Raw genomic sequence first — 126968 nt, forward strand, 5'->3', positions numbered from 1 at the left:
GATCTGTGGATTTGCACGCCCAGACCACTCCGTGTCCCTATGCTCCTGATGGTCCTCCCATTTATTTTATAGCTCCCATCTGAATTGGTTAAAACAAAATGCATCACCACGCATTTCCCTGGGTTAAATTTGACCTGCCATTTCTCTGCCCAATTTTTCAGCCGACCTATATCCTGCTGTATTATTTGACAATCCACCACTATTCGCAACTCCGGCAATCTTAGCATCATCCGAAAACTTGCGAATCAGACCCGCTACGTTTTCTTCCAAATCATTTCTACATATTACAAACTGCAGAGGTCTCAGTACTGATCCCTGCAGATCACCACTGGTAACAGACCTCGATTCGGAAAAACACCTTTCCACTGCTACCCTTTGTCTTCAATGGTCAAGCCAATTCTGGATCCATCCAGCTGTTTCACCCCTGACCCCCATGTGATCTAATTTTTTGCACCAGCCTGCCATGAGGTACCTTATCAAATGCGTTAATAAAGTCCACGTAGAGAACAACCACAGCCTTTCCCTCATGAATCATTTTTCTCACCTCCTCAAACAAGTCAATCAAATTAGTGAGGCATGACCTCCCTCGTACAAAATCATGCTGTCTGTCGCTAATAATACCATTCACTTCCAAATGTGCATAGATCCTATCTCTGGGAATCTTTTCCGAAAAATTAATTATCACTGACATCAATCTCACGGGCCTATAATTACCAAGATTATCCTTGCAACCCTTCTTAAATAATGGTACAATATTGGCTATCCTCCAATCCTCTGGTATCTCACCTGTGGCCAATGAGGACACAAGGATTTCTGTCAGAGGCCCAGCGATTTCATCTCTTGCCTCCCTGAACAATCTGGGATAGATGCCACCTGGCCCTGGTTATTCGTCTAGTGCTTTGTAACACACCTAATACTTCCTCCCTCGTAATAACGAGTATTAGAGTGTGTGTGAGCAAGTGTGTGTTGGTGCATGTGGGAGTGAGCAGTTGAGTGTATGTGAGTTCGTGTGTTCTTGAGTGTGTATGTGAGTATATGTGCGTGTTAGAGAGTGCGTGTGCGTGCGAGAGTGTTTGTGGATGTCGGGTGTGCGTGTGGGTGTGCGTGCGTGTGCGTGTGTTTCTCTGCGCGTTCGGTTATGACTTCGAATATGTGCCTGTGTGCAGGTGTATGGGTGAATGTGTGTGTCTGCGTGTAAAGCTATGTGAGTGGGTGCGTGTGTGTGTGGGTATGTATATTTGGGGATCTGTGTGTGGGGGAACAGTTTGTCTGTGGGGGCGTTTGTTAGTGTGTGTCGGTCAGTGTGTGTGAGACAGTCTAAGTGTGCGTGTGAGTATTTGTGTGTGGGTGCGTGTTGCTGTGTCTGTTTGTTTGTGTGTGGGTGGGTGTTTGGATATGGGTGTGCATGATTAGGTGGGAGCATGATTTTTGTATCTATGGGTGCACATGTGAGTGTGGGTATGTGTGTAAGGGCATGTGTGCGTGGATGCGTGTCTAGGTGTAGGTGCGCCTATCAATTTGTTTGTGCGTGGCTGTCTGTTTGGGTGTGGCGAGGGTGTATGTGTGTGTGTTTATCGGCGTCTTTGAGTGTGTATGTGAAGGTATGTGTGCTAAATTGTCTGTGTAGTGGGGGGGGGTGTTATGGGTACGTTTCTGTGTGTTTGTGTGTGTTTTTATGTGTGCCTGTGTTTGTGTCCCTCTCTTCTTCCAGACAGAAGAGGGCGGAAGAGACTGACCGGGATGCGTGGGGTCCTTAATTTGCTGGCTGCCTTGCCGAGGCAGTGTGGATTGTAGACCGAGCCAATGGATGAGAGGCTGGTTTGCATGATGGATTGGTGTGTATTAGTGTTTATGTGTGTCTCTGAGTGTGTGCATTTGTGTCGCTGTGTCTGTGAATGTGTGCATTACTGACTCTCTGTGTGTCTGCGAGCGTGCGTATTACTGTCTCTCTGTGTGTTTGTGTGTGTGTGTATTTCTGTCGCTGTGTCTGTGCGTGTGTTTATTCGTGTCTGTCTGTTTGTGAGTGTGTTTATATGTGTCTCTTTGTCTGTGAGTTGATCTATTAGTGCATTGTGTGTCTGTGAGTGTGTATTCGTGTATCTGTGTGTTGGTGAGTGTGTGTATTTGTCTCTCCTTCTGTGAATGTATCTATTAGTGTCTCTGTGTGTTTATGTGAATGTGTATTAGTGTTTCTGTCTGTCTGTGTGTGTATTTCTGTCGCTGTGTCTGCGACTGTGTATGCGTGCATCTCTGTGTGTTTTTGAGTGCATATAATTGTGTGTCTGTGAGTTTATCTATTAGTGCGTCTGTGTGTCTGTGAGTGTATCTATTAGTGACTCTGTGTGTTTATGTGAGTGTGTATTAATGTTTATGTGTGTCTGTGAGAGTGTGTATTTCTAACGCTGTGACTGTGAGTGTGTGTATTCGTGTCTGTGTGTTTGTGAGTGTGTGTATTTGTGCCTCTGTGTTTGTGAGTGTATCTATTAGTTTCTCTGTGTGTTTATGGCAGTGTGAATTAGTGTTTATGTGTGTCTGTGAGTGTGCATTTCTGCCGCTGTGACTGTGTGTGTGTGTATTCATGTCTGTGTGTTTGTGAGTGTGTGCATTTGTGTCTCTGTGTCTGTGAGTGTATCCATAAGTGACTCTGTGTGTTTATGTGAGTGTGTATTAGTGTCGCTGTGTGTTTGTGAGTGTGTGCATTTGTGTATGTGTCTTTGACTGGTTCTATCAGTGTCTCTGTGCGTTTATGTGAGTGGTTCTTAGTAGTTATGTGTCTGTGAGTGTGTGTATTTCTGTCGCTGTGTCTGTGAGTGTCTGTATTCGAGCCTATGTGCCTGTGAGTGTGTGTATTTGTGCCTCTGTAACTGTGAGTGTATCTCTTAGTGACTCTGTGTGTTTATGTGAGTGTGTATTAGTGTCGCTGTGTGTTTGTGAGTGTGTGTATTTCTGTCGCTGTGTCTGTGAGTATATCTATTAGCGTCTCTGTGGCTTTATGTCAGTGTGCATTAGTGTTTATGTGTGTCTGTGAGTGTGTGTATTTCTGTCGCTGTGAGTGCGTATATTCGTGTCTGTGTGTTTGTGAGTGTATGCATGTGTTTCTCTGTGTCTGTGAGTGTATCTATTGGTGTCTCTGTGTGTTTATGTGAGTGTGTATTAGTTTATGTGTGTCTGTGAGTGTGTGTATTTCTGTCGCTGTGACAGTGAGTGTCTGTATTGGTGTCTGTGTGTTTGTTAGTGTGTGTAGTTGTGCCTCTGTGTCTGTGAGTGTATCTATTAGCAACTCTGTGTGTTTATGTGAGTGTGTATTAGTATTTCTGTGTGTTTGTGAGTGTGTGCATTTGTGTCTGTGTCTGTGACTGTTTCTATTAGTGTCTCTGTGTGTTTATCTCAGTGTTTATTAGTATTTATGTGTGTCTGTGAGTGTGTGTATGTCTGTCGCTGTGTCTGTGAGTGTGTGCATTCGAGCCTATGTGTTTTTGAGTGTGTGTATTTGTACCTCTGTGTCTGTGAGTGTGCGTATTAGTGTCTCTGTGTGTTTATGTGAGTGTGTATTCGTGTCTCTGTGTGTTTATGAGTGTATGTATTTGTGTCGCTGTGTCTGTGACTGTGCATTAGTGCCTCACTGTGTTTGTGAGTGCCTGTAATTGTGTCTCTGTGTCTGTGAGTGTATCTATTAGTGCATCTGTGTGTCTGTGAGTGTGTATTCGTGTCTGTGTGTTTGTGAGCGTGTGTATTTGTGTCTCTGTGTGTGTGAGTGTATCTAGTATTGTCTCTGTGTGTCTGTGAGTGTGTGTATTACTGTACCTGTGGGCCTGTGAGTGTGTATTGGTGTCTCTCTGTGTGTTTGTGAGTGTGTGCTTTTGTGTCTCTGTGTGTCCGTGAGTATGTGCATTCGTCTCTCTGTTTCTCTGTGAGTGTGTGTATTTGTGCTCCTGTGTGTCTGTGAGTGTGTGTATTTGTGTCTGTGTGTGTCTTTAAGTGGGTGCATTAGTGTCTTTGTGTGACTGTGAGTGTGTGCATTAAACTCTCTCTGTGTCTGTGAGTGTGTATGTTTGTGTCTCTGTGTGTCTGTGAGTGTGTATTAGTGACTCTGTATGTGTCTGTGAGTGTGTTTATCAGTGTATATGTGTCTATGAGCGTATGTATTAGTGTCTCTGTGTCTGTGAGTGTGTGTACTGGTGTTTATGTGCGTGTCTGTGAGTGTGTGTATTAGTGCATCTGGGTGTGGAAGTGAGTGTGCTTATAACTGTCTCTCTGTGTCTGTGAGTGTGTGTAGTAGTGTATATGTGTCTGTAGTGCCTTTGTGTGTCTGTGATTGTGTGTGGTAGTGTATATGTGTCTGTGAGTGTTTGTTTTCGTCTCTCTGTGTGTCTCAGAGTGTGAGTATTGGTGTATCTGTGTCTCTGTGAGTGTGTGTATTTATGTCTCTGTATGTCTGTGAGTATATATGTGTGTCTCTGTCTCTGTGAGTCTTCGTGTTTCTGTGTATTTGTGAGTGCGTGCATTCATGACGCTCTGTGAGTGTGTGTGTTTGTGTCACTGTGTCTGTCAGTGTGAGCATTTGTGTCTTTGTGTGTGTCTGTGAGTGTGCGTGTTAGTGTATCTGTGTCTGTGTGTTTGTTTATTCGTGTCTGTGAGTGTGTGTATTTGTGTCTCTCTGGGAATGTGAGTGTTTGTGTTAGTGTCTCTGTGTCTTTGTGTTTGTTTATTCGTGCCTGTGAGAGTGTGTATTTGTGTCTCTCTGGGAATGTGAGTGTGTGTGTTCGTGTCTCTGTGTCTGTGAGTGTGTGTATTTGTTTTATTTTATTAACACCACCTCAATCACACTGGTAATGTCTTCCTTGGCCTGATGTATCATTTCATTGTTTATTTCCTTTCCTCTCAGTGAACATCATCACAATTGTGATCATGAAGAGGAAAAACTGTGGACTTTCCAAATGTGTCACTTGTTACCTGGTGGCGATGGCAGTGGGGGATCTACTGGTCGTTATTTTCGACCTGATATTGAGACACATTCCCATTGTCTTTGATGAACAGTTTAATTTCCTGCGGTCCATCCCCGTGTGTAATATCCACGCCGTCCTGCTTTATGCAGCCACTGACTGTTCTGTCTGGTTCACCGTCGCTTTCACCTTTGATCGATTTGTGGCCATTTGTTGCTCAAAGCTGAAAAGTAAATATTGCAGCGAGAAAACGGCGGCTGTGGTTCTGGGAACAGTGACTGTGCTGAGCTGTTTGAAGAACATTTTCTGGTATTTTATGTTCACAGGTCGGTATTGGCTGAAGAACGACCCCGGATTTTGTGCTCTCACAGATGATGTTAAGTTTTCTCCTGTCTGGGTAACAATCGAGTTCCTCCACCACATTCTAACCCCGTGTGTGCCATTCGCCCTGATTCTGCTCCTCAATGTTTTCACCGTTAGACACATTGTCCTGAGCAGCAGGGCCCGCAGGAGACTCCGGGCTCACAGCAGTGGGGACAGTCCCAGAGACCCAGAGATGGAGAGTCGGAGGAAATCCATCATTTTGCTTTTTATTATCTCGGCCAATTTCATCCTGTTATGGTCAATGTTAATGGTTTATTCTATGTGGAGCCGAATGTGGTATCTGGGGAATTACTCTGTATGGTTAGATTATTATGTTATGGAATTGGGCTTCATGTTGCAGCTCTTGAGTTGCTGCACAAACACTGCGATTTACGCCGTGACACAGACTCAATTCAGACAGCAGTTGAAGAATGTGCTGAAATTTCCCTTTGGTCCAATACTTCAATTAATTAAATCATGAGAGGAAAGCCCACCCACACGGCATCTCTCTCCTGCCAGTGCCGGTGAAACTGCCCATCACCAGCCAGCCTCGCCCTGAACTCATCCTAATGCCACCTTGTGTTACCTTTGGAGGTGGTCGGCGGCCATCTTACGTTTTGTGTGTTTGAGCGGCTGGGCCGGGGGTGCTGGGCCAGGAAGTGACACCGGGACGAGCAGCAGCCTCCGCATGGGGATCTGTAGCGGCGCCTGGCGGCTGGGAGGAGGAAGAATAGGAACGGCGTCAGGCACAAGTTGGGCATGAATAATTCCCCCATTGGTGATCAGATAGGTGTGTGTGATTCTCCTAAGGCCCATAAGCTGGTCTGTGATTCCTAGACGACAGATCAGCTGGTTCTGAATGATTCCCACATGGGCGATCAGCTGGGGCTGCATGATTCCCACATGACCATTCAGCAGGATGTGTGGGATTCCTATCATGGCTGATCAGCTGGGTATGTATGCCTCCCCCATGGCCGATGAGCTGTGTGTGTGTGTGACAACCCCCATAGTGGAACAGTTGGGTGCACGTGTGATTCGCCCACGGCCGATCAGTTGGGTATGGGTGTGTGCACCCCTCCGGCAGATCAGCTGTGTAAGTGTGCTTCCCCCATGGTCGACCAGCTGGGTGTATGTGCCTCACCCACATCCGATCAGCTGTGTATGTGTGCTTCACCCAGCTGGGTGTATGTGCCTCACCCACATCCGATCAGCTGGTGTGTGTGCCACCCCCATGGTCGATCAGGTGGGAGTTTGTGACTCCCCCCCCCCAATGGCCGACCAGCTGGTGTGTGTGCTTTCCCCATGGCCGATCATCTGTGTGTGTGTGTGTGACTCCCCAATGCCCGGTCAGCTGGGTGTGTGTGCCTTAGTTTGGGCTTGCGATAAAGCTACAGTGGAATGCGGCTCTGTGTGATTAGATTGGCCTTGATGCAGGATTACTGGGACAAGAGGTCCTGATGGATTGGCTTGGAGATTGATCCAGGGCTACGGTGAGAGAGTGTGGAAGACCGATTAGTTTGGTCATTCATAGAGTGCTATCGGGAGAGCAGGGGCAGTGGGATTAATTTCAGACCCCATTTGGAATATTGTGAGCAGTTGTGGCATCCATATCAAAGGAAGATATGCGTGCACTGGAGAGGGTCATGAGGAGGTGCACAAGAATGATTCACGGAATGAAGGATTTGTCATACGGGGAGCGGTCGAGGTTTCTGGGTATGGGCTCGTTGGAGTTGAGGATGATGAGGTGAAAACTAATTGAGACTTACAGAATACTGAGAAGCCCAGATAGAGTAAACGCTCTGATGGGTTCTAACCCCCAACCTCTCTGCTGGGATCTGTCCCCCTCACTCTGCTGGGTTTTGCTCTCCCCCTCCATCTGCTGAGATCTGCCCACCCCACTGCTGGATTTCCCACTTCCATCTACTGGGTTCTGCCCCCCCTGCTGTGTTCTGCCCCCCCTTCTTGTTTCTGCCCCCCCACCCACTCTGCTGGGTTCTGCCCCCCCCCCCTCTGCTGGGTTCTCCCTTCCATCTACTGGGTTCTGTCCCCCTCTGCTGGGTTCTGCCACCCCCCTCTGCTGGGTTCTGCCCCCCCCCTCTGCTTGGTTCTCCCCTCTTCTGCTGTGTTCTCCCCCTCCATCTACTGGGTTCTGCCCCCCTCTGCTGGGTTCTGCCCCCCTCTCCCTCCTCTGCTGGGTTGTGGCCTCCCTCTGCTTAGTTCTCCCCCCTTATGCTGGGTTCTCCTCCTCCATCTACTGGGTTCTGCCCCCCCCTCTGCTGAGTTCTGCCCCCTTCTGCTGTGTTATGCCCCTCTGCTGGGCTCTCCCCCCTTCTGCTGGGTTCTGCCCCCCCTCTGCTGGGTTCTGCGCCTCCGTCTGCTGGGTTATGCCACCCCCTCTGCCGCGTTCTGCCCTTCTCTCTACTGGGTTCTGCCACTCCTCCTGCTCGGTTCTGCTCCCCTCTGCTGGGTTCTGCCCTCCTTCTGCTGGTTTCTGCCACCACCTCTGCTGGGTTCTGCCCCTCCTTCTGCTGGGTTCTGCCACCCCCTCTGCTGAGTTCTGCCCCCCTCTGCTGAGTTCTGCACCCCCTCTGCTGTGATCTGCTACCCCTGCTGTGACCCCCTCCCCACTCCTTTTCTCTGTTTTGCTCCCCCCTCACTCTGCTGGGTCCTGCCCCACCTGCTGTTTTGCCTCCCCCTCTGCTGGTTTCTGCCCCTCCACCTCTGCTGGGTTCTGCCCCTCCCCATCTACTGGTTTCTGCTCCCCTTCTCTGCTGGGTTCTGTCCCTCCATCTGCTGTGTTTTGCTCCCCCCTCTGCTTGCTTCTGCCCCTCCACCTCTGCTGGGTTCTGTCCCTCCCTACTCTGCTGCGTTCTTCCCCTCCACCTCTGCTGGGTTCTGCTCCCCTCCTTTGCTGGGGTCTGCCCCTCCCTCTCTGCTGGGTTATGCCCCGCCCCCTCTGCTGGGTTCTGACCCTCCCCCTCTACTGGCTTCTGTCCAACCCCCCCTGTGCTGGGTTTCCCCCTAGCTGCTTATTTCCCCAAAATGTATTCACCCCCAAATTTTATTACCCCCTCAATTATATTCCGCCAAAATATTTCCTACCCAAATATCGCCCCCAAAATATCCCCCAAAAATATTTCCCCCAAAAAAATATTTTCCCCCACCAAATTGACCCCCCCACCCCCCCCCCCCCCCCAACCATATAACCACAGATCAATTTCGTATTTTTCATATGTTATTGCTATATGGATAGAGAGCTATATGGATAGTGTGGGCTTCTCCCCCTTACTAAACCCTGACCCACATGGAGACAGATTAAAATAAAATGACGGTGCAAATGCCTCCTGTGTGCCCCAGTATTTAATTTATTAAACACACCAAACCCATCCTGAACCTGCGTTCCCTCCTGCTCCCACACTCCACCTTGTTCACTGGAATGCCTCACCCAATTCTTGGAGTGAAAATCCCACGAGTCTCCAACTCCCCCCAGAGACACTGAGACGCCTGACCCCCCCCCCCCACTCCCTCCAAAATAGACCCCAACACTTGAGTAACCATACCTCAAGTGTATTCTGGGGGTGTAATAATGAAGGACAAATGTTATGGGCCAGGGTTTAGAAAACTCCAAAGTATATCATGGAGTTCACGCAACCTAAAAGTGTTGATTGATTTTGGTTACTTTGACCACAAGTGCCTGCCTTTCAGGTTTTATTCAGCAGAGGTCTCGCTTTTCAACAAAAAACAAGCTGTATTCTACAAACTTAGTTAACATTTGTATAACCACACACATGCAAGAATTTTTATCAACTACAAACATAAATATCCCTACAGAAATCTATTCCTAACCCTTAATGAATTCCCTCTTAACTGTTCCAATTTAATAACAAATCCCATAAACCCAAACCCCCTTTTCAAAGTTGCGGCCCAGCACATGGCATTCTTACAATCTTTACGACTTGGTATGGATGCTCTTGTTTCCTTTCCAAAACAGCAGGTTTGAATTACTTCCACAAATCATTTAGCTCTTTTAAGTTATCAAGTAATCTCAAAACAGCTTTTAATTTAAAAAAAATATATATTTTTTATTCTCCTTCTTTTTCAAATTTTCTCCCAAATTTACACCCACCAACAATAAACAATAATCCGTAACAAATATGTCAATCCGCATATCAATAAAAACGATCCCAACCTCCCATCAAACCCCAAACAGTAGCCCGCATGTTCACAGAAACAAATGACAAAAAGGAATCAGGAATCACACATAGTCGCCATTAACACACACAGCCCCCCACCCCCCCCCACCCCACTCCCACCCCCAAACCTCCCATCCACCCACCCCAGCTAATGTCCGATGTTATCCAGTTCTTGAAAGTTCATGAAGTACAATGCCCATGAATTGTAGAATTCCTCCATCTTTCCCCTCAGTTCAAACTTAACCTTCTCATGAGTGAAGAATTCCAACAGGTCCCCCCGCCACAGGGCACAGGGTGGCGAGGTTTCTCTCCAACCCAACAGAATCCGCCTCCGGGCGATTCACGAGGCGAAGGTGACAACATCTGCCTCGGCTCCCGTTTCCAACCCTGGCTGGTCTGATACCCCGAATATGGCCCACCGAGGGCCCGGGTCCAGTTTCACGTGCACCACTTCAGAAATTACCCTAAAAATCTCCGTCCAGTAATCCTCTAGCTTTGGACAGGGCCAAAACATATGAACGTGATTAGCGGCCCGACCTCGCAACGCTCACACACAACGTCTGCTCGTTCAAAGAATCGGCGCATCCTCGCCTTCGTGAGGTGCAGTCTTCACCTTCAGCTGTATCAGCCCCAACCTCGCGCACGAGGTGGAGGCGTTCACTCGCCGGAGCACCTCACACCAGAACCCCTCCTCCATATCGTCTCCCAACTCTTCCTCCCACTTTGCTTTGATCCCTCAGTCCCTCAGGCCCCAAAGGCCGAAGGAACTCGGAAAGAAAGAACAACGGGGAAACCGCCGAAAAAGTCCGAAACATCGCGGACCGGCGAGAGCCTCTTCTCGACGCAGCCACCCCGCTCGCGAGCGCCACCAGAAGTACAGAACCTCACCGGAAGTTCAGAATCAAATCAGCTTTTAAAATGAAGATAGAGATACACTTCTTTCAACCTCTGCAGTACTAAACCAGTTCAAACTCAAAGCGAAAGTAAAACTCAGAGCCACAGCCCAGCTCCACCCACACAATGACATCGCTGAAGCCATGTGATAGGACAAAAACATTTCTTAAAGGGACACTCCCATGAGACAAAGACACATTGACGTGACAGGGTTGAAATTGATTTATATACCATATTTATTGTGATGTTATCGTTACTATGATATAAACTACCAATGCCCTAATAAATTGTTTTTTAAAATTTTTTAAATATTTTTCTCTCAGCTCTTGTATGGGGATTTCTCGTTGAGTAAAGATTCTCTTTGCGTCGTCCGAGCGTCAAAATCACCTCTCCTTGGGGAGAGAAAGAGCAACCTGGAAATTGATGAAAGCAAAACATTATTGAAATATAAAGACACAGCAAGATACCAAGAATACTCCCACTTCGATAGTCACAATCTCAGTTTTATAAAATCCATTTTATATACACGTCCAAACAATGGACCAATTTAATTGTTGAAAACACATCAAATCACACTGTGGATGGGGGACTGGATGGAGGGGAATGGAGGGAGGTACTGGGGAATGGAGGAAGCGAGTGGCGAGTGTAGGGAGGTAAGTACACCAGAGGATTGGCAGTGAGTACTGACTGGAGACTCACTCTCAGGGCCTGTGTCTCTTCCTCTTTTGTTTAATCACCAACTCCGACTGCCTCATTGGGAATAAAGGCACAGACACTAATGAACCCCCCTCCCAATCACTGTCCAACTCACCGATTCTACCTGCACTTCATGATTGGTATTTACCCTCCCCCTCCCATTTACTGTCCAACTCACCCGCTCTACCTGCTTACTCTAGTATTGGTGTTAATCCTTCCCCCCTCCGATTTACTGTCCAACTCACTCAACTACCTGTCCACTCCAGGATTGCTGCTTAACCTCCGCCTCCCAGTCACTTCCCAACTCACCAACTCTACCTGCTCACTCCAGGACTGCTGTTTAACCTCCGTCTCCCATTCACTGCCCACCCACCACCCTACCTGCTCACTCCAGGACTGGTGTTTAACCTCCGCCTCCCATTGACTGCTCACCCACCCACCCTACCTGCACACTCCAGGACTGGTGCTTCATCTCCCCCCTCCCATTCACTGCCCACCCACCCACCCTACCTGCTCACTCCAGGACTGGTGTTTAACCTCCGCCTCCCATTCACTGCCCATCCACCCACCCTACCTGCTCACTCCACTTTAACATATCAACAACAACAAGGCAACAATAACATTGTGTCAATATAACAAAACGTTTTTACTATCATGCAAACATTTCAAAAATAAAGGGAAATTGCAAATGCACTAGTGATAATTTACCAAAATTCACTAGACACTGGGGTGGTCCCGGCGGATTGGAAATTAGCAAACGTGACACCACTGTTTGAAAAAGGAGGTAGACAGAAAGTGGGTAATTATAGGCCAGTGAGCTTAACTTCGGTAGTAGGGAAGATGCTGGAATCTATCATCAAGGAAGAAATAGCGAGGCATCTGGATGGAAATTGTCCCATTGGACAGACGCAGCATGGGTTCATAAATGGCAGTTCGTGCCTAACTAATTTAGTGGAATTTTTTGAGGACATTAACAGTGCGGTAGATAACGGGGAGCCAATGGATGTGGTATATCTGGATTTCCAGAAAGCCTTTGACAAGGTGCCACACAAAAGGTTGTTGCATAAGATAAAGATGCATGGCATTAAGGGGAAAGTAGGAGCATGGATAGAGGATTGGTTAATTAATAGAAAGCAAAGAGTGGGGATTAATTGGTGTTTCTCTGGTTGGCAATCAATAGCTAGTGGTGTCCCTCAGGGATCAGTGTTGGGCCCACAACTGTTCACAATTTACATAGATGATTTGGAGTTGGGGACCAAGGGCAATGTGTCCAAGCTTGCAGACGACACGAAGATAAGGGTTAAGCAAAAAGTGCAGAGGATACTGGAAGTCTGCAGAGGGATTTGGACAGGCTAAGTGAATGGGCTAGGGTCTGGAAGATGGAATACAATGTTGACAAATGTGTGGTTATCCATTTTCGTAAGAATAACGGCAAAAGGGATTATTATTTAAATGATAAAATATTAAAACATGCTGCTGTGCAGAGAGACCTGGGTGTGCTCGTGCATGAGTCGCAGAATGTTGGTTTTCAGGTGCAACAGGTGATTAAGAAGGTAAATTGAATTTTGTCCTTCATTGCTAGAGGGATGGAGTTTAAGACTAGGGAGGTTATGCTGCAATTGTATAAGTTGTTAGTGAGGCCACACCTGGAGTATTGTGTTCAGTTATGGTCTCCTTACTTGAGAAAGGACGTACTGGCACTGGATGGTGTGCAGAGGAGATTCACTAGGTTAATCCCAGAGCTGAAGGGGTTGGATTACGAGGAGAGCTTGAGTAGACTGGGACTGTACTCGTTGGAATTCAGAAGGATGAGGGGGGGGGGATCTTATAGAAACATATTAGATTATGAAGGGAATCGATAGGATAGATGCGGGCAGGTTGTTTCCACTGGCGGGTGAATGCAGAACTAGGGGGGGGGGGCATAGCCTCAAAATAAGGGGAAGTAGATTTAGGACTGAGTTTAGGAGGAACTTCTTCACCCAAACGGTTGTGAATCTATGGAATTCCTTGCCCAGTGAAGCAGTAGAGACTCCTTCATTAAATGTTTTTAAGATATAGATAGTTTTTTGAAGAATCAAGGGATTAAGGGTTATGGTGTTCGGGCCGGAAAGTGGAGCTGAGTCCACAATAGATCAGCCATGATCTCATTGAATGGCGGAGCAGGCTCGAGGGGCCAGATGGCCTACTCCTGCTCCTAGTTCTTATGTTCTTATGTTCACTACCCTAACCTTTACATCTGATCAACTCCTCGAGAATGCAATCACATTCCTTAGGCTCGACATCCCTCTGAGAAAACCATGGTGGCTATGACGGATCAAACGTAGCCTCTCCAAATGTAGATTAGAATTGCTGCTCCAGAATGTTCCAACTTATTAAGACGGTATTTTGAATCTTTTCATTTTTTATTTATTTTCTTTTACACTATTAATGCTTATGTCATTGACTCATTCAAGGTGTATTTTTTGAAATTTCAATTGTAGATGATTATTCTTCAATCCCCATGAGTGCCGAAGGGCTTTCCGATTTTTTCTACCTGTGACATTACTATATGAATTTGCAATAAAATATAACTTGCCCTGTGACATTCTTTAAAACTAGTCGTATGCTTTCACTTAAAATAGGACATAACGTTCATGCAGTAAACGCTAAGAATGGAATCATGAGTGTTCTGTCTGGTAACTTTTGTTGTGTCAAATTAAAGTTTGATTGGTACAGAACTGGTCAGGTCATAGAAGGCAGAGGATACCAATGGAAGGGTGCTTTTCTGATTGGAAGGCTGTGACTAGTGTTGTTCCGCAGGGATAAGTGCTGGGACCTTTGCCGTTCTTAGTATATGTAAATGATTTCGTGGAAAATGTAACTGGCCTGATTAGTAAGTTTACAGACGACACAAAGGTTGGTGGAATTGCGGATAGCGATGAGGACTGTCAGAGGATTCAGCAGGATTTAGATTGTTTGGCGACTTGGGCGGAGAGATGGCAGATGCAGTTTAATCTGGACAAATGTGAGGTAATGCATTTTGGAAGGTCCAATGCAGGTTGGGAATATACAGTGAATGGTAGAACCCTCAAGAGTATTGAAAGTCAGAGAGATCTATGTGTACAGGTCCACAGGTCACTGAAAGGGGAAACACGGGTGGAGGAGGTAGTCAAGAAGGCATACGGCATGCTTGCCTTCATTGGCCGGGACATTGAATATAAGAATTGGCAAGTCATGTTGCAGCTGTATAGAACCTTAATTAGCCCACACCTGGAGTATAGTTTTCAATTCTGGTTGCCACGCTACCAGAGGAGGCTGTATAGAGGGTGCAAAAGCGACTTACCAGGATGTTTCCTGGTATGGAGGGCATTCGCTATGAGGAGAGGTTGAATAAACTCGGCTCGTTCTCACTGGAACGACGAATAGAGGGATTCGGACCCCGGAAGTGTAGAATTGTTTAGTTTAGACGGGCAGCATGGACGGCAGAGGCTTGGAGGGCCGGAGTTCCTGTCCCTGTGCTGTCCGTTACTTTGTTCTTTGTTCTTTGTTCTGACACACAATGATGTCTCCGATAACGCTTTGCGAACTTTCTGAGGTGTGGGAAATGCTGTTTCCTTGGAGATATTGTCTCCTTTCCTTAATGGAAAATGTCCCCAAAGTCACAATCTTCAGCTTTTTGTAGAACTTGTGTTTCAGGACACGAGGGCAAAACATTTAATTTCCATTTACCTGATTATGCTATGTTGCTTGTGTTCTTTCTTTGTTTATTTGGCCATTCATTTTAAGATGTCATGTCCAAATATATTGTTTCCCTTGTACATGGAACAAAAAAGAAAGAAAAATACAGCACAGGAACAGACCCATCGGCCCTGCAAGCTTGCGCCGACCATTCTTGCATTCTAACCGAAAACCTCTCATCTGTCAGTGTCCGTATCCCTCAATTCGCATCCAATTCTGTATTTGTCAACACCCTTTAAACGTCACTACCGTACCTTCTTCCACCGCGTCCGCCAGCAGCGAGTTTCAGGTGTCAACTGCCCTCTGAAATAATTCCCCCGCACATATCCTCTAAACGTTGCCCCAGAACCTGATGTTTCGTTAATATTTCTTTGCTAATTTTCCGATGTGCCATACAATGCACAGGATTCTTGAATGCATTTCAATGCACTTGAAGAGGATTCTAACCTTATCAGAAGTGCCATGATGGAAAATATCCCCAGGGATCAGCTTCAGCAGTCTGCTGAAGTGGTTAAATGTGTTTCAGGACAAAAGATCTAAAACAAAAATACATTGAACTGAATTTTAAAAAAAATGTATGTTGTTTATTTGTATATTTATTTTTTCATTTCAACATTTTCTATTGGAAATTAATTGTTTACCTCATATATGTAATTCCGTTATAATTATATTATATTTAAATTCGTTCGTATGCACATAAAGTTGCACACACATACACAAATAAACGCACACATTTTCGCCCACACTGACCCATTGATACGTAAACACACATGCGGAGATATATCAGTCAGAGACATCGTACTGGTAATTGGCGAACCTGAATTACATCCTTTGCTGCATTTTTGAGCAATAACAAACTTAACTATGGTTAAAAGTCCCAGACTTGTGTGACATCTTTAATAGAGTTTTTTCACATTGTGATCTCTTCATTGTCGCTTCACATTGTTGTTTCACAATAAACTGCATCAGCATCGTCACCTGTCAAATACAAGGTGAATCATCGTGAGTAATACATCTCTGATATCATCCCGTCGTAATAACCTATACAGGCACACATTAATGGTCAACAATCTTCCCGATGCGCAATGCCGCCATTGTGAAAAACAATCGTCTGCTTCCATGTCTTTCAGCAAGAACCCTGTGTGACGATTAGCTGTGGCAATTTCTCACCTGTTCAGTTCCTTTTTAATTATACTATGATTGCCGTCGTCTCGGTTGTCGCCTCGAGAGCGCGTTTTGAGAGTACATTCTACAATTTCATCCCTGTCAATATCGTAATTTTACTGCATCTGGAAGCAACATATATTAACTAACCAACTAAACAATTATAGACCACAGCAAGACATTTCTACAATCAACTTACCTGCCTCTGAATTTATGTGGAAACTCTCGTGCGTAAAATTGATACCCCTCCTTCACTTTATCGAACATGGAACATTGAACATTACAGCGCAATACAGGCCCTTCGGCCCTCGATGTTGCACCGATCTGTGAAATCACTCTAAAGCCCATCGACACGAATCCATTATCGTCCAGATGACTATCCAGTCACCATTTGAATGCCCTTAGTGTTGGCGAGTCCACTACTGTTGCAGGCAGGGCATTCCACACCCTTACTACTCTCTGAGTAAAGAACATACCTCTGACATCTGTCTTATATCTATCTCCCCTCAATTTAAAGCTATGTCACTTCGTGCTAGACATCACAATCCGAGGAAAAAGACTCACTGTCCACCCTATCCAATCCTCTGAACATCTAGTGTGCCTCAATTAAGTCACCTCTTAACATTCTTCTCTCTAACGAAAACCGCCTCAAGTCCCTCAGCCTTTCCTCATAGATCTTTCCTCCAGACCAGGCAACATTCTGGTAAATCTCCTCTGACCCTTTCCAATGCTTCCACATCCTTCTTATAATGCGGCGACCAGAATTGTATGCAATACTCCAAATCCGACCGCACCAGAGTTTTCTACAGCTGCAACATGACCTCATGTCTCCGAAACTCAATCCCTCTACCAATAAAAGCTAACACACCGTAAGCCTTCTTAACAACCCTCTCAACCTGGGTGGCAACTTTCAGGGATCTATGTACAAGGACACCGAGATCTCTCTGCTCATCCACACTGCCAAGAATCTTACCATTAGCCCAGTACTCTGTCTTCCTGTTAATCCTTCCAAAATGAATCACCTCACACTTTTCTGCATTAAACTCCATTTGCCACCTCTCAGCCCAGCGCTGCAGCTCATCTAAGTCCCTCTGTAACGTGTAACATCCTTCCGCACTGTCCACAACTCCACCAACTTTAGTTATCATCTACAAATTTACTCACCCATCCTTCTACGCCCTCCTCCAGATCATTTATAAAAATGACAAACAGCAGTGGCCCCAAAACAGATCCTTGTGGTACACCACTAGTAACTGGACTCAAGTCTGAACATTTCCCATCAACCACCACCTTTGTCTTTTTCCAGCGAGCCAATTTCTGATCCAAACTGCTAAATCGCCCTGAATCCCATGCCTCCGTATTTTCTGCAGTCGCCTACTGTAGGGAACCTTATCAAACGCTTTTCTGAAATCCATAGACACCACATCAACTGCTTTACCCTCATCCACCTGATGGTCACCTTCTCAAAGAACTCAATAACGTTTGTGAGGCACGACCTACCCTTCACAAAACTGTGTTGACTATCTCTACTCAAATTATTCCTTTCCAGGTGATTATACATCCCATCTCTTATAAAGTTCCAATATGTTGCCCACAACAGAAGTAAGTCTCAGTGGTCTATAGTTACCGGGGTTGTCTCTACTCCCCTTCTTGAACAACGGGACAACATTTGCTATCCTCCAGTCTTCTGGCACTATTCATGTAGACAAAGATGACTTCAAGATCAAAGCCAAAGGCTCAGCAATTTCCTCCCTAGCTTCGGAGAGAATCCTAGGCTAAATCTCATCCGGCCCAGGGGCGTATCTATTTTCACACATTCCAAAATTGCTAACACCTACTCCTTATGAACCTCAAGCCCTTCTAGTCCAGTTGCCTGAATCTCGGTATTCTCCTCGACAACATTGTCTTTTACCTGTGTGAATACTGACGAAAAATATTCATTTAGCACCTCTCCTATCTCCTCGGACTCCAAGCACAACTTGCCACTACTGTCCTTGACTGGCCCTGCTCTTACCCTAGTCATTCGTTTATTCCTGACATATCTATAGAAAGCTTTAGGGTTATTCTTGACCCTACCTGCCAAAGACTTCTCATGTCACCTCCTGGCTCTTCTTAGCTCTCTCTTTAGGTCCTTCCTAGCTATCTTGTAACTCTCGAGCGCCCTAACTGAACCTTAATGTCTCATCTTTACATAAGCCTCCTTCTTCCTCTTGACAAGTGTTTCGACTGCTTTCGTAAACCACGGTTCCCTTGCTCGACTACTTCCTCCCTGCTTGACAGGTACATACTTATCAAGGACACGCAGTAGCTGTTCCTTGAACAAGCTCCACATTTCCATTGTGTCCATCCCCTGCAGTTTTCCTCTCCATCCGATGCATCCTAGGTCTTGCCTCATCGCCTCAGAATTGCCTTTCCCCCAGATATAAATCTTGCCCTGCGGTATATACCTATCCCTTTCCATCTCTAAAGTAAATGTAATGGAATTGTGGTCACTATTACCAAAGTGCTCACCTACCTCCAAATCTAAAATCTGTCCTGGTTCATTACCCAGTACCAAATTAAAATGAAATGAATGAAATGAAATGAAAATCGCTTATTGTCACAAGCAGGCTTCAAACGAAGTTACTGTGGAAAGCCCCTAGTCGCCACATTCCGGCGCCTGTTCGGTGAGGCTCGTACGGCAATTGAACCGTGCTGCTGGCTTGCCTTGGTCTATTTAGACCTGTGCTAAACAGCCCCAGTGAAGTTACTGTGAAAAGCACCTAGTCGCCACATTCCGGCGCCTGTTCGGGGAGGCTGTTACGTGAATCGAACCGTGCTGCTGGCCTGCCTTGGTCTGTTTTCAAAGCCAGCGATTTAGCCCTGTGCTAAACAGTTTTTCCAAATCCTATATTGCCTCGCCTCTCTTTGGTCTATCTATTTACTGTGTCAGGAAACACTCCTGCACACATTGGACAAAAACAGACACAACAAAAGTACTCGAACTATGACGTTTCCATTCAATATTTGGAAAGTTAAAGTCCCCCATAACAACTACCCTGTTGCTTTCGCTCCTATCCAGAATCATCTTTGCAATCCTTTCCTCTACATTTCTGGAACTTTTCGGAGGCCTATAGAAAACCCCTAACAGGGTGACCTCTCCTTTCCCGTTTCTAACCTCAGCCCATACTACCTCAGTGGACGAGTCATCTTCAAAGTTCCATTCTGCCACCGTAATACTGTCCTTGACTAATAATGTCAACCCTCCCCCTCTTTTACCACCTTCCCTGAGCTTACTGAAATATCTAAACCCCGGCAACTGCAACAGCCATTCCTGTCCCTGCTCTATCCATGTCTCCGAAATGGCCACATTATCAAAATCCCAGGTACCAACCCATGCCGCAGGTTCACCCACCTAATTCCGGATGCTCCAGGCATTGAAGAAGACACACTTTAAACCACATTCCTGCCTGCCGGTACACACCTGGAACTTTGAAACCTTACTCATGACCTCACTACTCTCTACCTCCTATATACTGGAGCTACAATTCAGGTTCCCAAGCCTTTGCTGAACTAGTTTAAACCCTCCAGAAGAGCATTAGCAAATCCGCCCCTCCCCCCAGGATATTGGTATCCCTCTGATCCAGGCGTTGACCATCCCTTTTGTAGAGATCCCACCGACCCCAGAATCAGCCCCAATTATCCAGAAGTCTGAAACACTTCCTCCTGCACCATCCCTGTAGCCACACGTTGAACTCCTCTCTCTCCCTGTTCCTCGACTCGCTATCACGTGGCACGGGTAACAACCCAGAGATAATAACTCTGTTTGTCCTAGATCTAAGTTTCCACCCTAGCTCCCTGAATTCCTGCCTTACAACCCTATCCCTTTTCCTACCTATGCCGTTGGTACCTATGTGGACCACGACTTGGGGCTGCTCCCCCTCCCCCTTAAGGATCCCGAAAGCACGATCCGTGACATCACGCACTCTGGCACCTGGGAGGCAACACACCAACCGCGAGTCTCTCTCGTTCCCACAGAATCTCCTATCAATCCCCCTAACTATGGAGTCTCCAATGACTAATGCTCTACTCCTCTCCCCCTTCCCTTCTGAGCAACAGGGACAGATTCTGAGCCAGAGAATTGTACCCCATGGCTTACCCCTGGTAAGTCGTCGACCCCCAACAGTATCCAAAGCGATATACTTGTTACTAAGGGGAACGAGCACAGGAGATCCCTAGACTGACTGCTTCCTCCCAGCCCCTTTCACCGTCACCCATCTATCTTTATTTTTCGGAGTAACTACATCCCTGAAGCTTCTATCTGTGACCACCTCTGCCTCCCGAATGATCCGAAGTTCATCCAGCTCCAGCTCCAGTTCCCTAACGCGGTTTCTGAGGAGCTGGATACGGGTGCACTTCCCACAGATGAAATCAGCAGGGGCACTGACGGCGTCCCTCACCTCAAACATTCTGCAGAAGGAACATTGCACTACGTTCCCTGCCATCCCCTCTAGATAAAAAAAAGAAAAAGAAAGAAACAGCTTACCTGTTATTCACTCCCCTTCTCAGCAAGCACTCACTCGGCAACCTCTGCGCCCCACAAGATAACACCTGAGGGAAAATAAAAGAAAAGCTACTTACCAGTCACTAGCCAGTCCCTTACCTGCAGGCTGTGACGTCACGGTTCAACTTCTTTCGACTTCTACCTGCCCTCGAGCCTTCCTCGTGTTCTTTACAGCGGTTGTTTTTTTTGGTTAGAGGAGGGGGTACGGACGGAAACACTGAAGAAGTGTTCCGGGTTTAAGTGTCACTTGACAACAACTCCTCCACAAACTACCTTCAAGTAAGGGTGAGCACACGGAAGTATGCAAATTACCCCCGCAACAGCCAATCAGCAGCTCCGCTCTACTGCCCTCTGCTGGATAATTCAATATAATTCAATAACTATCTTTTTCCATTCACGGTTGAATTCCATCGCTACATGTTGCTGGCTGAATTTGGTGTAACTCTTTGTATTTGAGACATAGTGATCATTTTAGTTAACCTTACCATATTGATATTCCTGGTTTAGGTGAGATGTTCATCCCGAGTTCAACAGTGTGTTTTGAATAAATGTAAATCCAGCAGCTGCCGAATTTCAGATGGTATTGTAGTTAAATGTTAAAGGGAACTACGTACATATCTACTTAGTGGAAATGTGACTGATGTGTAAATGTTCAGATATCTGTCACGAGTAGCAATTTCAACTGGTTTTCTCAATAACAAGAAAGTATATGCATGTAAACACAGAACTATAATTATATATATACATTCAGTGTACATATACTTTAACAAATATATGTATTTCACATCTCTTTTTTGACAATGACTGAGAACATATTGTCTGATTGTTTCGGACTCTATACGGCCTTATTTAAATTGACAGCATTCAATAACGAAGACTTAATACTTACTCTGTGAGTAGCAGTTTGCATTGGTATGTTACTATTATATCCAACATGAATTGATCAATCTATCCGGTAGGTTTTCAAACATACCTGCAGGAACTGGCTTTCTCTTGGTCGGAATAAACTCTATTCCCAGAATAATCACGATTCCTAACACGATCAATGCAGCGAGACTGAAACGGATTGGGATTGAACTGGAAACTAAAAGATTATGAGGAGAAAATGAATGACCATTTTAGTGCGTCATAGGCCAGTAGTGAACGGGATGTGTTTTAACATTTCCATTAAATATTTTAGATTTTAGTTGAACTGAATTTCTAACAGCTCTCGTCGCATGATTGGAATCCATGACTCCAGAAAATTGTCCTGTGTTTCTCGATTACTAGTCGAGTGAACACGCCACTGCGCCACCGCTTGTCCCAGTAAATTGATGCATTCCCTACCTATCCAATAAACATAGAACATAGAACATAGAACAATACAGCGCAGTACAGGCCCTTCGGCCCACTATGTTGCACCGAAACAAAAGCCATCTAACCTACACTATGCCATTATCATCCATATGTTTTTCCAATAAACGTTTAAATGCCCTCAATGTTGGCGAGTTCACTACTGTAGCAGGTAGGGCATTCCACGGCCTCACTACTCTTTGTGTAAAGAACCTACCTCTGACCTCTGTCCTATATCTATTACCCCTCAGTTTAAAGTTATGTCCCCTCGTGCCAGCGATTTCCATCCGCGGGAGAAGGCTCTCACTGTCCACCCTATGCAACCCCCTGATCATTTTGTATGCCTCTATTAAGTCTCCTCTTAACCTTCTTCTCTCCAGCGAAAACAACCTCAAGTCCATCAGCCTTTCCTCATAAGACTTTCCCTCCATACCAGGCAACATTCTGGTAAATCTCCTCTGCACCCGCTCCAAAGCCTCCACGTCCTTCCTATAATGCGGTGACCAGAACTGTACGCAATACTCCAAATGCGGCCGTATCAGAGTTCTGTACAGCTGCAACATGACCTCCCGACTCCGGAACTCAATCCCTCTACCAATAAAGGCCAACACTCCAGAGGCCTTCTTCACCACCCTATCAACCTGGGTGGCAACTTTCAGGGATCTATGTACATGGACACCTAGATCCCTCTGCTCATCCACACTTTCAAGAACTTTTCCATTAGCCAAATATTCCGCATTCCTGTTATTCCTTCCAAAGTGAATCACCTCACACTTCTCTACATTAAACTACATTTGCCACCTCTCAGCCCAGCTCTGCAGCTTATCTATATCCCTCTGTAACCTGCTACATCCTTCCACACTATCGACAACACCACCGACTTTAGTATCGTCTGCAAATTTACTCACCCACCCTTCTGCGCCTTCCTCTAGGTCATTGATAAAAATGACAAACAGCAACGGCCCCAGAACAGATCCTTGTGGTACTCCACTTGTGACTGTACTCCATTCTGAACATTTCCCATCAACCACCACCCTCTGTCTTCTTTCAGCTAGCCAATTTCTGATCCACATCTCTAAATCACCCTCAATCCCCAGCCTCCGTATTTTCTGCAATAGCCTACCGCGGGGAACCTTATCAAACGCTTTGCTGAAATCCATATACAACACATCAACTGCTCTACCCTCATCTACCTGTTCAGTCACCTTCTCAATTAACTCAATAAGGTTTGTGAGGCATGACCTACCCTTCACAAAGCCATGCTGACTATCCGTGATCATATTATTCCTATCTAGATGATTATAAATCTTGTCTCTTATAATCCCCTCCAAGACTTTACCCACTACAGACGTGAGGCTCACCGGTCTATAGTTGCCAGGGTTGTCTCTGCTCCCCTTTTTGAACAAAGGGACCACATTTGCTGTCCTCCAGTCCTCTGGCACTATTCCTGTAGCCAATGATGACATAAAAATCAAAGCCAAAGGTCCAGCAATCTCTTCCCTGGCCTCCCAGAGAATCCTAGGATAAATCCCATCAGGTCCCGGGACTTATCTATTTTCAGCCTGTCCAGAATTGCCAACACCTCTTCCCTACGTACCTCAATGCCATCTATTCTATTAGCCTGGGGCTCAGCAGTCTCCTCCACATCATTATATTTTTCCTGAGTGAATACTGACGAAAAATATTCATTTAGTATCTCGCCTATCTCTTCAGACTCCACACACAATTTCCCATCCCTGTCCTTGACTGGTCCTACACTTTCCCTAGTCATTCGCTTATTCCTGACATACCTATAGAAAGCTTTTGGGTTTTCCTTGATCCTTCCTGCCAAATACTTCTCATGGCCCCTCCTTGCTCGTCTTAGCTCTCTCTTTAGATCCTTCCTCGCTACCTTGTAACTATCCATCGCCCCAACCGAAACTTCACACCTCATCTTCACATAGGCCTCCTTCTTCTTCTTAACAAGAGATTCCAATTCCTTGTGTAAACCACCGTTCCCTCGCTCGACGCCTTCCTCCCTGCCTGACCGGTACATACTTATCAAGAACACGCAGTAGCTGATCCTTGAACAAGCCCCACTTATCCAGTGTGCCCAACACTTGCAGTTTACTTCTCCACCTTATCCCCCCCCCCACCCCCCAAGTCACGTCTAATGGCATCATAATTGCCCTTCCCCCAGCTATAACTCTTGCCCTGCGGTGTATACTTATCCTAAAAGAATCCTTCATGATACTGAGCAATTCCATTCAATCACCTGTTAACATTCTCAAACTCCCCTGGGCGCGTGCGCTGTCCATGCCAACCCACGTGACCGATTGACGTGACAGGAGGGAAATTAAATGTACTTTCAAAACACCTGACGATCTTGACTTAGCCCAATACATTGAAGTCATCAGGTTTATAAGTTTAATACCAACAATGTATTTTAACAGTACTGTAAGTACAATGACAAAAATATATCTGCCACTTTCCTCAACTCAGCCCCCACTTTCCAAATAGCCCCACCTACAACACACTGAGACACACTTACTCACTCAGACACAGACACACACAGACATACACGGGCTCACACACAGACACAGACACGTAGTCACACTCAGACACACACTCACGGTGGCAGACAACATTGAGGAAAAGAGTTGTGGAGTGAGAACAAAGTAAAATAAAATAACATCGTGAAAGGATCTCTAAAGCATTGCGCCTGCTTTCAGTTCACGTCTTTCAAGAGTTCAAGATTTCGTTTTGATACTTATTCCTTCTGGGCTTGAAAGGATATTTTCGGCGAATGTTGTCTACTTTCTTTTTGAATCAACATCATTTTAAATTAGGAGTAATGATATGTCAGGTGCTCGCTGGTTTTTGAACAACAGACTAGTTTTTCTAATTCAGCAAGGAGCGAGAGAAAAAGAGCTCCTCCCCCTTTCAAGTCCGAATCTTCTGCCCAGCTCTCTCAGAAGAATCGCACATGAACCAGTCACTGACTGTTGCCAAGCAGAACCGTATTACTCGCCAGCCCACAGACTGACGGGCAGCCACACGAAATGACGTCCTCCCAAGTTGGTTCTTATGATAGTCTCGGTGTCTCTCCGAAGTACAAAATGTGGTAAGCACTGGCATGATGAACAGGCTTTTCTTCAGGCACATTTTAATTATGGGTCCACGGAACAAAATAATAAAATAAATGGTAGCATAAGGAACTGAAAAGGAGGGAATCTAACATAACTTCCCCCGTCCCGTCCCCCATCCCACCTGAAGGGATGAAACTTTATTTGAAGGACGTTTCAAACCAAGCAGGGTAACGCAAAAAACAAAGCGCACATCCATTTATCTATCCTTTCCCTCTACTTGTGTTGCCGGAATTCTTCTATCTGCCACTTACCAACTGTAAATAATTGAGAATCTATCCACCATAATCTGGTCCTTGTCAGGAATATGGGAAAACTTAATATTGAAACGTACCATCAATGAATTCTAAAGGAGCCATCTTGCATCTGAGTTTTACATATTTCTATAAACCAGGGCAGATTATGGTTCTGAAAGATTAGGCTGTGTTTATTACCATACCGGACACATAACTCAAAATGATGAAGGGTCTTTAGCAATGCGCTTTCGAAATGGTGTCGACTTCCTTTGGCACGGATTTAATTTTCACTGAAACGTTTCCCACCAGTGTTTACAGCACTTTTGTTCAGCTCTCTCAGAAACATCCCGCTAGAACTAATCACTGACTCTTGTCAGAGAGAAGACTGTCGCTGGACAACCCATAGGTTGCCAACAGACCAATCGAACCAACTTCCACCAATGCAGATCTTAATATTCACCCGGCGCCCGGGACACATGTAGCGCAATAGTAGCGCCAAGGACCTTGGTTCCAGAGATACCCCGGGTCAGTCTCCGTGAGGAGTTCGCTCATTTGCCCCGTGTTTGTGAGAGTCTTAATACGAAAAGCCAAAAATGTGCAGGGTCCGTGGATTGGCCACGCTAAGTTGCCCTTTTGTTTAAAACCAATAGATTTACCCACCACCGAGGAGTTTCTATTTCCATCTCCAAAATACAAAAGCTGTGTCAAACAGGCCTGACGATCAGGTTGCTTCAGTTTGAGTCCACTGATTCTATACATCATGGTCCACGGGAGCAGCACGGGAGCGCAGTGAGTAGCACGCAGCCTCACAGCGCTGTGGTCCCAGGTTCGATCCCAGCTCTGGGTCACTGTCTGTGTGGAGTTTGCACATTCTTCCTGTATGTGCGTGGGTTTCGCCCCCACAACCCAAAGCTGTGCAGAGTAGTTGGATTGGCCACGCTAAATTGCTCCTTAATTGGAAAAAATGAATTGGGTACTCTAAATTTATAGAAAATAAATAAAACATTATGAGTCCACGGAACAAAGAAAATTACATAAAATAAATGGGGCAAAGGGAAATCAAAAGGAATGTCTCTAACAACATGCTCCGCTCTCCATGTACGAATTGTAACCATTTCTAAACTTGTGGCACATTACAAACAGTATTTTCCGTCTTTCTCCAATTTGGATAATTTACCCCAGTCTGTCTATCCTCCTCCCTCAGAATGGTGCTCCGTAAAAATGATCCTTCAACGGCAGCCAATCAGGAATGGAGTTAGCAAGGTGCTGGGATGTGGATCTTGTCTCAATGCATCTGCTGGTATTATGCAGCAGAACTCTCAGTTTACATTTGGAAATATCTTGATTTTTGGCTTTGAAGCGTGGACTTCCCCATGACACAGCTAACCTGTGCCAACCAGGAGGCAGATGATTTATTGCTGCCAGATATTAGATCATGTACACATTTAATTCTCGGTGTAGTCTGTGCCAAGATTTAACACCAGAGCACTGTGTTCCTATTTTCATGTCAGCTTGAATTGCGAAGTGCACCGGTTAGTTTAACGAGATAACATCTCATGTCTGAATTAAAACAGGAACACATTATCCATAATCAGGTGGATATATTGACTGTGCATATCACTCACCTCTTACACTGATGCTCAAAGGGTCACTGGAGGTCGAGCATAGCCGGGTTTTGTTCACCTCCGCTTCATATCGACAGGTATAATATCCTATTTTGGAGTGATCGATTTTATTGATGGTGAAGGTGACAGAATGCATTCCTGCAGCAGGAGATTTAACGTTGACAGAATTCGATTGTCCTTGTCTGTATAAGTAAAATGCAATCCCAGGACTGTCCTGGGAGCTGGAGCAGTTAAACGTGACACTTTCACCGTCAGCAATAACATAGGAATCCACTGAGAAACGTGGTTTATTCAGACCTGCAGTTGGACAGAAAGAAATAGTGACGGTCATTACATATTCAACACTGAATCAGGTTATTAATATTCAGAACTTTAGTCGAATTACCTAATTGAAAAGGAGACAGAGATAACAGGATGCTATCGAATGTGAAGGACTGATCAGTCAGGGAGGCAGTGGGGCCGTAGTACTGTCAATGGGTTGTGCTCCAGAGTCCCAGCGTTTTGATTTGGGGCACGGTGGCACACTGGTTAGCACCGGTGACTCACAGCATCTGGGACCCAGGTTCAATGTCGGCCTTGGGTGATTGTCACTGTGTAGTTTGCACATTCTACCCGTGTCTGCACGGGTTTCCCCCGGGTGCACAATACAAATATATGCAGATTAGATGGAATGGCAGTGACAAACTGCCCTTAATGTCCGAGAGGTTAGGTGGGGTTACTGGGGTAGTGTCGGAGTGTGGGTCTCGGTTGTTCTTTCGGATGGTGTGTGCCGGTCCTCAGCTAATTCAAAACAGCAATCTTGATCTCAAGAAACGGCAAAAGGAATTGGACACTGTCGAGGTTAGAGGTTAGAGGACCTGCGGATATTCCTACAGACTTGTACTTGTACTGAAGGCATGCACCAAAGTACAGTGCAGTACAATTTGCCACATCAATAGCTCCGAAGTGAATACGGTCGGCAGCTTCAATACCTGGCCATCACCATCACCAGCAGTCTGTCCAGGTCCCTTCACTTTGACGCAAAAGTCAAGAAAGCCCAATTCATCTCTTGTTACTGCCGAAGCTAAAAAAAGTCGTCATGTCTCCCTCAAATCTCACAAACTTCTGCAGATGTGCCACAGAACGCATCCTATCCGGTTGCATCACAGCCTGGTATGGCAACTGTTCGGCCCAAGATTGCAAGAAACTGCAGAGTGTGGTGAAATCAGCCCAACGCATCACACAAGCTTGCCACCCCCACATTGATTCTGTCTACACCTCCCGCTGCCTCATGAATTCAGACAGCATTATCAGAGACCCCTCCCACCCAGCCATTGCCTTCATCCAGACCCTTTCACCAGGCAGGATACAGAAGTCTGAATACCCGCACATCCAGATATAGGTGCAGCTTCTTCCCCACAGCTACTAAACTCCTCAACAACTCTCCCTCGAACTGATCTGTTCCCTGTAAGAACACTATCCACGACGCCCTATGCTGCTCTTGCTCATATGTTTGCTTTGTTTGGCCCTTGTTCCGTACTTTTACCAATCACTATTTGTCGATGTACTACATGTGGATGTACTTAGTTGATTATACTTTTTGTCCACTATGTACTGTGTACGTTCTCTTGGTCGCAGAAAACTAGTTTCACTGTACTTTGGTACATGTGACAATAAATCAATCAATCAAGATATGTCCATTACACAGAAAAAGGACAAATCAAATCGGACAAATAATATCGCCAAATTTGCAGATGACACCAAGTTCGGTGGGAGGGTGAACTTCCTGCAGGTTGCAGAGATCCTCCGCTGTGATTTGGACAATTGAATAAGTGAGCAAATGAATGGTAGGTGCAGCATCATTTTGATGAACGCATTTGTATCCATTTCGTTCGGAAAAACAAGAGGGGGATACTATTATATGAATGTTCATAAATTAGGAGAGGGTAATGTACAATGAGACCCGAGTGCCCTTGCACAACAGTCCCTGAAGATCAGCAGAAAGATACAGCACGTGGTAAAGAAGGGAAATTATATTCTTGCAGGAGGATTCGGGTACAGGATCAGGGGTGTCTGGCTGCAATTGTACAGGGACTTGCTGAATCAGCAACTGGAATATGTTTTGCAGTTTTTGTCTCCTTATCTGAGAACGAGTCTTTGCTCTCGAGGGAGTATATCGAAAGCTTACCAGACTGATTCCTTGGATGGCGAGACTTACATAGAACATAGAACATAGAACATAGATATATACAGCACAGAACAGGCCCTTCGGCCCACGATGTTGTGCCGAACCTTTGTCCTAGATTAATCATAGATTAACATTGAATTTACAGTGCAGAAGGAGGCCATTCGGCCCTTTGAGTCTGCACCGGCTCTTGGAAAGAGCACCCTACCCAAATTCAACACTTCCACCCAACACCAAGGGCAATTTGGACATTAAGGGCAATTTATCATTGGCCAATTCACCTAACCCGCACATCTTTGGACTGTGGGAGGAAACCGGAGCACCCGGAGGAAACCCACCCAGACACGGGGAGGACGTGCAGACTCCGCACAGACAGTGACCCAAGCCGGAATCGAACCTGGGACCCTGGAGCTGTGAAGCAATTGTGCTATCCACAATGCTACCGTGCTGCCCTTGAGAACAAATAAATCTACACTATCATTTTACTGTAATCCATATACCTATCCAATAGCTGCTTGAAGGTCCCTAATGTTTCCGACTCAACTACTTCCACAGGCAGTGCATTCCATGCCGAATGAGAACAGATTGCATCGGTTAGGATTGCATTCGCTGGAGTTCTGAAGAACGAGGTGGATCGCCTAGAAACCTATAAAATTCTAATAGGGCGAGACAGGGTGAATGGAGGAAGGATGTTCCCGATGGTGGGGGTGTCCAGAACGATGGGTCACAGCCCGAGGATACGGGTAGACAATTTGGGACAGAGATAAGGAGAAATCTATTCCCCCAGAAGTGGAGAGTCGGTGGAATTCGTTACCACTGGAAGCCAGTAGAGGCCAAAGCATTGTATGTTTTCAAAACCAGTTAGATATATGACTTCGGGTGAGGGAGATCGGAGAACATGCGGGTGCGTGAAACTCTATACATGATGGCCAGGTCTATAAAGAGATTTGGAGGTCATTGACTCAAATGCTTCCAGGAATGAGGGACATAAGTTAGGACTAGCAAGTTGAACATCTCCCTTTCCCTTGGCAGTGCCAGGAAGATTAAGACAACGTTTCCTGGAAATTACATAATAAATGATCTGTTTTGATGAAGTAATTGGGAAGTCGCTGGCAGAGTGATCATCGAGTCAGCGAGTCGCATAACACAGAAACAGGCAATTCGCCCCACGTTGTCTATGCCGATCGAGCCCCAATCTGTACTAATTCCATTTAACAACTCGTGGTGCACAGCCTACTATGCCTCTGCGATTTAAGTGTTAGTTCAAATGCTACTGAAATGTTGCAAGTGTATCTGTGCACACCACCCTGTCTGTCAGCGCGATCCGACATTTCCACCACACTCTGGGTATAAAGTAAAGTTTCCGCAGGTCCCCATACACAATTTATTCCTCACGTTAACATTTTCCCCCCTTAGCTTTGACACCTCTTCAATGTGGGAAAGATTCGGACCATCTATCCTAAATATCTCTCTAAATTGTTTGCACATCTCTCAGTTCTCCCCTCAGCATCCGCTACTGCGATGAAAACAAACACAGTCTTTCCTCAGAGCTGAAACGTTCCATCGCTGGCAACAACCTGGGGAATCTCCTCTGCACAGCCTCCAGTGCAACAAGTTCCTTCCGATGCTGTGGTGGTCAGAACTGCGCACAATATTCCTTCTGTGGCATGACAATTGATATATAAAGTTGGACCAAAGCTTCCGTGTTCCTATATTCTAAGCATCAGATAATGAAGGCAAGCATTCCGTATGTCTTCTTCACCACCCTGTTTACCTGTTCCTCCACCTCCAGGTATTCATGGACTCGTAGAGCAAAGTCGTTTCTTTCTTCAATAATTCCTCGGGATCTGTCGTTCATTTTGCTGATAATACGCCTAATAGAACTCCCAAAATGCATCGCCTCACACTTCTCAGGATTAAATTGCATCTGTCTTTGCTCTGCCAAACTCTCCAGGTGATCAATATCAGTCTGTCGCATGGCTATCCTCTTCACTATCATCACCACCAAATTCCGTATCATCTGTATTCTGTATACCTTCGGCATATACTTAATTTCTTGAATATACACATCAAGGGTCGCAGCACCGATCCCTGTCGTACACTGATGGTGACAGGTTTCCAATCACCAAAGCAACTCTACCATCACCCTTTGCCTCCTGTTAACAACAAAACATTGAATACATTTTTCCAGCTTGAATCCAATGGCTTTAAACCTTTGGGGCAATTTTCCCAGTGGGTTCTTCTCAAATCACTCATTTATGTTCATGTTAACCACGTCAACTACCCTCAACAATATATTTATTTACCTTTTCATACAACTAAATGAAATTAGTTGGACAGGATGTTCCACCACCAATCCGCGCTGACTATCCCTGATAAATCGTTTTCTGTCCAAGCGTTGATTACTCCTGTGCCACAGGATCCCCCCCCCCCCCCCCAACCACAATATTTCCGTACCAATAACGTACAGCCCTGTAAATACGTGGTATATCACTGCCGCGCTTTTTGAATGAAGGTGCCTCATTAGCGATCCTCCATCTGGCAATTCACCTGCGGTCAGCAAATACCTAAATATCTCTGAATGGGCCCCCGCAATCTTCTCCATTGACTCCCAACGCAGCAAATATCCATGTCGTTAATGATGAAGCTGCCCGGGACAGGTATACAAAAGACAAGGCTGAGACATTCACAACAATCTGCAGCAAGAAGTGCCGAGTGGATGATCCATCTCGGTCTCCTCTGGAGGTCTTCAGCATCACAAATGTCAATGCGATTCATTCCACCTGCAGTACTCCCTAAATTCCTGCTGCAGGATCTCATCCCTTTGTCTTCCCATGTCAGTGGTAACGACATGCACCACGGCCACTGGCTAATCCCCTCCCACATCACACTGCTCTCAAGGCACAAAAAAGGAAATAAACAATTATACGGCCTGTTTCTGGCCACAGAAACGCAATCCGGCTTCCTTTACAATCGAGTCCGCGATGAGTGACGATCTCCCAATATTTTTCTCCTCCGCTGTGCACCCGCGCGGCCACTAACACACCTCACGGCTCTTAAAAGGATGCTGACTGAAGATATTCCTCACCTTCAGCCTCCACTTCGACAGCTGGGCTGTGGACAGCGGTGCTCATGTTATTGTAAACACTGCAGCTGTAATTGCCATTGATTCCTTCATGGAAATTGGAGAGTTGGTGAGTGACCTCTCTGCTGGATGAGATTTCCTTGTAGATCTCCATCTCTCCCCTGTACCAGGTGAACTCTATTGGAGCAGAGCCTGCAGTGACGCTGCACCTCAGTGTCAAATTGCCTCCTTCCCTGACGCTCCCGTTCACCGGATTGATGCTCAAATGTGGGTTGGTGACCGGAAGTCCTGTGGGAGATACAACCACAGATCAGAGCCTGGATGACTTCAATTTACAGAAAGATGGGGCGGGATTCTCTCTCGGCTGATACCTAAATCGGGAAACGCGATTGGCTGGAGAATCGAGGCTGAAATCGTGGCGGCCGGCCTTTTTCTCGCCAAATCGCAATTCTCTGCTGCCTCGACAGCCACGTCAATGTGCTCCACTCCACACGTACACTAAACGGCATTCGCATGCCATTAATGGACAAGACACAAGGGGCCTCCTTGATGCTCCTCATCCTCTGCGGCGAATTCCAGGGTAACAAGATGGCATTGGTTACCCTGGAGCGCGCCCATGCCGCTTATGGGTTGGCTGGGACCAGAGGGCATCTACAAGGGTGGCCCGGAGGTACACCCACACGACCAGTGCCCATACGTTCACAGTGGGCAATCAGCAGCGTGCGCAGCTGCGTGGCTGCCTTGCAGGCCGTGGCAATGGTGTACTGTGCGCATCCACCTCGAAACCACAGCCAACCTCCTGGCCATCAGACGCTACTCCAACCAGTGGCACAAGTGACAGAAAACTATGGCGATGGTGGGCACTTTCCGGACCCCCCCCCCCCCCCCCCCCCACTCAGCAGCCACAGCGCCTGGTTCACGATTTCTAAAAGCACAAGTTGACGGGATGAGTGTGTGGGGGGATTATAATGTAGAAATGCGACTGCGGTTTGCCAGTCTTCCAAGTGTCAACCATGGACCCTGTAAGTCCCACACGTTTCCTCATTGGAATCGATTCTGTTCCATGTGGTGTCGATGCTATGAAATGAAAAAAGAATCTTTATTGTCACAAGTAGGCTTACATTAACACTGCAATGAAGTTACTGTGAAAAGCCCCTAGTCGCCACATTCTGGCGCCTGTTCGGCAACACAGAGAGAGAATTCAGAATGTCCAATTCACCTAACACCACATCTTTCGGGACTTGTGGGAGGAAACCGGAGCCCCCGGAGGAAACCCACACAGACACGGGGAGAGCGTGCAGACTCCACACAGACAGTGACACAGCGGGGAATCGAACCTGGGACCCTGGAGCTGTGAAGCGGCTGTGAAACCGTGCTAGTCCCTCACCAGTCCAGGTGCGGCGTCAGGTTCGCTGTCGCGGAAGTCCATGAATCCTGCCCGGCATCAGCACTTCGGGCGGGATTCTCCGGTCGCCCACTCCAGAATCGCGTTAACCTATTGGCCGCGAGAAATCGAGGGTGGCGCCGCTTTCGCGATGCTCCGCCCCTCCAAATCGGCTTACTCTAGGAGTACGCCGGATGCCGTATGGACAGCCTCAAGAAGTTCCCTGAGGCCCTTCCCCCTATTCTCCGCCCCCGACCGGCCGAGTTCTGGACGGCGTGGGTCTCTATGCTATTGCTTATCGGGAACTCGGCGTGGCGCCTGTGGACTCAGTCCAGCGCCGCCACCGTCGGGGAAGAGCCTATCCCCGGGCAGGGGCGGTGAGGGGTGGTGGGCTTTGGAAGGGGCTGGGTGCAATTTCGGGGGGTGGTCCGTCTTTAGCCAGCCAACCACATAGTGGGGGACACTATTTGGCATTGTGGTCTGCACTCAGCTGTGCACATGTGCAGTGACGGAACCGGCAATTCTCCGGGCCATGTTAGCAGCTGGAGCCTGGTGCTCTGCACGGCCTTGGTGCTCGGCCCGCACCAAACCGAGACCAGCAGCTGTTCTGCACCAAATCTTCGGTCGTAAAACGCCACCGTTCCCAAGCTGGCGTGAGGACGGGACCTGAAAATCGGATTATTCCAGCCCTCAGTCTGTGCAACAGAGAATTCCGCCAATAAATTTTATTGAGCCGAAGGTAGAGGCAAATAGGAAACATTAGAGAAGTTCAAAGAGGACATAGAGAAAAATGTGGATGCATATTTAAGGAAAGGGTTGCCGCTGAGTTGCCGTGCGTGGGGGACGCCCAGAAGGCCAGATCTGTTATCTGTGAGTGTCAGAGAAGCTGTGAGAGTTCTGATTTGGAGAGAGCCGCTGAGCGTTTATCCAGAGATCTCTTGGTTTCAAGAAACAGTTTGTTAAAGGACCTCTTTTAGAATTCCTCATTAGAGTGGGTGTTTGTGCTTTCATGTATCATTCCTTTGTGAATGGAGCAACACTTCCTTGCCTTGTGCAACATTTCAGGGGTTTTGTGGTTAAAAATATCGACAAGATGTTTGTTGCCAGGAGGGTAGTTTCTTGTGTACATTGGATCAAACAGTCAGTTTGGGGCACGTCTTTTTAAGACTGTTTCAACCATGTAACTTTAATCTTGCACTTAAGTTTGTCTTCAATGAAGAGTTTCATTTTTCAAATTCTAAGGGGGTTCCTGGAGTTCTACGCTGATGAGATCATTGGTGCTTTGTCCTCACTTTCACAACGAAAACAATATTTGTGAAGAGTTAAACAAACCTCTCTGTGGTTTTACCTGCTCAGCAACAACATCTACTGGGCCACAAGAACTGTTTTAATCTGTTTGGTAGTAGTCATTTTGGGGGGAAAAAACATTCTCACTTAATTTGTGATGGGGGTCTGGGAATCGTTCTCCGTAAATAAAGCACGGGTGCAAACCGGCATAGCTTTTTAAAAAATGGATATACACCACAACTGTGGTAACCTGCAGTGTTACAGTCCGAGTAATGGATCATAGGCTTTCTAGATAGATAGGCAAGTGAGCTACTTCAGTGCCAGAAACCGTGTTATCATTCGATAAAGTCACATGTTTCGCCAAATCAAATGACTCGGAAACACAACGTGTAATTTTCTGAGGAAAATATGTCAGATTTGCGTCTCAATGTGTGTTTTTTTTTTACAGTATTTATTTTTCACATCAATGAAGGTGAATTAAGGGCAACACAGAGATTAGCACTGCTGTCTCACAGCGCCAGCGATCAGGGTTCCATTCTTGCCTCGGTGACTGTCTGTGTGGAGTTTTCACATTCTGCCCGTGTCTGTGTGTGTTCCCTTCGGGTGCTCCGGTTTCCACCCACAGTCCAGGGATGTGCAGGTTAGAGGAATTGGACGGGATAAATTGTCCCTTAATGTCCAAAAGGTGACGGGGTTAGAGTTGGTGCCGACTCGATCAGCTGAATAGCCTCATTCTGCTTGTAGAGGTTATTTAATTCTATATTTTCCACGTGCTCTGCGCAGCCAAGACCGTTTGCAAACTTAAAACCAAGCAATAATAGGAAAGTGGCATGAATCAACATTAGGCTCTCGGGTTAATTCAACAGCACAGTTCACACACGATATGGGTGGAGAATCAGAGGTAATTGTACATGTAGAGGACATTCTGTGAAAATGCAAGGCCAGTTCACCAGTTGTACAGCTGATCCAATTTATATTATGCCATATCAGTTCAGATCAGTATCCCTCTTTCACAGTTTTTGCTATATTCTTTCCACAGAACCACAGACTTTCTACAGTGCAGAAGGTCATTCGGCCCACTGAGTCTGCAGCGACCCTCTTGAAGAGTGCCCTACCTCTGCCGATTCCCTTGCCTTATCCTTGTAACCCCATTTGAGCTGCACATTAATGGGCACTAAGGAGTAATCCATGAGGCTAATCGACCTAACCAGCACATCTTTGTACTGTGGGAGGAAACCGATACAGGCACGGGGAGAACGTGCAACTCTACAAAGACCGTCTCCCAAGCTCGGAATTGAACCCTGATTTCTAGAACTGTGATGCAGCAGTGCTAACTACTGCGCTAACGAGCCGCCCAATTTATTATCGCATGAACTACCAGGCCCTGGGGAGGAAGCTCTCATATATCTTTCCCATGCCCGCGGACAAAGATATATTTGTTCAACCATTGGCCAAACACCAACAGATGTTTTTGTACTCACTCCTCACAGTCATTTCCACACTTTTGGCCGTGTGTGTTAAACTGTTGCTGAGAACGCTACAATGATACCGTCCAGAATCCATCACGGTGGCTTGTGGGATGAGATAGTCATTGTGACTGACCGAATCAGAATTGAGAAGACTGTTGTTTCTGTAGAATGAATATTGTCCGCTCCCACAGGCATCTGAATCGCTGCACTCACAGCTCAGCGTTATCGTGTCGCCATCCTTTGGCGTTTCCGGTTTTACAGACAGCCTCACTGGAATATCTGAAATTGAAGAGGAAAAGGAGGTCACTGTTCATGATCGCTCGGTATTCCAAAATATGTGCCTAAGAGATGTTGCTGTGTTCAAAAGGGGTGGAGTGGGGGTGGGGGGGGGGGGGGTGGTGTTGTTCTTATGCAGGAATGCATTCGGAAACAGTGAGAAACGGACGGTTTTGGCCATTTTATTTCATCGATGTGTTTGAAACGTACTTTTTATCCGTTAATGTGATATGGACGTCACTGGCTGGGGCAACATTTATTGCCCATCCCTAACTCCCCTTGAGAGGTTGGTGGTGAACTGCCTTCTTCAACCTCTGCAGAGGGGAGTAGGTGTACTGTTAGGGAGGTAGTTCCAGGATGTTGATGTATTTCCAAGTCAGGGTGGTGAATGACTTGAAGGGGAACATCCAGGTGGTCGGGTTCTACGGTATATGATGCCTTGTCCTTCTAGATGGTGGTGGTCGTGGGTTTGGAAGCTACTGCCTAAGGATACTCAGTGAGTTCCTGCATCTTGTAGATGGTGCACACGGCTGCCACGGTGCGTCGGTAGTGGAGGGTTTCAATGGTTGTGGAAGGGGCGGGGGAAGGGGGGATTCAAGCGGGGCTGCATTCTCCTAGATGCTGTAGAGCTTCAATGTCATTGAAGCTGCACTCATCCAGGCAGTGGATCAGAAATTGGCTAGCTGAAAGAAGACAGAGGGTGGTGGTTGATGGGAAATGTTCAGAATGGAGTTCTGTCACAAGTGGAGTACCACAAGGATCTGTTCTGGGGCCGTTGCTGTTTGTCATTTTTATCAATGACCTAGAGGAGGGCGCAGAAGGGTGGGTGAGTAAATTGCAGATGATACTAAAGTCGGTGGTGTTGTCGATAGTGTGGAAGGAAGTAGCAGGTTACAGAGGGATATAGATAAGCTGCAGAGCTGGGCTGAGAGGTGGCAAATGGAGTTTAATGTAGAGAAGTGTGAGGTGATTCACTTTGGAAGGAAAAACAGGAATGTCGAATATTTGGCTAATGGAAAAGTTCTTGAAAGTGTGGATGAGCAGAGAGATCTAGGTGTCCATGTACATAGATCCTTGAAAGTTGCCACCCAGGTTGATAGGGTGGTGAAGAAGGCCTATGGAGTGTTGGCCTTTATTGGTAGAGGGATTGAGTTCCGGAGTCAGGAGGTCATGTTGCAGCTGTACAGAACTCTGGTACGGCCGCATTTGGAGTATTGCGTACAGTTCTGGTCACCGCATTATAGGAAGGACGTGGAGGCTTTGGAACGGGTGCAGAGGAGATTTACCAGGATGTTGCCTGGTATGGAGGGAAAATCTTATGAGGAAAGGCTGATGGACTTAAGGTTGTTTTCGTTAGAGAGAAGAAGGTTAAGAGGAGACTTAATAGAGGCATACAAAATGATCACAGGGTTAGATAGGGTGGACAGTGAGAGCCTTCTCCCGCGGATGGAAATGGCTAGCACGAGGGGACATAGCCTTAAACTGAGGGATAACAGATATAGGACAGAGGTCAGGGGTAGGTTCTTTACGCAAAGAGTAGTGAGGCCATGGAATGCCCTACCTGCTACAGTAGTGAACTCGCCAAAATTGAGGGCATTTAAAAGTTTACTGGATAAACATATGGATGATAAAGGTATAGTGTAGGTTAGATGGCTTTTGTTTCGGTGCAACATCGTGGGCCGAAGGGCCTGTACTGCGCTGTATTGTTCTATGTTCTATAAGTGGACAGTATTCCATTGCATTCCTGACTTTTGCCGTGTAGATAGTTTTGCGGAGTCAGGAGGTGAGTTACACCCCCCCACACGCCCCCTTCCAATTCCTGACCTCTGATCTCCTCTTTTAGCCACAGTATTGACATGGTTAGCGCAGGTCAGTGTCCTGCCACTGGTAACCACCATGGTGTTGATAGTACCTTGGGGCGTCGTATAAACTGGCTGTAGCGCACAAAGACTCCGAGAGACGAATAGAGTGAAGTCGATGAGGCTTTATTAAGCGTGACTGTTCCCCCGCAGTTCAGTAACAGACTGGCCTGCGGGGGAGAACTCCTGGTTCTTATACTCCGCCTTCAGGGCGGCGCTAGGGGCCAACAGCCAACCAGGACCCGGGATCTGTCAGCCAATGACATCACGGCTTCACAGTCCCACATGACCCCTAATGCATACTACCACACTGGCGCTATCCAATGTGCGATTCACCTAACGTACAGCTCCAGATCAGTCATGGTTCTCACTAAAGGGTGACGGATTATCCCTCTGTTCAAAGGAGGGGAATACTGTCGATAAACTATTGTGGATCATGCAATTCAGCCCTTTGCAATCGTTTAATGAAGAGGGATAATTGGGCAAATTCTAAGAATGACGGCCAGCGCCGATTCTGCACCAACGACAAAGCGAATAGCTGCATTCAATGGTCAGAGGTAATGTTTTCAAACAGGTGTTTAGAAGGTTGTATATTTCAGAAGATGAAGGGGAAACCTTGGCGACTGTCCAGGGCATTCCTCTTCATCCGCCTCTTGGGTAGAAGTGTGTGTTAAACAATGAAGCAACCCGCCATTTAGCCTGCTTGGTAAAGACATTGGACTGTCGTGTTCATCCCCATTTGCACTTTCCCAGTTTCTTCCTTCCAAACATTCCTCCTTTTTTCCCAATAACTTTGCTTTTTTTCTCTTACTTGTTGCTAATGTACAGTGGCACATACCTTTAATGTCCACAAATTTATATGCTGATGAGTAGATGGGTCCATTGGGAAAGTTAACAAAGTGCAATTCGCAGCGATAACGTCCTTTATCCTCCACAGAAACACGCTGAATTTCAAATGTACCACTTCCATTCGAAACTGTTGCCTCGCCCAAACGAAAACCTTCTCGGTAAAATGTGTAAATTGCATCCTTCGGGAAGGGGAAATGACATCTTAATAGCAGATTTTCGTTGACCCACAGAATTTCTGGAAGAGTCTCAATGGTCGTTGTGCGACCTGGCTCTATTGGATAGAAATAATGGAAATTAACAACAGGGCAGGCACTCGTTCCTTAAAACATAATCACACATTACATTTTTTATAGCAATCCAAACCCCGACCACTACCATCTCGAAGTACAAGAGCAGAAGACACTTATGAAACCCTAGCATCTGGAGGTTTCCCTCCAAGTTACTCACCACCCTTGCTTGGAAATATATCACCTTTCCCTCACTGTCACTGGGGCAAAATGCTGTAACTCTCTCCATAGGTTGTACCTACATTTCAAGGACTGCAACGTCTTAAGAAGGCAATTTTCTGTAGGCAACAAGGGATGGGAGTAAATGTTGGTCTAACCAGCGACGTCCAAGTCCCGGATATGAAAAACAATCATTCAGAGGTGTACGGTCGGGAGTTTGGTACATCCAAATTGGCAATGGGCCCAAACTAATCTTCAGTAACCTGGACCACATCCAAAAATCATACAATCCTCAATGATGGAGGGTATGTAGCAGAGATATCTAAGTACAAAGCCAGTAATACAGAGAGACATAGTTTGTTTCTTTGTGTGATAATCTCATTCTGAACAGCAGACAGTAGGATTGATTGATTAACAAAAGTGACCGTGCACAGCAGATTGAAGGAACATGGTAACAGACAGATCACGGGGAAAGAGTAGTGCGAGTGTGGTATTACTATGATTATATACGTACCTAGCAGGAGAAACAGCTTCCAGATTTTCGGCAGGGGAGCAGTGTCCAGGGGCCTGTAGGAAAGGTAAGAATAACTTTAAATACTTACCTGTGCAGCTGCAGGAAGTCGGCCGTGGGAATTTCTGGGACGATTTGTTCGTACCTGTGTATAAGTTGGGCGGTTGCTAAACCCGAGACACTACACTTGTAGTGTCCCCCACCCTTCATCTCCTCTAACCTAAGGGGTTGAGAGAATATCAGAGAAGCTCTTCGTTTCTTTTTCTTGTTTTATCTAGAGGGGATGGCAGGGGAGGCAGTGCAATGTTCCTCCTGCAGAATGTTTGAGGTGAGGGACGCCATCAGTGTCCCTGCTGATTTCACCTGTGGGAAGTGCACCCATCTCCAGCTCCTCAGACACCGCGTTAGGGAACTGGAGCTGGAGCTGGATGAACTTCGGATCATTCGGGAGGCAGAGGTGGTTATAGATAGAAGCTTCAGGGATGTAGATACTCCGAAGAATCAAGATAGATGGGTGACGGTGAGAGGGGCTGGGAGGAAGCAGTCAGTACAGCGATCCCCTGTGGTTATTCCTCTTAGCAACAAGTATTCAGATTTAGATACTGTTTGGGGCGGGGGGGGGGGGGTGCTTACCAGGGGTAAGCCATTGGGTGCAGGCCTCTGGCACAGAGTCTGTCCCTGTTGCTCAGAAGGGAAGGGGGGAGAGGAGTAGAGCATTAGTCATTGGAGACTCCGTAGTTAGGGGGATAGATAGGAAATTCTGTGGGAACCAGAGAGACTCGAAGTTGGTGTGTTGCCTCCCAGGTGTCAGGGCCGCGATGTCTCGGATCATGTTTTCGGGATCCTTAAGGGAGAGGGGGAGCAGCCCCAAGTCATGGTCCACATAGGTACCTACGGCATAGGTAGGAAAAGGGATAGGGATGTAAGGCAGGAATTCAGGGAGCTAGGGTGGAAACTTAGATCTAGGACAAACAGAGTTATTATCTCTATGGAAGAGTGCCAGAAGACTGGAGGATAGCAAATGTTGTCCCCTTGTTCAAGAAGGGGAGTAGAGACAACCCCGGTAACTATAGACCAGTGAGCCTTACTTCTGTTGTGGGCAAAGTCTTGGAAAGGTTTATAAGAGATAGGGTGTATAATCATCTGGAAAAGAATAGTTGGATTAGAGATAGTCAACATGGTTTTGTGAAGGTTACGTCATGCCTCACAAACCTTATCGAGTTCTTTGAGAAGGTGACCAAACAGGTGGATGAGGGTAAAGCAGTTGATGTGGTGTATATGGATTTCAGTAAAACGTTTGATGAGGTTCCCCACGGTACGCTATTGCAGAAAATACGGAAGCATGGGATTCACGGTGATTTCGCAGTTTGGATCAGAAATTGGCTCGCTGGAAGAAGACAAAGGGTGGTGGTTGATGGGAAATGTTCAGACTAGAGTCCAGTTACTAGTGGTGTACCACAAGGATCTGTTTTGGGGCCACTGCTGTTTGTCATTTTTATAAATGATCTGGGGAGTGTGTACAAGGATGGGTGAGTAAATTTGTAGATGACATTAAAGTCGGTGGAGTTGTGGGCAGTGCGGAAGGATGTTACAAGTTACAGAGGGACATAGATAAGCTGCAGCGCTGGGCTGAGAGGTGGCAAATGGAGTTTAATGCGGAAAAGTGTGAGGTGATTCATTTTGGAAGGAATAACAGGAAGACAGAGTACTGAGCTAATGGTAAGATTCTTGATAGTGTGGATGAGCATAGAGATCTCGGTGTCCATGTACAAACATCCCTGAAATTTGCCACCCAGGTTGAGAGGGTTGTTAAGGCGTACGGTGTGTTAGGTTTTATTGGGAGAGGGATTGAGTTTCGGAGCCATGAGGTCATGTTGCAGCTGTACAAAACTCTGGTGCGGCCGTATTTGGAGTATTGCGTACAGTTCTGGTCGCCGCATTATAGGAAGGACGTGGAAGCATTGGAAAGGGTGGAGAGGAGACTTACCAGAATGTTGCCTGTTATGGAGGGATGATCTTATGAGGGAAGGCTGAGGGACTTGAGGCTGTTTTCGTTGGAGAGAAGAAGGTTAAGAGGTGACTTAATTGAGGCATACTAGATGATCAGAGGATTGGATAGGGTGGACAGTGAGAGTCTTTTTCCTCAGATGATGATGTCTAGCACGGGGGGGACATAGCTTTAAATTGAGGGGACATAGCTATAGGACAGATATCAGAGGTAGGTCCTTTACTCAGAGAGTAGTAAGGGCGTGGAATGCCCTGCCTGCAACAGTAGTAGACTCGCCAAAACTAAGGGCATTCAAATGGTCATTGGATAGACATATGGACGATAAGGGAATAGTGTAGATGGGCTTTAGAGTGGTTTCACAGGTCAGCGCAACATCGAGGGCCGAAGGGCCTGTACTGAGCTGTAATGTTCTACATTCTATTTTCCATGAATAGAATGGTTAGTGCTGCTCCAGTTGCAGTGTTCTAGATGATTAAATACATTTACCAATAATATAGGTAGAATTGGTTGTTATACTACTGAGGGTTGGACAGAGATCTGAGGGACAATATTAAATTCACGAGCTAGGAGTTGCAAGAAGAGTGAAACTCTGGAAAGGTCTCCAAAACAAATCGTCATTGAGTGCTGTGGTGGAGCCGGCAAACCATAGTTTCAAAACAGATAGAGATCCATTTTGATCACCAAGATGAGTAGGTGTAGTTTAGGCACAGCTGAAGCATAGTTGTAGATATTCCAATTTCTGAATGGCCTGCTCCTCTTCCCCACTTACAATGCAACGTGCAAAATGGACTGAGTATTTTCTGAAAATTCAAAGCCAGGGGAATGAGCCATCAGACACATGGTGCGTCATTCTCCCAGAAGATGACATTGCAAAACGTTTGCCTCTATTGTGAGTAACTTCTCCATGGTTAATTGGTATAGAAGATCCATAACGATTCTAATTATTCCTTGATGCAGCTAGATCATCTCACCAGGCCAGCTCGTTTGGGAGTATTGGTCAGGATTTTCTGAATGGAGGAATGTGACTAGTGGTGTTCCGCAGTGTTTCAGTGCTCGGACCTTTTCTGTTTGCAGGATATATAAATGATCCTGGGATATATAAATGAGAAAATGTAACTGGTCTGATTAGTATGTTTGCAGATGACACAAAGCTTGGTGAAATTACAGATAGCGATGAGTTTCGTCAAAGGTTACAGCTGGATGTAGATCGATTGGAGACTTGGGCAGAATGATGGCGAATGGAGTTTAATCCACACAAATGGGACAGCACGGTAGCACAAGTGGCTAGCACTGTGGCTTCACAGCGCCAGGGTCCCAGGTTCGATTCCCTGCTGGGTCACTGTCTGTGCGGAGTCTGCGCGTCCTCCCCCGTGTCTGCGTGGGTTTCCTCCGGGTGCATCGGTTTCCTCCCAGAGTCCAAAGACTTGCAGGTTAGCTGTATTGGCAATGATAAATTGGCTTTAGTGAACAAAAAAAGAGGTTAGGAAGTTTAATTGGGTTACAGGGATAGTGCGAAAGTGTGTCGGTGCAGAATCGATGGGCCGAATGGCCTGCTTCTGCACTGTATGTTCTATGTTTTCTGTTCTAAATGTGAGGAAATGCATTATGGAAGGTCTAATGCAGATGAGAAATATACCGTAAACGACAGAACCCTCAAGAGTATTGACAGGCAGAGGGATCTGGATGAACAGGCCCACAGGAAACTAAGAGTGGCAATGCAGGTGCAGAAGGTAGTCGAGAAGCATACGGCATGCTTGCCTTCATCGGCCGAGGCACTGAGTATACAAATTAGCAAGTCATGCTGCAGCTGTATAAAACATTAGTGAGGCTACACTTGGAATTTAGTGTCCAATTTTGGTCGCCACACTACCAGAAGAATGTGGAGGTTTTTTTTTTGGGGGGGGGGATACAGAACAGGTTTACCAGCATGTTGCCTGGTATGGAGGACATTGGATATGAGGAGAGGTTGAATCAACTCGGTTTGCTGTCACTGGAACGACAGAGGTTGAGGGGCGACTTGATAGAAGTCTCCAAATTTATGAGGGGGATGGACTGAGTCGGTAGTCAAAAGCTACCAACTAAAAGAAGAGTCAATTACTGGGGGACATATTCAACGACCCAGCCTCTACAGCTCTCTGTTGTAAAGACTTCCACAGATTCACTGCCATCTGAGAGAAGAAATTACTCCTCACCTCTGTCAGAAATGGGCGACCACTAACTTTGGTCCTAGACTCTAAAACAAGAGGGAACATCCTCTCATTATTTACTCTGCCAGGCGCCCTGATAATTAAGTACCTGTCAATAAGCTCACGTCTCATTCTTTTGACTTCCAATGAGAATAGGCCCAATCCACTAATCTTCTCCTCAAAAGAAAATCCCTGGATTCCCGGGATCAACCTAGTTAAATCATCTTTGTACAACTTTCACTACCATTATATATTCCCTTCGATCAGGGGACCAAAACTGTTCACGGTATTAACAACAACTGACCCGAATGTTAACGATTGAAACCCACAAGTTCGATATCAGCTACAAGATTGTGCCCAGTTCTGGATGCTGGGTTTTTGGAAAGTCGTGAAGGCATTGGTGAGTGTAGAACTGATTCACTAGAATGGTGCCATGGAGGAGGGATTGGAGAAGTTGGGACGCTGTTCCTTGGAGAAAAGGTCGTCGAAGGGAGATTTGATAGATGCATTCAAAATTCAGGGGTCTCGGCAGTGTAGAGAGAGGGGAGTACTTTTCACACTCCTGAAATTATGTGGACGAAGGGACCCAGATTTAAGTGATTGGAAAGAAATAGCAAAACCGACTCAAAAGACAATTTTAACCACACGGGAATGCCTGTCGCCTGAAATGCTCTTACCGAGTGTATGATGGGGATAGGTTCACTCTCCGCTCCCATCAAAGAACTGAAATAAAGCAATATTCAAGGCTGTGCGGAGAAGGTGGGAGAATGGTGAAATGCTCATTGGGAGATACAGTGAGTAAAGATGAGCCGAATGGCCTACCTATGTTCTGGAAGCGTCCTGTGATTCTATGTGATTGTGTGGTTGAGCCCACAAGGGAACAGTCAATTCTGGATTTGGTGATGTATAATGGGCAGACTTGATTAGCGGTCTCAGGGTGAGGAAACCCTAAGGGACCATTGACCACAATATAATAGAATTTATCCGGCAATTTGAGAGCGAGAAGCTGGAGTCAGATGTAGCGGTATTACAATTAAATAAGGGGAACTACAAAGACATGAAGGAGGAGACGGCCAGAGTTGATTGGAAAGGGAGACTAGCAGGGAAGGCAGTGGAACAGCAATGGCAGGAGTTTGGGGCGTTATTCGACAGGCACAGCAGAAATTCATCCCAAGGAGGTGGAATCATGATAAGGGGAGGACACACATCCATGGTTGACGATGGGAGTCAAGGACAGCATAAAAGCAAAATAAAAAAGCATACAAAGTGGCGACGTTTAGTGGGAAGCCGGAGGATTGGGAATCAATTAAAAACGAGCAGAGGACAGCAAAACAGCAATAAGGAGAGGGAAGATGAAATAGGAGTGGCAGTTAGCTCGGAATATGAAAGATGATAGGAAGAGTTTCTTTCAAACAGTAAAAGATAAAAGAGAGGTAAAAATATATATTGGACCACTGGAAAACTTGGCTGGAGAAGTAATAATAGGAAACAAAGAAATGGCAGAGGAACTGAATAGTTACTTCGCATCAGTCTTCACGGTAGAAGACACCAATGGGATGTCAGAGCTCCAGGGGGCAGAGGTGAGTGCTGTGACCATCACTAAGGAGAAGGTTCTGGGGAAACTGAAAGGTCTGAAGGTGGATACGTCACCTGAACCGGATGGACGACACCTCAGTGTCCTAAAAGAGACAGCTGAGGACATTGTGGAGGCATTGGTGGTGATTTTGCACGAATCACAGGAGGCATATAGGGTCACAGAGGACTGGAAAGTGGCTAATGTAACACCACTGTTTCACAAGGGAAGTCATCGGTCAGTTAGCCTGACTTCGGTCATTGGTAAGATTTTGGATTATGTTATTAAAGATGAGATCGCAAAGCACTTGGACGGCAAAGAAGTACTGAATCAGCACGGCTTTGTCAAAGGGAGGTCATGTCTGACAAATCTGTTCGAGTTCTTTGAGGAGGTAACAAGGAAGTTAGACAAAGGAGAAACAGTGGGCGTGATTTATTTAGATTTTCAGAAGGCCTTTGACAAGGTACCGCATAGGAGACTGTTAAATACGTTAAGAGCCCATGGTGTTCAGGGTAAGATCCTGGCGTGGATAAAGGGTTGGCTGACTGGCAGAAGGCAGAAAGTGGGGATAAAGTGATCATTTTCAGGATGGCAGCCGGTGACTAGTGGTGTGTCTCAGGGGTCTGAGCTGGGATCTCAGCTTTCCACAACATGCATTAATGATCTGGCAGAAGGTTTGCAGCAGGTTCGAAGATCTGTAGAGAGACAGATGGTATTGTGGAAGCAAGGGGGCTGCAGAAGGATTTGGACAAACTAGGAGAGTTGGCAATGAAGTGGCAAATGAAATACAATGTGGAAAAGTGTGAGGTTATGCACTTTGGAAAGAGAAATTTAGGCCTAGACTATTTTCTAAATGTGGAAATGCTCAGGAATTCAGAAGCACCAAGGGATTTGGGGGTCCTTGTTCACGATTCTCTTAAGGTCAATGTGCAGGTTCAGTCGGCAGCTAAGAAGGCAAATGCAATGTTAGCATTCATAACAAGAGGGAGAGAATACAAGACCAGGGATGCCCTTCTCAGGGTGTATAACGTTCTAGTCAGACCCCATTTTGAATATTGAGCAGTTTTGGGCCCCTTATCTGAGGAAGAATATGCTTTGCCTTCGAAAGGGCCCAGAGGAGGTTCACAAGAATGATCCCAGGAATGAAGAGCTTGTCGTATGAGGAACGTATATGGGTCTGTTCTTGTTGGAGTTTAGAAGGATGAGGGGGATCTTATTGAAACTTGCAGGTGACTGCGAGGCCTGGATAGAGTGGACGTGGAGAGGATGTTTCCATTTCTGGGAAAAACTAGAATCAGAGGACACCATCTCAGACCAAAAGGACGATCCTTAAAAACAGACATGAGGAGGAATTTATTCAGCCAGAGGGTGGTGAAGCTGTGGAACGCTTTGTCGCAGAAGGCTGTTGAGGCCAGCAGTAATTTTTCAGTTTACTGTTCGTGTTTTTTGGTAAAAAAATGTAGCCCATTTCTTCCCACTTCATTCGCTACACCTCGACCTGACGTTTAGGAGTTTAATTCTTTTTGCTTACTTTTTAACCCTCACGGGGTGAGCTGACGACGGCGGTATATAGACGGTAATGGCAAGAAGTGGTGAGGTTTAACGGGGATTATCGGTTATAGAACAGGCTCCTCTAGGTGGGTGTGGGGCACCACCAAGTCCTTTGGGTTTTAAGCTAGCGCTTGTAGTACTCTGGCGGACAATATAGTAGATTATTGTCTAAGTTTATGGTAGGGCATAGTAGGGTATCTAATCCTAGTTTGGGGCCCAACTGTCGTGACATCAAGATTTCTGGTAATTTAGAGTCACTTTCGTCGTTGATTATTCTGTTCATGAGTGCGTATAACAGCTTGATGAGTTCATAACTGTATTTAATTGGAGATTAATCCTTAAATCACACTTTACGCCGGGAAATGTTACTATGAGTTACTCGCATAACCGCGGTGGCTGGCACGAGATTTACCAACTCTATCGACTTTAACTGATTCATGCTTTCGCTTATGTTATCAATGTTTATTACTGCTGAAGTCCCTTGGGGGTGTGGCTTAGCAAGGCGCCTTGGGCCACGTGACGTGTGCCTGATGCCCGCTCCTAATTATTTAATAGAATACTTGGGGCATTCTCACGGGGATGCTGAAACTTGCATGTATAATTTTAGTTATAATTAACACTCAGGTCAGGACCAAACCTAACGGGCCCACGGAAAATTTTATTTCCCATCTTAGCATCTTCAGTGCCATGCTTTAAATTAAGCTACGTTAGCATCACATTATAACACTATACAGTGATTTTTCCACATGCTTAGTAAAATAATATATGTCGGCCCTCGTTTTCGGGGTTTTTCGAGGTGTCCGTGTATATTAAGGGTTTTTTACCAAAAAAAAGGTTTTGAAATTTTATTTTTTCTTTTTCTCTCAAAGCCGGGGAGAATATAATAATGATCAATTATGCCAGATATATAGCTTTATGCCCCATATAATGATATACCAACCTGCACTAATTAATTACGGAGGTGGATTTTTTGTGGATTAATAGTATGTTTTCCTTAAACCATAGTTACACTAATCAAAAAAATCGAAACGTGACATATATGACGTCATTATCTCTATTCCTTTCAGATATGGTCTTTTGACAATCATACCGAAAAAAAAAAGCTGGGAGGGAGATAAATCTTGAGACAGTCAAGGATTATGTGTCATTAAAGGGAGCGAGCGTAATACCAGTTTGATGCAGTTAAGGGTGATATGTATATCGAGCATTAATCAGATGCCAGATTTGATCAATTAGTGGGGATTAATCAGTAATGTGCCACAAACCGAACAATTTTTTCCATTAAATAGGGAGATACGGGTTTCTATCCAGCCCTCATTAATTATAATTAAGTAAATGAGGGTTAAATGAATAATATAATGGAATGGAAATTTTGATCATATATGAATGAGGGTTAAATATTTAATGTAATGATATAGTTGGCAGTAACTTAATGTGTATTAAACATAGTATGTAATGATATAGTGGATTATAGATTAATGGGGACTAAGCATAGATATATGATACTAGTAGGGGATAGTCTATTAAAGTTGATATATGAATGAGGGTATTATGTATATATTAAGGTATGTGGGCTATGTCATATATATGTTAAACTGAGCAGCAAAAATCAAAATTTGCAAATAATCATTTTTTATTCAAAAATCAGGTGGTTGGGAAAAGCATAATTGTTGGAATTAAAATTTTTAGCATTGAAGAAGATTTAGATTTTGTAAATTGTCAGAGCCGTGTGAGCGTGAGGCTGCGACTAGGATTGCTAGTCCTGCACTAGCTTCGCAGGCTGAGAAAGTAAGGAGAATCATAGGTCAAATTGAACTAGAAGTAGAATTCAATATTAAGGATCAGGTTGCGGTAGCAACAAAGAGGGTTAGTATTATTCCTTCTAAACATAAGAGTGCGGATAAGAGGTGTGAGCGGTTAAATGCGAGGCCTATCAGGCCCAGTTTCAATGCTGAACTGAAGCTAAAATATATTGAGGACATAAAGTGTTTATGGACTCTCACCATAATTTACTAAGCCGAAATTAGTGGTCTTAATTTTGGACTAAACACTTATTCTGCTCATTCCAGTCCTCCTTGAAGTCATTCAAGGTAAGAAGGTAAGAAGAACTAGAATAATTGCCGTTCAAAATATTGTGGAGAATGGTGAAAATAGTTGATTTCCTCATGGAAGGGGGAGAAGAAGGGCAATTTCTAAGTCAAAAAGTAGGAAGAGGATGGCTACAAGAAAGAATCGTAGGGAGAATGGTAGGCGTGCGCTACCTAATGGGTCAAAACCACATTCATATGGAGACAATTTTTCGTTATCAGGTTTTAATGATGGAAGTCAAAATGCAATAAAAGCAAGGATTAGGGAAACCAGGGCCGTGATTGCGACACAAAACATGATGAGGCTCATTACTTTTCCTTGGGTTTTAACCAAGATTAAGTAATTGGAAATCACTTGTACTAATTTATACTAGAAAAGTAATTATGAGCCTCATCAATAAATAGACACATAGAGGAATAACCATACTACATCAACAAAATGTCAGTATCATGCGGCAGCTTCAAAGCCAAAATGATGTTCAGATGTAAAATGATATTGGACTTGTCGTAGAAGACAAACTGCTAAGAATGTTGTGCCAATGATAACATGGAGGCCATGAAAGCCTGTGGCTACGAAGAATGTTGTTCCATACACCCCATCAGCGATGGTAAAGGGCGCTTCATAATATTCTATGGCTTGAAGGGCTGTAAAATAAACACCTAAGATAATAGTTAGGCTAAGTGCTTGAATAGTTTCTTTTCGGTTCCCCCCTATTAAACTATGGTGGGCCCAAGTTACGGTTACTCCTGAGGCTAGAAGCACTGCAGTATTTAGAAGTGGTACTTCGAATGGGTCTAGTGGACTAATTCCAGTGGGTGGTCAACACCCCCCTAATTCAGGGGTAGGGGCTAAACTTGAATGGTAAAAGGCTCAGAAAAAGCCTAGAAAGAAAAACACTTCTGATACAATAAAAAGAATTATTCCGTAACGGAGCCCTTTTTGGACAGGAGGTGAATGATGTCCTTGAAATGTGCCCTCACGAATAATATCTCGTCATCATTGGATTATGGTGAGGAGAAGGAGGGTAAGTCCTAAGTCAAGGAGGAGTAATGTGTGAAAGTGAAATCAGATGGCTAGGCCTGATGTTATAAGAAGAGCAGCGGTAGCTCCGGTTAATGGTCATGGGCTTGGGTCAACTATGTGATATGCATGTGCTTGGTGAGCCATTATACATTTTCTTGTAGATATAGGCTTAAAAGGAGAACAAATACATATGCTTGAATCATTGCTACAGCTACTTCCAAAATAGTTAATAAGAGCAGTACGAGAGAGGTTAATATAGCTACGGTTGGCATTATAGTTAAAAGTACAAAGGCTGCAGTTGCGATTAATTGTATAAGAAGGTGACCAGCTGTTAAATTGGCTGTTAATCGGACTCCTAAAGCTAATGGTCGAATAAATAAGCTGATAGTTTCGATAATAATTAATACTGGTACTAAAGGAGTTGGTGTACCTTCAGGTAATAAGTGTCCGAGAGCAATGGTTGGTTGATTAAGTATGCCAATTAATACAGTTGTAAATCACAAAGGTAAGGCAAAAGCTATATTAATGGAAAGTTGGGTTGTAGGGGTAAAGTGTAAGGGAGGAGTCCTAGAAGATTGATGGTAATTAAGAATAATATTAGGGCTGTAAATAAAATAGCTCATTTATGACCTCCGAAATTTATAGGTTGTATAAGCTGATAAATAAATCGGTGAATAAATCATGCTTGAAGAGTCAATAGTCGGTTATTTAATCATCGAGAAGTTGGGGTGGGGAAAATTAATCATGGGAGTGAAATAGCTAGGGCAATTAGTGGAATTCCTAGAAGAGAGGGACTTAAGAATTGATCAAAAAAGCTTATAATCATGGTCAGTTTCAGGGGGCTGGTTTAGATTTTTCTGTACTTTTCAAGGTAGGTTCATTATTAAATAAGTGGTTTATCACTTTATTTGGGAGAATGGTTACGAAAATAACTCATGAAAATAAGAGAATAATAAATCAAGGGCTAGGATTTAATTGAGGCATATCACGAAGGGTGGTAGGGAATCACCAATATTTAGCTTAAAAGGCTAATGCTTGGCCCGGTTTAGCTTCTTAGTGAAGCTTCTTCTAATATTAATGAAGATCAGGTTTCGAAGTGTTCAAGGGGAACTGCTTCTACAACAATGTGTATAAAACTATGGTTAGCCCCACAAATTTCAGAACATTGGCCGCAGTAAACACCCGGGCGAGAAATAATAAAGGCGGTTTGATTAAGCCGTCCAGGGACAGCAGCTATCTTTACTCCGAGGGCTGGAACAGCTCATGCATGAAGGACATCTTCTGCTGATACTAGAACTCGGATGGGGGATTCTATACGTACAACTATTCGATGATCTGTTTCTAATAAACGAAATTGACCCGGGGCGAAGTCTTGTGTTTGAATTATATAAGAGTTAAAGCCCAAGTCTTCATAATCTGTATATTCGTAGCTTCAATATCAGTGATGGCCTATAGCTTTAATAGTTAAGTGAGGGTCATTGATTTCATCTATGAGGTATAGAATCCGCAAGGATGGTAGAGCAATTATGATAAGAATAATAGCAGGGAGAATAGTCCAGACAATTTCGATTTCTTGAGAATCAAGAATATATTTATTTGTGAGTTTAGTCGAAACTATTGCTGTAATAATATAGAGGACTAAGGTGCTAATTAAAAATACAATTATTAATGTGTGGTCGTGAAAGTGATTAAGTTCTTCCATAACTGGGGAGGCTGCATCTTGAAATCCTAATTGTGAGGGGTGTGCCATTATTAATTAAGATGCGCGAGGTTTAAACTCACAATTCTGCCTCGACAAGGCAGTGTGATATGTTTTACTAGAATCTTATAAAGAAAGTGGCAGAGTGGTTATGTAGTTGGCTTGAAACCAACTTATGGGGGTTCAATTCCTTCCTTTCTTGTTAAAATGATCGTTGGATTTGTACAAATGCTGGTTCTTCGTAGGTGTGGTAGGGGGGTGGACAACCATGAAGTCATTCTACATTTGCGTTAGGGAGTTCAATGGATAACACTTCTCGTTTTGAAGCAAAGGCTTCTCAGATAATAAATAGTAATATAATTACGGCTACAAGGGAAATTAAAGAGCCGATTGATGAGACTGTGTTTCATAGGGCATATGCATCTGGGTAGTCAGAATAACGTTGTGGCATTCCTGCTAGGCCTAGGAAATGTTGTGGGAAGAAGGTTAAATTTACTCCAATAAATATAATTATAAATTGGATTTTTGTTCAAGTCGAGTGAAGGGTAAAGCCTGATATTAAAGGAAATCAATGAATAAAACCTGCTATAATAGCAAAAACTGCTCCTATGGAAAGAACATAGTGGAAATGGGCTACTACGTAGTAGGTGTCATGAAGAACAATATCTAAAGAGGAATTAGCTAAAACAATCCCTGTTAGTCCTCCAACAGTAAATAAGAAAATAAACCCAAGTGCTCATAATAAGGGTGTTTCTCGTTTGATAGATCCCCCATGAAGTGTTGCTAGTCAGCTAAATACTTTAACACCTGTTGGAATAGCAATAATTATTGTTGCTGAGGTAAAGTAAGCTCGTGTATCTACATCTATTCCTACTGTAAATATGTGGTGAGCTCAGACAATAAAACCAAGTAGCCCAATTGCTATTATTGCTCAAACTATTCCTATATAACCAAAGGGTTCTTTTTTACCTGAATAGTAGGCTACTACATGGGAGATTATGCCGAACCCAGGTAAAATTAAGATGTAGACTTCTGGATGACCAAAAAATCAGAATAAATGTTGATAAAGCATTGGGTCTCCACCTCCTGCAGGATCAAAGAATGTTGTATTAAGATTTCGGTCTGTTAATAGCATTGTAATCCCGGCTGCAAGGACAGGGAGAGATAGAAGAAGAAGAACAGTCGTTACAAGAATAGATCATACAAATAAGGGAGTTTGGTATTGTGAGACAGCTGGGGGTTTTATATTAATAATAGTTGTAATAAAATTAATTGAGGCCAAAATTGATGAAATGCCAGCTAAGTGAAGAGAGAAGATGGTTAAATCAACGGATGCTCCGGCATGGGCTATATTACCAGCTAATGGGGGATAAACTGTTCATCCAGTCCCTGCACCAGCTTCTACTCCAGCTGAAGCCGGTAGAAGAAGGAAGGAAGGAGGAAGCAATCAAAAGCTTATATTATTTATACGAGGAAAAGCTATGTCTGGTGCACCAATTATTAATGGTACTAATCAGTTTCCAAACCCACCAATTATTACTGGCATAACTATAAAGAAAATTATTACAAAGGCATGGGCTGTCACGATTACATTATAAATCTGATCATCACCCAAGAGTGAACCCGGTTGCCCGAGTTCAGCTCGGATAAGAAGACAAAGCTGTCCCAACTATGCCTGCTCATGCACCAAAGATTAAATATAGGGTACCGATGTCTTTGTGGTTAGTAGAAAAGAGTCAACGATTAATTGCCACAGGTAAGATGGCTGAGAGTCAAGCGGCGGATTGTAGCTCCGTGCATAGAGGTTAAATTCCCCTTCTTATCACAGCTCTGCAGTATTTTTTTATGTTGGATTGCAAATCCAAAGCAGGAGACTAAATTCTCCCGGGGCTTTCTCCCGCCCTACCGGTATGACGGCGGGAGAAAGTTAGATAAAATTTCGTTGGATTAAACGCTTAGCTGTTAACTAAGACTTTCATAGGATCGAGGCCTATTTATCTAGAAGATTTTAGCTTAATAAAAGCATCTGGGTTGCATTCAGAAGATGTGAGATAAAGTCTTGCAAATCTTAGCAGAAATTAGAGGGGTTTCACCCCTATTTAAAGCTTTGAAGGCTTTTGGTCTAATTAACCTAAATTTCTTATGTTAAAAGTATAAGAATTAGGGCAGTTATTGGGAGGAGGAATATGGAGATGGAGGCGGATATTAATAAAATTAAGGCGGGGGCATAAGATTTTGTTCGTCATGTAGATAATATATTAATGGGACCGGGGACATAAGTTAATGTGGTAGCATAACATAGGCGGATATAAAATAAACTGAGGAGGGTTATTAAAGCTATAGCTGTGGCTGGGATAATTAGGTTCTGTTTTGTTAATTCTTGTAAAGTTAATCATTTGGGTATAAAGCCTGATAGGTAAACCACCTAATGAGAGAAGGGTTATTAAGGCAATGACTGATAATAGGGGGGATTTTAAGGAGGAAGAGGAAATGGAGTTAATTTCTGTTGAGTTAAGCATTTTAAATAAGAGGAATGTTGTAAGTGTTATAAATATGTAAAGGATCAGATTTAATAGGGTTAAACCAGGTGAATAATGTAGAATTGTAATTATTCAACCTAAGTTGGCGATTGATGAGTAGGCTAGAATTTTTCGCAGTTGTGTTTGGTTAAGACCCCCTCATCCACCCACAATTGTTGATGTTACGCCAAATAAGAGTAGGAGGTTAGGATTTAATAAAGGTGATAGTTGAAGGAGAATAGCGAATGGGGCAAGTTTTTGTCAAGTTGACAGGATAAGGCCTGTAGTTAGATCTAATCCTTGAAGAACTTCTGGTAATCAGAAGTGGAGGGGGGCAAGACCAATCTTTAAGGCTAGTGCTGCTGTTGCTAGTGTGGCGGAGGTGGGATTAATTCATTCAATTAAACTTCATTCTCCTGAAGTTCAAGCGTTTGTGACACTAGCAAACAAAAATAAAGCTGAGGCAGTTGCTTGGGTGATGAAGTATTTTGTGGTGGCTTCTACTGCTCGGGGGTGATGTTGACGAATTATAAGGGGAATAATAGCTAGAGTATTAATTTCTAGTCCTATTCAGACTAATAATCAATGGGACCCAATGAATGTTAAAAGTGGTCCCGAGCCCTAGGCTTGAAATAATAATGGTTAGTATGGTTGGATTCATTAGTAAAGGAAGGAATTTAACCACCATGGCTGGGGTATGGGCCCAAAAGCTTTAATTAGCTGACTTTACTTAGGAATGGTATAATAGGAAGTACATAGAGTTTTGATCTCTAAGATATGGGTTCAAGCCCTATTTTTCTAGGAGGAAGAGGAAAGATTTTAACTTTCATTATCCACTCTATCAAAGTGGCCCTTTGTTCAGGCACGCTTCCTGATTAGGTTAGGGGGGTAGACTTGTTGTGGCAAGGGGTAGGGCTATATGTCATAAAATAATTGCTAAGGTTAATGGCAAGAAATTTTTTCATACTAAGTGTATAAGTTGATCATACCGGAATCTATGCTCGGATTCATAAGAAAAATACGGTGAGTATTGTGGCTTTAATTATTAGGCTAAATGAGGAGATTTGTGGTATGAGGGGATTATAGGAGGTTCCTATAAATAGAATGACGGAAAGGGTATTTATTAGTAAAATGTTTGTATATTCAGCAAGGAAAAATAGAGCAAAGGGTCCCCCTGCATATTCAATATTGAACCCGGAAACTAATTCTGATTCCCCCTCAGTTAAGTCGAATGGTGCTCGGTTGGTTTCTGCGAGTGTTGAAATGTATCATATTAGGGCTAATGGTCATCCTGGAATTAAAAGTCAAATTGTTTCTTGAGCAAGATTAAAGGTATGTAGGGTAAAGCCTCCAGCGAAGATGATTATTGAAAGGAGGATTAAGCCCAAGCTAACCTCATAAGAGATAGTTTGTGCTACGGCTCGTAGTGCCCCTATTAGGGCGTATTTCGAATTAGATGCTCATCCGGAGCCTAAGATGGTATATACGGTTAGGCTTGAGATTGCTAGAATAAATAGGAAACCTAAATTAAGGTTAATAATAGAGTGAGGGAGGGGGAGTGGTATTCATATTAAAAGGGCTAGGGCTACTGTTGGGGTAATTAAAAATAGGAAGGGGGAGGATGCTGAGGGGCGAATGGGCTCTTTAATAAATAATTTTAACCCATCAGCAATGGGTTGAAGGAGGCCGTAGGGGCCTACAATATTCGGGCCCTTGCGGAATTGCATGTAGCCGAGAATTTTTCGTTCAATTAAGGTAAGGAAGGCTGTAGCAAGGAGAACAGGGATAATATAGGCAAGAGGGTTAATTAAATAGAGTATTGTGGACTGGAGCGTAGTTGAGAAGAGGATTTGAACCTCTGAATTAAAGGACTTAGGTCTTTTGCACTTACCAGGCTCTGCCACCTCAACAATCCTTTTCTTGGGCAATAGATAATCTTTTCTTATCTATTTTAGTTTGGTTCAATAGATGAAAATGGGGCGTGCCAATAGTATTGGCCCCATTTCTCCGGTCATTTCGTACTAGGAAAAATAAATTCATAGATAGAAACTGGCCTGGATTTCTCTGGTCTGAACTCAGATCACGTAGGACTATTAATCGTTCAACAAACGAACCCTTAATAGCGGTTGCACCATTAGGATGTCCTGATCCAACATCGAGGTCGTAAACCCTTTTGTCGATAGGAACTCTGAAAAAGGATTCCGCTGTTATCCCTAGGGTAACTTGGTTCATTGATCAGGAAATGCTGGGTCATTTTTCGATAAAAATTTTATCGGTTAGAATTGTAATTCTAACTTTTAAGTACTTGAGTACTCAGTCGATAAGGGGGATTTATTTTTCCCCTTGGTCACCCCAACCAAAAATAGTTAAATTAGAAGTATTATATTTTTTGTTTATGTCCTTGGATTATTAATATTTACATAATTAATTTATGTATTTGAAGCTCCATAGGGTCTTCTCGTCTAATGATGTTATACTCGCTTCTGCACGAGTAGATCAATTTCATTGATTAGAAAGTAGAGACAGTTAAACTCTCGTGGTGCCTTTCATACAGGTCTTCATTTAAAAGACAAGTGATTACGCTACCTTTGCACGGTCAAAATAACGCGGCCGTTGAACATTGTCACAGGGCAGGCGGGACCTCTTATAGGGGGCAAGAGGCGATGTTTTTGGTAAACAGGCGGAGTTTATGTTTGCCGAGTTCCTTTACTTTCTTTTAATCTTTCCTTAAGACATTCCTGTGTAGGGTTAACGAATGGTAAAATAGGCTTTTCTAGTTAAGAAATAAAATTATGATGGTCTCAGTCTGGGATCGTTTAATTATCAGTGATTTAACTCTTTCTGACATCCACTTGTGTCAGGAGAGGTTTATCCTCCTATTACTCATTTTAACAAAAGTTATTTTATATTCTTATAAAAAAAAACCAATAGGGTTAAGGGGGTTTTGAGTAAATATCTAAATTATGGGTTTTTATAAAACTAGAGCTGTGACGCTTTCTTAATAGGTGGCTGCTTTTAGGCCCACTTAAGAAAAAACCTCAATAACTATGATCATTAACCACCTTAAAAAGTTGTATCTTAATTTAGAAGGGCTGTTCCTCTTCTAAATAACTATTAATTTCTATGTTTAACTTTGATAAGAAAGTTCTTATTCAGTAGAAAGGAAATTAATGCAGAATTAAAGTTCTTTTCTTGGGTAACCAGCTATCACTAAACTCGGTAGGCTTGTCACCACTACCTGGAAGTCTTCCCACTCTTTTGCCACAGAGATGGGTTAGCTCTATTGTGCTGCTTCGAGGTAGCTCGTTTAGTTTCGGGGGGGTAGACTTAAGGGGCGTCATTCTCCGACCCCCCGCCGGGTCGGAGAATGGCCGTTGGCCGCCGTGAATCCCGCCCCCGCCGAAGTCTCCGCTCCCGGAGATTGGGCGGGGGCGGGAATCTGGCCGCGCCAGTTGGCGGGACCCCCCGCTGGATTTTCCGGCCCGGATGGGCCGAAGTCCCGCCCAGGAATTGCCTGTCCCGCCGACGTAAATCAAACCTGGTATTTACCGGCGGGACCAGGCGGCGTGGGCGGGCTCCGGGGTCCTGGGGGGGGGGGCGCGGGGCGATCTGACCTCGGGCGGTGCCCCCACGGTGGCCTGGCCCGCGATCGGGGCCCACCGATCCGCGGGCGGGCCTGTGCCGTGGGGGCACTCGTTCCCTTCCGCCTCCGCTACGGCCTCCACCATGGCGGAGGCGGAAGAGACTCTCCCCACTGCGCATGCGCGGGAAACTGACAGCGGCCGCTGACGCTCCCGCGCATGCGCTGGGAAACTGACAGCGGCCGCTGACGCTCCCGCGCATGCGCCGCATTTCCGCGCCAGCTGGCGGGGCAACAAACGCCATTTCCGCCAGCTGGCGGGGCGGAAATCCCTCCGGCGTCGGCCTAGCCCCTCAATGTTGGGGCTCGGCCGCCAAAGATGCGGAGACTTCTGCACCTTTTTGCCGGCGCGATGCCCGTCTGATTGGCGCCGGCTTTGGCGCCAGTCGGCGGGCATCCCGCCGTTGGGGGAGAATTTCGCCCAAGGTCTCTTCGCCTAATTTTTCTAATTAAATCATGATGCAAAGGGTACGAGGGTTAACCTCTGCTTTTTAGTACTTTAATTATTTGTTTCATTTCTTTTTCAGCATTCCCTTGTGGTACATAAGCTATTGCGCTATGGTCCTTGTTCTGTCGCCCATACTTAAGGGTGAAGAATGTTTTAGTTTAAGGTTGTGGTATAAGTGAAATTAATATAGTTAGGATTTAATAATTAATTAGGCTAGCTTTAAGGTTCAAAATGACCCGAATTGCACGGGTATTTCCTCAGTGTAAGGGAGGTGCTTTGCTAGTTTAGCCACAATTTGGTTCCAAGTGCACTTTCCAGTACACTTACCATGTTACAACTTGCTTCCTCTTGTTTAAGTAAGATGTTTTATAAAAAATAAGTGAATTTATTGAGGAGAGTGACGGGCGGTGTGTGTGCGCCCCAGAGCCAATTTCAGAGAAGAACTCTGTCCTTCTCTTACTGCTAAATCCACCTTTAGGTTAGACATCCAACGTAAGCCATCCACCAGTTCGACGGCTGCCACCGAGAAGGTAGGCCTCTCATTTAATAGACTTAGCATCCTGGAGATAATGGATAAAGATTTACTAGCGAGACATTTTCACGCTTCGTGAAGCACATCCAAACCGCCGTAGACCAAACCTTCTCAAACATTGTGGCGGAACGAGCAGGGCAGACTTTCAAGAGGGAATTGTAGAAAGAGTCCATGCGACCCGTAGACACGAGGTTGGCATGTTTTTTTCTTCAGCCACCATAACACACCACACATTACGACCAGAGCGGCATCGGTACAACTGCTGATGGGCCGCAGGTTGATAATCTGCCTTAGTTTGGCGTTCCCCGAGATTGGCGGGAAAGTGCAAAGGAATCCAGATCTCCAGAGGCAGTATTGAAGCAGGCGGATGCAGGACAGAGGTGTTCAACCGGGAGACACTTTATACGTCTGAACCTGTGGAGACAGTGATACTGGGGATACTAGGAACGATGATGGAATGGACGGGAACGGTATCTTGTATGGCATAAACACGGGAGGGGACGGTGTGGGAATACCTACAACCGCTGAAGCAGGGAGACAGCGTCAGGACCAATTTCACCATTTTCCAGCCCCGCTTGGCCTGGCGCGATTACCCCCCCCCCCCCTCCCCACCCACCCAGTGGCTTGAACACTGAGAACTGACTTAGACGATAAGATATAAGCACATAATTAGGCCTGTCGGCCCATCGAGTCTGCTCCGTCATTCAATCATGGCTGATATTTTTCTCAACCCCATTCTCCTGCCTTCTCACCATAACCTCTGATCCCCTTATTAATCATGACCTACCTATGTCTTATAGAGGCTCAGTGAATTGACCTCCGCAGCCTTCTGCGGCAAGGATTCCACAGATCCACCACCCTCTGGCTGAAGAAATCCTTCCTCATCTCTGTTTTAAAGGATCGTCCCTTTAGTCGGAGATGGTGTCCTCTGCTTCTAATTGTTCCTACAAGTGGAAACATTCTCTCCACGTCCACGCTACCCAGGCCTCACACTGTCCTGTAAGTTTCAATACGCCTCCCCCCCCCCCCCCCCCGCCCCGGCCCCGCCCCTCGACTTTCTAAACTCCATTGAGTACAGATCGAGTGTCCTCAACCACTCCTCATATGAGCAGTGGACCTTTGGGGAGACGGACGTTGTAAGCACCACGGAACCACGGGAACGATCTAATCGCTCTCCCCAGGGGGCTTGTGGAATACAATTTGCTCTGCTTAGGGACGGAGGCCCAATTTCTGGTCTCGTTAATTCCCCGAGATAAGAGCCAATTCAGAAGGGAATCGACAGCTCTGGCTGACCCTGGATAGGTCTTGCGGTGCTGTTAGCTGTTGTGATCGGAAATCAGGGGCGTCATTCTCCGACCCCCCGCCGGGTCGGAGAATGGCCGTTGGCCGCCGTGAATCCCGCCCCCGCCCCCGCGGAAGTCTCCGCTCCCGGAGATTGGGCGGGGGCGGGAATCCAGCCGCGCCGGTTGGCGGGACCCCCCGCTGGATTCTCCGGCCCGGATGGGCCGAAGTCCCGCCCAGAAACTGCCTGTCCCGCCGGCGTAAATCAAACCTGGTATTTACCGGCGGGACCAGGCGGCGTGGGCGGGCTCCGGGGTCCTGGGGGGGGGCGCGGGGCGATCTGACCCCGGGGGGTGCCCCCACGGTGGCCTGGCCCGCGATCGGGGCCCACCGATCCGCGGGCGGGCCTGTGCCGTGGGGGCACTCTTTCCCTTCCGCCTCCGCTACGGCCTCCACCATGGCGGAGGCGGAAGAGACTCTCCCCACTGCGCATGCGCGGGAAACTTTCGGCGGCCGCTGACGCTCCCGCGCATGCGCGGAGAAACTGACAGCGGCCGCTGACGCTCCCGCGCATGCGCCGCATTTCCGCGCCAGCTGGCGGGGCAACAAACGCCATTTCCGCCAGCTGGCGGGGCGGAAATCCCTCCGGCGTCGGCCTAGCCCCTCAATGTTGGGGCTAGGCCGCCAAAGATGCGGAGACTTCCGCACCTTTTTGCCGGCGCGATGCCCGTCTGATTTGCGCCAGCTTTGGCGCCAGTCGGCGGGCATCCCGCCGTTGGGGGAGAATTTCGCCCCAGTTACTGTTGACTTCCCTTCTGGGATTAATCATCGACGACGATATCTCAACTTGCACTTGTCAAAGAAGCAACATTGGAGGGGATGGATTCACCTCGTCGGTATATTTTGTCAGACACCAATTTCAAAAGTTTTTCAGAACAGTTCCTCCATTCAATTGTTAATTGATAAAAAGTTCGGATGTAAAAGTGAGAGCAACTTAACTTACCAGTGATGTTCACGTGAATGGTGTTGCTGTAGGGGGTGCTGGGACCAGATGAATCTGTTGTGGTTTTACATTTATACACTCCAGTATCGTTCTTTGAAGCATTCATGATGGTATAACTTTCCTCCCCAGGTCTGTCACCCCGATCACTTTTATGCCATATATAATTCTTGGAGAGAGAACGCCTTCCAGCATCGCATGTGAGAACGATTCTGTCACCAGTCAGGAATCTCACCCATGGTGGTTCCATTGTCAGGACCGGTGCTGTGGTCTCACCTGTGGAGGCCAATGGAAAACAAGGAGGACATTTAAGTCTGTCAATCGATAGAAGTGTGTGTTGTCCATTCACTAACGTTCACCACACCGGCCCCAAATAGTGACTTTCGATTCAGACAAGCAACAATCACCGAACACGATGTCTGTTACTTCATTATTGCGCAAATAGAGATGTTAGTCAATCCGGGTCATTGCTGTTAGCACAAGGTGATATGAACTGAGTATTTATCTTCAAAAGGAATGGTGAGACTGGGGTCTTACAGTGGTAACTGGATACACACACTAGCATACCTCAAATCCCATCCAATTCACGCGCTGTATCATCTGTTTTGAGTTTAACCCCAAAATGAAGTTTAAAAGCAATTATTCAAAACGATTTATTTAACCAACAGATTGCCAACTGTCTTCTAGTTACGGTGATCAATGTCAAAATAGCCCAGTTGATTAGCACCACTAAAAAACAGGACAGCGTCTGAAGTAATAATAGACATTGATACGTGGGTTTAGTTCATGTGTTATCGTGGCTGAGAACTGGCCCTGGACGGTGGGTGGATGGGTGGCGCAGACGTTAGCACTACTGCCTTACAGTGTCGAGGACCAGGGTTCGATTCTGGCAGGATGACTGCCTGCGTGGGTTTCCTCCCGGTGCTCCCGTTTCCTCCCACAGGTCAGTTGGATTGGCCATGTTCAATTGCCCCTTAGTGTCCAAACATGGACAGGTTAATATAATTCCTATAGTGCAGAAGGAGGCTATTCGAGTCTGCATCATGGGGATGAAAGTGCACACTACCTAGGCCCACAGCACCACACCATCCCCATAGGCCAATAACCCCCCTGAACAATAGGACAGTAAGGGGCAATTTATCATGGTCAATCCACCTAACCTGCACCTATTTGGTCTGTGGGAGGAAACCGGAGCACCCGGAGGAAACCCACGCACACACGGGGAGAATGTGCAAACTCCAACCCAACAGTTACTCAAGGCTTGAATTGAACCCTGGACTCCGGCATAAGTGCTAAATCTGCCCTCCCTAACCACAGAGTTACTGCGCCTGAACTTCCACTGTCATTACCTAGGCTGGCCTACATGATGGTCATCACCATGTGGTTGACTCTTACATTGTGGGCTAGGCGCTAAATACATATATTTTTTAAAATGCACCGAAGGTGAGATCCTTAGTGATTTCACACAGATGAAATCAGCGCTAGGCAGAATGATACCTGTGGTAGATTTTCCTGTAATCAATGCGAGGTAGATCAAACTTCACCAAGGGGACAATTCTAATCTAACCGGCAGAATGGATGGGGAATATGAGAGTTCGAGACCCACTTTGCAATCCACCTTTGTTTACTCCCCACAGACTGAGAAACATAGGAAACTGCAGCTCAGCAGCAGGCCAATATAATCCTATTACGCCATTCAATAAGATCATTCCTGATCTATTCGTATCTGATCCTGACTACCCCCACCCTTCCCAGTCCAGCCGATTAACCTTTGAATCCCTTGTCTCGTAAAATAAGTTGCAGATCTCAGCCTTGGATATATTCAATGACGCTGCATCCACGCCCTTGTCCGAAAGAGAATTTCACAGATTAATGACCCACCTGCGCCAACCATGCTGTCCATCTAACCTGAAACCTTCTGTATTTCCGGGGTCCGTCGCCCTCTATTACCATCCCATTCATGTATTTTTAAAAGTCACTATCGTACCTGCTTCCGTCCCCTTCGGCAGATAGTTCCAGGCACAACTGTGCAAAAACACCTTCCCTCGCTCACCTTTCAAAATGTTGCCCCTTGCACTTTATACCTATGTCCCCTAGTATCTGACTCTTCCACACTTCGAAAAAAACTTCTGACTATCCACGCTGTCCATGCCCCTCATAATTTTGTAGATTTCTACCAGGTCGACCCTCGACCTCCATCATTCCAGTGAGAACAAACTGAGTTTATCCAACCTCATAGCTAATTGGATAGTCAGAGGCTTTTCCCCGGGGTAGAGGGGTCAATTACTAGGGGGCATAGGTTTAAGGTGAGAGGGGCAAGGTTTAGAGTAGATGTACGAGGCAAGTTTTTTACGAAGAGGGTAGTGGGTGCCTGGAACTCGCTGCCGGAGGAGGTGGTGGAAGCAGGGACGATAGGGACATTTAAGAGGCATCTTGACAAATACATGAATAGGATGGGAATAGAGGGATACGGACCCAGGAAGTGTAGAAGATTGTAGTTTAGTCGGGCAGCATGGACGGCACGGGGCTTGGAGGGCCGAAGGGCCTGTTCCTGTGCTGTACATTTCTTTGTTCTTTGTAATGCCCTCCATACCAGGGAGCGTCCTGGTAAAACTCTTCTATACCTCGCCAAAGCCTCCACGTCCTTCTGGTAGTATGGCGACAGAATTGAAACCTATATTCCAAGCTTGGCCTACTAAGCTTCTATGCGACTGCAGCACGACTTGCCTATGTTTATACTCAGTGTCCCGGCCGTTGAACACAAGCATGCTGTATGCCTTCTTAACTACCTTCTCCACCTGTGTTGCATTTTCCGTGACGTTGGGCCTGTACACCCAGATACATCTGTCTGTCCTAAGGGTTCTACCATTTACTGTTATTTCCCAAGGAATTAGACATTCCAAATGCATCACCTCACATATATCCCGATTTAACTCCATCTGTCATCCCTCCCCCAAAACCGATATACACCATGCTGCTCATCGCTATCCGCAATCCCACCAAACGTTGCGTCTTCCGCAAATTTGCTGATGAGACCAGTTAACTGTTCCTCTAAATCATTTATTTATACTACAAACAGTAAAGGTCCCAACATGCGGAACACCACTCGTCACAGCCCACCATTTAGATGTGCATCTTCCACTGCTTCCCTCTGTCTTTTATGACCGAGCCAGTTCTGTATACACCTGACCAGCTCACCTCTGAACCCGTGCGACTTCACTCCTCTGCGCCAGTCTGCCCTGAGTGACCTTTCCAGAGGCTTTACTAATGTCCATGTAGACAACATCTTCGACCCTCCCTAAACCAATCATCTTCGTCACTTCTCGAAAAACTCGATCAAGTTAGTGAGACATGACTTCCGCTTCACAAAACCATGCTGCCTCTGCTTAACTCGCTTCATAAATGGGAGTGAATCCTGTCTGGAAGAATCCTTTCCAAAAGATTCCCTACCAGACGTGGATGTCACTGGCCCATAATTTCTTGGATTATTCTTGCTGCACCTCTTAAACAAAGGAACAGCATTCGCTATTCTCCAGTCCTCTGGGGACTCATCTGCAGCCAGGGAAAAGTACAAATATTCAGACAGGGCCTCAGAAAGTTTCCTACCTTGCCTCCCTCAGGTTCCTGGGGAGATCCCATCAGGCCGTGGGGACTTACCTACCTGAACGTTTTTCAAGACGCCCAACACCTCCTCCTTTTTGATCTCAATGTGACCCAGATAATCTCAGAGCTTTGTTGCAAATATATATTTGGTGCACTGAGGCCCGAAGGTAACCTCCCCTCTAAAACTGCCAGGCTGACTTTTTGCTGCAGACACGCAGCATTGTGATTGGCTCTGAACTGCTGTTAATAGTGGCCCACAATGCCACTCAGTTCCAGGGATTGACAACAAATGCTGATGCCATCAATTCCGCCCACATCCTGTCAACGACAAAATCGCACTATCTGATTTGTTCGGTCTCCTCTGGATTTTTGATTGACCTTTCCTGACTATTGCAGCATTACGTTTGGAGAATTCTTCATGACACAAGAGAAAGACAGACCTGCAATTCAGAAGCTTCCTGACCACACAAGAGAAAGGAGACGTCTACACAGCCTCAACTGGTGTTTGCTGATGGGAACTGAACTCACTGACATGACCGCGTCAACTCGAGATGGCTGTTGTACAATCATCAGCAGTAGCTCCAACATAAGCATTTAAAACCGCCTTCAATGCAATTAAAAATGTACCCCAGCACTTGATGGGGACTTTGAATAAATATAACTTGGATATGAATTCAGGTTTTTGAAAAATGCATTAATGGGACGTGAGCAAGCATGTTAATTGGCCATTTCTAATTGTCCATGAGAATATGGAGGTGTACCACCTTCTAGAACGGCTGTTGTCCGTGTGGAGTAGGCACATCCACAGTGCTGTTAGTGAGGGAGTTCCAAACTTTCACCCAGCTGCAGCGAAGTAACAGCCGATATAGATCCACGTGAATGTGGATTTGTAGCAAATGCTTGTGTCCCCATCCTGCCCGTGCAGTTCTCGTAGAAGACGTGTGTTTGCAAGGTTTTGGCGAAGGAGCTTGGTGGTTTCTTTGAGTCCACTTTTTTCAGAATTTACGTGGTCCCGCCACCGTGTGCCGATGGTGGAGGAAAAAACGTTGAAGGTGGTGGATGGGGTGCCGACTACTACACATGTGTGTGTGTGGGAGAGAGTGAGTGTTGCACCGGAATGTGTGAAGCTTTGCGTGTGTTATTTTTATAGAGGGATTGGGAAACATGATAGAAAGTGGAAAAGGTTTTCGGGGGCATTCCAGGGAAAACGGCCGAGGGAACAGAAGGTTAAACTCAGAACGATGAAGCAATGCATATGGGGGACGCACAAACGACCAGGATTAGAGAAATTCAGTAAAGCACCCTTCCTTTGCTACTGTCTGTCGTCTGTGACCGAGCCAGTTCTGTATCCACCTCATCAGCTCACCTCTGACCCCGTGTGACTTCACAAAACCATGCAGCCTCTCGCTCATACGTCCACTTGTTTAGAAATTGGAGCAAATCCTGTCTCGGAGAATCCACAGCAAGAATTTCGCTACTTCTGACGGAAGGCAAACCGGCCTGTAATTTCCTGGATTAATCTTGCTACCCTTCATGAACAAAAGAACAACAATAGGTTTTTCCAGTCCTCTGGGGCCTCACCTGCAGCCAGTGAGGACAGAAAGATTTCGGTTCTGGCCCCATAAAGTTCTTTTTACTGCAGACACACAGTATGTTTCTGGCTCGAAACTGCTGTTTAAAATTATCAACAATGCCACACATTCCCAGTGATTGGCAAAAGCTGTTGATGCCATCATTAGAACACAGAACATGGAACATAGAGTGCAGAAGGAGGCCATTCAGCCCATCGAGTCTGCAGCAATCCACATAAGCGCTCACTTCAACCCTATTCCCTTAACCCAATAACCCCTCCTCACCTTTTTGGCCACTAAGCGTAATTTAACATGGCCAATGCACCTAACCTGCACGTCTTTGGACCGTGGGAGGAAACCTGAGCACCCGGAGGAAACCCACGCACACACGGGGAGAAGGTGCAGACTCCGCACAGACAGTGACCCCGTGGAGGACGAACTTGAGACCCTGGCGTTGTGAAGCCACAGTGCTAACCACTGTGCTACCGTGCTACCTGTGCGCCCACATCTTGTGAATGAAAACTTTGCAGTAAATGTTTTGTTCGGTCTCCTCTGGATTTTTAATTGACCTATTCCAACTATTGCAGGGTAACTTTCGGAGAATGCTTCATGACACAAGAGAAAGACAGATCTGTAACTCAGAAGCTTCCTGTCCACACACGAGAAAGGAGAAGGCTGCACAGCCTCAACTGGTGATGGGATGTCAACTCACTGACATGACCACGTCAACTCGAGATGGTTCTTGTGTAATCAACAGCAGTGCCTTCAACACAAGCATTTAATACTTCCTGAAATGCAATTAAAAAGTGTACCACAGCACTTCATGGGGACCTTGAATAAATATGACCTGGATATGACTTCAGATTTTAAAATAAATTCTTTCATGGGACGTGGGTTAGCATTTCTTTGGGCAAGTACGAATTGTCGAAGAGAAAATGGAGGTGTATCATCTTCTTGAACGGCTGCAATCCGTGTGGAGTAGGTCGACCCACAGCGATGTTAGTGAGGGCGTTCCAGAATTTCGACCCAGCGACAGCGAGGGAACGCCGATATAGATCCAAGTGAGGATGGGTTTCTGGTAAATGACTGTGTGCCCATCCATTTGCTGTCCATGCAATTCTAGACGGTAGAAGTCGTGTGTTGGGAAGATGCTGGTGGAGGAGCTCTGGTGGGTTCTTCCTGTGCACTTTACTTCACATTGTATGCGTTCCTGTCACTGTCTGTCCATGATGGACGGAATGGACTTTGAAGTTGGTGGATGGCGTGCCCAGTCACGCCATGTGTGTGTCTGAGATTCAATGATTGTGTGTGTTCTATCGGAATGTGTGCAGCTTTGTGAGTGTAATTTCTATGGAGGTATTAGGCAACTTGATAAAAGTGAAAAAGTTTCAAAGGGCACATTCCAAGGAGAATGACCAATGGAACTAAAGTTAAACTCAGAACGATGAAGCAATGATGCACAAGATGCACAAGAAAGAAGAGTTAGAGGAATGTTTATATCCCTGGCGTTCTGGGTCCAGAGGAATTTACAAATAGATAATAGGACGGCACAGTGGCTGCAGTTATCATGTTGCTTCACAGCGCCTGGGAGCCGGGTTCGATTCCCCGCTGGGTCACTGGCTGTGCGGAGTCTGCACGTTCTCCCCGTGTCTGCGTGGGTTTCCTCCGGACGCTCCGGTTTCTTCCCACAAACCCCCAAAATATGCTGGTATGTGAAATGGACATACTGAATTCTCCCTCTGTGTCCCCGAACAGGCGCCGAAATGTGTTGGCCAGGGGATTTTAGCATTATCTTCATTGCGGTAGCTTCAGTCGGGTGGCACGGTGGCACAGTGGTTAGCACTGCTGTCGCACAGATCCAGGGACTCGCGATAAATACCGGCCTCGGGTAAATGGCTGAATGGAGATTGCATTTTCTCTCCCCATGACTGCGTGGGATTCCTCCGTATGATCTCGTTTCCTCCCAAAGTGCAAAGGTGTGCAGGTTAGGTACATTGGCCATGCTATATTGCCCGTCGTGTCCAGAAATGTTAGGTTGGGTTACTGGTTTAGGGGGATCTGATGGAGGTGTGGGCTTAAATAGGGTGCTCTTTCCAACAGCCGGTGCAGACTCCATGGGCTAAATGACCTCCTTCTGCACTGTAAATCGAATGATTCTGTTGCAATGTTAAGGTAAGACAGCTTGTGACACTACTAACAATTATTATTATTAGTTGAGGCATGGAGAGAGATCAAAAAAAAGCAATGAAGTTAGGAGTAGTGCACATGTATAATATTCTGGGCATGATCTTCCAGCCTCGTTACGCTGTTGCCTCCCCAAAATGAGGCCAGTGAACAGCGGGAGAGGTCAAAACCGAGATCCGGGCCAGACACCAAACTGTTTGCGATGCAACTGCCCAGCTCCCATAGACAAAGTCAGGATGTCGCCAGAGCCTGCTGAGCAAGCAGTTGTCACAACTTAAACCCCATTTCCAAAGGAATAATGCCAGCCACCGTTTATCCATCGGCCTCCTGTCATTCTGAGGCGTCTCCAGGAAGTGCTCACGGTGGCTCCGATTCATTCTCCTTTCTAAAACGTGGAGCAGGCGGAATGGCATCAGGGACGGGGTCTCCCAGGTCATCAGAGGCCCCTTGATGGGCTTCTACGGGACATGTCCTGCTCTCAGGTGGGAATGGCCGAGTTGCTGCTGAGCTTGTCCCAGTCGCAGGTCAGCATGGCTCAGGCACTGCCGAACATGGCCCGGTTACTGGGCGATGTGTCCCAGTTTCTGAGGAGCATAGCCGAGAGCAGTGACACGGATGTGGAGAGCCACCAGGGGTGGCAGTGGGCACCGACCGGGAGAAGGGGGCGCTGAGTGCCAACCGGGGCCCGTCACATGGACTGGAGACGGTGACCACTAACACAACTAAGTTGCACCCTTCTGATGAGACCGTGTCTTGACGTCTACACGCGGGATAGGGGGCACGGCTCTGAATGTGTTGTCGACAGGTGAGCCGCTGCCCTCCTGCCCCAGCACCTCTAGATGACGCCCTCCAGCCACACCGAAGGCCACGGATCAGCTAAGCATAAGACCATAAGACATAGGAGCAGACAGGCCACTCGGCCCATCGAGTCTGCTCCGCCATTCAATCACGGCTGATATTTTTCTCGATCCCATTCTCCTGCCTTCTCCCCATAACCGCTGATTCCTTTATTGACCAAGAACCTATCTATCTCGGTCTTAAAGACACTCAGTGAATTGGCCTCCACAGCCTTCTGCGGGGAAGAGTTCCACAGATTCACCACCCTCTGGCTGAAAAAATTCCTCCTCATCTGTTTTAAAGGATCGCCCCTTTAGTCTGAGATGGTGTCCTCTGCTTCTAGTTTTTCCTACAAGTGGAAACATTCTCTCCACGTCCACGCTATCCAGGTCTCACACTGTCCTGTAAGTTTCAATAAGATCCCCCCTCCCAGCCCCTCGAACGTCTAAACTCCATCGAGTACAGACCCAGAGTCCTCAAACACTCCTCATATGAGCAGCGGACTTAATCCAGGCCTCGCAGTATCTTGTATGTATCAATAAGATGCTTCTAAGCTCCAACGAGTACAGACCGAGAGTCCTCAAACGTTCGTCATACGACAAGCTCTTCATTCCACGGATCATTCTTGTGAACCTCCTCTGGACCCTTTCCAAGGCCAGCACACCATTCCTTAGATACCGAGCCAAAACTGCTCACAATACTCCAAATGGGGTCTGACCAGAGCCTCATACAGCCTCAGAAGTACATCCCTGGTCTTGTATTCTCGCCCTCTTGACATGAATGTTAACACTGCATTTGCCTTCCTAACTGCCGACTGAACTTGCACATTAACCTTAAGAGACTCGTGAACAAGGACTCCCAAGCCCCTTTGTGCTTCTGCTTTCCGAATCATTTCCCCATTTTGAAAATAGTCTGTGCCTAGATTCCTCCTTCCAAAGTGCATAACCTCACACTTTTCCACATTGTATTTCATTTGCTACTTCATTGCCCACTCTCCTAGCTTGGCGAAGTCCTTCTGCAGCCCCCTTGCGTCCTCAATACTACCTGTCCCTCTACAGATCTTTGTATCATCTGCGAACTTAGCAACAGTGCCTTCAGTACCTTCTTCCAGATCATTAATGTATATTGTGAAAAGTTGTGGTCCCAGCACAGACCCCTGAGGAACACCACTAGTCACCGGCTGCCATCCTGAAAAAGACCCCTTTTCCCCACTCTTTGCCTTCTGCCAGTCAGCCAATCCTCTATCCATGACAGGATCTTACCCTTAACACCATGGGCTCTTCACTTATTTAACAGTCTCCTATGCGGCACCTTGTCAAAGGCCTTTTGGAAATCTAAATAAATCACGTCCACTGGTTCTCCTTTGTCTAACTTGCTTGGTAACTCCTCAAAGAAAGTTAACAGATTTGTCAGACACGACCTCCCCTTGACGAAGCTGTGCTGACTCAGTCCTATTTTACCATGCACTTCCAAGTGCTTCGTGATCTCATCTTTAATAACAGACTCTAAAATCTTACCAATGACCGAAGTCAGGCCAACCGGCCTATAATTTTCCTTCTGTCTCCCTCCCTTCTAAAACAGGGGTGTTACATTAGCAACTGTCCAGTCTTCTGGGACCATTCCTGCCTACAGTGATTTATGAAAAATCATCACTAATGCCTCCACAATTTCCTCAGCTATCTCTTTTCAGACCATGGGGTGTAGTCCATCCGGTCCAGGTGATTTATCCACCTTCAGACCTTTCAGTTTCCCCAGAACCTTCTCCTTTGTAATGGTCACTGCACTCACCTCTGCCCCTGGATCTCCTGGAGCTTGGGCATCCCACTGGTGTCTTCCACCGTGAAGGCAGATGCAAAGTAACCATTCAGTTCGTCTGACATTTCTTTGTTTCCTAGTATTACTTCTCCAACCACACGTTCTAGTTGCCCAATGTCTATTTTTGCCTATGTCTTACCTTTTAGATCTTTAAAAATCTCTTCCTATCTTCTTTTATATCACTCGCTAGCTTTCACTCGTCCTTCATCTTCCCCCCCACCCCCCCCCCCCAACCCCCCACGCTTATTGCTTTGTAGTTCTCCGTTCTCCTCTGCTCGCTTTTAAAGGCTTCCCAATCCTTTGGTTTCCCACTAATCCTCGCCACTTTGTATGCTTTGTGCATCCCGGGGAAACACCGAAATATAGTGGTAGAGCTGGGAAGGCAAAGCACGTTGAGGATCACTGAAGGCACAGAGGTAGGGGTGTGTGGGTTAGGTAGAGGGTGGGAAGGGGGTGGGTTTTGGGGCCGCGAAGGTTGGGGTCGGCACTCTCGGGAATGGAGTATTGGACAGCACATTAAAACACCTTTTTGCACAATCATTACGATGCCTCTGACACTTTCTTCCGCACTGCGGGCTGACCCCTGACCCTTTACCTGTCTCTCCAAGCAACGCGCCCCTATGAGCGATTGCCTTCAGCTTCGCGGCCGAAGGCCTCCGCAGCCCATGTGGGGTTATGGTGGGGCAGACGGGCAAGGTCGGGGGTTGTCCCCGGAATGGGGTTAGGATCCAAGGGTGGGCACGATGTTACCCGAGTGATTCCCCCCCCCACACACAATTTCCCCAGCCCCATGTCTCCCCCACCCTCACATGGTGGCCCACGCCTGGGGAGGCCTTGCCATTGCCAGGGTGCAATGCCGAGCTGGGCAGTGCCAGGATAAAAACATTCCGGGGGCAGTAGACGGAGCCATTCTGCACTTCCCCAGACCATCAAGGACCTCCGATGGCCTGGGAGACCCCCGTAGCCATTATGCCTTGTCCACGTTGTTAAAAAGGAGTTCGAATCGGCGCCAGCGTGACCAATTGCTGGGGAAGCCGCTGAATGACGGGAGGCTATTGGATAACGATGGCTGTCGTTAATTGTATGGACATGGGGCAAAAGTGTTAATAATTGACTTCACACCACGCTCCGCTGAATCCTGAATTCGCCTACGGGAGAGTGCCGGTTTCATAGCAAACTCTTCAGTGCATTGGTGCCGATTAATTTTTTGGCCCTGTTCCGTTATTCACTGGCCTAGTTTTTCTTGAGCGAGAGCGAGAGCGTGATGAGGCCGGAAGCTCCCGCAAGTCCGTAATTCAGCCCTGTGAACCTGCTCCACAATTCAATCAGATCATTACTGATCTCTTCCTGGTCTCAAATTAACCTACCTACCCATTTCCCATATCACTTTAACCCGTTTATTTTTCATCAGAATTACATATTTTGCTTCTCGAAACCATTTAATGATTCAGATTCCACCGCACTCCGGGGCAGCGAGTTCCACAGGTTTACCATCCTCTGTGAGAAGTAGTTCCTCCTCATCTGAGTTCTACATCTACCGCCTCGCAACCTATAGATTGGCACGTGAGCACAATGGTTAGCACTCTTGCTTCACAGCACCAGGGACAAGGGTTCGATTCCTGGCGCATGTCATTTTCTGTGCGGCATCTGTGCGATAACCCCATGTCTGCTTGGGATTCCTCCGGGTGCTCCGGTTTCCTCCCATAGGGTGCGAAAGACAATCTAAATTCTCCCTCCGTGTAGCCGAAAAGCCGTTGGAGGTTGACGACGAGGGGCTTTTGAACGTAACGTCGTGACAGTTTTAATGTAAGTCTACTTGTGATACTAAGAAAGATTATTGGCATCTGTGAAGCTCATGATGAATATTGACTATCATGTCGTTGCTTTAAAAGGTTGCGAATAGTCGTTCAAAATTCAACGTACCTTGTGCTGCCGACTGAGATGCCATTCCCACTGAAAAACATAACGAGAAATATAATTTTTAAGACTCTGTTGATTTGCTGCAATCTTGCGTTGAGAGACAAGAGGAAGCTTGAATCAACCTAGAGAAGTGACACATTCCTGTTTGCTTTTTCTCAGAGCCATGTCCTGAAATAGAACTTTTGACCAAAAGTGATCTGTTGAAGATCGTGACTGTCAATAATCATGAGACTAACATTCGGGAGACAAAGTGCTGGTCGTTGCTTTAATCTGTAAAACGGAGTTAATTGCAAATGGATTGGTGCTGAGGTGTGAGTTTCTCCAGCACCTTAATAGTCAGTTGGTGATTTGTGTGAGGGAGACAGAGAGCAGGGATGTCTCTGATCCTGAGTGTGTGAGTGTTGGTTGTGTGTGAGAGAGAAGAGATAGATATAGATATAGATAGAGAACAAGAATTTCGCTGTCCCTGTGGGTGCGCGTGTGTGAGTGCAGTTTGTGTGTGTGTGAGAGAGAGAGCGAGAGATAGGTAGAAAGACATATAGATAGATGGATGGATAGAAAGGTAGATAGATAATTGATAGATAGACAGACAGTTAGATAGAATGAAAGAACAAACAAAGAACAAAGAACAAAGAAATGTACAGCACAGGAACAGGCCCTTCGGCCCTCCAAGCCCGTGCCGACCATACTGCCCGACTAAACTACAATCTTCTACACTTCCTGGGTCCGTATCCTTCTATTCCCATCCTATTCATATATTTGTCAAGATGCCCCTTAAATGTCCCTATCGTCCCTGCTTCCACTACCTCCTCCGGTAGTGAGTTCCAGGCACCCACTACCCTCTGCGTAAAAAACTTGCCTCGTACATCTACTCTAAACCTTGCCATCTCACCTTAAACCTATGCCCCCTAGTAATTGACCCCTCTACACTGGGGAAAAGCCTCTGACTATCCACTCTGTCTATGCCCCTCATAATTTTGTATACCTCTATCAGGTCGCCCCTCAACCTCCTTCGTTCCAGTGAGAACAAACCGAGTTTATTCAATCGCTCCTCATAGCTTATGCACTCCAGACCAGGCAACATTCTGGTAAATCTCTTCTGCATCCTCTCTAAAGCCTCCACATCCTTCTGGTAGTGTGGAGACCAGAATTGAACACTATACTCCAAGTGTGGCCTAACTAAGGTTCTATACAGCTGCAACATGACTTGCCAATTCTTATACTCAATGCCCCGGCCAATGAAGGCAAGCATGCCGTATGCCTTCTTGACTACCTTCTCCACCTGTGTTGCCCCTTTCAATGACCTGTGGACCTGTACTCCTAGATCTCTTTGACTTTCAATACTCTTGAGGGTTCTACCATTCACTGTATATTCCCTACCTGCATTAGCCCTTCCAAAATGCATTACCTCACATTTGTCCGGATTAAACTCCATCTGCCATCTCTCCGCCCAAGTCTCCAGACAATCTAAATCCTGCTGTATCCTCAGACAGTCCTCATCGCTATCCGCAATTCCACCAACCTTTGTGTCGTCTGCAAACTTACTAATCAAAGCTTGAGAATCATAGAATTTACAGTGCAGAAGGAGGCCATTTGGCCCATCGAGTCTGCACCGGCTCTTGGAAAGAGCACCCTACCCAAGGTTAACACCTCCACCCTATCCCCATAACCTAGTAACCCCACCCAACACTAAGGGCAATTTTGGACACTAAGGGCAATTTATCACGGCCAATCCACCTAATCTGCACATCTTTGGACTGTGGGAGGAAGCCCACGCACACACGGGGAGGACGTGCAGACTCCGCACAGACAGTGACCCAAGCTGGAATCGAACCTGGGACCCTGGAGCTGTGAAGCAATTGTGCTATCCACAATGCTACCGTGCTGAATAGAATAGCATGTGTGTCTGTGGCTGTGTGTGTATGAAAGAGGGGGAGCGATAGATAGAGATAGATAGATAGATATGAAGAGAGAATTAATGCCACTGTTCCTGCGTCCATGAGCGTTGTCTGTTTGTGTATATGAATGATATATATATATATATATATATATACAGAGAGAGAGGGTGGGGGGGGGGGGGGGAGTGCATTAATACAACTGGTCCTTTGACCGTGGTTGTCTGTGTGTGAATGAAACAGAGAGAGAGAGATAGAGAGATAGAGAGATAGATAGAGAGAGAGAGAGCATCAATGCCTCTGTGTCTGTGTATGCGCGCGAGTGTGAATCTTGTTTGTGTGGATGGAATAGAGAGATCGAGAGCTAGATAGACAGTCTGTACGCCTGTGCGTGTGAGCGTGAGTGAGTGCTGTTTGTGTGTATGAAAGAGAGAGAGAGAGATAGAGAGAGAGTATTGATGCCTCTGTGCCTGTGTGCGCGGAATACAGTGAGTATTGTATGTCTGTGTATGAGAGAGAGAATGGATGGAGAGATACTTAGATAGAGTGATAGACAGAGAGAGAGAGAGAGAAAGCGCCCGGAGAGAGAGAGACAAAGAGGGCGAGAGAGATAACAATACCCAAAGGTACCATTTGACAATACACTGACACAGTCTACAGTAGTATGAGAGGTGGGCAGAGTAAGGCCAAAGAGACTGAGTGAGAGAGGAAGTTAAGGACTGAGAGACAAGTTAGTCACAGAAATGACACATGAGATAGAGATAGGGAATGTGTGAAAAAAACTTATTTTTCTTCCAGGAGGTGATTGAGTGTATTTATGAGGGTAATGAGCTTGATCATAACTGCCAGGCGCAAGGACAGAAAACAAAGGGGAATATTGAATGATTTACATTGGAGAATGTGCAGTGATGTTTCGCACTGATTAGTCTTTGTATATACTATTGACTTGAACTTGTACATTGATCGGAAGTTAAGTGTTTGCAGTTTTGATATTAATTGCAAAGGGATTTGGGGCCCGGAGTAAAGGTTTCCTGCTGCGATTGTACAAAACGTTGACGAGTCCAAACATGGAGCATTGTGGACAGTTTTGCTCTCATGCGCTCAGAAACGCATGACTGCCCTGGAGGGAGCGCTGGACAGGTTCACCAGGCTGACTCCTGGGATGACAAAGGAAAATGAACCCAAGAACAGTACAGCACAGGAAAGGCCCATCGGCCCCCCAAGCCTGCGTCCACCACACTGTCCGTCTAACCTAAAAGATTTTACATTTCAGGGATCGGAATGGTGCTGTTACCACCTTATTCATGTATTTTCAAGACGCTCCTTAAACATCAATGTTGCCTTCTCCGGCAGCGAGTTCCAGGCCCCCACTACCATCTGTGTAAGAAATCTTCCTTCCCACATTTCCTCTAAAGTTTGCCACGTGCATTTTAAACTTATGCCCCCCTCGTAATTGACACTTCCACCCGTGAAAAAGCATCTGACAATCCTCTCTGTCCATGCCCTTCATAATTTTGTAGACTTCTATCAGGTCGCCCCCCAACTTCCGTCGTTCCAGTGAGAACAAAACAGTTTTATCCAACCTCCCTCATAGCTAATACCCTCCATACTAGGCAACATGCCGGTAAACCTCTTCTGTACCCTCTACAAAGCCTTAACCCTTCTGGTAGTGTGGCCACCAGAATTGAACACTATATTCCAAGTGAGGCCTAACTATGGTTCTGCACAGCTGCAACATGACTTGCCAATTATTAAACTCAATGACCGGGCCAATGAAGGCAAGCATGCCGTATGCCTTCTGGACTTCTTTCTCCACCTGCCTTGACACATTCAGTGACCTGTCGACCAGTGCACTCAGATCCCTCTACCTGTCAGTATTCTAAAGCTTTCTGGTATTTACTATATTACCTGATTGTCTTCTGAGAGGCAATTATCGATTGGGCGCTGGAGTGGGCCGAGGAAGGCGCACATTAAAAGGTTCGGTGCAGACTCGATGGGCCGAATTGCCTCCTTCAGCACTGTCGCAATTCTTTGGTTGCAAGACATTAGGCGTATTTTGGCGTACTTGGGTGATCTGAGCTCATTGTCAAAACTTCTTACATGTCATGACTGGGAACATGCGCATCGTCCCCTTTCGCTTTTGCGGCTGGGTCCAAAACCACTCGAAATAAGGGGCAGGTCATTTAATACTGAGGTGCGAAGGAATGTTTTCACTTAGAAGGTGGTGCATCTTTAGAATCCCCCCACCCATTCCATCCCAAGGGATATTGAATGCCAATCAATCAGAGTCGGATTTCGATGGATGTGTGGATACCCATGACATTAAGGGACGTGGGGAAAGTGGGGAATTCTTGTAGCAGCAGACGATTTTATGACCGTGCAGATTAGGCCAGACTAATTAACAACCTTTGCTTCAATGTTCCTTTGAGAAATAATGCAATAAGAACGCGTCGATAGCAACAGGTCTCTGGTAGCCCGTTGGCAGTTTGCTAACATTGGCCTACATCTATTTGGTTGAGATAAACACAGGAAATTGTGCAGGGTTAAATCTTGGTGGGATATAGGGAACAGGCTAGAAGGACTGAATGGCCTACTCCAGCTGGTATTGTCGGTGTTTCTATAATAAGAAAGCGTTTATGATGACTAAATACCGAAATTTCAGTTCCAGTCTGATGGGAGGAATGGGGGGATAAGCTTTGCCAAAGACGCTTCTAGACTCAAAACATTAGCTCCGTTCTTTCCCCACAGATGCTACAAAAGTATGAGGGACAGAGCGGATGCTCCCAAAAACATTTACCAGGGTGGAAGAATTAATTACAAGGAGATAGAGGTTTAAAGTGCGAATGGCAAAGTTGAGAGGGGATGTGCGAGAGAAGTTGTTTTTTACACAGAGGGTAGGGGGTGCCTGGAACTCGCTTTTCGAGACGTGTTGGAAGCAGGGACGAAAGGGACGTTTAAGAGGCGTCTTTACAAATACATGAATAAGATGGGAATAAGGGGATGCGGACCCCGGAAGATTAGAAGGTTTTAAGTGAGGCGGGCGTCATGTTCGGCGTGGGCTTGGAGGGCTGAAGGACTTGCTCCTGTGCTGTACCGTTCTTTGTTCTTTTTTCATTGGAAAAGTCAGGAGCAAAAGCAGTGGCGACATTAGTTGACCAACATGTTTTCAGCCAAGTGCTAGGGCTGGTTTAGCACACTGGGCTAAACAGCTGGCTTGTGATGCAGAACAATGCCAGCAGCGTGGGTTCAATTTCCGGACCGGCCTCTTGCAACAGGTGCCGGAATGTGCCGACTAGGGGCTTTTCACAGTAACTTCATTGAAGCCTACTTGTGACAATAAGTTATAAAACAAAGAAAAACAGCCATTCCCATGTAAAAAATTGGGGCAAGTGTCGCATATATTACCTGGAAGGAATCTGAGGAACAATGATCACAATATATTCAGCATTAGAACCGTTCTAGATAAGGAACACGTGAGATTAAATGGATTTGAGTAAAAGACAAGAGAAGATTTGGTACATTTGTACAAAGTCAGGTCCAGGTTGTCTCTGGAGTACCATGTGAAGTACTCATCATTCGGAAAAGGTCTGCTTACATTAGAGGCTGGACAGCCAAGTTTCACGAAACTTAACCCATGGATGAGTGGATTTCCGTATCATGTGACGCTGAGTAAATTGCACAATATTCTATGAAGTTTAGTAGAATGACAGGCCACCTCACTGAAACATTTAAGCTTCCGATGATGATCGGGTATCTCTTGTTGTTTCCTCTGGTGGGGTAATCGAGAACACGGGACTCAGCCTCAGGAGGAAGCACAGTTCGTGTAGCATTGAGATAAGGAGGCATTAGTTAACGCAGAGGGTTGTGAAACTTTAGAATTATCTGCTCCAGAAGGTTGTTAAATCTCCATTGCCGAATTGATTTCAGGCGGGGATAGGCAGATTATTGGCGTTTTGGGAAAATAAGCGATACGGGTAGAGGGCGGGAAAATGGAGTTCAAAATCTAGCTAAACCATGACCACATTGAATGGAACGCCAGGCCCTATGGGCCGAATGGTCTCCTCCATCAACTGTATCATATGTTCATTATTTACTGAGAGCAAAGATGAGAATAATTATTGGATGTGGGCTAATCACAATGGTTAGAACAAGAATCTGTCCCAGATAAAATGCAAGGAACAGCCACAAGGGCGGCACTCTAGCATAGTGATTATCACTGTTGCTTCACAGCGCCAGGGTCCCGGGTTTGATTCCCGGCTTTGGTCACAGTCTGTGCGGAGTCTGCACCTTCTCCCCGTGTCTGCGTGGGTTTCCTCCGGGTGCTCCGGTTTGTTCCCACAAGTCCGCAAACACGTGCTTGTTGGGTGAATTGGACATTCTGAATTCTCCCTCTGTGTACCCGAACAGGCGCCGGAATGTGGCGACGAGGGCTTTTTCACAGTAACTTCATTGCAGTGTTAATGTAAACCTACTTGTGAAAGTAAAGATTATTATTATTCTCATTATTATAAAAGAGTAAAGGGATAATATTAGGCCTTCAAACAACGGGTAGCTGATGTACAGACCAGTTACATCACAAGGCAGAAGGTTGGTACTCCACGGTGGCACAGTGTTTAGCACTGTTGCCTCGCAGCACCAGGGTCTCAGGTTCGATACCCGGTTTGGGTCACTGTCTGTGATTTGTTTGCACGTTATTGCCGTCTCTGCACGGGTTTCTTCCGGGTTCTCCCGTTCGACCCACAGTCCAAAGATATCTGGGTTAGGTAGATTGGCCAGGACAACTTGCACCTTCGTGCCCAAAGATGAGAAGTAAAATAAAAGGGAGCTTGAGAGGCTTTTAATGAGCACCAATAACCAGATGACTCACTGATCGATACATCCCTGTGGTTGACTTTCTGAATCTATATTTTGCATTTCCTTGCAATGAAAATTAAAACTGACAATTTTTGCGGTCAACAGGACATGAAGAGGCATTGTAAAGGATGATTAATATCAGGAGGGAATTAAAGATCTGCAGTGACTCAATCTAGAATAGAGAATGGAAAGGGCACTTTCGCTGTTGAGGGATCAAAGAGGAATCGTGAAATTTCCGTTTTCCGCATACAAAGGGCAAAGAAAAGTACAGCATAGGAACAGGCCATTCGGCCCTTCAAGCCTGCGCTGGCCATGCTGCCCGTCATGCCTAAAATATTCTACATTTCTGGTGTCCGTATCCCTCTATTCCCATCAATTCTTGTGTTTGTCAAGTCGCCCCTTCAACGTCACTATCGTACGTGCTCCTACCACGTCCTCCCGCAGTGAGTTCCAGGTACCCACTACCCTCTGTGGAAAGCACTTCCCTCGCACATCTGCTCTAAGCCTTGCCGGTCGCACCTTAAACCTATCTCCCCTAGTAATTGACTCTTCCACCCTGGTTAAAAAGCTTCTGACTCTGTGCATGCCCTTCAAAAATTTGTTATCTTCATCAGGTCCCCCATCAACCTCCATCGGGCCAGTGAGAAGAAACCTAGTTCATCAAACCTCTCCTCATAGCTAACGCCCTCCATAACCAGGCAACACATTGGTATACCTATGCTGTACCCTCACCAAAGCCTCCGCATCCTTCTGGTAGTGTGGCGACAGTATTGAACACCAAATCCAAAGAGTGGCCTAACTCAGGATCTAGACAGCTGCAACCTGCAAATTATTATAAGGAAGTCCAGTTCGATGAAGGCATGTATGCCGTATGCCTTCTTGACTACATTCTACAACAGCGTTACCACTTTCGTTGGCCAGTTGACGTGTACGCCCAGATCTGGTTGCTTGTCAAAACTCTTAAGGTTTCTGCCACACATCATAATGATGCCGGAAAAAAAGGAGATTTTCAAATGTTGAAAAGCTCATGTGAATATAATAACGAACGGCGAGTCAAATTCTTATTTGTGGGGGTCGAGGGTTGGGTGATGTGGGCGGGGAGTGTGGGCCAGTTTAAGAGTCATTCATCCAGACAAAATGAATTGTCCCATGTTTCAAATTGTAGTCTGCAAGGATTTGATTTTGAGACAAATTAAGGTTTAATAATTCAATTGCGTTCTCTGGTAGCAGTGGAGGGAGTTAATGAGGGCAGTGTGTTTTGAATCAAAGAGGTACATAGTCATTTCTGGGAGAGAACAATGCCATTTTCGGTCACTGAGCCCAGGATGGGACTTCATAGAGAGACCCAATTCATTCCTTTTCCCCCAGTCACTCGCCCCAGCGAAATGTAGGAGTATTTTCTTCAAGGGCCCATTCAATTTCCTTTCAGCATCATCCATGACATCCCCATCTACCAGCCTCGTGTGCAGTGAGTTGCAGGTTACTAAACTCAATGAATTAAAAACTCGGAATCGCGCGGTACCTTTTACTGAGAATCTGGTCCTTGTGTCTTCAGCATTTAACATATTTTCTTCGTCTACCTCAACCAAACTTCTTATACTTTTGCACACTTCTGTCAAATCTATCTTCAGCCCATTTTTTTCAAGTAGAGCAATTTCAGCTTTCCCAAACTAAAACTCGAACTCCCAACCCCCAACCTTCGAAACATTCTGAACCCTCCCCATTCACCTGACATCCGCCCTAAACTGTGGCTGTCGGCAGTGGATTATGTTCAATCTCAGAAAGAGTTTGCTAAAAAAGAAATGAAATATGAAAATATGAAAATAGCTTATTGTCACAAGTAGGCTTCAAATGAAGTTACTGTGAAAAGCCCCTAGTCGCCACATTCCGGCGCCTGTTCGGGGAGGCTGGTACGGGAAATGCACTCCGCCTGGCTGACATTTGAGGAAAACACTGTCGGCCCATTGAAGCTCTGGACGCGGTGTTTACTTGGAGGTGATATTTGTTTAAAGAATGCAGAGACCAGACTGGATGCAAGTGTGACGTTCTGCAGGCCCTAATCCGGACGAAGAGGTACCCGACACCTCAATAACACCGACCCCCACACCTCCAGGATTCGATGGCGGTAGCTTCCGAGCATTATACTTATGAATTTGTGGCTGTAACGGGAGATAGGGAAGTGGAAAGATCGTCAGACACCCGGAAAGTTAGGTATATCAGTGCAAAGGTAGGCAGGCATTTGGAATAGTTATATCTGTGGAACGTTGGCTCGGTGTTTGGAAAGGTGGGTGGACAGGTGGAAAGTTAAATAGGTATTTGAAAATGTAGATATATAGGTGGAAAGTTAATTTAATCTATAACCTGTATTAGTGTCATAAGAAGGCGTACTTATGAAGTTAAGTCATGGATTTGCTGTGAAAATCCATTCATCACCACACACCAAATCCTGTTCGGATACACTGAGGGAGAACTCAGAATATCCAATTAATCTAACAAGCAGGTATATTGGGACATTTGGGAGGAAAACCGGAGCACCAAGAGGAAATCCATGCAGACGGGGAGAACGTGCATACTCCGCACAGACAGTTCCTGAAGCCGGGAATCAAACCCGCGTATTTGGCGTTGTAAGGCAGCATTGCTAACCACTGTGCTACCGTGCCGCCCATTAGGTGGGTAGGTAGTTATGTAGGCATTTGGAAAGGTGGGTGTTTAAATGGAAAGTTAGATGGGTATTTGGATAGATGGATGTATAGGTGGAAAGTTAGATGGTTATTTGGTTAGATGGGTGTATAGGTGGAAAGTTAAGATGGGTATTTGGATAGATGGATGTACAGGTGGAAAGTTAGGTGGGTATTTGGTTAGATGGGTGTATAGGTGGAAGGTTAGATGGTTATTTGGTTAGATGGGTGTATAGGTGGAAAGTTAGGTGGGTATTTGGTTAGATGGGTGTATAGGTGGAAGGTTAGATGGTTATTTGGATAGATGGGTGTACAGGTGGAAAGTTAGGTGGGTATTTGGTTAGATGGGTGTATAGGTGGAAGGTTAGATGGTTATTTGGATAGATGGGTGTACAGGTGGAAAGTTAGGTGGGTATTTAGTTAGATGGGTGTATAGGTGGAAGGTTAGATGGTTATTTGGATAGATGGGTGTATAGGTGGAAAGATAGATGGATATTTGGTTAGATGGGTCTATAGGTGGAATGTTAGATGGGAATGTGGATAGATGGGTGAAGAGGTGGAAAGTTAGATGGGTATTTGGTTAGATGGGTGTATAGGTGGAATGTTAGATGGGAATGTGGATAGATGGGTGAAGAGGTGGAAGGTTAGATGGGTATTTGGATAGATGGGTGTATAGGTGGAAAGTTAGATGGATATTTGGTTAGATGGGTGTATAGGTGGAAAGTTAGATGGGTATTTGGATAGATGGGTGTATAGGTGGTAAGTTAGATGGGTATTTGGTTAGATGGGTGTAGAGGTGGAAAGTTAGATGGGTATTTGGATAGATGGGTGTAGAGGTGGAAAGTTAGATGGGTATTTGATTAGATGGGTGTATAGGTGGAAAGTTAGATGGGTATTTGGATAGATGGGTGTATAGGTGGAAGGTTATATGGGTATTTGGCTAGATGGGTGTATAGGTGGAAAGTTAGATGGTTATTTGGTAAGATGGGTGTATAGGTGGAAAGTTAGATGGGTATTTGGATAGATGGGTGTATAGGTGGAAAGTTAGATGGGTATTTGGATAGATGGGTGTATAGGTGGAAAGTTAGATGGGTATTTGGTTAGATGGGTGTATAGGTGGAAGGTTAGATGGATATTTGGTTAGATGGGTGTATAGGTGGAAAGTTACATGGGTATTTGGATAGATGGGTGTATAGGTGGAAAGTTAGATGGGTCTTTGGATAGATGGGTCTATAGGTGGAAAGTTAGATGGGTATTTGGATAGATGAGTGTATAGGTGGAAAGTTAGATGGGTATTTGGATAGACGGTGTATAGAGGGAAAGTTAGATTGGTATTTGGATAGATGGGTGTATAGGTGGAAAGTTAGATGGGTATTTGGATAGATGGGTGTATTGGTTGAAATTTAGATGGGTATTTGGATAGATGGGTGTATAGGTGGAAAGTTAGATGGGTATTTGGATAGATGGGTGGATAGGTTGAAAGTTAGATGGGTATTTGGATAGATGGGTGTATAGGTGGAAAGTTAGATGTGTTTTTGGTTAGATGGGTGTATAGGTGGAAAGTTAGATGGGTATTTGGATAAATGGGTGTATAGGTGGAAAGTTAGATGGGTATTTGGTTAGATGGGTGTATCGGTAGAATGTTAGATGGGTATTTGGATAGATGGGTGTTTAGGTGGAACGTTAGATGAGTATTTGGATAGATGGATGTATAGGTGGAAAGGTAGATGGGTATTTGGATAGATGGGTGTATAGGTACAATGTTAGTTGGTTACTTGGTTAGATGGGTTTATAGGTGGAAAGGTAGATGGGTATTTGGATAGATGGGTGCATAGTTGGAAGGTTAGATGGGTATTTGGTTAGATGGGTGTATAGGTGGACAGTTAGATGGTTATTTGGTTAGATGGGTGTATAGGTGGAAAGTTAGATGGGTATTTGGTTAGACGTGTGTATAGGTGGAAAGTTAGATGGTTATTTGGATAGATGGGTGTACATTTGGAAAGTTAGATGGGTATTTGAATAGATGGGTGTGTAGGTGGAGAGGTTAGATGGGTATTTGGATAGATGGATGTCTAGGTGGAAAGTTAGATGGGTATTTGGATAGATGGGTGTATAGGTGGAAAGTTAGATGATTATTTGGATAGATGGGTGTATTGGTGGAAAGTTAGATGGGTATTTGGATAGATGGATGTCTAGGTGGAAAGTTAGATGGGTATTTGGATAGATGGGTGTATAGGTGGAAAGTTAGATGGGTATTTGGTTAGATGGGTGTATAGGTAGAAAGTTAGATGGGTATTTGGATAGATGGGTGTTTAGGTGGAGCGTTAGATGATTATTTGGTTAGGTGGGTGTACAGGTGGAAAGTTAGATGGGTATTTGGTTAGATGGATGTATAGGTGGAAGGTTAGATGGTTATTTGGATAGATGGGTGTACAGGTGGAAAGTTAGGTGGGTATTTGGTTAGATGGGTGTATAGGTGGAAGGTTAGGTGGTTATTTGGATAGATGGGTGTATAGATGGAAAGATAGATGGATATTTGGTTAGATGGGTCTATAGGTGGAATGTTAGATGGGAATGTGGATAGATGGGTGAAGAGGTGGAAAGTTAGATGGGTATTTGGTTAGATGGGTGTATAGGTGGAATGTTAGATGGGAATGTGGATAGATGGGTGAAGAGGTGGAAGGTTAGATGGGTATTTGGATAGATGGGTGTATAGGTGGAAAGTTAGATGGATATTTGGTTAGATGGGTGTATAGGTGGAAAGTTAGATGGGTATTTGGATAGATGGGTGTATAGGTGGTAAGTTAGATGGGTATTTGGTTAGATGGGTGTAGAGGTGGAAAGTTAGATGGGTATTTGGATAGATGGGTGTAGAGGTGGAAAGTTAGATGGGTATTTGATTAGATGGGTGTATAGGTGGAAAGTTAGATGGGTATTTGGATAGATGGGTGTATAGGTGGAAAGTTATATGGGTATTTGGCTAGATGGGTGTATAGGTGGAAAGTTAGATGGGTATTTGGTTACATGGGTGTATAGGTGGAAAGTTAGATGGGTATTTGGATAGATGGGTGTATAGGTGGAAAGTTAGATGGGTATTTGGATAGATGGGTGTATAGGTGGAAAGTTAGTTGGGTATTTGGTTAGATGGGTGTATAGGTGGAAGGTTAGATGGATATTTGGTTAGATGGGTGTATAGGTGGAAAGTTACATGGGTATTTGGATAGATGGGTGTATAGGTGGAAAGTTAGATGGGTCTTTGGATAGATGGGTCTATAGGTGGAAAGTTAGATGGGTATTTGGATAGATGAGTGTATAGGTGGAAAGTTAGATGGGTCTTTGGATAGACGGTGTATAGGTGGAAAGTTAGATTGGTATTTGGATAGATGGGTGTATAGGTGGAAAGTTAGATGGGTATTTGGATAGATGGGTGTATTGGTTGAAATTTAGATGGGTATTTGGATAGATGGGTGTATAGGTGGAAAGTTAGATGGGTATTTGGATAGATGGGTGGATAGGTTGAAAGTTAGATGGGTATTTGGATAGATGGGTGTATAGGTGGAAAGTTAGATGTGTTTTTGGTTAGATGGGTGTATAGGTGGAAAGTTAGATGGGTATTTGGATAAATGGGTGTATAGGTGGAAAGTTAGATGGGTATTTGGTTAGATGGGTGTATCGGTAGAATGTTAGATGGGTATTTGGATAGATGGGTGTTTAGGTGGAACGTTAGATGAGTATTTGGATAGATGGATGTATAGGTGGAAAGGTAGATGGGTATTTGGATAGATGGGTGTATAGGTACAATGTTAGTTGGTTACTTGGTTAGATGGGTTTATAGGTGGAAAGGTAGATGGGTATTTGGATAGATGGGTGCATAGTTGGAAGGTTAGATGGGTATTTGGTTAGATGGGTGTATAGGTGGACAGTTAGATGGTTATTTGGTTAGATGGGTGTATAGGTGGAAAGTTAGATGGGTATTTGGTTAGACGTGTGTATAGGTGGAAAGTTAGATGGTTATTTGGATAGATGGGTGTACATTTGGAAAGTTAGATGGGTATTTGAATAGATGGGTGTATAGGTGGAGAAGTTAGATGGGTATTTGGATAGATGGATGTCTAGGTGGAAAGTTAGATGGGTATTTGGATAGATGGGTGTATAGGTGGAAAGTTAGATGATTATTTGGATAGATGGGTGTATTGGTGGAATGTTAGATGGGTATTTGGATAGATGGATGTCTAGGTGGAAAGTTAGATGGGTATTTGGATAGATGGGTGTATAGGTGGAAAGTTAGATGGGTATTTGGTTAGATGGGTGTATAGGTAGAAAGTTAGATGGGTATTTGGATAGATGGGTGTTTAGGTGGAACGTTAGATGATTATTTGGTTAGGTGGGTGTACAGGTGGAAAGTTAGATGGGTATTTGGTTAGATGGATGTATAGGTGGAAAGTTAGATGGGTATGTGGATAGATGGGTGTATAGGTGGAAAGTTAGATGTGTATTTGGATAGATGGGTGCATAGGTGGAAAGGTAGATGGGTATTTGGATAGATTGGTGTATAGGTGGAAAGTTAGATGGGTATTTGGTTAGATGGGTGTATAGGTAGAAAGTTAGATGGGTATTTGGATAGATGGGTGTTTAGGTGGAGCGTTAGATGATTATTTGGTTAGGTGGGTGTACAGGTGGAAAGTTAGATGGGTATTTGGTTAGATGGATGTATAGGTGGAAGGTTAGATGGTTATTTGGATAGATGGGTGTACAGGTGGAAAGTTAGGTGGGTATTTGGTTAGATGGGTGTATAGGTGGAAGGTTAGGTGGTTATTTGGATAGATGGGTGTATAGATGGAAAGATAGATGGATATTTGGTTAGATGGGTCTATAGGTGGAATGTTAGATGGGAATGTGGATAGATGGGTGAAGAGGTGGAAAGTTAGATGGGTATTTGGTTAGATGGGTGTATAGGTGGAATGTTAGATGGGAATGTGGATAGATGGGTGAAGAGGTGGAAGGTTAGATGGGTATTTGGATAGATGGGTGTATAGGTGGAAAGTTAGATGGATATTTGGTTAGATGGGTGTATAGGTGGAAAGTTAGATGGGTATTTGGATAGATGGGTGTATAGGTGGTAAGTTAGATGGGTATTTGGTTAGATGGGTGTAGAGGTGGAAAGTTAGATGGGTATTTGGATAGATGGGTGTAGAGGTGGAAAGTTAGATGGGTATTTGATTAGATGGGTGTATAGGTGGAAAGTTAGATGGGTATTTGGATAGATGGGTGTATAGGTGGAAAGTTATATGGGTATTTGGCTAGATGGGTGTATAGGTGGAAAGTTAGATGGGTATTTGGTTACATGGGTGTATAGGTGGAAAGTTAGATGGGTATTTGGATAGATGGGTGTATAGGTGGAAAGTTAGATGGGTATTTGGATAGATGGGTGTATAGGTGGAAAGTTAGTTGGGTATTTGGTTAGATGGGTGTATAGGTGGAAGGTTAGATGGATATTTGGTTAGATGGGTGTATAGGTGGAAAGTTACATGGGTATTTGGATAGATGGGTGTATAGGTGGAAAGTTAGATGGGTCTTTGGATAGATGGGTCTATAGGTGGAAAGTTAGATGGGTATTTGGATAGATGAGTGTATAGGTGGAAAGTTAGATGGGTCTTTGGATAGACGGTGTATAGGTGGAAAGTTAGATTGGTATTTGGATAGATGGGTGTATAGGTGGAAAGTTAGATGGGTATTTGGATAGATGGGTGTATTGGTTGAAATTTAGATGGGTATTTGGATAGATGGGTGTATAGGTGGAAAGTTAGATGGGTATTTGGATAGATGGGTGGATAGGTTGAAAGTTAGATGGGTATTTGGATAGATGGGTGTATAGGTGGAAAGTTAGATGTGTTTTTGGTTAGATGGGTGTATAGGTGGAAAGTTAGATGGGTATTTGGATAAATGGGTGTATAGGTGGAAAGTTAGATGGGTATTTGGTTAGATGGGTGTATCGGTAGAATGTTAGATGGGTATTTGGATAGATGGGTGTTTAGGTGGAACGTTAGATGAGTATTTGGATAGATGGATGTATAGGTGGAAAGGTAGATGGGTATTTGGATAGATGGGTGTATAGGTACAATGTTAGTTGGTTACTTGGTTAGATGGGTTTATAGGTGGAAAGGTAGATGGGTATTTGGATAGATGGGTGCATAGTTGGAAGGTTAGATGGGTATTTGGTTAGATGGGTGTATAGGTGGACAGTTAGATGGTTATTTGGTTAGATGGGTGTATAGGTGGAAAGTTAGATGGGTATTTGGTTAGACGTGTGTATAGGTGGAAAGTTAGATGGTTATTTGGATAGATGGGTGTACATTTGGAAAGTTAGATGGGTATTTGAATAGATGGGTGTATAGGTGGAGAAGTTAGATGGGTATTTGGATAGATGGATGTCTAGGTGGAAAGTTAGATGGGTATTTGGATAGATGGGTGTATAGGTGGAAAGTTAGATGATTATTTGGATAGATGGGTGTATTGGTGGAAAGTTAGATGGGTATTTGGATAGATGGATGTCTAGGTGGAAAGTTAGATGGGTATTTGGATAGATGGGTGTATAGGTGGAAAGTTAGATGGGTATTTGGTTAGATGGGTGTATAGGTAGAAAGTTAGATGGGTATTTGGATAGATGGGTGTTTAGGTGGAACGTTAGATGATTATTTGGTTAGGTGGGTGTACAGGTGGAAAGTTAGATGGGTATTTGGTTAGATGGATGTATAGGTGGAAAGTTAGATGGGTATGTGGATAGATGGGTGTATAGGTGGAAAGTTAGATGTGTATTTGGATAGATGGGTGCATAGGTGGAAAGGTAGATGGGTATTTGGATAGATTGGTGTATAGGTGGAAAGTTAGATGGTTATTTGGATAGATGGATGTATAGGTGGAAAGTTAGATGGGTATTTGGGTAGATGGATGTATAGGTGGAAAGTTAGATGGATATTTGGATAGATGGGTGTATAGGTGGAAAGTTAAATGGGTATTTGGATAGATGGGTGTATAGGTGGAAGGTTAGATGGGTATTTGGTTAGATGGGTGTATAGGTGGAAAGTTAGATGGGTATTTGGATAGATGGGTCTATAGGTGGAAATTTAGATGGGTATTTGGATAGATTGGTGTATAGGTGGAAAGTTAGATGGGTATTTGGATAGATGAGTGTAGAGGTGGAACGTTAGATGGGTATTTGGATAGACGGTGTATCGGTGGAAAGTTAGATTGGTATTTGGATAGATGGGTGTATAGGTGGAAAGTTAGATGGGTATTTGGATAGATGGGTGTATAGGTTGAAATTTAGATGAGTATTTGGATAGATGGGTCTATAGGTGGAAAGTTAGATGTGTATTTGGATAGATGGGTGTATAGGTTGAAAGTTAGATGGGTATTTGGATAGATGGGTGTGTTGGTGGAAAGTTAGATGGGTATTTGGTTAGATTGGTGTATAGGTGTAAAGTTAGATGGGTATTTGGATAGATGGGTGTATAGGTGGAAAGTTAGATGGGTATTTGGATAGATCGGTGTATAGGTGGAAAGTTAGATAGGTATTTGGATAGATGGGTGTATCGGTGGAAAGTTAGATGGGTATTTGGTTAGATGGGTGTATAGGTAGAAAGTTAGATGGGTATTTGGGTAGATGGGTGTTTAGGTGGAACGTTAGATGAGTATTTGGATAGATGGATGTATAGGTGGAAAGGTAGATGGGTATTTGGATAGATGGGTGTATAGGTACAATGTTAGATGGTTACTTGGTTAGATGGGTGTATAGGTGGAAAGTTAGATGGGTATTTGGATAGATGGGTGTATAGTTGGAAGGTTAGATGGGTATTTGGTTAGATGGGTGTATAGGTGGACAGTTAGATGGTTATTTGGTTAGATGGGTGTATAGGTGGAAAGTTAGATGGGAATTTGGTTTGATGGGTGTATAGGTGGAAAGTTAGATGGTTAATTGGATAGATGGGTGTACATTTGGAAAGTTAGATGGGTATTTGAATAGATGGGTGTATAGGTGGAGAAGTTAGATGGGTATTTGGATAGATGGGTGTATAGGTGGAAAGTTAGATGGTTATTTGGATAGATGGGTGTATAGGTGGAAAGTTAGATGATTATTTGGTTAGATGGGTGTATAGGTGGAAAGTTAGATGGGTATTTGGATAGATGGGTGTAAACGTGGAAAGTTAGATGGGTATTTGGATAGATGAGCGTATAGGTGGAAAATGAGGCGGTTATTTGGATAGATGGGTGTATAGATGGAAATTGAGGTAGGTGTTTGGAAAGGGAGGTAGATAGGTGAATAGTTAGGATGATGTTTGGAAAGTGGTTTTATTGGTGGAAAGTTAGGTAATTATTTGTAAAGGTGGGTGTTTCAGTGGAAAGTTAGGTGGGTATTTGAAAAGATGGGTACATAGGTGGAATGTTAGGTAGCTATTTGGAAAGATGGGTGCATATTTGACGTTAGGTGGGTGTTGGGAAGAGGCGGTAGATAGGTGGAAAGTTATGTGGGTATTTGGAAAAGTCTATGACTTCCATATCTATGGCCATCAGTTCTTGAGGGTACCGCAGCACATCTCTTCACTGCTACCGATTACTACAAGCTGTGTTTTACCTGTAATTCCATCCCCCACCTCTTTCTAACGTTCTGTCATTGTTATCGTGTGAACGACGTGTGTCGAGGGTGCAAAGTTTCCTGTTCAAACATTAATCCACCCTCGCTGTTCACGTGTGGATTGACTCGTCTCTACCTCTGGAGCAATCTCTTGTCACATTTAGCCTCCATTTGGAGAAGTCCTCTAATTTCAATTCAGTACTAGAAGCAGCGGTCACTCGCACACGTCAGATATCTGTAGCTTCAGCTACCACTGGAAGCAATGTCAATGGAATATAAGCACAGGAATTGTCAAATAGAAGAATACCTTTCTGCTAATGAATGCCTACCCTGGGCCTTTTGCTATAATGTATGGGCTGCCCTTAAACAATACGATGCCGGTTCACAGCTAATCCTGCTCGGGATCCTTTGCAGGCTGTCTCATTCCTTAAATATAATCACACGCACACTAGCACAAATACACACATAAACAGACTCACACACACAAGTTCACACCTGTACATACATACCTATATATAAACACACATACAAATGACTCCAGACAGATTCCCTCTCTTATACACACAATCACAGAGAGTGTGGGAGTGTGTGAGAGGGAGCATGTGGGGGAAAGAATGTGTGACTGTGTGTGTGTTACTGTGTGGGGGAGAGAATGTGTGTGAGGGTGTGTTTATGCGAGAGAGATTGTGTGTGGGGGCAGAGCGGGAGAGAGTTTGACTGCGTGTATGAGACTCTGTGGTAGTGTGTGTGGGAGAGAGTGTGTGATGCGTTGGAATGTGTGCGAGAGAGTGTGGGGGGAGAATGTGGTGGGAGGTGGTATGTGTGTGTGTGAGAGACAGTATGTGGGAATGTTGTCGAGAGAGTGTGTGACTATGTGTGTGACTGTGTGTGGCACGCTATGAGAGAAACTGTGTGAGAAAGAGTGTGTGAAGGAGTGAGTATGTGGGGGAGAGAGTGTGTGACTCTGCGTGTGACTGTGTGTGTCACCTCTACGAGAGACTGTGTGTGGGAGAGAGTGTGTGGGAGAGAGTGTATGTGACAGACAGTATGTGGGGGAGAGAGTATGTGGTGGAGAGAGCGAATGCATATGAAGGTGTATGTGAAGTGCGTGTGGGAGGAAAGCGGGAGTGTTTGGCTGCATGTGAGTGATGAATTGGGTGAGAGAATATGTGTTCGTGTGAGGGAGCGTTTCTCGGTGCATGTCTGTTAGACAGACAGAGAGAATAGGTGTGCTTGTAATTCCCCCTCCGGTTCTCTGTATTACTATTCCAGTTATAATACCACTGCGCTACTGTCTCCCCGTGTGAGAGATTGAGTGAAAGGCGACAATGTGTGTGTGAAAACATATCAGTACAAGAGAGTGTGTGGTTATGTATGTGTCTGTGAACATATGTGTACATAGAACATAGAACATAGAAAATACAGCACAGAACAGGCCCCTCGGCCCACGATGTTGTGCCGAACCTTTGTCCTAGATTAATCATAGATTATCATTGAATTTACAGTGCAGAAGGAGGCCATTCGGCCCTTTGAGTCTGCACCAGCTCTTGGAAAGAGCACCCTACCCAAACTCAACACCTCCACCCAACACCAAGGGCAATTTGGACATTAAGGGCAATTTATCATTGGCCAATTCACCTAACCCGCACATCTTTGGACTGTGGGAGGAAACCGGAGCACCCGGAGGAAACCCACGCAGACACGGGGAGGACGTGCAGACTCCGCACAGACAATGACCCAAGCCGGAATTGAACCTGGGACCATGGATCTGTGAAGCAATTGTGCTATCCACAATGCTACCGTGCTGCCCTTAAGAACAAATAAATCTACACTATATCATTTTCCCGTAATCCATGTACCTATCCAACAGCTGCTTGAAGGTCCCTAATGTTTCCGACTCATCTACTTCCACAGGCAGTGCATTCCATGCCCCCACTACTCTCTGGGTAAAGAACCTACCTCTGATGTCCCTCCTATATCTTCCACCTTTCACCTTAAATTTATGTCCCCTTGTAATGGTGTGTTCCACCTGGGGAAAAAGTCTCTGACTGTCTACTCTATCTATTCCCCTGATCATCTTATAAACCTCTATCAAGTCGCCCCTCATCCTTCTCCGCTCTAATGAGAAAAGGCCGAGCACCCTCAACCTTTCCTTGTAAGACCTACTCTCCATTCCAGGCAACATCCTGGTAAATCTTCTTTGCACCTTTTCCAGAGCTTCCACATCCTTCCTAAAATGAGGCGACCAGAACTGTACACAGTACTCCAAATGTGGCCTTACCAAAGTTTTGTACAGCTGCATCATCACCTCACGGCTCTTAAATTCAATCCCTCTGTTAATGAACACAATTCAATCCCTCTGTTAATGAACGCAATTCAATCCCTCTGTTAATGAACGCAATTCAATCCCTCTGTTAATGAACGCAATTCAATCCCTCTGTTAATGAACGCAATTCAATCCCTCTGTTAATGAACACAATTCAATCCCTCTGTTAATGAACGCAATTCAATCCCTCTGTTAATGAACGCAATTCAATCCCTCTGTTAATGAACGCAATTCAATCCCTCTGTTAATGAACGCAATTCAATCCCTCTGTTAATGAACGCAATTCAATCCCTCTGTTAATGAACGCAAAGATTCCATGGACAGAATTACTCAGTATATCTTGTGATCAAACGCTCCATCAATAAATATATCAGTCGGCTTGTTACATCAGTAGTAACAATGAAGTTACTGTGAAAACTCCTTAGCCGCCACTGACATACTGATACTTACAAATGAGAAGAAAAGACCAGGGGCGATCCATAGAGACTCCTGCCTCTATCTCGTCTTGCTCCCAGTGATCGATTCCGATTCCGGCCTGGGACAGCGAGGACAGGGGGCCTGAAGGAGATAGAGGGGGAGCAGTGTATTACCTTATACCCCACACTTGCATAAAGTTGCAGTCGCTATTCCTGTGAGATGCTGCTGTCTGAACAGATGGTGACAGTTATTTAACAAAGTGTCCCCCAGGAGTTTAGACGGGGTGAGTAGGTTTTTTCAGAGCAGAGAGAGAACTTCTTCAAAAAGGTTTCCGTTCCTTTTTCGTGGTCTCCACTAGCAGCAGAGGCGAGAATGTGGCATCACACTACCCTGTCAGGCTGGGAATGAGAAATAAGACACTCAGGCCAATGATTCACAGCGCAACCAAGTAGGAGGAAGTGTGGAATTGAGTCTGCAAGAGTCCAACTCAGAAGTGTAAATCTAAACGGAAACATGTGCAGCGGTTGACTGGCTATCTTGTGACTTCAGGAAACAGCAGAGGGGCAAAAGGAGGAAGCTGTTCCTTTCTGATATCAACTCTCATCTTAAAGTGAACTGGTTCCAAACCGCAGCTGGGCTGATAAAGAAGAGTTTCCAACTCCCAGCTGGAGAAAAGAAGAAACGCTTTTCACCTCTTGTTCTCATCCTGGGGGGATTGATACTTCCACTTTTAGTCTTCCAGTTCCTCGTTCGGACCATCTCTCTGGAGACGGGGCCAATCTGCAGTTACTTAATTTATTTTTGATTGTTTAATTCTTTGGCATGTTGCCAACCAGGCCAGAATTCTTTTTTTTACCGGGGATAATCAAGGAAATTACAGGCTGGTGATCCTTAGGTCAGAGGGAGGGAAATTATTGAAGAGGATTCGTCTAGACAGCATTCAGTCCTTTTTGGAAGTGATTGGGCGTTTCAGAGTGAGGCAGCAAGGTTTTGTGAAGGGGAAGTCGTGCCTCACTAACTTGATCGAGTTTCTCGAGGAAGTGACAAAAGTGCTTGATGTTGTCCACAGTCCTTTGACAAGGTCCCTCATGGCAGGCTGGTACAGAAGATCAAGTCACATGGGATCAGAGGTGAGCTGGCAAGAAGGATACAGAACTGGCTCTGTCATAGAAGGCAGAGGGTAGCAGTGGTAGGGTGTTTTTCTGAATGGAGACTTGTGACTATAGGTGTTTCTCAGGGATCAGTGTATGACCCTTGCTTTTTACAATATCTATAAATGATTTCAAACAAAATGTGACTTTCTGATGAGTAAGTTTGCGGGCGACGCAAAGGTTGGTGGAATTGCGGATAGCGATGTGAACTGTCAGAGGTACATCAGGTATAGATCGGTTGGAGACTTGGGAGGAGAGATGCAAGATGGAGTTTAATCTGGATAAATGTGAGGAAATGCATTTTGGAAGGTCTAATACGGGTGGGGAATGTAGTGTAAATGGCAGAACCATTAAGAGTATTGACAGACATGTGACGCAGTGGATAGCTCGGGGAGTGTGGTGCTGAGGTCCAGGGTTCGAATCCCGGCCCTGGGCCACTGTCCGTGTGGAGTTTGCACATTCTCCCCATGCCTGCATGGGTTTCACCCCCACAACCTAACGATGTGCAGGTTAGGTCGATTGGCCAAGTCCCTTACTTGGAAAAACAAAAATTGGGTACTCTAATTTAAAAAAAAGAGTATTTAAAGACAGAGGTATCTGTGTATACAGGTCCACAGGTCACTGACAGTGGCAACGCAGGTCGAGAAGGTAGCGAAGAATGCATACGGCATGCTTGCCTTCATCGGCCGTGGCATTGAGTATAAAAATAGGCAAGTAATGCTGCAGCTTAGTTAGGCCACACTTCGAATATCGTGTCCAATTCTTGCCGCCACACTACCAGAAGGATGTGGACGCTTTGGAGGGGTTGCAGAAGAGATTTACCAGAACATTGCCTGGTATGGGGGCATTAGTTAATAGGAGAGGTTGGAGGAATTTGTTTTGTTCTCACTGGAACAACGGATGTTGAGGGTTGACATGATATAAGTCTACAAAATTATTACGGGCATGGAAGAGTGGATTGTTAGAATGTTTTTCCCAGGGTGGAAGATCAGTTACTTGGGGGCATATGTTTATGACGCGAGGGGCCAAGTTTAGCGGAGATGTGCGATGGACGTTTTTTTACACAGAGGGCAGTGGGTGCCTGGAACTCGCTGCCGGAGGAGGTGTGGAAGCAGGAACGATAGTGACGTTTAAGGGGTGCTTGATAATGACATGAACAAGATGGGAAAAGAGGGATACGGACCCGGAGTGTCGACGGTTTTAGGTCAGGCGGGCAGCACGGTCGGCGCAGGTTTGGAGGGCCGAAGGGCCTGTTCTTGTGCTGTAGTTAATGTGTTCTTTGTTTGTTTACTCATCACTAATTGCCCTTGAACTAAGTGACCTTGCTAGGCGATTTCAGAGGGCAGTCAATCATACTAATATGGGCCTGAAGGAACATGTCGGCCTGGCCAGGTAAGGATGGCAGATTTCCTTTCCTGAAGCATACCAGTGCCTTCAAAAGAGGAGCTGCGTTTAACCGTTCAGCATTTTGTCATCATTTAAACTAACATTACATCCCAGACAATTCCATGTTGGAATATGAATCCATGCCAAACAAGACATCAATTCTTGGGATCTGGTGATCCTGCCACACGCCAGCTTCTGTCCCTCAATGTGCAGTATCAGTTACAATTGATGCTCTTTTCACCCACCACACCACCTCTTCCCATCTTATAATCATGGAACGTTACAGCACAGCCATTCTGCCCATCATGTCTGCACCGGCTCCCGAAAGAGTTCCAGAGCTCGCCCCATTCCCCAGTTTGATCTCCTTGGCCTTTATAATCACCACTTTCAAGTATAGAACCAGATCTCTTCTCAAAACCTCCTATTGAATCCACCTCCGACACTCTCCCGGCACCGAATACCAAACTCCAACAACTCTCTGAGTAAATAAGTTTATCCTAAACTCATTCCTAGCTCTCTCGCAGGTCATCTTGAAATTCTGACCCCCCTCGTCACTGACTTACCAACTGGTGGAAATAGAATATCCGTCATTTCCCTTTGAAATGTTTTCAGTCTTTTGAACACTTCATTAAAGTGGCCTTTTAATCTTCCCTGATCCAAGGGTTACATAGTGTGGAAGGAAGTAGCAGGTTACAGAGGGATATAGATAAGCTGCAGTGCTGGGCTGAGAGGTGGCAAATGGAGTTTAATGTAGAGAAGTGTGAGGTGATTCACTTTGGAAGGAAAAACAGGAATGTGGAATATTTGGCTAATGGAAAAGTTCTTGGAAGTGTGGATGAGCGGAGGGATCTAGGTGTCCATGTACATAGATCCCTGAAAGTTGCCACCCAGGTTGATAGGGTGGTGAAGAAGGCCTATGGAGTGTTGGCCTTTATTGGTAGAGGGATTGAGTTCCGGAGTCAGGAGGTCATGTTGCAGCTGTACAGAACTCTGGTACGGCCGCATTTGGAGTATTGCATACAGTTCTGGTCACCGCATTATAGGAAGGACGTGGAGGCTTTGGAACGGGTGCAGAGGAGATTTACCAGGATGTTGCCTGGTATGGAGGGAAAATCTTATGAGGAAAGGCTGATGGACTTGAGGTTGTTTTCGTTAGAGAGAAGAAGGTTAAGAGGAGACTTAATAGAGGCATACAAAATGATCAGAGGGTTAGATAGGGTGGACAGTGAGAGCCTTCTCCCGCAGATGGAAATGGCTAGCACGAGGGGACATAGCCTTAAACTGAGGGGTAATAGATATAGGACAGAGGTCAGGGGTAGGTTCTTTACGCAAAGAGTAGTGAGGCCGTGGAATGCCCTACCTGCTACAGTAGTGAACTCGCCAACATTGAGGGCATTTAAAAGTTTATTGGATAAACATATGGATGATAATGGTATAGGGTAGGTTAGATGGCTTTTGTTTCGGTGCAACATCGTTGGCCGAAGGGCCTGTACTGCGCTGTATTGTTCTATGTTCTATGTTGTATTGCGAATTTCTCCAATCCTTCCCTACCTAAAATTCCTCGTTCCTGGCATCACTCTAGTTAATCTCCGCTGCAGGGCTTTTGCATTGTTCCTTAAATAAATTTCCCAGAACTGAACACAATACTACAAAAGTGATGTGGCCAATCATTTGCAGAGGTGTCCATCACTTCTTGCATTGATACATGTTGCCCCTATTTATAACCCAAGAATCCTGTTAGCATTCTCGACAACTGTGACAACTTGCCTGGCCAACTTCAGTGAATTATGTACTTGAACCCCAGCTCCCCTGCTCCTGTACTTCCTTCAAAGTTGTACAATTGAGTTTGTATACTCGCTCTTGTTTATGCTCCCAAAATACATTTAAACCTACAGTAATATTGGGGCAAGGAACATTTATATTACAACAGTTACAGCTTAAACTGAATCGAACCGACTCCCCTTGACATTCATAGAATTATACAATCCCTAAAGTACAGAGGGAGGCCATTCAGCCCATCAATTATGCACCAATCCCCTGAAAGAACATTCTGCCTAGGCCCACCACCCTACCACATTCCTGAGACCATGTTACCACGCGGACACACCGTTGGACATTAAGGGACAATTTATCATTTGTCTGGATTCTCCGATTGCCGATGCCGAAATCGCTTGGCCGTTTGGCCGGAGAATCCCTTTGGAGGCCGAATTCGGGGCCGGCGCCTGTTTCCGGTACCCCGCCTGCTCCAAAACGGCATCATTGGTGGGTACGCAGCACGCTTTTGGGACCTTTTCAGGACCTCAGCTGAAGGCCCTCTGCCTTGCACCGTCCCCGATGGGTCTACTTCCTGCTGGTGTGGATCACTCGTGGTCTGAGGTTTCGCCGTATGCAGCTGTGGACTCTGTCCGGCGCCGGCACAGGCGGGGGGGGGGGGGGGGGAATTGGCGGGGGTTGGTCCGGTGGTGGCGAGGGTGTTACAGGAGGGCACGATTTGGCAGGCCAGCTCCGCGCACGGCTCGCGCCACGTGTCCAGTGCGATCGGGGGGGCGGTCACCGTGCGCATGCGCAGCCACAGGTCCGGGCCTTCTCCGTCCAGTGCAGCCACAGTCGGGAGAGGGGGGAGCCGCTCCGCTGGGGCGGGGGCAGGGGGAATCACACTTGTAACCAGCAGCTCCTGGCAGCAGAGACCTTAGTGTTACCGACTGAGCCACATTACACAGATGGAGGTAGATGTGCTCTGCTAATGGCGGAATAGCACAGGAAAAAGCAGCAGCTGTGTTCCTTCAGCCCCTGGTGCCTGCATTTTGCCACTCTTACCAGTAAGAGGAGGTGGTGGGCATACATGTAATATTGGGGCGGGAGGGGAGGGGGTGAGAGGGAGAGAGGCAGAGAAAAGGGGGAGACAAAACAAGATCTAAATGTGTTAAACATCTAAACAGAGTGAAGTCTATGGGTGTCATGGGAAAATAGAACCAATAGTGCCGAAGCAGGCCATTCGGCCCATCCAGTCTGCACCGACCCACTTAAGCGCTCACTTCCATAGAAACCCAATAACCCTCCCAACATTTTTGGTCACTAAGGGCAATTGTTCATGGCCAATCCACCTAACCTGCACATCTTTGGACAGTGGGAGGAAACCGGAGGAAACCCACGCAGACACGGGGAGAAGGTGCAGACTCCGCACAGACAGTGACCCAGCAGGGAATCGAACCTCGGTCCCTGGCGCTGTGAAGCCACAGAGCTATCCACTTGTGCTGCCCAGCTCACTGACTTGATTTGATAAAAGCTCGTGTTAATATTCTGTGGGGAAGTGTTCAAGTCTTCCACTCCGTGACGCACTCCAACAGCAGCTCGTGGAAATTTAAATTCAGTTAATAAAATTTGGAATTGAAAGGAAGTTCCAGTAATTCTGACATGAATCCAACATAAATTGTTGATGTTGTTTTCATATTCGATACGGGATGTGGGCATCGTTGGCTGGGCCAGAATTTATTACCCATCACAAGTGGCCCCTTGAGAAGGTGGCGGTGAGCTGCCTTCTTGAACTGCTGCAGTCCCTGAGATGCAGGTGCACCCATTGTGCTGTTAGAAAGGGAGTTCCAGGATGTTTCCCCAGTGACAGTTAAGGAACGGTGATGTATTTCCAAGTCAGAGCGTTGAGTGACTTGGCGGGGAATCTACAGGTGGTGGGTATCTGCAGCTCTTGTCCTTCTAGATGGGCTGTGGGTTTGTAAGGTGCTGTCTCAGGTGCCTTGGTGAGTCCCTGCAGTGCAGCTAGTAAATGTTACACACGGCTGCCACTGTTCATCAGTGGTGGAGAGCACAAATTGTTGTGAATGGGATAGCAATCAATGGGCTGCTGTTTCCTTGCATGGTGTCAATCTTCTTGAGTGTTGTTGGAGCTGCACTTACCCAGGCAAGTGGAGAGTATTCCATTGCACTCCGTGTACGTTTAGATCGTAGATGGGCTTTCGGGAGGTGGGAAGTTAGTTCTCCATCCCAGGAGTCCCAGCCTCTGCCCTCCTCTTGTATCCACACAATTCCTGTGGCTAGTCCAGTTGAGTTTGTGTTTGCAAAATAAATGGAGGGTTGATTTCTTCGATTTTGAGACTTGTTTTGAGTGTCTAGTTTTACAATGAAAAGGTTGGTGCAGCCCCCGCATCGATGCTCCGCCCAGTGGGGGGCCAGCGGTGGATCCGAGTAAAACTCAGCACGTTCCCGACAGAAACGGCCGGAGAATTGCCAGGTCCGTGGCCACGGATAAGGGAGGCACGATGACAGAAGGGGCTACCACTGTGGCTTCACAGCACCAGAGGCCCAGGCTCGATTCCCCACCGGGACGCTGCCTGTACCGAGTGTGCACGTTCTCCCCGTGTCTGCGTGGGTTTCCTCCGGGTGCCCCGGATTCCTCCCACAGTCCAAAGATGTGCAGGTTCGGTGGATTGGCCATTCTAACTTGCTGTTAGTGTCCAAAAAGGATTAGGGGGGTTATTGGGTTATGGGGATTGGGAAGAAGTAAGGGCTTAAGGGCAGCATGGTGGCGCAGTGGTAGCACTGTGGTCTCCCGGCGCCGAGGTCCCAGGTTCGATCCAAGCTCTGGGTCACTGTCTGTGTGGAATTTGCACATTCTCCCCGTGTTTGTGTGGGTTTCGCCCCCACAACCCAAAGATGTGCAAGGTTGGTGGATTGAACTCTCCTGAATGCTCAATAGATCTGCCCCCTCAAACCTTTGGGGCAGCACGGTAGCATGGTGGTTAGGACAATTGCTTCACAGCTCCAGGGTCCCAGGTTCGATTCCGGCTTGAGTCACTGTCTGTGCGGAGTCTGCACATCCTCCCCGTGTGTGCGTGGGTTTCCTCCGGGTGCTCCGGTTTCCTCCCACAGTCCAAAGATGTGCAGGTTAGGTGGATTGGCCATGCTAAATTGCCCTTAGTGTCCAAAATTGCCCTTAGTGTTGGGGTAACTGGGTTGTGGGGATTGGGTGGAGATGTGGGCGTGGGTAGGGTGCTCTTTCCGGGAGCCGGTGCGGACTCGATGGGCCGAATGGCCTCCTTCTGCACTGTAAATTCTATGATATTAAGTGGGTCGCTGCAGAATAGATGGGCCGAATGGCGTCCTTCTGCACTGTGTGTTCTGTGTTCACGCGTGCGCACGGTCATGACCTCATTTACATTTTGCAGCTGCACGGACCCGGCCCGCCAAACAGTTTCCCCCTAAACCACTCCCCCACCCTCCTCCGCACCCCGGCAACACACCCCACCACTCCTCCCAGCCCCCTCCGACACCCCAGTGGCCAGCAGCTCGGCTCTCTCCCGGCTGTGGCGGTGGGGGACACAGTCTGCATCGCCACGCCGAGGCTCGGAAAACTGAGACCACACAGGATCCACCGGTCATGAACTCGGCCCATCGGGGGCGGAACATTGATGGGTTTCAGCGTCGGACAATGAACAATGCCACCTCTAATATTCTCTTGGAAGTAAATGTGCCAGCCTATCGGAATCTCGACTGCACGTGACTGCAGATCTATAGCAATGGAGCTGAGTCCACAAAAGTTCAGCCATGATCTCATTGAATGGTGGAGCAGGCTCGAGGGGCCAGATGGCCGACTCCTGCTCCTAGTTCTTATGTTCTTATGTGTCTGACCCTGACTTGCCCTCTCACATTGCCGAGTGAGCCACCCATGTCTGGCTCACAGCAATGAGTCCAAATTGAAGGCACTCGGGCCTCCCACGTCCACTCAACTCCGCTCCACACAGACGGGATGTTCCACTGAAAATCACGGCAGTAAGACATCCCTGTGAAGAAAGGAGAGGAGTACCCGGAGATCCTGCAGTTGACATTTTGTCTGCCAATTGGGCAGGCTTCTCAGAATCGAGAAAAAGTGGGGCAGCCCCTTTCTTCTCCATGTTGTAGTTATTGTGCTAACCAGTTGTGCTAGCCACAGTAGCACAGTGGTTAGCTCAATTGCTTCACAGCTCCAGGGTCCCAGGTTCGATTCTGGCTTGGGTCACTGTCTGTGCGGAGTCTGCACATCCTCCCTGTGTGTGCGTGGGTTTCCTCCGGGTGCTCCGGTTTCCTCCCACAGTCCAAAGATGTGCAGGTTAGGTGGATTGGCTGTGATAAATTGCCCTTAGTGTTGGGTGGGGTTACTGGATTATTGGGACAGGGTGGATGTGTAGGCTCTTTCCAAGAGCCAGTGCAGACTCGATGAGCCGAATGGCCTCCTTCCATACTGTAAATTCTAGTATTCTAAATTCTAGCACTACTCTGTCTGCAGGAGGTGTCCTTTTGAACAAGTGTGGGGCGGAGTTCAGGGGAGACGGAGGCCCCAACTGAGGTAGTAATAAATGCGAATTGCATTTGGGAGCATGGGTTCAAGGGCAAAGGACAGAATTTAAATTTATCTCATTGAACAAAATCTGGAATTGAAACCTAGTCTCTAACTGTGATCAAAACACTACCATTGCATTCAACACGCTTTGAAACTTAATTGCTCCATCGTTCTCTGGGCTGGAGTGTATGCGAATATCCATGTGGACATCGATGTGCTTGATATCGTTCACGGAGATTGGCGAGGCTGGCCCTGAGTGAGAGTTCGACCTCCATTGACGACATATGAAAAATAAATCTTTATTTTATTCGTTCGTGGGGCCAGCTTTTATTGCCCATTCCCAATTGCCATTGAGTGAACATAAGAACATAAGAACTAGGAGCAGGAGTAGGCCATCTGGCCCCTCGAGCCTGCTCCACCATTCAATGAGGTCATGGCTGATCTTTTGTGGACTCAGCTCCACTTTCCGGCCCGAACACCATAACCCTTAATCCCTTTATTCTTCAAAAAACTATCTATCTTTATCTTAAGAACATTTAATGAAGGAGCCTCTACTGCTTCACTGGGCAGGGAATTCCATAGATTCACAACCCTTTGGGTGAAAAAGTTCCTCCTAAACTCAGTCCTAAATCTACTTCCCCCTATTTTGATATTCCCCCTAGTTCTGCTTTCACCCACCAGTGGAAACAACCTGCCTGCATCTATCCTATCTATTCCCTTCATAATCTTATATGTTTCTATAAGATCCCCCCCTCATCCTTCTAAATTCCAACGAGTACAGTCCCAGTCTACTCAACCTCTCCTCTTAATCCAACCCCTTCAGCTCTGGGATTAACCTAGTGAATCTCCTCTGCACACCCTCCAGTGCCAGTTCGTCCTTTCTCAAGTAAGGAGACCAAAACTGAACACAATACTCCAGGTGTGGCCTCGCTAACACCTTATACAATTGCAGCAAAAACTCCGTAGTCTTAAACTCCATCCCTCTAGCAGTGAGGAAAGAGTAAACTACACTTTTGTGCGTCTGCACTCGAATCGTGGTTCGTGGACACAGAATGTCCAAATTACCGAAGAGGACGTCTCTCAGGGTTTGCAGAAGGAAACCAGAGCACTCGCAGGAAACCCACGCTGACACGGGGAGAACTTGCAGACTCCACCCAGACACTCACCCAAGCTGGGATTCGAACCTGGGGTCCTGGCACTGTGAAGCCACTGTGCTAACCACTGTCCTACTGTGAGAGTGAGTTCAATTCAGCTGTTATCACAGCGGACTACATCCCACCCCAGCAGGTGAAGAAGGCACTGGACAAACTGTACACTGTTGTGAATAACAAAAAAACAAAACACTTGGACGCCTTGCTCATCGCAGCCGGGGACTTCAACAAGTCCAACCTCAAGAGTGTAGCGCCAAAGTTCCACCAACACATCTCCTGTTCCACCAGTGGCGGCAACACTCTCGGCCAAAACTACACAAAACTCAAAGGTGCCTACTGTTCCATCCCCGACAGCACTTTTGAAAAGCAGACGAGAAGACGGTTCTCCCTTTCCTGGCATACAAACAGAACCTTAAGTGGGAGAATCCGGCGAGGAAGGTCATGCAGTGTTTGTCCGAGGAAGCAGAAGAACTCCTGCGTGACTGCTTGGAGACAGTGGACTGGTCCACATTTAAGATTTCGGCAACAAACGTAAACGAGTATGCCACCCCCATCACAGACTTCATCAAAAAATGTGTGGACGACTGCGTGCCAAACAGAGCAGTACGTACGTTCCCGAACCGGATACCATGGCTCAGTCGCGAGATTGACTCGCTACTAAAGGACAGGTCTGAGGTGCTCAAAGTAGTTGACCCTGACCTATACAAGAAATCCACTGCAGGATTCGAGCAGGAAACCATCGATCAGCTGTCTAATGCTCCAGCAGCCCAGGACACATCCATACCCACCATCACAGCTTCCAAAGTCAGATCGGCTTTCCTGAAAGTGAACCCTCGGACGGCGACGTGTCCAGTCGGGATCCCTGGTCATGCACTCAGAGTCTGCACCGCCCAGATGTGTTCGATGACATCTTCATTCTGTTCCTAATCCGCTCCGAGGTCCCACCTGCCGCAGGAAGACACCATCACACCGGTGCCAGAGAATAACCAGGCAACGTCCCTCAATGACTACCATCCATTGGCCCTGGCATCAAGCTGAGTGTGTTGAGTTTGGGTAGGGTGCTCTTTCCAAGAGCCGGTGGAGACTCAGGGGGCCGAATGGCCTCCTTCTGCTCTGTGAATTCTATGATAATCTATGATCAATCTAGGAAAAAGGTTCGGCACAGCATCGTGGGCCGAAGGGCCTGTTCTGTGCTGTATTTTCTATGGTCTATGTACATCCGACTCCTATTTATTGAATACAGCTCCACCGTCAACACCATAATCCCAGCCAAACTCATATCAAAGCACCAAAACGGAGGAATTGGCTCCTCACTCTGCAACTAGATGCATGATTTGCTGACCCATGGAACACAATCAGTAAGAATAAAGAAGAACACATGCTTTACAATAGTCCTCAATACCGGGGCGGCGCAAGGCTGCGTACTTACCCCCCTACATACCTCCTCTACACACACGACTGTGTGGCTAAATTTGTTTCCACCTCCATCTACAGGTTTGTTGATGGCACGAAAATAGTGGGTCGGATCTCGAACAACGCCGGGTCAGAATACAGGAGGGAGAGAGACAACCTCGTGGCGTGGTGCAGCGACAACAATCCTTCCCTCAATGACTGCAAAACTAAAGAACTGGTCATAGACGTCAAGAAGCAACACACTGTACACACCCCTGTCAGCATCAAGGGGGCCGAAGTAGAGATGGTTAACAGTTTCAAGCAGGTTCGGAGGAGGAGGAGCAGTTTTTTTGTCTATTTTCCATCTGTAGAAGCATGGGCACAAGACGGAGAATGGGTGATGGACGGCCGGTCTGATTGTTTCATGTTCAGTTGGGATTGGAGGTCAAAGTTGGAACAATAAGAGACAAGTGAAGGGAGATGCATTTCTGTGTGTACTGAGTGCAATTCCGCTAGCCACATTATAGAAGGATGTGATTGCACTGGAGGGAGTGCAGAGGCGATTTACCAGGATAATGCCTGAGATGGAAGGTGTTAGTTATGAAGTGAGGTTGGATAGGCTTGGGGTGTTTTCGAAGGAGCAACGAAGACTGAGGGTCGACCTGATCGAGGTGTGGAAGATTATGGTTAAGTGGTATGACAATTTTCCACACGGGGATGGCGCGATAGTTATACATTCCTATGTGTTCATGTTAGAATTAGACACTGTTGAGGTAATTTGGACATTCTGAATTCTCCCTCTGTGTAACGGAACAGGTGCTGGAATGTGGCAACTAGGGGCTTTTCACAGTAACTTCATTGCAGTGTTAATGTAGGCCTCCTTGTGATACTAATAAAGATTTGTATTGTTATCATGAGGGGCATGGACAGGGAGGATAGGTGCCGCTGTTCCGCTGAGTTGACGGGTCATTTACGATGGCACAATTTCCAGGTGAGTTTAGGGGAGATTGGAGGACACCCAAAGAGCGGTGACGATCTGGAATGCACTGCCTGGAAGTGGGGTAGAGTCAGGCCGCCTGACCTAAGTTTTTAAAAGTACCGGGATGAACACTTTGCACGTCGCACCATTCAAGGCTATGGGCCGTGAGTTGAGCTATTGTTCATCAAAGCCTTCTGCATTCCAAACTCCAAATCGAGGCAAAACTCTGACTACAGATCATGATAATAAATACACAGATTATACTAAATAACCTACATCATACAGGCCGTATATGTTCCTCCATGGGCCTCAATGGGGACATGATAATATTTCATTACAAAATCTGTTTCCTGTAAAAATATGGCTGAAAAATGGACTAATTCTAACATGAACAAATCGATCATAGAATTTACAGTGCAGAAGGAGGCCATTCGGCCCATCGAGTCTGCACCGGCTCTTGGAAAGTACACCCTACGCAAGGTCCGCACCTTCACCCTATCTCCATAACCCAGTAACCTCACCCCAAACTAAGGTCAATTTATCATTGGCCGATTCACCACCTTGCACATCTTTGGACTGTGGGAGGAAACCGGAGCACCCGGAGGAAACCCACGCAGACACGAGGAGGATGTGCAGACTCCGCACAGACAGTGACCCAAGCCGGAATCGAACCTGGGACCCTGGAGCTGTGAAGCAATTGTACTAAACACTATGCTACGTGCTGCCTACGGTAGGCATATTGAACTATTTGGTATGTCCCTGTAAACTGTAATATTGTCATACCAGTTAGCCAGTTGGATAGGCTGATAAAACGCTGAAGGGAGTTGCAGCACCCTGGGCGTAATAATTGGTCTCGACCAGAAGGCAAGTGGACAGCAAGACAGTGCGGAATGAATTATAACCCAGAACCAGGAAGAGTATTGACCAGTACGGCTACGGCAGTACAGACACTGATCACAGGCCTGTCCAAGTTTATATACATATTTGGAACAACATGAATCCATTACCCGGTCTGCTGTACAGATTCCCACATGTAATTCACAAAGTACAGGTTGTACTCATCGGATTTTATAATTACAGAATGAGGAAAATTTATACTCCTGCGCCAAACATTTCATTTTTACTTCATTAAGTGTTACTGACGCCCGAGTATTGTGGGGTTCGTCGCACTGTGGTCGTTATTTGGCTAATTAGTCACAGATCCGGATATAACAGTGAGAACTTTCAGAACAGATCGTCCATGATAAAGATCTGAAATATCTAGATGCCGGTCGACGCATTCAGAGGTGCTTGTTCTTTTAAGCTCTTATGGAACGGCATCAGATCATTGGATTCCCTGGGTCCAACTAAAGGTATCTTTTCCAGCTGTTAGGACGAGTGTGAGCAGTTGTCTCAGCTGAAGATGCTTCCGGAGATAAGACCTCGTGTTCGACTTCAATCATTTTCGAAGCAAATTCCGTTTTGGAAACTCGGTGTTGATTTGAAAACGTGTCTCTGCTGGAGGAAACCCGGCTCAGCTTTACATTGTCAGCTCACGGCAGCCCTTCACTTTCACTCCTCCTCAGAGCCAGGCTCTGCAGTGAGCTAAACAAGGGCTTCCATCTGGGGACATGGGCTCCAGCACAGGGGACATTGCGGTAGGAATCAATCACATTTGACATCAGTTTCCAGTGAGGCCAACTTTGCAACTGCTTTCATTCGGTCAGGTTTTTGTACTTGAACTGGCAGGGCTAAGTTCCCCTTTCCACTGCAGCACGGCATCCGCTGGAGCTTCCCCTGGTTGCAGAAGCAGCAGGAGAGGCTGAATTTGTGAGGCTGCGTTCTCAGGAGCAGGAACTGCCCATCGGCCCAAGCTGTGTGTGAGCGACTGATTTCTTATGTCTCTCCGCGACAGTATGATCCTCACCTGCCTTAATGGGAGCTGCATAGAAGTAAAAAGAACATAGCAGTTTATTTTGCATTTGTAAGCTGATGTTAGTAACGCGAGCTATTGATCCCAGTTAAATAAGCACATAAAACAGTTCAAATGCTGCGGGAAGGAGCCTGGTGTCCAGTTGCAAAGCTGGACGAGCAGCCGGCAGGCGTGCCGAGGATAGAATCCCCTCCTTCCATCCTCAATGATTCTCAGATTGGATGTTTTTCAGGAAACCGGATCACACAGCAGTTGGCCGGAACAGCGTGTCCTCCGAAACATATTGAATTTCAGCTCAGAATCCTCCTCGCAATCAACACGAGTGACTGTTGCCTCCTTCTGACCTCCAGTAAGTGAAATATTTCTGGGCTCTGTGGCAATAATTTTGGAAAGGCACCATTGGCAATAATCACTGTATATAGATACATCACTTCGACTAATCTTAACAGGACCTAATCATCAGTATATGCAGTGAAATATCTTGAATGTTGGACGGGATTGTCAGAGGAACGATACCTCATTCAAATGTACAAAGAATATAATTCCATAACTTCAACCGGGACAATTTAAATTCAATGGATTGAAGTATCAGGATTGGAAACATAACTGATCTCCTAGAATGCACAGAATTTTCAGTGCAGAAGAAGGTCGTTCGGTGCATTGTGCCTCCGCCTGTGCCGAGAAAGAGGGCACTGAAACTCATGCCTCCACATCATATTCACATCACCCAGTAACCATACTAGCGTTTTAAATTAGAGTACCCAAATCAGGTTTTTCCAATTAAGGGGCAATTTAGCGCGGCCAATCCACCGAGCCTGCACATCTTTGGGTTGTGGGGGCGAAACCCACGCAGACACGGGGAGAATGTGTCAATTCCAGCGGGAGCGGAGCAGGTGAGTCAAAGTCAGCGGGAGCAGTGCGCAAGTGGGGCGAAATTCTCCTACCCGCCCCGCCACATTTCAGCCCCGACCGGCCGGCGGGAGTCTCCGTAACACCGGCCGGTCAATGGGGTTTCCCATTGTGGGGCAGCCCCACGCCGTCGGGAAACCCCCCCCCCGGCGCCGGCAAAATGGAGACTCCCGCCGGCGGAGAATGACGCCCGTGATTTCTGGGAGGTAAGTCTCTCCTTTAAAAACACTTGTCTTTGCAGGAGCAGGCCAGTCGATTTCAGCGGGAGCGGAGCAGGTGAGTCAATTTCAGCGGGAGCAGTGCGCAAGTGATTTCTGGGAGACCTTCACAGGAGCAGGCTAGTCAATTTCAGCGGTAAACACTTACCTGGTGCCTTTTTTGGTCCCTCTTTGCTGTTTTAAGTGTTTTAAGGCGGGAACAGGAAGTTCGACCCGCGGACTTCTGGGAAGACCCTCACCAATAAATTCTGGTGGAGAGGAAACCCGAGACACTACACGTGTAGTGTCTCCCACCCGCCCTCCTCCTCTAACCTAATAATAAAACCCATTGGTCTGAGGTAAGTGCCATATTATATTATTATTATTTTTAAAAAAAATTTAAGTTAGTTGTTAGCCAGATCTTGGTAGAAAGTTAGAGGGATGGCAGGGAAGGGAGTGCAATGTTCCTCCTGCAGGATGTTTGAGGTGAGGGATGCCGTTAGTGTCCCTGCTGATTTTACCTGCAGTATAACTAGTGTTATATTTTTCTTACTCGTTCTATTCCTCTATATCTCTACGTCCATCTGTCTCTCCACCTCTGACTTTATCTCTCTCGCACTCGTCCCTCCCCCTCTACCTCTTTATCTTTCGATGACTCTATCTCGCTATCTCATTTTCACTGCCTCATTTTATCTCACTGTTTTGTATGCCTGAACTTCACTGCCTCACCTCTCTCTCTCTCTGTATTACACTCTATTTCGTTCTATCTCTCTCCACGCCATTACCCCACTGTGGTAATACCAGGTATTGCGGTACCTGAGAGGTGGATGACTATTGGCTAGACCCAGGAGTCTACCATTGGCTGATGTACGTAGCTCCACCCTGAGAGGCGGAGTATAAGAACCAATGCCGTCCCAGCAGCCTTCACTTTCTGTATCGAAGCTGCTGGGTATAGTTCTAGCAGATTAAAGCCTATTAGTTATGACTCACCTTGTCTCGAGAGTCATTGATTATGCATCACCCACTATCCCTCTATTTCCCTCCATCCCTCTCTATATTTCTCTGTGCCTCTAGCTCCTTATCTTTCTACCCGTATTTTTAGATCTCACCCATCGCTCTTTCTACTTCCATCTCGTCCTCCATCTGTTCTTCTGTCTATATCTCTATCTGAATCTCTCCCTCTATCTCTCCATCTCTCTCAATTTCTCTCTGTCTCTATTTCTCTACCTCTATCTTTCCCTACCTCATTACTGTACTATCTCTGTATCTCTCCGTACACCTCTATACCTCGCTGACTCAATATCTGTCTCTTTCATACTATCTCAACATCTTTATCTCTCCAACTCTCTCCCTACCTCTCTGCATCACTAGCTCTCTGCCTCAATCTCTCTATCTCGCTCTCTGCCTCAATCTCTCTATCTGCCTTTCCAACGCTCTCTATATTTCTCCTCCTTTGACTTTCCATCACTCTATCTATCTCTTCCTGCATCTCTACCCCTCTCTCTACCTCTCTCCATTTCCTCTGTCTCACTGTCTCTCGCTTTCTCTATCTCTCTATCTGTCTATAACTGCAACATTACTACTATCCCCTTACTGTCTCTCACATTTGTATCGGACTACCACACTACCTGTCTCTACGTCTCCATGTCCCTCACTATCTGTTTATCTTCTCCATCTCGCTCCATCTATCTGACTCTCTCTATTCTACCATTTTGCGCCATCTCTTTACATCTTCTATCCCTCCATCTATATGTCTATCCCCTTCTTGTCTCTATCTCTTACACTCTCTATCACGCTCTACCTCTCTCTTCCTCAATATAGCTTCCTCAGGTGGAGTTTGGTAAAGGTGTGTGTGATTCAGACATTCCCCACTAGGTGGAGATTGGTAAAGGTGTGTGTGTGATTCAGACATTCCCCACCAGACGGTCTCTCTCTCTCTCTCTCTCTGTGCCTCTGCAGAGCTGCTTGTCAGAGGCAGAAAAATGCAGCATTTGATCTTCTGAATCTCTTGCCACCGAGTTGTTCATGATTCTGAAATGTGTAAAGGTTTCTGCCGGTAATGTCTGTGGACAGACGAAACATGTAACCCAGACACACTTGCCCCCACACACAACAAATACTTTGGCTTGGAAATGTTAGCTCCATTTGGAAAAGCAATCAGGACTTTTGGAAGAAATTGATTCAAGTTAAAGTCAGCGTCAACGCAATAGTGATCAGCAACTGTGGGTAAGGTACGTGAGCGAGTGTGTGTGTGAGTGTGTGAGGCTGTGTGTGAGAGCTTGTGTGTGAAGATTTATGTGAGTGTGTGTAAGTGAGTGTGTGAGAGCTTGTGTCCATCTGCGTATGTGACGATATTACTGCAGGTGTGTGTGAAAATGTATGTGTCTGGCCAGCATGTCAGTGCACGTGAGCATATGTATGTGTGTGTGAGTGCTTGTGTGTGTGTGAGTGTGTGTGTGTGAATATGTTTGTGTGACTGTGTGTCGATGAAGATCTGTGAGTGTGTGTGATATTCTAACCATAGCCAGCAGCAAATAGGGATGGATTATAAAATGCTGTCCCTGTCCCAGAGGGGCCTCCAACCTGTGAGAAATGAATAACAAAGAGCAGCCATGATGTGGAGATGCTGGTTTGGGACTGTCCTGGGCTCAGTGAGAAGTCTAACACCACGTTAAAGTCCAACAGGTTAGTTTCACTAGCTTTCGGACCACTGCTCCTTCCTCAGGTGAAGGAAGAGGTGTTGTAAGACTTCTTACAATAAAAAGCAGGTTAGAGACCTGTCTCCTGCTGTGTGTCTGTTGAGTATATTGAGGGTGTGTGTGACCAGCCCAGCTCCTGAGCAGAGGGCTGAAGACTGTTTCTACTGAGTTATGTTCGCAGCAGCCTGTTTAAGTGGAAATGAGTGAGGATGACTCTCCCACAGGGAGAGTCCAGCAGAGTGACTTTGCTACAGTGACAGGGGTCCACACATATCCGAGCTGTCAGCACACAGTGTGGGAGGCAGGGAAGTGGCTGCATGATGCTGTGGATGGAGAGCTGTCAGTATGATGTGTGTCACACAGCACACATGGGAGAATGTTGGGTAGTAAATGAAGATTGTTAACCTAACCAATGGGTCAGTGTATTGGAGTCCCTTGCAGTGCCACACACACTGTATTCACATGGAGTCAACTTTCGGGGCAATGTGATCGTCATGGAATAAAGCCTCACAGATTTCAGGGTTAAATTGCTGGCTTCGAATGCAGAGCAAGGCAGGCCAGCAGCACGGTTCAATTCCCGTAGCAGCCTCCCCGAAAGGTGCCGGAATGGGGCGACTAGGGGCTTTTCACAGTAACGTCATTTGAAGCCTACTTGTGACAATAAGCGATTTTCATTTTTATTTTTCAAATGAGTCGCCTGGATTGCGAGTGACACAGGACCTGTTATCCAGCTGAGTGTGTGTGGGGTCCAGTTTATAGAGAGCTGAGCCTGGATTGCTTGTGACACAGGACCTGTTGTCCAGCTGAGTGTGTGTGGGGTCCAGTTTATAGAGAGCTGGGACTGGATTGCGAGTGACACAGGACCTGTTGTCCAGCTGAGTGTGTGGGGTCCAGTTTATAGAGAGCTGGGCCTGGATTGCCTGTGACACAGGACCTGTTGTCCAGCTGAGTGTGTGTGGGGTCCAGTTTACAGAGAGCTGAGCCTGGATTGCGAGTGACACAGGACCTGTTGTCCAGCTGAGTGTGCGTGGGGTCCAGTTTACAGAGAGCTGAGCCTGGATTGCGAGTGACACAGGACCTGTTGTCCAGCTGAGTGTGTGTGGCGTCCAGTTTACAGAGAGCTGGGCCTGGATTGCGAGTGACACAGGACCTGTTGTCCAGCTGAGTGTGTGTGGGGTCCAGTTTACAGAGAGCTGAGCCTGGATTGCGAGTGACACAGGACCTGTTGTCCAGCTGAGTGTGTGTGGCGTCCAGTTTACAGAGAGCTGGGCCTGGATTGCCTGTGACACAGGACCTGTTGTCCAGCTGAGTGTGTGTGGGGTCCAGTTTACAGAGAGCTGAGCCTGGATTGCCTGTGACACAGGAGTTGTTGTGTAGCTGAGTGTGTGTGGGGTCCAGTTTACAGAGAGCTGAGCCTGGATTGCCTGTGACACAGGAGTTGTTGTGTAGCTGAGTGTGTGTGGGGTCCAGTTTACAGAGAGCTGAGCCTGGATTGCCTGTGACACAGGAGTTGTTGTGTAGCTGAGTGTGTGTGGGGTCCAGTTTACAGAGAGCTGAGCCTGGATTGCGATTGACACAGGACCTGTTGTCCAGCTGAGTGTGTGTGGGGTCCAGTTTACAGAGAGCTGGGCCTGGATTGCCTGTGACACAGGAGTTGTTGTCTAGCTGAGTGAGTGTGTGGGGTCCAGTTTACAGAGAGCTGGGCCTGGATTGCCTGTGACACAGGACCTGTTGTCCAGCTGAGTGTGTGTGTGGGGTCCAGTTTACAGAGAGCTGGGCCTGAGTTGCCTGTGACACAGGACCTGTTGTCCAGCTGAGTGTGTGTGGGGTCCAGTTTACAGAGAGCTGGGCCTGGATTGCCTGTGACACAGGAGTTGTTTAGCTGAGTGAGTGTGTGGGGTCCAGTTTACAGAGAGCTGGGCTTGGATTGCCTGTGACACAGGAGCTGAGTGTGTGGGGTCCAGTTTACAGAGAGCTGGGCCTGGATTGCCTGTGACACAGGAGCTGAGTGTGTGTGCGGTCCAGTTTACAGAGAGCTGGGCCTGGATTGCCTGTGACACAGGAGCTGAGTGTGTGTGAGGTACAGTTTACAGAGAGCTGGGCCTGGATTGCCTGTGACACAGGAGCTGAGTGTGTGTGGTGTCCAGTTTACAGAGAGCTGGGCCTGGATTGCCTGTGACACAGGAGCTGAGTGTGTGTGGGGTCCAGTTTACAGAGAGCTGGGCCTGGATTGCCTGTGACACAGGAGCTGAGTGTGTGTGAGGTACAGTTTACAGAGAGCTGAGCCGCCTGCATCTCTCAGGCTACTTGTTTCAGGCACATTTGCAGCATCAGATCTCTCCCCGTTGCAGCGAGTGCTAAGATTCTGCAATGTGTATCGTTTTCCAGCTCTAAACTGTAGCGACTGCCTAAATGTGAATGTTCAGCACAGACACAAAGAGACACACACAGGCACAGGGACACACACACACACACAGGCACAGGGACACACACACACAGGCACAGGGACACACACACAGGCACAGGGACACACACACACAGGCACAGGGACACACACACAGGCACAGGGACACACACACACAGGCACAGACACACACACAGACACATTAAACAAAGAGGTCAATTTATAAACGTGAGCTGCCACTGTAAAAGCAGCAAGATTGTTTGGAAGAAATGGCTGTCTGTGGAAAGTTAACATAAAGCAGCAAATCACGATTGGCTCTACCTTCTGTAGTCGAAGATGATGAAGCTGTAATGGCCAGTTGTAGATGGTGTTCATTGGGATCTGCATTGTGGATGAGATGAGGGGCAAGAGAGGGAGAGACACAGCCCTGGGAGAATCCATCGAGCAGGGGCGACAACACCCCCCCCCTCCCCAATCTCTGAGGTTTCGCTTGGTCTGGCCCATACCTGGAGGAGGTGTGTTCAGGTGAGGATAACTGTGAGCTGATTGGGTGCCATTAGTGGGGAGGTGGGGATTCTTTTTGTGACTCATTGGGGGTATTTAAAGAGTAGGGATCCATTTTCTCTCTCTTTACCATGTGGACTTGGTAAGTATAGGTGTCTTAGCTCTGTGTGTGAATGTGTGTGTGTGAGCATGGAGTCCCAGCTCTGATACTTTACACCCCACAGTACACTCATGACCGATCTCTCTCCCCACCACCGAGGCTGAGCTGAGGGTGAATCAAGCCATGGAAATCATGTGGAACGGTGAGTATTAAACTCCAATATCTATCTCTTTGATTCCTGCCTCATTCTGCTATTGACTGTCTCTTTCCAATCCACTCTCTCTCTCTCTTACTGCATTCCACCCAATCTCTCTCTCTCTCCCTGTCTTGTTCCTACTTCAATCTGTCTTTAATTCCATTACCATGTATGATCCAGCTTTTCTCCACGTTGACTTTCTCACCGTCGCCATCTCTCTATCTCTGTCTCTCTCTCTGTCTCTGTCTCTCTCTCTGTCTGACTCTATCTTTCTCTCCCACTTTTCTCATTCTGTGTCTTTTCTTTATTTCTCTGTCTTTTCTCTCTGTGCCTTTCTCTCTCTGTCTTTTCTCTCTGTCTTTTCTCTCTCTCTGTCTTTCTCTCTCTCTGTCTTTCTCTCTCTCTGTCTTTCTCTCTCTCTGTCTTTCTCTCTCTCTGTCTTTCTCTCTCTCTGTCTTTCTCTCTCTCTCTCTCTCTCTCTGCCTTTCTCTCTCTCTCTCTCTCTGCCTTTCTCTCTCTCTCTCTCTCTCTCTGCCTTTCTCTCTCTCTCTCTGCCTTTCTCTCTCTCTCTCTCTCTCTGCCTTTCTCTCTCTGCCTTTCTCTCTCTGCCTTTCTCTCTCTCTCTCTGCCTTTCTCTCTCTCTCTCTGCCTTTCTCTCTCTCTCTCTGCCTTTCTCTCTCTCTCTCTGCCTTTCTCTCTCTCTCTCTCTGCCTTTCTCTCTCTCTCTCTCTGCCTTTCTCTCTCTCTCTCTCTGCCTCTCTCTCTCTCTCTGCCTCTCTCTCTCGCGCTCTGTCCTTCTTTCTCGCTGTCCTTCTTTCTCGCTCTGTCTTTCTCTCTGTCCTTTCTCTGTCTTTCTCTCTCTCTCTTTCTGTCTGTCTGTCTCTCTGTCCTTCTTTCTCTCTCTGTCCTTCTTTCTCTCTCTGTCCTTCTTTCTCTCTCTGTCCTTCTTTCTCTCTCTGTCCTTCTTTCTCTCTCTGTCCTTCTTTCTCTCTCTGTCCTTCTTTCTCTCTTTGTCTTTCTCTCTCTCTGCCTTTCTCTCGCTGTTTTTCTCAGTCCTTCTTTCTCTCTCTCTCTCTGTCCTTTCTCTCTCTGTCTTTCTCTGACCCTCTCTCTGTCCTTCTTTCTCTCTCTGTCTTTTATCTCTGTCTGTCTTGCCTACATACTTTCTGTTTCATTCTGGACCCCCCCCCCCTGCTGGGTTCTGCCAACCCCCCCCCAATTTTATTTTCCTCCCCCCTCCACCAGATATTATTCCCCCCCCACAGTTTTCTCCCCCCCCCCCAATTTATCTCCCCCCCCCCCAATTTATCTCCCCCCCCCCAATTTATCCCCCCCCCCAATTTATCTCCCCCCCCCCCAATTTATCTCCCCCCCCCCATTTATCTCCCCCCCCCCATTTATCTCCCCCCCCCCCATTCATCTCCCCCCCCCCCATTCATCTCCCCCCCCCCATTCATCTCCCCCCCATTCATCTCCCCCCCATTTATCTCCCCCCCTATTTATCTCCCCCCCATTTATCTCCCCCCCCCCCATTTATCTCCCCCCCCATTTATCTCCCCCCCCATTTATCTCCCCCCCCAATTTATCTCCCCCCCCCATTTATCTCCCCCCCCCCAATTTATCTCCCCCCCCATTCATCTCCCCCCCCATTCATCTCCCCCCCCCCATTCATCTCCCCCCCCCCATTCATCTCCCCCCCCCCATTCATCTCCCCCCCCCCATTCATCTCCCCCCCCCCATTCATCTCCCCCCCCCATTCATCTCCCCCCCCCATTCATCTCCCCCCCCCCATTCATCTCCCCCCCCCATTCATCTCCCCCCCCCCCATTCATCTCCCCCCCCCCCATTCATCTCCCCCCCCCCATTCATCTCCCCCCCCATTCATCTCCCCCCCCATTCATCTCCCCCCCCATTCATCTCCCCCCCCATTCATCTCCCCCCCCATTCATCTCCCCCCCCATTCATCTCCCCCCCCATTCATCTCCCCCCCCATTCATCTCCCCCCCCATTCATCTCCCCCCCATTTATCTCCCCCCCCATTTATCTCCCCCCCCCCCCCATTTATCTCCCCCCCCCCCCATTTATCTCCCCCCCCCCATTTATCTCCCCCCCCCCATTTATCTCCCCCCCCCCCCATTTATCTCCCCCCCATTTATCTCCCCCCCCCATTTATCTCCCCCCCCCATTTATCTCCCCCCCCCATTTATCTCCCCCCCCATTTATCTCCCCCCCCCATTTATCTCCCCCCCCATTTATCTCCCCCCACCCCCATAATTTCCCCCCAATTTATTGCTCCCTCAATTTTATTCCCCCCATTTTATCCCCCCCACAATTCGCCCACCCCATAATTTCCTCCCCCCAATTTATTCCTTTCCCAAATTTGCCCCCCCCATTTTATTCTCCCCCCAAATGTCATTACCCCCCCCTCAATTACCCCCTCCCAAACTTATCCACCCCCTCCCAAAAACATTTTACCCCCAAAAATTATTTTATTGCCAAAATGGATAGAGGTGGGGGGGGGGGTTTCGTCACCAGACCCCTCCTGCTCCCACTCGACTCCTTACTCCCCTCCTCGGGCTGCATTCCCTCCTGCTCCCACTCTCCACCTCCTTAATCCCTTCCTGAGGCTACGTTCCCTCCTGCTCCCACTCTCCACCTCCTTAATCCCCTCCTGAGGCTGCGTTCCCTCCTGCTCCCACTCTCCACCTCCTTAATCCCCTCCTGAGGCTGCGTTCCCTCCTACTCCCACTCTCCACCTCCTTAATCCCCTCCTGAGGCTGCGTTCCCTCCTGCTCCCACTCTCCATCTTGTTCACTGGAATAACTCACCCAACCCTCGGTGTGAAAATGTCACCGGTCTCCCACTCCCCCCAGAGACACTGAGACTCCTGCCCCCCTCCCAAAAAAACAAAACACAGCCCACCGCTTGAGGGCCCATCAGAATAATGAAACCCCAATCATGATGGACAAAGATACATTGACATTTATTCTGTTTCTCTCAGGTTAGAACTCCTGTCTGAGGATTCCTCGCCGAGGAAAGATTCTCTTTGCGTCGTGCAAGCTTCAAAATCAACTCTCCTCGGGGAGAAAGAGAAAGCTGGAAATTGATTACCGCAAAGCGTTATTGAAATAATAAAGGCACAGCAACATTCTGGGACTGCCCCAATCTGTGTTATATAACCCATTTTATAAACACGCCAGGCGATGCACAATTTTGTTGCTTTTAATAAAATATTTTTATTGAAGTACTTGCAAAATTTTTATAGCAATAACAAAAGCAATAATAACATAACCATCAACATGGTAAACTAGACATTTCCCACCCAACCCCTTCTGTATCCCTTAACCATATTGCACCTCGCCTCAGACTCACCCTTCCCCCTCAGACTCCCCCTACCCTCTTCCCCCTCAGACTCCCCCTTCCCCCTCGGAATCCCCCTACACTCTCCCCCTCAGACTCCCCCTTCCCCCTCAGACTCCCCCTACCCTCTCCCCCTCAGACTCCCGCTACCCTCTTGCACACTCTTTCCCTCACCCTCCCTCCACAACCTTGACAGAGACTGTATTAGGAAAATTAAAATCCCCTAGTGTGACCACCCTATTCCTCCTGCAAGTTTCATCTGCTAATTGCTGTTGACTATTTGGGTACAATCCCAATGAGGTCACCATCCCATACTTGGTTCACCCACAAAACATCGCTGGATGATTCCCCGGTTATTTCATCTCTTGACTATTCCCGTGAGGCTCCCCTTGATCAAAGCACTTCCCCCTCCTCTCTTTCCTGCACCTCTGTCCCTCCTGAAGCACCTGTACCTATCGAGTCTATTCACCTCCCTGCCGCTGCTGAGGACTGAGACACTTTCAGCCCCTCTGCTTCACAATTACAGCCCTGAGGGAGCACCTGATACCCAATTACAACACTGAGGGAGCAGCCTGTACCCAATTACAACACTGAGAGAGCACCCGATAACCAATTACAGCACTGAGGGAGCACCCGATAACCAATTACAACACTGAGGGAGCACCCGATAACCAATTACAACACTGAGGGATCACACAAAAAACTATTACAACACTGAGGGAGCACCCAATACACAATTACAACACTGAGGGAGCACCCAACCCAATTCCAACACCGAGGGAGCACCCGATACAACACTGAGGGAGCACCCGACAACCAATTACAGCACTGAGGGAGCACCCGATAACCAATTACAACATTGAGGGAGCACCCAACCCAATTCCAACACTGAGGGAGCACCCGCTACCCAATTACAACACTGAGGGAGCAGCCTGTACCCAATTACAACACTGAGGGAGCACCCGACAACCAATTACAGCACTGAGGGAGCACCCGATAACCAATTACAACACTGAGGGAGCACCCGATAACCAATTACAACACTGAGGGATCACACAAAAAACTATTACAACACTGAGGGAGCACCCAATACACAATTACAACACTGAGGGAGCACCCAACCCAATTCCAAAACCGAGGGAGCACCCGATACCCAATTACAACACTGAGGGAGCACCCGAAAACCAATTACAACACTGAGGGAGCAGCCTATACCCAATTACAGCACTGAGGGAGCACCCGCTACCCAATTACAACACTGAGGGAGCAGCCTGTACCCAATTACAACACTGAGGGAGCACCCAACCCAATTCCAACACTGAGGGAGCACCCGCTACCCAATTACAACACTGAGGGAGCAGCCTGTACCCAATTACAACACTGAGGGAGCACCCGACAACCAATTACAGCACTGAGGGAGCACCCGATAACCAATTACAACACTGAGGGATCACACAAAAAACTATTACAACACTGAGGGAGCACCCAATACACAATTACAACACTGAGGGAGCACCCAACCCAATTCCAACACTGAGGGGGCACCCGATACCCAATTACAACACTAATGGAGCACCCGAAAACCAATTACAACACAGAGAGCACCCGATACCCAATTACAACACTGCGGGAGCAGCCGATACCCATTTACAACACTGAGGGAGCACTGAATACCCAATTGCAATACTGAGAGAGCACCCGATAACCAATTACAACACTGAGGGAGCAGCCTGTACCCAATTACAATACTGAGGGAGCACCCGACAACCAATTACAACACTGAGGGAGCACCCGATAACCAATTACAACACTGAGGGAGCAGCCTGTACCCAATTACAACACTGAGGGAGCACCCGACAACCAATTACAGCACTGAGGGAGCACCCGATAACCAATTACAGCACTGAGGGAGCACCCGATAACCAATTACAACACTGAGGGATCACACAAAAAACTATTACAACACTGAGGGAGCACCCAATACACAATTACAACACTGAGGGAGCACCCAACCCAATTCCAACACCGAGGGAGCACCCGATACCCAATTACAACACTGAGGGAGCACCCGAAAACCAATTACAACACTGAGGGAGCAGCCTATACCCAATTACAGCACTGAGGGAGCACCCGATACCCAATTACAACACAGAGAGAGCACCCAATACCCAATTACAACACTAAGGGAACACCCGATACTCAATTACAACACTGACAGAGCACCCGATAACCAATTACAACACTGAGGGAGCACCCGATAGCCAATTACAACACTGAGGGAGCACCCGATACCCAATTACAACACTGACAGAGCACCCGATACCCAATTACAACACTGACAGAGCACCCGATTGCCAATTACAACACTGAGGGAGCACCCGATAACCAATTACAACACTGAGGGATCACACAAAAAACTATTACAACACTGAGGGAGCACCCAATACACAATTACAACACTGAGGGAGCACCCAACCCAATTCCAACACCGAGGGAGCACCCGATACCCAATTACAACACTGAGGGAGCACCCGAAAACCAATTACAACACTGAGGGAGCAGCCTGTACCCAATTACAGCACTGAGGGAGCACCCGATACCCAATTACAACACTGAGGGAGCACCCGACAACCAATTACAGCACTGAGGGAGCACCCGATAACCAATTACAACACTGAGGGAGCACCCAACCCAATTCCAACACTGAGGGAGCACCCGCTACCCAATTACAACACTGAGGGAGCACCCGACAACCAATTACAGCACTGAGGGAGCACCCGATAACCAATTACAACACTGAGGGATCACACAAAAAACTATTACAACACTGAGGGAGCACCCAATACACAATTACAACACTGAGGGAGCACCCAACCCAATTCCAACACTGAGGGAGCACCCGCTACCCAATTACAACACTGAGGGAGCAGCCTGTACCCAATTACAACACTGAGGGAGCACCCAATACACAATTACAACACTGAGGGAGCACCCAACCCAATTCCAACACTGAGGGAGCACCCGCTACCCAATTACAACACTGAGGGAGCAGCCTGTACCCAATTACAACACCGAGGGAGCACCCGACAACCAATTACAGCACTGAGGGAGCACCCGATAACCAATTACAACACTGAGGGATCACACAAAAAACTATTACAACACTGAGGGTGCACCCAATACACAATTACAACACTGAGGGAGCACCCAACCCAATTCCAACACTGAGGGGGCACCCGATACCCAATTACAACACTAATGGAGCACCCGAAAACCAATTACAACACAGAGAGCACCCGATACCCAATTACAACACTGAGGGAGCAGCCGATACCCATTTACAACACTGAGGGAGCACTGAATACCCAATTGCAATACTGAGAGAGCACCCGATAACCAATTACAACACTGAGGGAGCAGCCTGTACCCAATTACAATACTGAGGGAGCACCCGACAACCAATTACAACACTGAGGGAGCACCCGATAACCAATTACAACACTGAGGGAGCACCCGAAAACCAATTACAACATTGAGGGAGCAGCCTATACCCAATTACAGCACTGAGGGAGCACCCGATACCCAATTACAACACTGAGGGAGCACCCGATAACCAATTACAACACAGAGAAAGCACCCAATACCCAATTACAACACTAAGGGAACACCCGATACTCAATTACAACACTGACAGAGCACCCGATAACCAATTACAACACTGAGGGAGCACCCGATAGCCAATTACAACACTGAGGGAGCACCCGATACCCAATTACAACACTGAGGGGGCATCCGATAACCAATTACAACACTGACAGAGCACCCGATACCCAATTACAACACTGACAGAGCACCCGATAGCCAATTACAACACTGAGGGAGCACCCGATAGCCAATTACAACACTGAGGGAGCACCCGATAGCCAATTACAACACTGAAGGGGCATCCGATACTCAATTACAACACTGACAGAGCACCCGATACCCAATTACAATACTGAGGGAGCACCCAATACCCAATTACAACACTGAGGGTGCACCGGATACGCAATTACAACACTGAGGGAACACCCGATAGCCAATTACAACACTGAGGGAGCACCCGATACCCAATTACAACACTGAGGGGGCACCCGATAACCAATTACAACACTGAGGGAGCACCCGATACTCAATTACAACACTGAGGGAGCACCCGAAAACCAATTACAACACTGAGGGGGCACCCGATAACCAATTACAACATTGAGGGAGCACCCGATAACCAATTACAACACTGAGGGGGCACCCGATAACCAATTACAACACTGAGGGAGCACCCGATAACCAATTACAACACTGAGGGAGCACCCGAAAACCAATTACAACACTGAGGGAGTACCCGATACCCAATTACAACACTGAGGGAGCACCCGATACCCAATTACAACAGTGAGGGAGCACCCGATACCCAATTACAACACTGAGGGAGCACCCGATACCCAATTACAACACTGAGGGAGCTCCCGATACCCAATTACAACACTGACAGAGCACCCGATACCCAATTACAACATTGACAGAGCACCCGATACCCAATTACAACACTGAGGGTGCACCCGATACCCAATTACAATACTGAGGGAGCACCCGATACCCAATTACAACAGTGAGGGAGCACCCGATACCCAATTACAACACTGAGGGGGCACCCGATACCCAATTACAACACTGAGGGAGCACCCGATACCCAATTACAACACTGAGGGAGCACCCAATACCCAATTACAACACTGAGCGAGCACAATTATTAATTACAGCACTGATGGGGCACCCGCTAACCTATTACAACACCGATGTAGCACCTGCTACTCAATCACTGCACAGCTGGAACATCTTTACATCATTACAACAATGTGGGACGAGAGAATTTTACTGTCAAAAATGTCTCCCGAGCCACTGGCTCCAGGCTTGCTGCTGTTTCCTCATTCAGTATTAATACGGACACTTCCCCTTCCATCAGTCACCTCTCCCAAACACTTGGAAGTCTGTATATTCCATGGTACAGTGGCAGTGCACAGTCAGATCCCACAAACACCCGAGAACATTTACCTCTCTCCAAACAAACTACCCCCTCTTACTCCACTTCAATATGTCCCTCATCCTCGCACAGCAGGATCCCCCCCCCATACACACACACACTCCAGTGTGGGATCGGCCGGATTTGAAAAAAAAGAGTTTGAGGTGAGAATAGCCGCAGCTGTTGTGCGAGGAATGTGGGGCGGGGTCTAGGGGGGCAAGAACCCTCCCATCCGTGGGCAGGGTGGGTACAGAGGGATATGGGCCAAATGCGGGCAAGTGGGACTAGCTTAGTGATAGAAACTGGGCGGCACGGACAAGCTGGGCCGAAGGGACCGTTTCCATGCTGTAAACATCTTTCACTCTGTGACTGGCCTCCAGTCACACAAACAGCCTTCTCCCACCACCCTCTGTCTCCTATCACTAACTCAGTTCTGCTTCCAAGTTACCCCATCTCCCATGTGCATTTGACTTCTTTGTCAGTCTCCCATGTGGGGCCTTGTCAGTGGCTTGGCTGCAACCCAGATAAACTACATCAACTGCACCACCCTCATCTGGTCACCTCCTCCAATAATTCAGTCCCATTTGTTCAGCACGGCCTCCCTCTGCCGCGCTGACTATTCCTGATCAAAGCTCGCCTCTCCCAAGTGGAGATTGATTCTCCAGCCCCACCGCTCCACGTCAATATTTCCCTCAGCCTCACACAGCAAGATCCCACACTGGAGACCGTCAGATCCTGTGTCTTTATCCCCTCCCCCTCCCTTGACCCACCAACCAATGTCCACCTCTGCTTTGCTGTCTCTGGATACCCCTCCCACGCCATCGCCTCACTGGCTCTCTTTCACCCACACAGCCTCCAACATTCCCCACCCCCCCCAGTGTGGACACTGTCGCCGTGCGAGGAATATGGGGTGGGTTGTGTGGGCACAAGGAGGGGGGGGGGAGGAGGAAGCTGGACCCTGACTCTACCCCCCAGCCACGACTCTTGTCTCTCTCTCTCCGCTCCCTCTGGCTTTGCACTCTCCCCTACCTCCATCCTAATTGCACAATCGGATCCAATCACCCCTCCAGTCAGTGTACATGAGCAATGAAGGCAATTCTACACAGCAAGATCCCACTGGCAGTACCACGATGGTGCAGGACACCCCTCCCACACTCTCTGTCTCTCTCCCCCACCCCACCAGATCCCCTTCACATCCCCAGCCTTCAACTTCCACACTTACCTCTGCCTCCATCTCTCTCTTTCTCTCTCATTTCATTTCTCTCTCTCCCTCTCTCTCATTTCATTTCTCTCTCTCCCTCTCTCTCATTTCATTGCTCTCTCTCTCTATCCCTCTCTGAGCCGGATCTCCACAGAATCAGACCGTACAGAACTGGCCCTTCCACCCACCAAGCCTGGAGAGACAAGTGTAAATACTCTAATCTGCTCCAATCCCTCTGCCCAGCACTAGGCCCAGAGCCTTGAGTGTTACCACACGTTGGGTGTCACAGCCGCCCAATTCTCTCCAACAGAGAGAAATCTGGAAGGGCAGAGAGACAAGAACATTCTACACTCAGAAACTCAGTAAAGTGAATTGAAATGGTCCCTGGCCTTTTACATGTAAATGTGACATTACTGACACCAAGACATAGGCCCTGTTCTGATTGGCAATTTAAGCCCCCTTCCAGTCACAGCCTTTTACATTCTAGGCCCTTGTCAGCGCTCGATCGAAATGTCCTTCGAAATGTTCATGTCTTATCATTCTGAATAAAGTGCCGCCACACGGGACATGTGTCAGTGTTTAACATTCCACAATCACATCCCAAACCCTCTCCAGTCAATGAATCGATTACAGTCGCAATGAAGGCAGTTCCGCACAGCAAGATCCCAGTAACAGCCCCACGGCAGCGGTGGACACCCCCACCCTGACACTCTGTCTCTTTCCACTACCCTTCCTGAGCCCCTCACACCCCCATTCCCAGCCCCTCCCTGTTCAGCTGCCCTTCCCTCCCTCCATTTCCCCATCTCTCTCTCTCTGTGTCTGCCTCTCCCTCTCCCAGCCTCCCTCTTTCCCTCAATCTTTCCCATTTACAGTCAGCTCGCGGGTGTTTGTAAGTAATAGGGAGCCAGACCAGGCAAGTGCACAGCACGATTCCACACACACACACAACCTGGTCACAGACAGGGGAACAATTTAAACACTGAAACCAGGAGCAGGCCATTCAGCCCTTCCAACCTGCTCTGCCATTCATTATCACGGCTGACCATGCAACTCAGTAACCTGTTCCCCCCCCGCATCCTCTGATCCTCCCCAGAGCTGTATCCTTCTTTAAAACAAGCTGGGCAGCAACATTATCCAGGGTGGATCTTTATCAACACAAAATTCACAGGTGGGCCAAAATGTGGACAGGCAGACAGAGAGAGACAGAGAGAGAAATCCAGTCAACACCTCAATAAACTCAAAATGCTTCCTGCACATCACACTGAATCCCTCAATTCATCCCCGTGTGGGGAAAACTGGCAGCAGAATTATCCAGGAATAAAACTTCACCTTAAACAACTTTCAATTCCCGTCCCTCTCCCACCAGCTTCACAAGTGGGGGATGGATTTAAAACCCAGCGGCTGCTTCTTTCGGGAGGTACTTTCCGGGTCATCTCTGCCCAGCAAGACTCCAAGGCACCGTTACCAATCTCCGTCCCCTTCTCTCTCTCCCTCCCCCTTCACCGCATTCTCTCTCTCCTTTCCCATTCTCTCTCTCCTTTTGCTTTCTCTCTCTCCTTTCCCATTCTCTCTCTCCTTTCCCATTCTCTCTCTCTC

General features: G+C 46.5%; 1 protein-coding gene and 2 long non-coding RNA genes across 4 annotated transcripts; 1 reads left to right on the plus strand and 2 right to left on the minus strand.

The window, feature by feature from the left end:
• Positions 1–15605: 15605 nt before the first annotated feature.
• LOC140405772 (Fc receptor-like protein 5) lies at positions 15606–94869 on the minus strand. Of its 2 annotated transcripts, XM_072494206.1 has the most exons (9): positions 94475–94869; positions 73643–73672; positions 61713–61985; positions 39194–39475; positions 36233–36499; positions 32084–32368; positions 26832–27128; positions 21487–21597; positions 15606–15784 (listed from the first exon to the last, which is right to left on the minus strand). In XM_072494206.1, the coding sequence occupies exons 1-9, from the start codon at positions 94503–94505 to the stop codon at positions 15744–15746; spliced, it is 1617 nt and encodes a 538-aa protein (XP_072350307.1). In that variant the 5' UTR covers positions 94506–94869; the 3' UTR covers positions 15606–15743. The 2 variants fall into 2 exon arrangements, with proteins under 2 accessions (XP_072350307.1, XP_072350309.1); XM_072494208.1 differs by lacking the exon at positions 32084–32368 and having other exon boundaries at positions 94475–94868.
• A 12877-nt stretch (positions 94870–107746) lies between these two features.
• LOC140405775 (uncharacterized) lies at positions 107747–115454 on the minus strand. Its single transcript, XR_011938753.1, has 2 exons — positions 115274–115454; positions 107747–108752 (listed from the first exon to the last, which is right to left on the minus strand). It is a non-coding gene; the product is annotated as an uncharacterized lncRNA (long non-coding RNA).
• Positions 115455–115600: 146 nt separating this feature from the next.
• On the plus strand, positions 115601–118996 carry LOC140405774 (uncharacterized). Its single transcript, XR_011938752.1, has 2 exons — positions 115601–115758; positions 118754–118996. It is a non-coding gene; the product is annotated as an uncharacterized lncRNA (long non-coding RNA).
• The last annotated feature ends 7972 nt before the right edge of the window (positions 118997–126968 follow it).

Source organism: Scyliorhinus torazame, unplaced genomic scaffold, assembly GCF_047496885.1.
Source record: "Scyliorhinus torazame isolate Kashiwa2021f unplaced genomic scaffold, sScyTor2.1 scaffold_211, whole genome shotgun sequence".
Classification (NCBI taxonomy): domain Eukaryota; kingdom Metazoa; phylum Chordata; class Chondrichthyes; order Carcharhiniformes; family Scyliorhinidae; genus Scyliorhinus; species Scyliorhinus torazame.

Bases quoted from the DNA above. Each gene is read 5' to 3' on its own strand.
- LOC140405772 (XM_072494206.1), bottom strand. From the start codon at position 94,505: ATGGATCGCCCCTGGTCTTTTCTTCTCATTT. The intron at 21,598-26,831 runs GTGAGTGATATG...ATAATCTTTTAG, and splicing joins TTTGAGCATCAGTGTAAGAG to TTTCCAGTTCAATCCCAATC. The intron at 15,785-21,486 runs GTATGTTTGAAA...TGTATTTGACAG, and splicing joins GAGAAAGCCAGTTCCTGCAG to GTGACGATGCTGATGCAGTT.